This window comes from the organism of the source record quoted next, unplaced genomic scaffold (assembly GCF_019419815.1).
Source record: "Pyrus x bretschneideri cultivar Hongxiangsu unplaced genomic scaffold, Pyrus_bretschneideri_v1 Contig15, whole genome shotgun sequence".
NCBI lineage: Eukaryota > Viridiplantae > Streptophyta > Magnoliopsida > Rosales > Rosaceae > Pyrus > Pyrus x bretschneideri.
Window position 1 is genome coordinate 6,484,002 of NW_025999446.1, and position 125,283 is coordinate 6,609,284.

Sequence of the window (125,283 nt, forward strand, 5' to 3'; positions counted from 1 at the left end):
GTTCATGTTTGGAGAAGTGAACTAGAGCTCCTTATGTATAAGTATATATACACACCAACCTCTACGTATTAATGCTAGACGCTAGTCAGGTGACAAATTAGGGCCTAGTGCCCAGGTGGACTAGGCAGATTTAATTAAAATTTACTATATATTATATAAATAAATATTAAACAATACTTATATTAATTTTTTTAAAAGAAATAACACAATATTTATAGATAATGTGAGAGTTTAAAGTAAATATGGTGGAGTCTTAAAATAGAAAATAAAAGAAGAAAGAAAGAAAATAAAAGTTACAAGATAAATAAAACCATCTATAAAAAAGATAAATGGATAAATAAAACAATTTTTCAAAAGAAGAAAAAAGGGTAATCAAACGACAAAAGAATGGTAGGTTTAGATAGATTAGAAAAAGAGTAAAATGGTGGGTCTGGACTCGGTCCAGTCAGTTTAGAAAACCAAGGTATACAAACGAAAAGTCAGCAACGACGCTGTCTGGGTGAGGACAATATCAAGAAGATGAAGGCTTAGAGAATTCACGTGAGAGAATTCTTTACATGGTCTTAGAGAATTTCAAAGATTTTGTTCATGAATTTCAAGAGATTTGTTTGAATTCTCATGAAATCGCAGTGATTATTTTATTTCAAGAAAAGCTAAATTGATTGGTACAATTAGATTGTCCCTGAAAGTAAAATGAAGAAGCAAAATAACAACCCAATCACAGCACATGAGTACGCTTCAAACGTCTGCTTACAAAATATAGTTTAACTGGGGTTATCACCAGTCACAAAATGCTGGTGCAACTACTGGCCTTGAATGTGAGCGCATTATAAACAAACTAACTGTTGCAGTCATTGTTTACGGGCTTGACAAAAATGTAACAAATTGACTTACATGTAAGAAACAGAGACCAACCTGCATATTTTGCTCAACTCAATCAATAAAATCACTAGCCAAATGGAATATACCAAATAATCTTTTGAACAAGAAAAAGAACATTTTTCGAACTCAACATATGCCAATGGTCCTCAAGCCTTTTATTCTATCACCATCCTAAACCCCGAGAGATCAAGAACAGAAATCCAAAAAAACCTCGTAAAATCAAATAATCCCCTCTATTTCTCATCTTTGAATCCTATCATTCACAACATTTGTCCACATATTTGTAGCCATACCAGCTCTCCATGCCTTATATGTCGTTGTTGCTCTTGAGTTTGATTACTGGTTCATCATCTTGTTTTTCATCTTCAAATTAATCGTCTTCCGATTCAATTGGAAATTCATCAAAATGACACTCCTTGTGAAGAAAGTTGTGCAACCCTGCACAAGCTAACACTAACTATGCTGAACCAGTGTAATTGCCTTGTAACGAATAGGTGCATCCAAATTTGGATTCTCTTTGATAGCATCCCAAACATTGTTGTTTTTCTCTTCTTCTTTTTTCTCATTTTCCTTTTTTCTCTATCTTTTTCTCTTTTCTCCATTGTGCTATGAATTTCAGTGGCAATTGCAGCAATCGAACCCACTCCAAGGGAAACTTTTTCTATGAGAACGATGTGAGGGGTGGACCCATTTGATTTTAGCTCAGACTCAGGTAGAGATCATTTCTTTGGGAGTGGTTTTTGCATGGGTGTTGGAGCGGGACCCTCCAAATTTGCATCTAGGAAAGATGATGCATAGGATGGTGTTTGGAATAATGGATCAAGTTGCTTGAAGCTTTCATCAAGTGGAGGGAATTCGTTTACTCTAATTGGCCTACTTTCTTTGACTCTATATGTTATGCCATCAGTATCATTGCCCAATCTAATTGACTTATTTCCTTTAGTTGTTCCATCGCCAAATACAGTCATCAAATCTTCATAGTCCACAAATCTCTCTTTGCGAACACCTTGACTCTTTGGGAGGGACTAGCAAAAAAGAAAAACATATTAAAATTGTTAAAATACAAAATCTATAAAAGTGAAAGATTATCATGTAAATAATATATTATATAAGAAAAAAGAACTCACCCTAAGGAAGCCTACTCATACTTCATTACTAGCCGTGAACTTCTTTGTGACGGAGTCCCAACCAAATCCAGAACTATGCCTAAAAAGCTGACATATTCATTGATATCGACCCCTCACATTTTCACACGGTTCTTAACATGATCTTGAGTTTTTTGACGCCCAAGTTTTTCATTGAGCACGGGAACAATTTTGGCTTCTATAATCTACTTGCTTTTTATGCCATTAGCATCACACCATCCATTTTTTACGGCCTCAACAAGTAGTTGTAACAACATGTTGCTCTCTTCCACGAACCATTGATTATAGTTTCCTTTTCCCTTTTCTTGTTGTAAATCTCCCATTTATAATCTTAGATGATACATTATATTCGTAGTGACTTTTAAAAAATATTTAGAATTCTCAATTGAATACACCTAAACTTTTATGAAGTCTTTTAAATTCCTAATTGAATTCTCCTGAAATTATTAATTCCTGAAAGTTTCTCAAAATTTCAATTGAATACACCCCCTAGGTCTATAACTTACTAGACTAATATGTTGGCTTACATATATTTGTGCCACAACTACAACTAATCTCCACAAGTCCACATCCAGGTCATGTAGGGTGCTTAGTAAGCACCAAGGTCAGCCCAAGCCCTGTGCGGGCTCGACGATCGTCCGGGACCCAAAAAAATTGGGGGCACCAAAATTACTAGGTCGTATATTTATATATGTTTCATAAGAGAATAAATTTATAAAATTTGGTTAAATGACAAAGAAATTTAACTAAAACTGGTGGCTTTGTTGTTCAAAATTAATGAGGAGGTCTTGAGTTCAAAACACCATGTGTGTTCATTTAATTTCCAATTTTTACAAATTTCTTTTCATAAGAGTATAAATTTATAAAAATTGGCCAAATGATCAATAAATTTAATTAGAAGCAATGGTTTTTGTTGTTTAAAATTAACGAGAGGTCCTAAGTTCAAAATGCTATGTGTGCATGTTTATTCTTTTCAATTTTTTAAAATTTCTGTTTGTTGTTAATTCTTTTTAATTACTGGCTAGTAGCTATGTGGGTTGTGGTTTTTAAAAATTCGTTCCAATTCAAAGCTAACATTCACAAAGAGTAATGTATATACCAAATTTGCAAATCGTATGACGTGTCATCAAAATGTTTGATTTAGTGCTCATTCATTACTTATACATACTAATTAAAGACTCGAAAACATCATTATTTTTTCAGTTCCATATTGACCAGGTTAGTAAATAAGAAAAAACATCCCACGATTTATATAAAAATATTTTAAAAGTTTAGATAGAAAGAGAATAAAACTCATCATCTATCTACTTGTAAGCTCAGAGTTTTTTGGTTTTCTTCTCTCAGTACAAAATAAATTAACGTTTCCGTGTTTATAAATTATTTTGAGTTTAAAGTGCTTTTCAATGGATAATTTTATTGAAGTCTTATTTACATGTGAAAACAAATAATTTTCATATATGAAGTTAGAGTGCATTTTTTAGCATCATCCCGGATCCTAAAAATCTCAAGACCTAATAAGCACTTTACTTTATTGCCAAATATGAAAGTAGATAAGAGCGCTAAAAAAGATGCCACCTCCTAATACCAATACCTTTGCTCAATATGTTTAACACTTCCAGTTTGTATGCAATACTATCACCAAATAGTGATAACTAGCCAATTGATAAAGGTGTTAAAAACTAAAATCTATTTTAAAAAACCCAGTATAATCCAACGGGTACAAAGTACTAACATAGCTATTACAAGAATACGAGTGGAGTACCCAAAAACCTATACATATAAGAAATATAGTTATATGTATATATAAAAGAAAACCCAATAAAAGAATTATATTTGGTTTTGAAAATAAATAGCATAAATCATATTTGTAAAAAAAAAAATATGAGTTCTTACAAAATTTATTCTTGGGGCAAGCTTCGTTAAGGTCTGTATAGTCGGTGCACTTTTTCATTTGACCGGGCGTTCGGTAATCGATGTCTTTTTCTACATGCCGACGTTGGCCAACCACTTTGAGTAGTCTACTGTCCTGATGAACTCAATGTCGAGCGACTTGTCCACATCCACTTTCATGACCTTATAAAGCTAGGCATCGTAAGATCTATGATTCTACCTACTGTTCTATAAATCGCGGCCTAACGCCGTCTAGGCTCCGCATAGGCGCTAGGTAGAGGTCATCATCCCGATTAATGTCTAAACGTTTGAAAATTAAGAAATGGCGCCTAGACCTGCTTAGGCACCCGCCTAACTCGCCCAGACCAGCCTAGATCGCAACTCACTTAGACAGAAAATAAATAACTTTCATTTTGCATTTTATTTTTTTTATTTTTGGGAAGTGTTATTGGCACTCCAAAAATCTCATTCTACACTCCTCACAAGTGTATTTTTCTTTCCTAATATAGAAAGTTTGGAGTGTAAAATGAGATTTTTGGAGTGCTAATAACAATTCCCTTATTTTTTTTCCAATAAATTGTAAGAGACTTGTTGCATACTTAAATGAACACACATTATATCCTTATTTCACATGTTTTCATTATGTTTCAATACTTCATAATGCATATGAATTCTATTTTGTAGTTTATGATGAAGTTATATATTTTTTAAGTATAAGCAGACTCTTATTTATACGAAATATAATAGATTTACTTAAATCCGCTTAGTCTGCCTAGGCCTCATCTAGCCGTCTAGGCGCTAAGCTCTAGCCCGACTTCCGACTATCACCTAGAGTCTTTTACAACCTTGATTCTGCCAGACGGGCCGACAATGGGGGTTGATACTTGGGCGGTGGGAGGTGATACTTGGGTTAATTTCTGACATGTCCACGTACGACCAGGCGAATCCGCTAGAGTGGGCTCTCGAGAAAGCTACAACTCTTCCAGAACTCTTTCCTTCAACTTGGTACCAATTTTTACAACCGTCGTCGAGTGTTCCTCCAATAGGATAACGATTTCCAACTCTTTGATAGGTTCACGATGTTCCCGCCTTTCATCGTCTCTGGAGTCAAGGGCCGGTGATCTACTGATTAGAAACACGTGACCAAGTTGTATGCGTATTCCCAAAAACAATGCCAAACTGTCAATGCTAAAAAATGGTGAATCTAACAAAGATTGAATGGATCAAGTGTTGATTTTTAAATGACTTGGGCTTTGCAACTAAAGAAAATGGATGCATGGCCTAAGTGGTTCACCTTCAAAATTGGGTTATATGCACTGAGTTTCCTTTTATTTATGATAAATTGTATTCCAAGTAGATGTTGGCTAGAACAATATGTTTCTCCCTCAATTCGTCTGACCCTTTTCTAAGGGTTTCTTGGCCTTCTTATATAGGCAATTTCTTGAGTCCATTTTCCCTATAAACTTGTCACTTTCCTTGCATTTAATGCTCATAATGTACTAACTTGGTCATGCCCCAACCCACGAATAAAGACTACTCACGAGTTAGGGTGTGAGCCATATCGTAGCTATAGAAATAAATTCTACAACCAAGATACGGTGGAAAATAAAATTAAAATTATTTGAAACTAATTACACAATACATCGTGTAACAAAATCTTACATAAAATTTATCAAATACGCAGCGGAATAACTATGGTGCACAAATTAATTCACAACAAGAACTACCAATTAAATAATAATTAAATTGTAACAATTCTTTCAAATGCATGAAATATATGCAAATGAGATGGATGAATGTACTCACTCCCTTCTAACCCCGCTAACACACACCTAAGGCATCCAAGCCTGCACGTCCCATACCATGCTTATACCACTTGGCTTCGAATACCTTAGAATCACTACTACAAATTTTTACATACATGACACAGTTTATGCGTCATGTTAAAAGTTTAATGACGCAAAGGTTTAGCATCATCTATGTGGGTGCCATTAAAGATATTTTTTATGACGTTGAAAGAGTGTCATGTATTACTTTTAAGGACGCCTAAAAAGCGTCGTTGAATTAAGAATTGTGTCATATATTACCATTTATGACACGGAATAAGTGTCATAAATAGATGAATGAGCGACATGGTATACTAAACATGACGTACGCATAGTGTCATGTATAGTTGCTAGAGACGCCTAACAAGCGTCATTGAATTCAAAAAGCGTGTCATCTATTTCAATTTGAGACGTGGAATATGTGTCATAAACATAGAAATGAGTGTCATGGTACACTAATTATGACTATAGCACTGAAACCATTTGCAGTGTCATTGAATATTAGCAACGACACAAAAAGTGTGTCATAAGCCGTTTAATACATGTCCTAAAATATGTTTGATGACATATATAATGTATTTTTAATTTGAAAGCAAGACCTACATAATTCATCCAGAAAGCAAGATATTTACCTTAAATAAACCAGTATTGCTTCATAAATTTGTAAATATTACAAAAAACAATCTCACAATCAACACATTTAATAAAATGTGTAGAGATTTCCTACTAAAATAAAACCACTGAATTTGAAATTTCAGAGGCTAGCTAGTCTAGTGTTTTATCTATTGGGATGAAGTCATCAACATTCTCAGCCCACTCTATTCTTAATGCATCAATTTCCTATTGAGTGTAAGTAGCTTTTTCTTTGAAAAAGCAACAAATCACAACCAAATGAAACATGTGACAATAAAAACTAATTTTAGTCATTAATTAATAAGAAGGCGATAATACTTTAAACAAATCACCGTTAGCTGTAAATTAATTTGCCTGAACTATAAATTACCCACAAAGAACATAATCTGCACACCTTCCACCACGTGTAACCATAACCCACTGCTCCCAAGGTAGCTGCTGGCATTATTAGTGATGTCATATTACCTGAAAAGGAAAACAAGAATTTCAATGAAAAGAAAAAAGAGAACCACTTCAAACTTGTTTCTTTCGTATTATGAACTGCATAACGCATAAACAAATAGTAGTGAGATACCAATATAGCAACTTGAACCCAAAATAAAGGGCATGGCCATGCATAATTAAGTTTTTATACACAATAGGAAGAAAACACAAAGCAACTGAAGAATTTATTAGAAACACAGAGAGAAAAATGAGATACCAATTTGGCTATTGTTCCCATACACAAAAACCGTTCCCCAGCTTTTCGACGAGCCAATTTGCCTGGTGTCAGTTGTCATTCGGCTAATCTAAAATATAATCAAATAGGAAACTTCATACCCATACGAACAAATTCGACACAACAAAACAACATTTCATACTAACTTACACCAGTTTCCACAATACCAGTGTCGTGAAGGAATCATAGTCACCATCTACGTGTTCCCCATATCCATTCAACAATGACTGCCACCAAAACACAAACAAACGCAAAAATCCATCAAGTCTTCGGCAACCAAACACGAACTCCCAAATAAGCAAACAAAACTATTGAACCAATCAAACCCTTTTTCCTTAATACCAATCCATTCCTCTTCTTTCAAAGCACGGAAGTTAAGTCCAAAATCTCAAAGCAAGGAAGAAGCTACATAAAAATGACATAAGTTAGAAAGATGCGACCATAGTATGGTTCCACTTCTTCAGTTATCTTGGATTCTGAATGCATGTAATATGTATCAAATGTACTGAATAATCTACTACTATCCTTAAATTCATTTTCCACTTATTTCATAATTGAAGGCTATAGATTTATAACTTCAAAGAACTCATCCAATAAATGTCTTCTCACAATTATATTTAATACCTAATCTTACTAGATTGAGGTGCTATCGTGTTTAGAGTCTACACTCTAGAGTTGATACAAAAACACATGACGGAGAACCATAAAACATGAATGAAAGACCATAAGGGGAAATACATGCAATCATAAAAGAACCAACATACTGATAGCATCAAAATCAAAGTTAATCACTAGATTCACTACTAATCAAACTCATTATATCTTGCAAAAGCAAGACATGAGTTTTTCTAACTTCCAATAAATTGAACAATAACGATAAAAAATCCACAATCGAAAAGAAAAATAATCCCAAAAAAGCAGCCTAATTGAAGCTAGTTACTGATTCCACATACTAATTTGTGGTCATATTTCAATCACCATCCAAATATATATATATATATATAATCAAGCATGTGAAGGAAAATTTATGTCCTTACTAAGAACATGTAAAGAACATTTGAATACATAGGCAAACTATTAACAAATTAAAGTAGGCATGCATCCAAAAACAATTCATAAAACCCATGACTTTCAAAGCCTAGTATATGGTGAACCATGACTCTTTAACAACATTAAAGAGAAGAAAGGATTTAGAGAATCATTACCCTTGTAGCTCATCCTTGATTACACAAGGGATTCACCCAAGTGGAGGGCCTTCAAGTCACCTCCTTTGCTTCCTTGAGGATTTGAGGATATGTTCTCCAAAACACCAAAAGCTTGATGTCTCCAAGTCTCTACACCATAGATTAATTGTGAAGATAAAAATGGATGACTTAGGGGAGAGGAAATTGCTAGATATCCCTCCCTAAGTGGCCGGCCTCCCTTGTTGAAATAGAGAGAATAATTTCATCAAGAAAAACCCTTAACAAAATAAAGTTATAATTTTGAATTTATACTTCATTTCTTGTGATTGGCAAACTTGTAATTAACACAAGTTTGGTATCCCTCACTATCCATGGCCGGCCTCCCTAAGTGTTTGGGCTAATTGCCCATTTTGTTTTAGTTGTCATACAACTTAAACATAATGGGCCTTGTGGACCAAAACACTTTTGGGCCCCTAAACCCAAAACCAACTTAGAAGTCCAATACGAACGTTTCGTATAATTAATTAACTAATTAATTAACTTTGACCATACTTCAATTAACCATTTAATTGCTTATCCATTTCATTTAATTACCTCACTTTCATCTTTACTCGGTGTACGATCCATTAGGTTCCAATTAGCGAGGCAGTGGGCGATGTTACTCTTAACTATCGATTGTGAATTTAAACCATATTTCAATTCTCCCTTAAGATTAGTGTTTGCTAATCTTTAGGGCTTCCACAAACCATGAGTGACACCTAGCAGCATGTCATGGTTACCCAAGCTAAGTAGAAGTGGTTGGAGAACCTATCCAGTTACAACTTACAATGCAATACGGTCATTCTCTAATACAATACTCTTAATCACATTGTTGAAGTTATAGTTTGTTTCATGTCTACTATCCAATGTGATACTTCCCTATATGATTCGCTTGAATAAGATTTGGAACAAACTTCCTAAGTCATATTCATATGCTTTGGCCAAAGACTCTCGTATCATATCTTAGAGTATTCTCCTTCCACCATGGAAGGTTAGAGATCCCTTGTTGTGCATTCATATGCCTACATGACTAGATAGCTTGACCCCAACCATGCCGTGGACACTCCAAAGGAATGCCATTTGACACGATCAAAGATCAAAGACCTAACTATTAGACATCTATGATGCCTCAGGTCAAAGGACTACTTTGCATATTGTAACCATCGAGTTCTTACATGACATGTATGTTTGAACTCTCTTTTGATCATAGTTCAGTGTACTCGATTACTCTTTCGAGCACCTATGTGTTTGTCTTAGTGTCCAACACTAAATGACTTGAGACTTGTCATATCCATACTTGAGTCGACATAACACATACTAACCTTAGCGGATTGTCAATGCCCAATTGGCAACCCTATGGCTAGGAACGTTTTAGGAATGAACATAAGAGAAAGGTCTCGAAAATCTAACTTACTTAGATCACTTATCTCTTAGATCAAATACATTCCTTGGATTCCCTTATTGCTTAAACACAAGATACAATAAATAGTGATTAACAATAAGCTTTGCCCTCCATTAAACATATAAAAGTTTAATACATTAAGTATTCCAAAAAGCTATTACACCAAATGAGTGGCTTTGTGGGCATACTTCCAACAATCTCCCACTTGCACTCAAAGCCATCCTCCCATGTATCTAATACCCATCTTTTCCATATGGCGGTCAAGTTGGATTTGAGACATTGGCTTCATTAGTGGATCTGCTACGTTATCGGCTGAAGCAACTTTGAGGATGTTGACTTTCCTCTCGGCAGCATATCTTCTAATGATATTAAAGCGCCTATCAAAATGCTTGTTCTTTTGATGTGCCCTGGGTTCCTTGGCTTGAGTTATCGCCCCACTATTATCACAGTACAAAGTTACTGGTGATGTAATGGTTGGAACCACTCCAAGTTCAGTGATGAACTTCTTCATCCAGAACGCTTCTTTGCCGGCTTCAGCTGCAGCGACATATTCAGCCTCTGTCGTGGAATCAGCAATTACACTTTGTTTCTTGCTTTTCCAGCTGACAGCCCCACCATTCAGAGTGAATACATATCCGGAGTTGGAACTTCTATCATCGACGTGAGATTGGAAATCTGCGTCTGTATAGCCTTCCACTTGCAACTCTGTCGCTCCTCCATAAACAAGGAACATGTCCTAAGTTCTTCTTAAGTACTTAAGGACCGTCTTGACAGCTACCCAGTGTTCTGATCCTGGGTTAGATTACAAACATTTAATAGATTACAAACATTTGAGAATCGTACTTTACTAGTCTCAATGTCATGCATCTTATGCAAACTTTCAACCATGGCACATGAAGTGTCCATGTGCTTATGTAGCTTCATAAGCTCCTCACTAAGTGAAGTGAGGATTAAGCATTTGGCTTGTAAGTCATTCTCATAGCGTCTTGCATAATCATGACACTCTTCCTTCGAAGTTAGTTTCTTAGGAGGTACATGGGGAGGGGATTGCTTAAGCACATACAATATGTCTTTCACCTTTGAGACATTCTCAATGTGGCGATACCAAGCAAGGAAACGTTGGCCCCTAAGGCCCCTTTTGTCAAGTATAATGGTGGGTATAATTTTAGGCATGTCGTTCACTACATAACATAACGGAAATCGTATTAGATTGTTGATAAACTACTTGATTGGGTCTTGAATCAAATAGTACCACCCACTATTTTTGGCAAATTCCATATCCCTCAATAGAATCCGAGAGTTATATTGAACTCTTAGCGGGGTATGGGAGACTCACCATTACCAAGCCCACCTCACGATGATACGATGTTGGTTAGCAAAAATAATGATGAGAGAATAACGCTTTACTCATTTACAACGTTTGTAATTACCCATCTTGTTTGGCCTCTAGAGAATGTTGCCTCACGATGATACGATGTTGGCACTATTGCACTTAGTGAAGTTATTCCCACCATGCTTAGTTCGTGTAGGGGTTCAAGAATAACCTCACGATGATACGATGTTGGCTATCCTCGTTGCCTACCTCACCACATCATGTATGTACATATAGACTCCTCCTGAATGTAAGCACATACTTTGAACTTCCCCATGATAGGGTGAAGCCGGTGTAGGAGTCACAAACGATTGGAGTCCACCACGGTGGAAGGCCTACGAAGAGATGTTCAAAGCATCTCTCGCTTATCAACTTAATATCCATTTTATTTGAGGGAGTAGTGTTGGGCTACATCAAAAACATTTTAATCATATTAAAAGAACATGGTGTAAACACGAAAAATTCCTGAAACAAGAGACAAGAATACGAGTACAAAATATATTTTTGTATTAATGATTTTGGGGTTACAATCTCTTTGTAATTTGGTCCTTTGATTCTATCTTCGTAGAGTGTAGGTTTGTGGATGAGTTGTTGATCCAAAGGGCCGTCGGGGCTTGATCTAAGGATGAACAGTTGATGAATGGATCTTCAAGGGGCGTTGGGCTTGATCTTGAAGAATGGGTGTATGAGTTTGTTGAGGTTGTTGATCCAAAGGGCCGTTGGGGCTTGATCTTAGGATGAACGGATGATGAATGATGAACACTTTCTTCAAAGGGCCGTCGGGGCTTGATCTTGAGTTGGTGGGAGTTCTTCAAGGGCCGTTGGGGCTTGATCTTGAAGGAGGATTTGACGAAGAACGAAGAGTGCTTTCTTGATCCTTAGGGATTTGCTTGAGAGGTTTAGAGTTTCAAGGCTTCAAGGTTTTGGTGTAATGTAAATTTCTCTTCCCTTCTTCTTTTTTTTTCCTCAAAATGAATGCCTTGGCTTCCTATTTATAGAATTCCAAAACTTGATTTTTGGATTTAAATAATCAGATGAAATAAATCATTTCTGCCAGGTATTGACATGTGTCCTATTTGATGACTTTTCCAATTTATTTCGATTTTTCGTTGAGTCACACGCTACATGTAAAATTTATGTGACACGTGAGCGTTGAAATTTTAATTATTGGTCAACATTCATTTTACCGAAAATTTGATGTCTACAAATGCCCCCACTTCAAGGCGCGTCGTAGACATGTGCTTGTCACGTGTAGAAGATGCGTTTTGAAGTCCCTTAATGTAGATGTCAACCCAAGGGCCGTCGAGGCTTGATCTTAAATTGGGCTGGAAATTTCTTCAAGGGCCATCGAGGCTTGATCTTGAGCTGGGCTGGAGGATTCTTTTGGTCTCCTCCGAAGGTCTGAACTTACTCCTTTTATCTGGAGTTGAATTTGATTCAAGGGTGGTGAACACTTGATTTTGAATCGGACTTGTGATTTCTTCAAGGGCCATCGAGGCTTGATCTTGAATTGGAAATAAGACCATGAGTGGTTTCAGGATTCAGACACATGTTAGGCAAGCACGAGGTGGAGGTGATGACCTGTTTCTTTGTTCAATCTTTCCAATTCGTATTGAAGAGTACGAATTAGAAAGATTGATTTTTTTATTGTCACTCGTCTTAGCTGTTCTCCAAGCAGATGTGGTCCATTCTTTGGAAGTGTATCAACCGTTGAAGATGACTACTCGAGAGCAATGCTAGGTAAGCAACCAGGGAATAGGTTCCAGGTAGTCGGTTCTAGATTGGTAGACTGACTTCAAGTGCCGGCTGATTGCTCTTTTCACTTTGCCATGCGAGTAAGAACAAGGACAAAGGAAAGGACATGGAGGAAGCATGATATGAGATACCTTTGCTTTTGAAGAAGCAGCGAATGAATCAGCACATATATTTGTTGTGCTTGTCTCCACATGCTTCGATGTATCATTTTCACTTGCCTTACTTGCTCCATTTGCAGAAGTGGTATTTCCTTATGCAGGTTTGGCATCTTCTCTTGTAGTATTTGTCTTCTGATACAAGAGTGGAATGCAAACCTTGCATTTGAATGGACCATCACTTCTTGGTGGCAGCGCAAGTTTGAGTGGAGGTTCTGACATATTGCTTTCTCTGTCCTTGTCTTGGCAGGTGAGAACAAGGGCAAAGGAAAAGACAGGGAAAAAGCATGATATGAGATACCTTTGCTTTCGCCCTTGATGATATGAGATACTTTTGCTTTTGAAGAAGCATCGATTGAATCAGCACATATATTTCTTGTGCTTGTCTCCCCATGCTTCGATCTACCGTTTCCTCCTGCCTTATCTGTACTCCAGGCATCTGCTATCTTTTTTGGGGAAAAAGAAAATTAAGTATTTCGGAAGGCTTGCTGGGAGTGCGCCTTCAGAGGTGAGGAAGAGTTGGGCATTTTTTCTTTTTTTTTTTTGCAGGTCTGCCTTGCCATAAAAGACGAAGGTCGACATATATAGGGATTTCCTAATAGCAAGTGATGGTACTGTTCCTTTACCATTGTCGACAACTGTTGGGTAATTGAAACAGTAAGATTCACGCGTTCTCAACTTTGTCAGAAATCTTTTGACAAAGTTGCACGCGTTTTCTGAAAAGCCGAGATTGCGGCTTTGTCACCCACGCTTGTCGGCAAAAGTGTGTAGCTGGGATGATGACCTCCACGTGTTTTCAACTTTGTCAGAGAGCTTTTGACAAAGTTACACGCGTTATCTGAAAAGCCGAGATTGCGTCTGAAGAGTTGGCGAAATTTACGCAGGAAAATCCGGCTTTGAAGAGTGGTCTCTCTTCAATTTGAATTGGTGGTTGTGTCGCCTCTCCTTTTATAGAGGTGATCGATCACCTCTAACATGCACACTTTGAAGATTGCCCATTTGTGAACATTGTCTCCGGCCCGTTGAGATTTTACTCCATCAACCCTTCTCTTTTAACTTCTTGAAAAATGGCTAACCCATCTAATCCATCTAACATTTGCTTAGATTTGAGTCTCAGCAGTGATCCGGTTGCGCCGCGTCAGGTTAAAGTATGGTGCCCGTCTTTCTTATCTTCTAATGGCCCTCTTACAGGTGAAGACTCTGTGATGACGGATGCAACAACAGCTACGATAGTAGCTCGGAACCTCCTCACTCCTAAAGATAGTCAGCTGCTTTCAGGACGGTCCGATGAGTTGGCCGTTCAAGAGTCCCTGGCTCTCAGTGTTCAGTGCGCGGGCTCTGTGTCCAACATGGGCCAACGCCTACTTGCTCGATCCCGTCAAGTTGAATCATTGATGGCGGAGGTGGAAAATCTCAAGCAAGAGATCAAACAGCTTAAGCACAAGAATACAAGTTTGCACGTGCTTGCAAATAATTATTCGACAGGCATGAAGAGGAAGTTTGATGAGATGCAAGAATCTCAAGGTCGAGTTCAAAGTGACCGTCAAAGGCTTGCGTCTTTCTTCCAGATACACCTTTTTCCTGCGTCATCTAGCGTTCCACCAAGTATTGGGGCCTCGAATGATCTATCTTCGGTGTCTCCCGCTCCTGGAGTTTGGCCAAGTAGTGGGGCTTCACGTGAACAACCTTTGTGAAAGCTCCATCTTTTTTTTTTTTTTTTTGTACGCACTTGTAATTTCTCGGAAATTAATGGACATGCTTTATTTTATTCAGTGTATTGTGCTAAATACAGATAAAACATATACATCACCAAGATTTTTTTTTTTTTTTTTTTTTTTGGTGGCGCTGATCCACCAAAGATGTTTTTTTTTTTTTTCTCTCTCTTTTTTTTTTCTTTTCTCGATGGTGCTGATCCACCAATGATGTATTATTTTTTTTTTTACCTTCATCATTACTTCCCAACATCATCATTTCCTTTTACTTTATTTTATTATTATTATTATTATTTTATATTATTTTATATTATTTTATTTTTTTTATTTTTTATTTTCTGCTTTCGGTGGCACTAATCCACCAAAGATGTTTTTTTTTTTTTTTTTTTTTTTTTTTTCTTTACTTTCATCATTATTTCCCAACATCATCATTTCCTTTTACTTTATTTTATTATTATTATTATTATATTTTATTTTATATTATTTTTTTTTCTTTCGGTGGCACTGATCCACCAAAGATGTTTTTTTTTTTTTTTTTTTTTTTTTTTTTTTTTTTTAATTCTTTACTTTCAAAATGGGCTGACGGATTCCACCATTATCTTTCTTTATAATTTTTTTATGTCTTCCACCATTAGTCTTCTTTTCCCTATATATTTTGATGATGGGCAGAAGATGGAACAGAGCTTCGGGATACCGGTGCTTCAGCAATGAAGGGCACGGGGTCGAGCTTGGAGCCGGGAGCTTGGAGGTAGTGCAAAGCGTCGAGCTTCACGACCGGCTAGTCGTTTGACGGCGGTCGTTGAAGTTCTTCTCTGATTCAAATGCAGCAGCAGAGGCGAGAAGACGGATGAGGTCTTTGGGTGTGAGTTGACAAACTTTGGTTTTGTTGATCATATTCAAAGGCAGCAGCCATGGTGGAGGTGCAGAAGCAGCCAGATCTTGAGGCAGAGTGTAAGGCATCGAGTTTGAAGACCGGCTAATCGTTTGACAGCGGTCAATGAAACTTTTCGTTGATTTTGATCATGGTGCCCAGAATGACGAGCTCGAGGTAGTGCAAGGCGTCAAGCCTGAAGTGGAGGAATTGCAACAGCGCTAGGTGATGAGCAGAGGGTAGATCACAGCCACTGAGCACAGCCAACAAACTCCCCCTCGCTATCTTCCAATATTTGCAAAATCTTACCCTCTGGGATGTATTTCACAACCACTGCATGCAGTCGGCCTCCAATGTGAAGCAGGAACTGAATCCATGATGGAACTGGAAGCTTGAGTAAGAATTTCCTTAATTGTGGGAATGCTAAAATGACAATGTGAGACTGTTTTCCCCTTATTCGAGTTTGAGGAAGTAGATGTGTTGCGAAAGAAATTTGATGTTGTAGCTCTACTTCTGGGATTGTTCCACCTTTGCTCGAATTTTTTGCTCCAATACGGATATTTCTGTCTCAAGGCTGAACATTCTGTTAAGAGCATGCATATTCTCAAGTGTCTCACTCAGAGTTCGACTATCACTCCCATCGCATCTTAAGTGCTGCATCGGACCATGAAGGAGCTTGTTCACAATACCTCGGCTAAGATCATCTACAGCTCTTCTTGTTTTCTTTGATATGTCATCACCCATTTTTGATAAACATTTGTCAAGCTCTGCAGCTCTGATTCTTTCAGCATAAGCTCTTAATTTCTTGATGGTAGGTACTGTCTCCAAAGAATCCCTCCAAGCTTCAAATTGTTTCGATTCTTCAGTAATAATTTCTTGAGCTTCCATTGCTTTCCGAAGGCGATCCTCTTTGTTAGTAGCCACAACCTTCTTAAGGTCATCAACATTGTAAAGTCGAGCACCATCAACATCAGCAACACATGAACCTACATTCCGAGGGACGGAAATATCAACAAAAAGCCTCAAACCACCAGTCTCTGGACCTACAGCAGGAAGGTCCTTCACATCGTCTTTGAAAAATAATGGGGTTTCTGATGCGGTGCTGGTAAAAACCACATCTGCCTCTGCTGCACAGGTAAGCATTTCTGTAAGAGGCTTGTAAATGAGCTTAATACCCTTCAGCTCCTCACGGATGGATGCCACTCTCTCCTCAGTCCTATTCACAACAACCATCTTTGTGCAACCTTTTGCTACCAAGTGTTTGATCACAAGCTTTCCCATTTTGCCCGCACCAATCACCAACATTCTTGTAGTAGCATGTGATGGTGCAGGAAGCTTCATCAAGGCAAGTTCAACAAAAGCAGAGGTTACAGAAACTGCCCCAGCAGCAATGTTTGTTTTAGTTCTAACCCACTTTCCCACAGTGATTGCGTGCTTGAATAGCCTACTGATGTTTCTACCAAAGCCAACAACTCCTTGGCCGACTTTAACAACTTGTTTCACCTGGGCAAGAATTTGACCTTCTCCGAGGACAAGAGAGTCAAGACCTGCTGATACTTCAAAAAGGTGCTGAGTGGCATCTTTATTATAGAGTAAAAACCGGTGTTGGCATAACTCAGAAACAGGGACTCCACTTGTCTTTGACATCCACTCGGTAACTTCTTTGACACCACGATGCTGAGAGAGAGCTACAACATATATCTCCATTCGGTTGCAAGTACTAAGAACAGCTGCTTCTTCTATGTGATTTAAACCACACAGCTCCTCTATGGCTCGAGGCCATTCTACTTCTGGAATGGCGAGTTTTTCACGCATTTCAACGGGTGTTGTGTGAATACTAAGTCCGATGACCACAATACTGCTTCTTTCCTTTGTGTATCTGTCAGCGGCAGAGGTCTTGAGCTGCTCAAGAGCGGAGATATTGGAAGCGACGGACTGAACCGCGGCAGCAGAAGCATCAGAAGAAGCAGCCACCTCGCACCTCACTCCTCTCTAAATTTGGAGCCTTCGGCTCCTAATGGACCTCACAGAACCCACCAAACAGGAACCGCTAGAGGCCGTGGACGACGTGGTTGCAGCCGACGATGAAGATCTCGACAGCAGAGCCTCCAACTTTGCTCCGGCGAAACTGGTCGACACCGCCATTGACCCAAACGATAAGGCGCTTCCAAAAATCCTCAAAAATTTGAGAAGAGAAGAGATTGGAGGAGTGTGGTATTGGGATTGGAGCAGCCGAAGGAAGTAATGCTGGGCGATTGATTTGGATTTTTGGGTTCTAATTTGGGTTTTGAGAGAGAAGGGGGGAGAGAGAAGAGGTCAAGATGGTGACTTGGGCCGGCGGCGTCGTCGACCACTTCGAATTGAAGCACAGAGCAAGTATCTTCAGTCTATTCTTGATAAAGCTTGGAAGGCTTTGAATGACCAGGCCGATTCGGCCGCTGGGCTTAGACTTTAAGGACTAGCTAATTTTTATTTTTAATTTTTATTTATTTTTTTATTATTATTTTTTTAAAATTTTTAATTTTTAATTTTATTTTATTTTATTATTTTATTATTTTATTTATTTATTTATTTTCTGATTTTGGGAGAACACATATACATGCATTCCCTTCCTTTTTTTTTTTTTTTTTTTACATTTATTTATTTATTTTGGTGTGACTGTACTTGAAGTTTTGAAGTTTCTACGTACTCTTCCAAAGAAGAGATCAAGTCATAACGTAGTTTAAATGAGTGGTGGTTTTGATGATGATTTTGCAGTACACAGTTTATGCTCTTGCGGGCCAGGAGCGTGGTGCGTTTGCTTTAGGGGTAGTAGCGCTTCAAAAATCTGCCGTTGATGGGGCCGATCTTCAATCCGTCTTCTGCCATGATTAAGTAGGCGCCATTGGTGTAGATCTCTTGTATTACGTAGGGTCCATCCCACTTTGATGTGAACTTGCTTTTTGTCTTATGAGTTGTAATGATAGGCTTATGCAATGCCAGCACGAGATCTCCGGCTTGGAAAGACCTTGGGCGGATTTTCTTGTTGAATGCCTTGGATAACCGTGCTTGGTAGCATTCCAAGTGTTGTTGAGCTTCGAGCCTTCTCTCATCCAGCGCTTCCAACTCCTGAAGGCGCAACTTTTCATTTTCTTCATCAGTTAAGCCTTCTTGTATAGCCATCCTTAGTGAGGGGATTTGACTTTCGAGCGGTAGAACAGCTTCTACGCCATATACGAGAGAATAAGGTGTAGCTCGGGTAGGAGTCCTATGTGTAGTCCTATATGCCCAAAGTGCTTCACTTATTCTTTCATGCCAGTCTCTCTTTTTTCGGCCGATTACCTTTTTCAGGAGGTTGCACAGCGTCTTGTTGAATGCTTCTGCGAGGCCGTTGGCCGGAGCATGATACATGGAAGACTTGTGCTGCTTGAACTTGTATTTGTCGCAAAGCTCGTCCACGAGTCGGTTGGAGAACTGCTTTCCGTTGTCAGTGATAATGTAGCGAGGCACCCCATATCGGTGGATGATATGCTCCTTGATGAAACGAACAACAATTTCCTTTTTTACTTCCCTTAAAGGTATGGCTTCAGCCTACTTGGAGAAGTAATCTGTTGCAGCTAGGATGTAAGCTTCCCCTGCAGATGACTTTGGCGTAATTGGTCCTACAACGTCCAATCCCCATGCGTCGAACGGCCATGAAGCAACTGTAGGGTGTAATGGTTCAGGCGGTTGATGTATGAAGTTAGCGTGGAATTGGCAGGCTTGGCACCTTTCGGTGTGTTCCAGGCAGTCCTTCACCATGCTCGGCCAGTAGTAACCCATTCTTTTAAGCCGGAAATGTAGCTTTGGTCCAGACTGATGTGCCCCACACACACCTGAATGTGCTTCTTCCATGGCTTGATTAACTTCTTCCTCACCTAGGCATCTCAGGAGCACTCCTTCAAAAGAGCGTCGGTAGAGTGTTCCTTTGTAGTAAAGGAAGCGAGGTGCTCGTCGACGTATTGTGGAACGGTGTCTAAGATCATCTGGAAGCTTTCCGTGCTCTAAGTAGTCGATCAGCGGCTGTCTCCACTCTTCAGCATCGACTAGAAGTACTGAGATGACATTTGTATCATCTAGTGACATTTCATTAACGAGTGGAATCACCCATCTTTGGCAAACTAGCACATCTGCAACTTCATCTTTTCCTAGTGTCATACTCGAGGCTAGATTGGCGAGAGCGCCTGCCATTTGATTTTCCTTTCTTGGCACATGTTCTAGTGTCACAGCTTCGAACTTTTGTAGCAGTTGGGTCGCTAGCCAGAAGTTTGGGACGAGATCATCTTTCCTCACCTCATATTCAGTTAAGAGTTGATTGATTATGAGCTTGGAATCGCCATTCACCTCAAGAGCTGTGATTTCCATGTTGATCGCCATTTGGAGCCCGATTATCAATGCTTGGTACTCAGCAACATTGTTGGAACATAGCTGATTCAGTTGGAAGGAGTAAGGTAGTATTTGCCTTTGTGGCGTCATGAATACTACTCCTGCCCCCGCTCCGTCTGCTCGTGCGGATCCATCGAAGAACATCGTCCATGTCGGGAAAATATCGATGTAGAACACCTCTTCGTCAGGCAAGTCGTCTGAGATTTTCCAATCAGCCGGGATTGGATGATCGGCAAGGAAGTCTGCTAGCGCTAGTCCCTTGACGGCTTTAGCTGAGACGTAGATGATCTCATATTGATTAAGAAGCAAAGCCCATTTAGCGAGTCGCCCCGTCAAGACTGGCTTAGACATAACGTATTTGACAGGGTCGGCTTTAGCAACCAAGTGGATGGTGTAAGCATGCATGTAATGTCTGAGTTTCTGAATGGCAAACACCAAAGCGAGGCACATCTTTTCTATTGGGGAATAGTTCAACTCAGCGCCGGTGAGAGTTCGACTGAGGTAGTAAAGTGCTCCTTCTTTTTGGGATTCATTCTCTTGCGCCAAGAGTGCTCCGATTGAACTTTCCTGAGCAGCAATATACAATATGAGCGGTTTCCCGGGCACAGGTGCCCCCAGGACAGGTGGACTCGACAAATATTTTTTTATGTTTTCGAAAGCATTATGGCATGCTTTGTCCCATACGAATGAAACATCTTTCTTCATAAGGCGACTAAACGATTGACAACGCCCTGCAAGGTTGGAGATGAAGCGTCTGATGAAGGCTAGCCATCCTTGTAGACTTTTCAGCTCATGCAGGTTTCTTGGCTCGGGCATGCTTTGAATGGCCTTGATCTTTGATTGGTCTACTTCAATACCACGGTGCTTGACGATGAAGTCGAGGAATTTTCCAGAGGTGACGCCAAACGCACACTTTAACGGGTTCATCTTGAGGTTGTATTTTCACAGCCTTTCGAACACTATTCGCAGATCTTTCAAGTGGTTTGATCTTTTCTTCGTCTTAACCACCACATCATCTACGTAACATTCTACGTTCTTGTGTAGCATGTCATTGAAGATTTTCTGCATTGCGCGTTGATACGTAGCTCCAGCGTTCTTTAGACCAAAGGGCATCACCTTGTAGCAATAGATACCTTTTGGAGTACGAAAGGCTGTTAGCTCCTCGTCTTCGAGGGCCATGCGAATTTGATTGTACCCAGAAGAGCCATCCATGAATGATAATGCCTCATGGCCAGTGGTTGCATCCACCATGATTTCAATGATTGGCAAGGGGAAGTCGTCATTTGGGCAAGCATCGTTGAGGTCCCGGAAGTCTACGCAAACACGTATTTGTCTTGATTTCTTAAGGACAATGACGATGTTGGAGATCCACTTGGGGTATTGCACTTCTCGAATAAAGCCTGCTTCGATTAGCTTGTCGATCTCGACCTCGATTTGTGGGATAAGCTCAGATCGATAGCGTCTTTGAGTTTGCTTTATCGGTCGTGTTCCAGGCCTGACCGCAAGATGATGAACAGCGATGATACGGTCCAGGCCGGGCATTTCTTTGTAGGTCCAGGGAAAAACGTCTTTGTATTCTAACAACAGCTGATAATACTCCTCTATCTCATCTGTACTTAATAATGCACTTACAAAGATAGGCTTTGGTTCCTTGCTTGTACCTAAGTTGAGTTCCTTGAGATCATCGACTGTGGCTTGCCCCCCATCTTCGAGCTGTGGTGGTGCAACAGTGACATCTTCCTCGGGGATTTCGTCTTCTTTACTTTCTTGAACCGTGATATGGAAAACATGTTGGACCTCCCCTTCAGTGCTGTCTTCTCGAGCTCGTTGGCATAAGGATTGTCTGGTGTGTGGATGATAGTACGCCTTCTTACTTTCAGTGGTCCCTTTGTGTCGACCTCTAGGATTGCTTGGCGCTTCATCCTTGAAGGAATCAAGCTTCGAACGTTGTCTTTTTCTCCTAACCCATCGAGCTTTTCTTCCTTTGGTGTTGTCTTCCTCTTTCCAAAAGGCTTCTCATTATCTTCAAATTTTTCTGAAGCTGATCGTTGCAGAGGAGAGATAACTATGTTGCTTTGTTTCTTAAGCTTTAACAAACTTTCAAAAACAGAGCTTTGGGATGTTGGCGCGTTAAGCCTCTTGAAGACAGGGGTTCGGTCTTGACCACCAATGCGATTAAGCACTGAAGTTCTGGAGCTTGAATGGCTTATCCTATCGAAGAACGACGTCCGAGGGGAGGGTTTAGGCTCCTCTTGGTCTTGTTCAATGCTCACGCTGATGTGTTGAGCGCTAGTGTTTTTCGCTTTGTTTGAAATCATCACAGGTGCATTTGGTGTGAAACCAAGTCCGGCTTTGTTGTTGTCAACTCTGTAACCATGCTCCTTCAACTTCTTTTAAGTTTTGGTGAGGTTACGTTCTTCGTCATTGACAGTGTTTGAAACCTTATTTCCAGCCACCGCAGAAGAAGCGAAGTCGTACCCGGCCTTTGACATGAGTTTGTAGGCGTTAGGGTCGAAACCTTCCTCAGTCCTTTTGGTGGAAGAAAGCTTGATTCCATCTTCTTTGGTAGAGCTTTTATGAAGCCTTGTGGTAGTCTTGCGACCTTAGCACCCCCTAGCTGTGTCAAAGGTAAAATTGCATTTGTCTTGAGCAACTTCACATTATCCGCGTGCCACTGTGTGTCGGCTTTTCTTGTTCCAGTTTCGAATGGAGATTGACCATTCTTTCTTCTTGACATCGGGATATATCGAAATATGGGTGCGTTCGGTCCTTCTGACGGCATCCTACTCCCTTTGGTTGTTGCAGGTTTAGCAAACTCATCATCGTCTTTGCTTGAAGATGGCACAGTCTGCTCTTTTTGCCTTTTAGGCATGACTTGCCACTCCTGCTTTGTAGGTGCTGCTTTGCCCGTGGATCTGATATCTTCCGGAAGGGCTTCGGTTACCATGTCTTCATCCATGTAGAACTTGGCATCTGCAAAGTGTGATTCGGCTTCGGTGAATGGCTTAGTATCACCTTGGATCACCTTCACCCCTTCTCGGTAAAATTTTAGGCATTGGTGAAGGGTGGACGGCACTACCCCATTTGCGTGGATCCAAGGTCTTCCTAAGAGCAAGCTGTAGGAAGTTCTTGCATCAATCACGTGGAATATCGTGCTTGATTTGAGCTCACCAATGGTCATCTCTACTCGGATCATGCCCATCGCCCTTTGTCCTCCTTGGTTAAAACCCTGGATCAGCAGACGGCTCAGGGATAGTTCATTCACCTTGATGCCGATTATGGTCATTGTTGATTTTGGCATGATGTTTATGGCCAACCCACCATCCACAAGCATGCGGTTGACTTTGTATTCCCTTACGTACCCTGAGACGAAGAGAGGACGGTTGTGAGGCTTTGATCCCAGCAGTAAGTCTTCGTCAGTGAAGTTAATTACGTCATGGGTGGCACAACATGTGGCACATTCATGTGGCTGAAGCTTCGAGCCTTCGTCGTTACTTTCTCGCACTTCGTGGTCGCCGGGACCTGCCAGGACTGCTGCTAGTGCTCTTCGTATCTTTTTTGGCAATGGTAGCGCTTCCTCGATGCTAAAGTGTGTTGACAGACCTTCTTCAGGTGTGAGGGTCTTTTCTACCTCAGTGGTGATAGCTTTGCCTTTTGAGGGCTCTTCTATTTCTACTTCAACCGTGTGACAGGCCATGGTAGTGCACTGTTGGAAAAAGTCATTCGGGAAGTACTCATGCAAGGAAATGGGAATGCGTGGCTCCTGCTCCATAGGTTCCCTAGCATATGTTGTTTTATTATGCTTTATGCTTCTTTTAGGCTTCGCATTGTTGCGGCCGTGGTGATTTCTTCTTTGTTCCACATTTGGCTGTATGACTCGTGGTCTTGGTTTCCTTGTCTTTTTGTAGGTTACCAATATCCATCCTTCTTCATCATCAGCATGTGCATCTTGGTCGCTTCTCTCCAGTGATGGTTGTGTAGGGGGTGCCGTGCAACTTGAGCATTCACAAGAACGGTCAGGTGTCGTTTGGAGAGGCACAGGATTAAACGATCCAAACGCAATTGTAGTGGTATGCGTTGCGGCCGTGTCCTCAAGGTCGAGCTCAATTTGCCCTTGTTGTGCTAGCTTCATGATGAGTTCTTTAAGAACGAAGCACTTGCCAACAGGATGGCTCACAATACGATGGTACTTGCAGTATCTAGGATCATTTGTGCGATTCATTTCTTCAGGACGCTTGCATTCGGGTAGCTCAATCACCTTTTTTTCCAGCAAGTCATCTAACATGGCAGCCATGTCAGAGTCAGGAAAAGGGTACGTTTTCTGTTCCAACTCTCTCAAGGTGCTCTTGTATCTGTCTTGGGTGCGAGGAGGCTCATTTGTCTTTATCTCCTTCACTTTCTTCTTGGAGGAGATCTTGATGGGCGCTGAAGAGGTCTTGATGGGCGCTGAGGAGGTCTTGATGAGGGTAGTGTTGACGGTGAAAGCTTCCTTAGCGGGCTTCTTCCCGGTCTTGTCTACATTTGGGGCGAATACTTTATCCTTATTGAAGTTAGTAATCGGCTCCTTTTTCCCGTGATTAGCGATACTCAGCTCCATGTCGTGGGAACGAGTTGCTAGTTCTTCGAATGTTCTTGGTTTTATGCCTTGGAGGATGTAATGTAACCCCCAGTGCATGCCTTGAACACACATCTCAATGGCAGAGGTTTCAGAAAGCCGATCTTTGCAATCCAGACTTAAGGAGCGCCATCTATTTATGTAGTCGACGACGGGTTCATCTCTCCACTGTTTCGTACTGGTCAGCTCTAGCATGCTTACAGTACGACGAGTGCTGTAGAAACGGTTGAGGAATTCCTTTTCTAGCTGGTCCTAACTGTTGATAGACTCAGGTTCGAGGTCAGTGTACCAGTCAAAAGCGTTACTTTTCAGCGAACGCACGAACTGTTTGACGAGGTAGTCTCCCTCTGTCCCAGCATTGTTGCAAGTTTCAATGAAATGGGCAACATGTTGCTTCGGGTTGCCTTTTCCATCGAACTGCATGAATTTTGGGGGCTGATAACCCCTTGGCATCTTCAAAGCATCAATCTTCTTGGAGTAAGGCTTTGAGTACAGTACGGAGTCATGCGAGCTTCCTTCGTACTGTGTCTTGATAGTGCTTGCAATCATCTTCTGTAGTTGCTGGATAGAGAGAGATCCCATGGACGCCGTTGCTTGGTCTAGTTTCAGCTTCTCTTCGACTTTCTCTGCTGAAGGCTCCTCTTCTTCGTTGACTTCTTTCTTTACTAGGCCATCATTTGGGTCGACTTTCACGTCGGGCCGCGCATCTAGTTGGTTGACGAGTGCGGCAATCTGCAAGTCCTTCTCTTCCACAGTCCGTGCGAGCTTTGCAATTGCTTCATTCATCTGAGCTAGCTGCTCCTCGATTGAAGTTGCTCCAGTGGTCATGACTTGCATGGTTGTACTGCTGCTCGAATCAGCGTCGGAGAGTAGGGACTCTAAGTATTTCCTCGGGCTCTCCCATTTTGATGCCTTTAGCGAGGCTAGGGTGATCACAGGCTCGTGCCTCAGGTGCTCTTGTTCCTTTGACAGAGTTAATGCAGGGGCGGAAGCCGCGGCAAAAAGATCTCTTGCCTTACTTCGGGTTATGATGCCCGAAATATCACCACTTGCGGCGATGATGTTCTTGTTCTTTGCTTTGATTGCAGGAACAACTTGATCCTTTCTTGACGCCATTTGCGTTTTTCGATGATTTGAGGATAGAGATGAGAGGTAGAGATGTCCCACTGGGCGTGCCAAATTTGTAAACACGAAAAATTCCTGAAACAAGAGACAAGAATACGTGTACAAAATATATTTTTGTATTAATGATTTTGGGGTTACAATCTCTTTGTAATTTGCTCCTTTGATTCTATCTTCGTAGGGTGTAGGTTTGTGGATGAGTTGTTGATCCAAAGGGCCGTCGGGGCTTGATCTAAGGATGAACAGTTGATCAATGGATCTTCAAGGGGCGTTGGGCTTGATCTTGAAGAATGGGTGTATGAGTTTGTTGAGGTTGTTGATCCAAAGGGCCGTTGGGGCTTGATCTTAGGATGAACGGATGATGAATGATGAACACTTTCTTCAAGGGGCCGTCGGGGCTTGATCTTGTGTTGGTGGGAGTTATTCAAGGGCCGTTGGGGCTTGATCTTGAAGGAGGATTTGAAGAAGAACGAAGAGTGATTTCTTGATTCTTCGGGATTTGCTTGAGAGCTTTAGAGTTTCAAGGCTTCAAGGTTTTGGTGTAATGTAAATTTCTCTTCCCTTCTTCTTTTTTTTTTTCCTCAAAATGAATGCCTTGGCTTCCTATTTATAGAATTCCAAAACTTGATTTTTGGATTTAAATAATCAGATGAAATAAATCATTTCTGCCAGGTATTGACACGTGTCCTATTTGATGACTTTTCCAATTTATTTCGATTTTTCGTTGAGTCACACGCTACATGTAAAATTTATGTGACACGTGAGCTTTGAAATTTTAATTATTGGTCAACATTCATTTTACCGAAATTTTGATGTCTACACATGGGCCTATCACAACTATTGGTCCAAGTTAATATGAATTAGTAGCATATAATACTCCCACTGTTTCGTTGAAACAAGCGAGACTATATGGAACTACTAACGAACGCATTGCATCCTCATATGGACTATATAGTCGTTTTAGGTTTTAGGATGATTATGAACCGATTGATTTGATCCAACACGAGCCTTGTGTTGGACCTTGGGTTTTAGGTAGATAGTTTGTTGATTTTAGTTACGCGTTTAATCTAATTAAACCGTTATTTCCTATTGGGCGTTGGACCCAACTATTCCAATTTGCATACAATTAAACAAATAGGAATACATGAAATAAAGAGAAGGGCTTATGCCCTTTTACAACACATTGGAGGACTTATGCCCTTTACAACAAATTGGAGGACTTATGCCCTTTACAACAAACTTGAATTAATCAAATTGCATTCAAATCTATACTACTAAACCCAAACATTCATAACGTTAAGCGGCCAATCACATAGCTCAATTATCGAGGCATTTGGTTCATAATCACCCTTTTCTTAATCAATCAAATTAACTAAGAAAGCAACTTTAAACAATTGGTTTTTGGATCCATAGAATTGATTTAAATGGAACTAAATTTAATGAAAATCCAATTCTCATTAAAGAGACAAAACAATTTTTGTTCTCATTTTATTTGGGCCATTTTGCAAAAACACAAACTTTTGGGCCAAAATACAAATACACAAAAGTATCAAAACTTTATTTAATTGCACAAAAGCACCCCACTAGAAGGGTGGCCGGCCAAGGATAGTATCATTGAGATTTTTGAAAAAAAAAAAATTTGTAAGTGGATTTTGGTGGGTGAGATTAAAGATGGTGGGGATGGTTTGAAAAGAAAATATATCTTTGACATAATTAAAGTCATTTAATCATTTTTCACCAATAATCATCACCCATCAACTAATAATATTGAAGAACATTTGAAGAACTTCAAGAACTTCAAGAACATTGAAGAACACTCATGAAAACTCATAATAGCTCCATGAATGTTTTCACTTACCAAAACTCAATTTTTCACAACTCAAAAGAGGGTTAATATCCTAGGGTACTTAGGGGTTCCAAAAAACACTTTAAAACCATTTTAACAAGCCTAACATGAACCCAAAAAATCACCCTTTGGATTTGGCCGAAAATCCCAAAATACTTGGCACCAAATTTTAGTTCCAATATTCATGCTTATATGAACTACATCTACAACATTTGAGATGCTAAATTTTCAAACAAAATTTATATTCAAAGCAAGAACAAAGCTTGTAACATTTACAACATTTAAATCACATATTATGAAAAATCACAAAACCCAAAAGGATCCACCATAAACTAGGCCTAGGCTCTGATACCACTTGAAGGAAAATTTATGTCCTTACTAAGAACATGTAAAGAAAATTTGAATACATAGGCAAACTATTAACAAATTAAAGTAGGCATGCATCCAAAAACAATTCATAAAACCCATGACTTTCAAAGCCTAGTATATGGTGAACCATGACTCTTTAACAACATTAAAGAGAAGAAAGGATTTAGAGAATCATTACCCTTGTAGCTCATCCTTGATTACACAAGGGATTCACCCAAGTGGAGGGCCTTCAAGTCACCTCCTTTGCTTCCTTGAGGATTTGAGGATATGTTCTTCAAAACACCAAAAGCTTGATGTCTCCAAGTCTCTACACCAAAGATTAATTGTGAAGATAAAAATGGATGACTTAGGGGAGAGGAAATTGCTAGATATCCCTCCCTAAGTGGCCGGCCTCCCTTGTTGAAATAGAGAGAATAATTTTATCAAGAAAAACCCTTAACAAAATAAAGTTATAATTTTGAATTTATACTTCATTTCTTGTGAGTGGCAAACTTGTAATTAACACAAGTTTGGTATCCCTCACTATCCATGGCCGGCCTCCCTAAGTGTTTGGGCTAATTGCCCATTTTGTTTTAGTTGTCATACAACTTAAACATAATGGGCCTTGTGGACCAAAACACTTTTGGGCTCCTAAACCCAAAACCAACTTAGAAGTCCAATACGAATGTTTCGTATAATTAATTAACTAATTAATTAACTTTGACCATACTTCAATTAACCATTTAATTGCTTATCCATTTCATTTAATTACCTCACTTTCATCTTTACTCGGTGTACGATCCATTAGGTTCCAATTAGCGAGGCAGTGGGCGATGTTACTCTTAACTATCGATTGTGAATTTAAACCATATTTCAATTCTCCCTTAAGATTAGTGTTTGCTAATCTTTAGGGCTTCCACAAACCATGAGTGACACCTAGCAGCATGTCATGGTTACCCAAGCTAAGTAGAAGTGGTTGGAGAACCTATCCAGTTACAACTTACAATGCAATATGGTCCTTCTCTAATACAACACTCTTAATCACATTGTTGAAGTGATAGTTTGTTTCATGTCTACTATCCAATGTGATACTTCCCTATATGATTCGCTTGAATAAGATTTGGAACAAACTTCCTAAGTCATATTCATATGCTTTGGCCAAAGACTCTCGAATCATATCTTAGAGTATTCTCCTTCCACCATGGAAGGTTAGAGATCCCTTGTTGTGCATTCATATGCCTACATGACTAGATAGCTTGACCCCAACCATGCCGTGGACACTCCAAAGGAATGCCATTTGACACGATCAAAGATCAAGGACCTAACTATTAGACATCTATGATGCCTCAGGTCAAATGACTACTTTGCATATTGTAACCATCGAGTTCTTACATGACATGTATGTTTGAACTCTCTTTTGATCATAGTTCAGTGTACTCGATTACTCTTTCGAGCACCTATGTGTTTGTCTTAGTGTCCAACACTAAATGACTTGAGACTTGTCATATCCATACTTGAGTCGACATAACACATACTAACCTTAGCGGATTGTCAATGCCCAATTGGCAACCCTATGGCTAGGAACGTTTTAGGAATGAACATAAGAGAAAGGTCTCGAAAATTTAACTTACTTAGATCACTTAACTCTTAGATCAAATACATTCCTTGGATTCCCTTATTGCTTAAACACAAGATACAATAAATAGTGATTAACAATAAGCTTTGCCCTCCATTAAACATATAAAAGTTTAATACATTAAGTATTCCAAAAAGCTATTACATCAAATGAGTGGCTTTGTGGGCATACTTCCAACAGCATGATATTCTGATTAATGTAGAATATAACTTTTCTGTTCGTTCACTCTAATTTTTATTTGGTTAGTTCCCTTTTGTCATCTATAATATCTGCTCATATTCATCTGAGGCCCTAAATTAAGAGAAACGAATGAGAAGTACAACACGAACCTGAATGGACTTCTTGCTTGATGGAATGCCGCATTACCATTTGAAGTCACTTTCTTAGTTCATATAAGCACACCATTACACACACACACATATATATATATAGAGAGAGAGAAAGAGAGAGAGAGAGAGAGAGAGAGAGAGAGAGAAACGTAGCAAAATAGAATGGTAAGCAAGCACAGACCTTATGATAGTAAACAAAATTAATCCGAGATTGAAAGATTGGTGGACCTTTCTTTGAAGGAGGGAGAGGGATAAACATAAGCGCATATTTTCTACTGATTTCTGACAATTGACAGGTGCCTTCCTACTCCACAATTTAAATTTGTAAATTTGAGTGCATTTTCTACTCCATGTTTGAACAGATCAAACCCACTACACTAATTTAGGGTTTCATAAAAAGAAAGTGCGAACAATTGAACAAGAAAACCTAAAAGATAAAGATTTACATACAATGGAAGTGAGGGGACGGACCTTGACGGCAAGAGGGGAGAGAGAGAGAATGCGTTTGGATGCTGGAGAGGGAGAACTGAATTTGGCAGTCGGCGTAGTTGTAGGAGGTTATTGAGAAAGTGGGGAATTCACACTGAGTGACAATGATAAACACCACGTTTATGTTTTTCACTCACGTCTCCTTTTTTTCTTTTTCTTTCGTAGCATCTTCAATAACTTGTTTTTTATTTCCCATTTTTCCTTTTTTTTTTAAGTTGCGTCATAATATCATTTTAATGACATTTTCAGTAAAAGAATGTCATTAAAAAATTTACCAAGTGTCATGAAAGTCATATTTTGTAGTAGTGAATATGAGTTAACTCCCGTTCATCCTTTAAACCCAATTTTTGTAATTAAATTCTCAGTTTCCACTTTATTATACAGGCACTTCCCTTGACGCCCAATTGTATATTCAAGGCATTCCCCCGACACCTGACATGCAGATTTCATTGTTTTTATAATCAACCAATTTGTATACTCAAGCCCTTCACCCAACGTCTGACATATACAAGGTTCATTATTTTATATTCAAGGCAAACTTCAGCCCTTGAATATCCTCACAACTCAAACACAATTTAACTCTTTTTCTTACTTTACAAGAATGCTTATGTATATGCCATGTAACAAGGATATCAATAATCACATGCTCTATAACATCTGCAACATTGATCAAACTGTTAGTAGCCAAAATTGTATTATATCTGCAACACTAATCAAATTGTTAGCAGCCAAAATCGTATTATATTATCAATAATATATAATATGGATAACACACAACAATCTAATTGAGAATTATTACTTTACCATTTTACTCCATCTCTCTAGGTGATGTTGATGCATAAACCCATTTGAGTTCCATAGAGCAATTCTGTTAGGTAAGTTCTCATGCATTTTATGGGATTTGTCCCCCTTATTTAATAGCATTCCCAAGGGAAGTAAAAGGATAATTTTGATGGTTTGGTGGGAGTGCTCTCATAACAATGATCTCAAAATGTAAATGCATAAACAACAAAAGATTTAAGTGGTTCGCCAAATCGACTACATCCACTGGGGTTTGCTTTCATTGTATTTCACTATATTTGAGGGACTTACAAATGAAAGATGGCTTAAAGCCTTTACATAATGTAAAGTAAATGGGAAAATGAGAAAAGTGATATGGGAAGGAGATGAGGTTTTTTTATTCTTGTTTCCCCGTGTGTTGTTGTTGGTGGTGTTTCCCTTAGCTCCTCCTTTATTATAGAGAATGAATCATATCAAGGCTGCTACTTCTGGATGTTAAAGATCTTCAAACATGTCTGCACGTGCATTTCAAATCCACCCGTTCTCACATCATTGGAAGATTTGGAACAAAATTGAATAGAGAATATTATAACCAAATAATTAAGATTCCTCTTAGCCTTATGAATCAACACTCTAAACCCACAAAATATTGCCAACTAATGCACTTAGACACACGTAAATAGTCTATGGCCCTATATAGACTCACAACTCTCCAATTTTGGGGGATGAATCATCACCAATCATTAACTCCTACATTCCTAATGATTACAAACTTGCCAATTCACCCTTAAATAGACTTCCACCTCTTATTCTAGAGTGATGAATGATACCTACTCTTTACTCTCTAATGATTGTCAAAATAACACCTTACCTTCGTGAGAAAAATCAAGCCAAACTCATCATAATCCTCTTCTGCAATTCAAACTAAAAATATCTCTAATTACATATGAACATGAAATAAATACTAGCTAGTTTTTTTAACTAATTTTGTAGCAAAGGATTTTACATTGAGACTATTTTGCATATTGAAGGTAGGTTCTTGCATAAAAGAAATCTAATAAAACCATTATGTAAAAATAATTACCCACACACACACACACACACATATATATATAACTATTTTTTTTTAAATAGGGGGTATTACAAACTTCACCCACGAGTTGTCCTCCTCTTCTTTGGCTGACACGTGGCGGCAAAGTGGCTTCTGCATAGACCCACTTGCATCCGGTTTTGGAACGAGTTGAGGGAGCACCTTGCTCGACCCAGTAGTTGGTAGGAGTCCGTAAATGAAAGTCAGACTTGTCAGCCTTTATGTCCTTTCATAGGCTTTCTGTCTTTTGTTTAACTAACATTTGGCTCAGAGTAAACATTTAAGTAGGTTTGTCTCCTCTGCCCCTGGGTCTTGTGCCTAAAAGTTGTTAGAGGCGACTTCACCCCTCAATGCTCGGAAAGGGCTTCCTGGAGGAACTCAAAGGCCTGAGCCCTTCGAAGCGCTTGCCCTCACTTTTCCCATGTTCTCTAGGCCTTGACTTTCCTTTGAGCCCATGTTCCTTTGGCCTTATCGGGGTTGAAAAGAACCCTGCGTTACCAACCAATAAGATGAAAACTAAAAACAATTGTAATAATATCTTAATCGATAATGTAACTATAGGGCTTAAATGTTAATAAAATAAATATTTGAAACATCTATTGGAAAGAAAGAAGATTTACCATCTATATTCAATTGGCCACAAACTGCTCTAAAAATTGAATTATGTTACATAATAAACATAATAAATTAGTATTCATATTATCATCAACAAAAATCAATTCAAAACATCCTGCTTATAAAAGAAATATTGTTATATTATAGTTATCGTATCCATCAAAATTACTAAATATTGACTTTTCCAGCGAGACAAATATTTTTATTAGAACGACACCATCGTCGGTCTCGTGACAACTTCAAGAAACTTCCCAAGATAATTGAATTATAGTCGTTGTAGAAAACACCCTTTGCCAAGTCAACGTCGTCAAATCGGCAAAATTGACTCACGTCTAAGCCCAATTCACCAAATCGCACTAATTAATCTTATCCAACCCAGTTGACCAGTTGGGTTGGGGCCCATTTACCTGACCAATTCGAACCCGCCCCAGACAAGGTCGGACTCCCAATTGAACTGAATTCATTCTTCCATTCAATTCCCTAACTTTGAACTCTCTCTGATCGTATAGAGAGACTCCGAGAGAGATTAGAGATGTTGGGTTCGGGCAAGAATTCGATATTGCCGGTGTCGGATCCTCCGAGTGACCAGGAGAGAGAGAGACTCATTGGAGCTGACGACGATGAGAAGTTCTTCAGAGGATCCGCCATGACCAGACGTGGAGCCTACGCTGCCATCTCTTACATGGCTTGCGCAGGTAAATTACACGTTCCTCTAATTTTTCGTTTGCTGCAATTTTTGAAGCTTTTGATTCCCAGAAATTAAAGTTTCAAACTTTAAAGAAATTGAAATTATTAAAAATCTTGAAGAAAATTAAAAGCTTAAATGGGCTTGATTGTGTTGATATGAATTTGGGATTTTTCATTCCTAGTGCGTATTCTGGTAGCTAAAAGCGCTTATGACTAAGTTTGGTAGAAAAAGTTAGAAGTGTGGCTCGTAGAAGCGTTTTCTAGAGAAGCACATGTCAGATGCTTCTTTAGGAAGCACTTGGATACTTTATAAAAAATTGAATGTGTTTATAAGAAAAACACTTTTGGCATAAGCGCTTACGAGAAGCTGTATCCTAAAAGTTGCAAAAGGGGTAATAGGAGACTCCAAGGTTTGTGCTACACATCAAAAGGAATGTTGATGGTGGAAAGAGGGGTACAGGAAAAAGGTCAAGGCTAAGAAGGAAGTAAAGCCAGAAACAAGGATAGAACTAATGAAAACTGTGAAAATTATAAAATAGTGATGAAGGAGGCGAAGAAAGCAGTGAGAGAAGCAAAGCTAGTGTCTTTTGACAATACATATAAGCGTTTAGATACCAAAGAAGGAGAGTTGGAAATGTTTAAACTAGCTAGAGTAAGGAAAAGGAAGACAAGTGACTTGAACCAAATAAAGTGCATCAGAATTGAGAATTGGAAATGTTTCTAGCTACGGAGGATGTAGTTAAAGACAGATGGAGATCTTATTTTAAAAATCTTTTCAATGAAGAACACAAAAGGAGTATTTCTTTAGGGGAGTTGAGTAACTCGGGTAGAAATTACTTGTTCTGCCGCCCAATCAGGAAGGAAGAAGTGGTTGTAGCTTTGAAAATGATAAAGCATATAAAAACAACGGCCCCTGATGATGTAGCGATCGAAGTGTGGAAGGTCTTGGGAGAGACGGACACGGCTCACAAACCTTTTCAATAAAATTTGGAAAGCGATGAAGATGCCAAATGAGGGGCGAAAAAGTACTTTGGTGCCTATCTACAAGAATAAAGGCGATATACAAAATTGCATGAACTATATGGGTATTAAGCTTATGAGTCATACAATGAAGCTTTGGTAGAGAGTAATTGAGTACAGACTAAGGCAAGAGACACGGGTCTTAGACAATAAATTCGGGTTTATGCTAGGGCACTCAACTGTGGAGGCAATTTATCGCTCTTGAAGATTGATGGAACGATATAGAGATATGCAAAAGGATTTTCGCATGGTCTTTATAGATATGGAAAAATCGTATGATACGGTCGCAAGAGAAATTCTTTAGAGTATCTTAGAGAAGAAAGGAGTACGAGTAGCATATATCCAAGTACTCCTTTGTTTGATGGAGCAAGAACTACTGTAAAAACTCATGAACGACAGACCGAAAGCTTTCCCATATAGGGTTACACAATGCTCAAACTTAAGTCCTTACCTTTTTGCATTGGTAATGGATGAGTTAACGGGACATGTTCAAGATGATATCTCTTGGTGTATGCTTTTCACAGACGATATAGTGTTGATGGATGAAACTTAGGAGGGAGTAAATGCTAAGCTTAACCTTTGGTGGGAAGTGTTGGAATCTAAAGGTCGTTGCCTAAGTAGGTCAAAGACAGAGTATATGGAGTGCAAGTTTAGTGTGAGGGGGTTCCAAGATTGGAGATAAAGAAGTACCAAAGAGCGGACACTTTCGTTATCTTGGATGTATCTTGCAAAAGACCGGAGAATTGGATGGAGATCTCAACTATAGAATACAAACCTGATGGATAAAGTGGAATAGTGCATCGAGTGTTTATGCGACCATCGCATGCCACTAAAGCTCAAGAGAAAACTTTATAGGATGACAACCAACAATACTTTATGGTGCCAAATGATAGGTTGTCAACCATCAACACATGCAAAAAATAAGTGTAGCGGAGATGAGAATGCTTCGTTAGATGTGTGGGCACATGAGAAAGGACACGATTAAGAATGAGGATATCCGAGGTAAAGTAGGAGTAGTTGTCATTGAAGATAAGATGAGAGAACGGTGAAGGTGGTTTGAACATGTAAACCAAAGACCTACAGATACTCCAGTTAGAAGATGCAATTATGAGATAGAGGCTCAAGGAAAAAAGGGTAGAGGAGACCTAGGAAGACTTTGAAAGAGAATCTAAGAAAAGACATGGAGTACTTGGAGCTAACAGAAGACTTGGCTCAAACTGAGTGTAGTTGCGTTCTAGGATTCATACAACCGACCACACTTAGTGGGATAAGGCTTTGTTTTTGTTGTTGTTGCTGCTGCAGTTTACTGGTAGAAGTACTTTCTAGAGAGGCAATCCCAAATGAGTGTGAAAATTTTGAAGCCTGTTGACTTGTTAGTTAATTGTTCCCATTTTGTTTTGTAGTGCTGTTGGTGATGTTCAACAAGGCAGCTCTGTCTTCTTATAAATTTCCAAGTGCAAACGTTATCACACTCTTTCAGGTATTTTCCCAAACGTATCTTACATTAATCTTTCGTCTTTTGGTTGGAATTTATGTCTGCTGCCTGCTTTCTTGTGCTGTTCTAGTGCAAAATTCATTTCTTTCAGTAAAATTAAGGCACTGTCTAACCTCATGTTGTTGTGGGCTTTGTTTTGAATGCTTTTCGTGCGTAACTGCATGGTTTGCCCTGCATATTGAATAGCTAATGATAAATAAATAAGACATTTTCCTTTTTTATGGTTACTATTGCAGATTATATGTTCGTGTAGTTTTCTCTACACCTTGAGACGGTGGAACATGATTTCTTTCACAGTAGGTGAATCTTCGATCATTTATGACGACAACGCCACTACACTTGTACCATTAAAGACATTGAAGAAAACCCTTCCTCTTGCAGGAGCCTATTTGATGTACATGGTATGCATCTTGTAATCTAGTATTGATGGGTAACTATTAAACAGTAGCTTTCTTGTATTCGTGATTAATGTTTGCCCATTCATTTATTTCTCCTTGAAAGCTAGCCTCCATGGAGTCTGTCCGCGGGGTAAATGTTCCCATGTACACCACCCTTAGGAGGACTACTGTAGTATTTACAATGGTTATGGAGTATATTTTGGCTGGGCAGAGATATACATCTCCTATTGTTCGAAGGTAAGTATCCCTTTGTATGTAATTTATTTTGTACATGCTGATGATAATATGTATAGATCATCTGCTCTTCTAAATATACATAAAGAATTGTATAGTTTCATTTTGATTCGATGAAAGTTCTGAATGTTGATCTGTTGGCACTTTTGTTTGTGCTTGTGAATTGGTCGAGTGAGAGAGTTCTATATTAACCCATGAGCGAATGTGATGAAAAATGGTTCTACATTATGTGTTTACTTTATGGCCATCTACCCGATTTTCTCATTTAACTGAATATGTTACGGTTGTTATCAGTGTCGGTGTGATTGTTCTTGGTGCATTTGTTGCTGGATCTCGGGATTTTTCATTTGATGCCTATGGCTATGGTGTTGTTTTCTTATCCAACATCACGACAGCAGTATATCTTGCAACCATAGCCCGTATTGGTAATACTTCAACATTTTATCTTCGGAGAAATCCAATGCATTCCACTTTGCTAGGTTGACTGGTTTCTATGATATTGACTTTTAGTTTCATTTTCTCAGGGAAATCCAGTGGCCTTAATAGTTTTGGCCTCATGTGGTGTAATGGTAGTAGAAAACATCCCGACTCAACCTGTGCCCTTTCGGGTTTTTTTAACTTTTGTGCATAATTTGAATTTCATTTAATTGAATCAAGCTGTGACACAAATGGTATTGTTTCTTTATGGTAGGATTCATATGCGGACCAGTTTTGCTGTTTTTGACTTTTATTCGTGGTGACTTGAAGACAACAATCGACTTTCCTTATCTCCTTTCACCTGGTTTTATGGTACATTCTTTACCAATGCTACTCTTCTCGGCTAATGCATGCACACTTAATAGTTCACAATGGTATTTACTGAAAGAAAAGAACAAAGAACTATTTGTAAGCAGCATTTTACATCTTCCCTATGGGTTTCCGGCATTTCACAGATTCAGTCGACTTCAATTACTTGAGTACAACATGCTTTTTCTTCTTGCAGTACTTAAATACAACTTCCAAGTAACTCCTGTGGTTTTGATTGAGATCCACCGTTGTTTTCTGTTTTCTCCCTCCCTTTGGCAGGCGGTCTTGCTTTGTTCCTGTATACTGGCATTCTTCTTGAACTACAGCATATTCCTCAACACAACTCTAAATTCAGCTCTTACGCAGACAATTTGCGGTAACTTGAAGGTTTGTGTAGCCTATATTTCCGTCTCGTAGATGTATTACAACATAACTTAGCAGCCGCTGTATGAATTTCTCCCGGTGGTGTGACCATACTTTTCTGGTCACTAAACTGTTACAGGATTTTTTTACCATCGGACTTGGTTGGATGCTATTCGGTGGCCTTCGATTTGATATCGTAAGTGCAAACTATTCTCCGCTCTAACAAAATAACTTTTTCAGTATTTATTTAGAGATTTGAGTATTTCTACTGTTTCGTTTTTGGTAGTTGAATGTTATCGGTCAATTTCTCGGTTTCCTTGGCTCGGGGTTGTATGCCTACTACAAGCTCATAGGGAAGTAACATATTCAACAAATGTCTACTTCTCACACCTGAAGACGATTAGTTGCTGCCCTTGTTTGCCCCGCCAATTTTGGTTTTGTGATTGTCGGGCTCTCGGAGTGAGATGTGCAGCGTTAGGACCGGAGACATCCGCGCGGTGGTGGATTTAACTGTTAACTGGAAATGAAGCCTGCTTCTTTTCCGTGTATGTATTCTTCTATACCGATCAGTAGGTGTTAGAAACCACGGCTGCACAATTTGGCATTGCCGGCTGCTTGGCGATGTAATTTGTTTGAGCTTTGGCATTGTATACGATGAATATTCTCCTTTTTTCCCATATTTTCAGTCACATACGCTCAAATTTTGAAGCGACGGCGCGAAAAAATTTATGAAACGCAAAATGTAGTTTCGTATATACTCTTAATCATAGTTTTTTTTTTTTTTTTGGTTGGAACTATATTGTTTGTGTTTGTGCATGTGCCTGCATGTTTCTGTTTAGACAACGAATTTTCCTGTCCTTTGAAGGTTGGAAAACCAACAAAAAAAAAAAATTGGTATTTCCATGACCCTTTTAAATTTAACAGAAGCTGTTACAAGAACCAAACTCGTGTGCCTGAAATTTTGCTGTTGGCCTGCCATGTTTAAATCTGAAAAATATGAACGTCGAATAATTTTTTTAATTTTTTTGTTATTAGAAAAATATTATTCTATCCAACCTATTATTTTTAAATGGGCGTAGATATTTTTTTTTTTTTTGGTTAACACGCATATAGATTATTTGAAAGGGACATTTTGATATAAGTGCCTCATTTTTAAATGTTATAGACTAAACATCTATTCCTTCTATTAATTTGATTAAACATTTTCCCTACAATTTTGGTGCTTAATTTTATTTCATTAGAAGTCTATTCACGTTAGTATTTCCTTTTTTTCTCCTATTTTTATGCATCTCTTATTATGATGATTTAAGATTTTTTTTTATTTTTTATTAAAATATTTATTTTAGTAAATTAAATAGAATGTAACAAAACTCGTTGTTAGGTAAGTTTGGTTATATCGGTACGTTTGATTATAATGGTCGATTTGGTTACTTGGTACATTTGAATTTTTTGTCAATTTGGCTTTTTGATACATTTGAATTTTTGGTACATTTAGTTTTTGGTACATTTGAATTTTTTGTACGTTTGTTTTCGAAACATAAGTTTTATTACTTTTTGTCCTAATAATGAGGAATTACTTTAATTAATTAATATTTTTTATAGAAAGAGTCATTAAAACGTAGGAGTTTAAAGGACCGGGAAAATAAAATTTCCTAAATTGTAGGCAACTAGTTACAAGGTGAAGTGAAAATGCCTTTAAACAAATTATATGTAATTTAAAAAATAGAAAATGTTGATGTGGCAATTAGTCAAAGTCTCGTAATCAAATCTTAGAAATGAACCAATGTCTGCTCTAAAATGTATTGAAAAAATGCAGGGTTCCCTATTTGGAAATTAAGATATTGGTGTGATTCCATGTAAGGAGCAAGTATTTTGGGTATTTATTTTAATCGAATATAAAACTCATAATAATTTTAAAATGGTTACATCATCCTTTCGAACCACTTGAGCTGCCCCTAAGATCTTAATGGAGATAATTATTTGAAAATGTACTAATGCAACGATCTTTTTGTTAATAACATGGTTTTTGTTTTTGTTTTTTTTTTTTAAACATACGATATTATCTATACTAAAAAAGCGGATGTTGTAAATAATATGTTTTTGTATTCCAACTTTCAATGAAAAAAAAAACTATTTTTTGTAGAATAATTATCAATCAATTAGTTAAACTACCATCTTCTTGCCCCATTTGTGAGCGTGTGTGGTGATTTGCTTTTTACATCTTATTCTTTACTTGTACTTTTAGTTCTTTTAATTTTTTTTTTAAATGTATATATGAATGATTCACTTTTTTTGCGTTCTAGCTTTATATATCTTGGCTTTGTGTATTTTTTTTTTATTTGAATAAAAAAGTGATTTAAATTTGATTAATTAAATAAGCCAAAAATGAAACTAAGTCTGGAGTAACTGCTTCAATGTGTGTTGTTTCAAGGATTGAATGTGAGAAGGGGCATTTTGGAAATTTTAAAAACTTCATCATTTTAGGGTGTTGACTTTATATATAGAGATATACTAACTTCTAGCCACACGCTTACGTGTGTGTCAATTGACTCTTTTTTATTGTTTTACTTTTTTGTTTTTTGTTTTTATTTTACTTATCTTAGAGATTATTATTTATTATTACAACATATTTTGAAAAAGGTTAATTAATTCAAATGCTCCTGAAACTACTATTTAGTCTCAATTTATTCCTAGAACTGATTTTGTCTCATTTTGCTCCTTGAAAATGACATTTTCAACTCAGTTGGTCTCACTTCACCCCATTCCGTAAAAGAACTGTTAAATTCAGGGGTATTTTATGTCACATCTCGGCCCGAGCCCCCATCACAACCTGGGCTCGACTCCATTATAGCACGATATTGTCCGCTTTGGGCCCTGACCACGCCCTCATGGTTTTGTTTCTAGGAACTCACACTAGCAGAACTTCCCAGTGGGCCACCTATCCTGGGAATGCTCTGGCCTCTTTCTCACTTAACTTCGGAATTCCAATGGAACCCGAAGCCAGTGAGCTTCCAAAAGGCCTCGTGCTAGGTAGAGATGAGAATATACATATAAGGCTTACAAGATCCACTCCCCTGGGCGATGTGGGATGCTACATTTTAGACTTTTTACACATTGTATTTAAATCTAACCTACACACTAAACCAAGCTCAATTTCATTTTTGAGAACTCTAATTCAAACCCCATGAGTTAGGGCATTTTAAAAATAAATTATTCAATCAAAGGAAAATTTTCGAATAAACTTTTGGTTGCAAACTATGCACAATTGTTTTAGATGATTTTTTTGGGATATTGTGGATATGATCGCTTAATGGCTTTATTTTAGATTATATTTTGTGTAATTGATATGAGATTATTATTATTTTTTTTTTATGGGTGAAACTTGGTTAGATCAATTTCGATTAGAAAGATATCGTGAAATGGGCTTATCATGTTTCCTTTATGCTGTAATGAGAATTTTTAGTGTATAGGCTAAAAGTAAATAAATGTGTAAAAAATAAAATATCTTAAATACCCTTGAATTTAACAGTTGTTTAATGGAGTGGTGTTAAGTGAGATCAAAAGAGTTGAAAATGTCGTTTCAGGGGGTCAAAGTGAGATAAAACCAATTTCAAAGGTAAACTGAGATTAAATAGCAGTTTCATGAAGCATTTCAAATAATAAGCCTTTTGAATAGTAATGAACTTACTAACCACCCTATATGATTTTTATTTTTGCTTTGAAATTCTAATAGAAGAAAGACAATTTAGGTATTATGAAACTTTACCAAATTGGCGTGCCCCCTTTATTAGTTAAACTATAAAATAACTAGCTGTGTTAATTAGAGCTGGTCCTAAAAAATCAAAGGAGCGCAAAACCGCGCGTGCGTAACGACTCAAAACGTCAAACTGCCTTCCCCTTCTTTTCTCAAACCCAAAATGTTAAAAAAAAATTTAAAAAAAAAAAAAAAAAAACAAAAATTAGAGGGAAATATCTCCCTCCGTTTCTCTTTCTTCCCTCGCTTTCTCTCTCTCTGGAATTGCCTCCGACAGAAGCTCTGAAACAGCTTCCCCAAAAGCCCTAATCTCACAATGCGTGTTCTTCTTCCATAAGAATCTAATCCCTCTTTATTTATCCTTTAATTTCTTTTATTTTTACATTTTTTTGAGTGAATTTCGAGCTCCTTTTTTCGGGTATAAGGCGATGGTTGAGGGGTTTCTCCGGGAGAAATTCACAGAGCTATGTCGTATAGCACGCTGAGGATTGACGATGATGATTTTGTCCCTGTCCGGCAGCCGTCGATCGAACGGCATCGCCGCTCCAATTCTCTGCCGTTCGTGCCGTTGCTGCTCGTCGATGGCTTTTCCCGCAAGAGCTTCTCCTACTCCGCGCTTCCTCAGGAGCCACTCCGGCTCTCCGTTATGAAATTGGACGGCTCTTGCTTCGGTATACTCTCTCTTTCCTCTTGCTTCTAAATTTCTAAGGTGCATTGTTGCTGGTTGTTTGGCTGCCGAGAAAATGTTGGAAAATGGACTCAAATTTGTAATTTTTTTTCTTCTTTTGAGTTACAGTTTAATTTTAATCCTAATGGCGTAGAAATCTTCGGTGTTTAAATTTGTAATCATTTTTCTATTACGATGCCATTTCGATCTCGGCGAAGATATAGTAATTTTCATGCTGGTATTGCGTTATTAGTTTCTAATTTCATTTTGAAGGCATCTCTGTTATTGTCTTTCAAGGTTGTTAATCTCATTGCTGCGTGTTTGGTTGCTCAGAAAATTGTGGGAATGTTGGAGGTCAACCTCGTGCACATTGTTAGTTAGGTTTTTTCCGTTTTGAAAAATAATTTTGCGCACATTTCAGGGTTAATGTCTGGCTGATTTGTTTTGATTTTCATTACCTAATTCATATCTGCAGTTCTAGACATTTTCCGCAATGAAATCTACGGTTTTTTTCAATTTTCTTAGGATTTGTTTTGACTTTCTCTCTTTCTCTCGGTCTTTTTTGCCCTCCTTTTGCATTTGAAGTTATGATCTTTTTAGCTGAGAATTTACCAGGATAAAAATGTTCGTTTACTTATATTTTTGGTTGAGGATTGCAAGAATCAAGATGTTTATCTGATGAGCTGCATGAACTAAGATGTTCGCTTTCACAGATATTCAAGTTGCTATGACGGCCACGGTTTTAGAATTGAAACAGGCAGTTGAGGCCGTTTTCAGTCACATGCCACAGAAGGGACCGGGAAAAATTTCATGGTATGTTCACATCATCCATTGAAGTATTTTGGATTAGAAGCGAACTCATATAATCACATAAATTGAACTTCTTTGCATTCAGATAGTTTTATTCTTTAGACTGTATTAAACAGTTGTTCATTTTCCATGGAAACTTCCTTTTTATACTCTTGAGTTGGAAGGTTCGTTGCACTGCCGGATTCCTATGATTAACGATGTTCCTTGTTAAATTATGGATTGTGGAGGCCACACGTGTGGGGTCATTTCTGCTTGTGCTACGGTAATCAGAAGCTACTTGTTGAAACTGATCGTATCAACCATTATGGAATCAAAGATGGTGATCAGGTATGGGGCAGTTCCCTTGAGTTTTTGAAATTTTTCGTTTATCCAGTTGGCTACTATAAAGCTGGTGTGGTGTCCTTCAAACTGGTGTTGTTTGGTAAGTGCAGCTGCATTTTGTCCGGCATGTTTCAATCAGCTACAGCATGACGAAGAGGCAATCGTCAAAGAAAGGGTTCCTCGCTTTAAAACAAAACACAATGTGAGGCTCTCCCTATTGCCATTTCTCTTTTACAAGAATTTTTAGCGCAAAAACATGAAAATACCGCAGTTCCCTACGCGTATAATAAGCCCCACTTCTTAATCGCCTTTCTTAACTGGACTTTTATCTTTTCAGTCATGCTGTGTACTAATCAATTTGATAGGTGCAGGTCAATGTCGCGATCAATGAGCTTTCAAGAGGAAGGGCAGACTGACATACAGGAAGAAAGGAATGGCAAAGAGGTAGAACAGAACGACGAGGTATATTACGATTCTGATGACATCGAGAATCCAAAGTCCCCACGTTGTGATGACGAAGTTTCTGTTGAACACAATGAGAGTACGCTTCCTTTCTTATTAGGAGAATGGTTTCCATACTCCAAACTGTCAGCTGTAGGAACATCATCTCCAAGAACTTGCGCGCCAAGCATAGCTAATGGCTTACTGGTTGGGTTTAGGAAGATATTCGGGCTTTGTTTCGAAAAACGCGATAAACGGCACAGTCGAAGGGATACTTGGAGAATAGATTAGTGCATCTTCAAGAACGCTATAGTGATGGATTTCTGTTCCTTCTGGCCTAAATTGATTCGAAAATATCATAAATTTACATTTGGCCTTACACTCTACAGTCATTTGCCCACTTTTAAATCTGTTTTTCTACTTGTTCCTCCCATTCGCAACACCTGAAAATTGTAGTTGTAAAGATCTTGGTGTCTCAGTAAGTCAATGAACATGAGGGAGGGTTTTTCTTTTCGGAGCTTCATGGCGAGGGAAACTTGCACCAGAGCGATGACGCAATCTAAAAACAATCACGCATTACTGTGTTTTTATTTTTACGCACATAAATATGATTTTATTTAGAATGTTGCCACCATGACATTTCATGTTAGTTATTCTTCACAAGGACTCCAATTTTTCTTTGACTTTTTGGAATTCAAAATTTACTTGGACTAGTGTTTTTTTTTTTTTTTTGGTCAAACGATAGATTTCTTAAATTTGATGTTAGATTAGGGAGTAGATTGAATCCATGTCGTGATGCAAGAACAACGCTCATCTTCACTACTATGGTAGAGGGCCACTAGTGGCCTGGACTAGGTTTGAATACGTTTGTATCCAAGGTGCCAAATTTGTGGGCCCTCAAGTGGGACAGTAACAATCCCACTCATCATCCACTGCAAACTCCTTCCCTTCTTGAATCCGTAAGGCCATCTTCAACAAAAGGTTCCAGAGGCCCCCCGAAAACCGTCTCTAACCGAGGGCTAGTCCAAAGAGCTCGTGGGCCCCAAGGGACAAAAAAGGACTAAAGGGCCAACCGGCTGGCCCAACCCAGCCAGCAAGCCAGCTCCAAGCTGGACCGGATTTTGAATGCAACGGTAACATGCTGACATCAACTAACCATTATATTTAATTTTTTTTTTTTTTTTTTTTTTTTTGGGGCCAAATTTTTTTTTAAAAATATTTAATTATAGGTGGAGAAAGGTGATTTGTTCAATGTTGGGGTGTTCCTTTTATAGGCATGTTTGCTTGCTCAATTCCCTCCCATGACCGATGTGGGACAAATATAATGGGTACCCCATATAAGCTTCCTATTAGAGATGGTAAACGTGCATTTATACATGTAACTATCTCAAACTAAGTTATACGAGTAATTGGACACTTAAATTAAAAAATTAATTTAATATACAATTGTTAACTGCTGCAAGTAGACATGAAAGCGGTGCCAATTACTACGACGAAGTAAGTTGTTTCATAATTTATTTTAAATATTAATTATATTACATTTAATTTGTTGTAGTTGTAGCTTTTAAATTTAAATAATAAATTATGTTTAACCCTATAGTCATTTGGCCCTCGGTTGGAGATGAGTTTTTTTTCACAGGGCTATGTTTGGCCTATAGCCGTCTGGCTCCTCAGTTGGAAATGGTAAGAAATATGACCCTGCACTGTTTATTAAAATATTAATTTCTTGGAGGGTCAGAGGCCTAAAACGAACCCTCTCCTTCAATTGGAGATGGCCTAAGAACCCAATGAATATGCGTGGCAAAGAATTGAGATGGCCCCTAAATTCACAACCCCTCAAATTCCCAAAGGGTAATCTAAAATCCCAAAATCTAGAGAACAACACCCAAAAACTAGCAGAGTCCTCCGCCATGGAATTGGATACTCTCTTAAGCACAAGCTCAAGATCCTCCTAACTAGCCCATATGAGTCGTTGGATTTTGATCCAACGGTTACAATTATTATGATTTTTAAAGAGATCCCCTGTTTGTAACCATTGGATCAAAATCTAACGGCTCACGTGTAATGGTCAGGAGGATCCTGAGCTCATGCTCTAGAGAGGATCTAATTCCCTCCGCCATGGTCAACATGATTATGGCTTCCTCCAAAGTCCCCATCTCCTCTTCCCCTTCTTCCCCAATCCCAAAACCCAAAATCCCATTCCAAATCTCCATCCCCAAAATCCCATCAAACCTCCAGAAGCTCACAAAGCCCCAGTTGGTATCCCTCTCCTTCTCCCTTTCCGCCATCGTCGCTGCCTCGTTGGCCTTGGCGCCACCTTCCCTGGCAAAGAAGTTCGAGAAGGGGGCTTTGTTCGACTTCAACCTCACCCTCCCCATCCAGATAGTGCAGTTCCTACTGCTGATGGTGGCGCTGGACAAGCTCTACTACAGCCTACTAGGGAAGTTCAGAGACGAGAGGGACTCGGCCATCAGGGAGAAGCTGGGGAGCGTGAAGGACAAGTTGGAGGAGGTGAAGCAACTTGAGGAGCAAGGCACTGCCATCAAGAGGGTGGAGATATCGATGGCGTTGATGAAGATAAAGAAAGAGACGTAGGGGGAGGTGGAGGAGAAATTGGCGGAAGGGAGGAAGAAGGTGGAGGTAGAGCCGCAAGAGGTGTTGGCAAAGTTGGAGGAGCAAAAGGAGAAGACCATGAAGGCGCTGGACTTTCAGATTGCCAACCTTAGTGTCCAGATTATTAAGAAGGTCCTTCCTCTCTGAGTAATTTATCAAGGCAAACGGGTAGATGGGCAAATGGGGAATTGGATTACTGTGTCTATGATTATTTAATGTAATATTATTTATATGTTAAATGAATGAAATGACTGTGATTTCTTTGTTGTTCTGGTTCAAGATTTTGTAATTAAGGACAGAAATGATCCATGGGATTTGTGTCAACTAGCAGTTCTAGATGTGACGGTGGAAACGAACTCGTTTCATGTAAGTTTGTCTCGGATGAGTTGGGTGAGCAAAATAGAATAATAATAGTGATAGAACTTCTTGTTATTAACATGTACAAATTAAATAAAATTATTTGTAAACCAATACCTGAAAAACCATGATAGAGCTGAGTAGGTGTTTATGTTGGTGCACTTCATTCTACTTTGCAGCAACAAGTTTCATTTGCCCAATTGTAGACTAGTATTGCAAGTAGTGGATTCTCGTAGTCATCAAGATTCTTTTCTATCACTCATTTCGTCAATGCGTCCCAAAAGCAAGATGTATCGCTATAGATTTCAACCTTTTTGTAGCCCAAAATGGAACAGGGCTTTGGTACAAGAGCAATATGTACCTTTGGGTTTTATCTTTGCATGTGATTTGTTGGGATTTTCTTGAGTACTTAGGGATATCGAATATTTTGGATGTCTTAACCATTGATCTTTATTTAAAAATATAAAAATTAAGATTTAACAGTTAAAACATTCAGAGCATCCGATATTCCAGAGTACTCAAGAATTTTTGGATTTGCATTCTTACAAATGCCAAGGTGTGAATTTTCTCTGCACCCGAGTTCTTCATTTCTATTCACCCTCTCTCATTACCACTTTTATCTAGGAAAAATTAACCTAATAAAAAAATAACCCTTCTCCACTATATCTATTCACCAATGTATTGTGCGCACATGTCAAAATCTTATTTGTTAAATAAATAAGGTAGAGAATGAGCTTAGTTATATAAATGATGTGGTGGCAATTGGATGAATTGTCTGGGTGGATTTAACCCAGTACAAACTATGAACATTCCTTCGTTATAGATTAAAGCAGTAACATTTTTGTTAATCTAATGGTAAGGTAAATGTGAAACTCAGTTGCATCAACAACAAACCTTGATTATCCTTAGCATCATCCATGTGTAATGTGACAGATTTAGCTAACAACATACAATTGTTTTGACAACTCGCATGACGAGGGAAATACTCTAAAATGGGACATAAATAGGACGAATTGGCCATGCACACCATGCACAAAACCAAAATTACTAAAATACCCACATATAAATATGTTATTCCTTCCATTTTTTTATTTTTCTCTCACTATACTCTCTCTCCCTTCCTCTCTCTTCTCTCACTTTCTCTCTCTACTCTCTCTCCCTTCCCCATACCTCTGAGCTCAGATTTCGAAGAGATAGAAGTCCAAAGAGAGGTGAGAAGAGTGAGTTGGGCTTTGGGTTCATCTCATACCTTTGATTTTCGAACAAAGGGATGTGAGAGAGAGAGGTGAGAAGAGTGAGTTGGGTTTTGTACCATATTTTCTGTTTTGGCCTAAAAGTTCCATTTTTTTCGACAACTGAAGCTTTGGCAGGCATAGTAAGGTAGGGTGTTTGGTTCCAAGTTCCTTCATCAATGATTTATGGAATAACTGGGTTGTTTGTAAGATGAATGAATACTTAGAAGTTAAATTAGGGTTTGTGTTTCATGTTGGCGGGTATGGTTTGTCGTATAAATTTCAAGTTTTGACGTGCTACAAGACTGGGATAAAACAATTTCTAGTTCAAGTGTTCAATTGCAGAAATTTGTGAAAATTTGTCTGTAATGTGCATGTGGTGTGCATGGCTACATCTTAATATGAGAAGTGGGAATGTTCACTAGTTATGATGCACCTATGGTGTGCCCCAGAATTTAGCGAGCATGGCCACAACCTAATTGGCATTGGTGAAAAACAAAATTAAGAAAAAAACTTAGAGGACGTTAAGGTTCATGCGTGTCCGTGAAATAACAATAACGAGTATCATGTTTTCCACGTGCACGTTTAAGCGGTGGCTGATATATGTAACAAGACTTTTCAAACTGTCACTATAACCTTATATACATAACAATTATGGTTTAATTGTATCCACTATACCAATATGTTTCCGTTAAAGTTTCTCTCGTTCTGTGCATATCATGTGCATGTACTGTACATATTATGTGCATGTGGTTGCATATAGTGTATTATGTGTAGATGGTGCGTATTTTCATCTTTAATACTCTTCGTATTAACGTAGTTTACTACTTTTTCCTTTAATTCAGAGGCAGGCCCTGCAAATACGAAAAAACAATTTCCTTTGATTCATTTGGGTTCTTTCATGCCTATTGAAACTGCAATTTTTTCAAATCCTTGAAATATTTGAACCCAATCAAATTTGATACCAAATTCAAATTAATGAATCTTCGGTTCTTCATACAAAGTTTAGGGTCGTTTATCTAATGCATCATTTTTTTGATTTCGAAGACTTAGCTGTGAGCTATGAGTTTTTAGGTAGAGCTCAAATATGTGAGCATGACATGTGCATGTCCTATGCATGTCGTGTACATATAGTGTGTGAACAAGCTTAATATGAAGAAAGCATACAAGTACGCGAAACATTTCGTCCATATCATTCTCTCTTCCTTTTTTCCACTCTGATTTCTCTCTTTTCCCTCAATTTTTTTCTTCTCCAAATAGCAACTAACCTTTAATACATTTTTTCATTTAAGTGCAGTAAAAGCCAAACCCTATTTTAGTGCTTGTAAATTTGGATCGAGAAAGGGAGCAGAGGGAGGGAGAAGACAGAAGAAATGAGAACCCACATATAAATTAGAGAAATGATAAAAAAATCAAAAATAAAAAAAAATCAAAAATGAAGGATTTGGGTCTCCTCCAAGAAACACAAAATCAATCACTTCAATTCCAAAAATTCATCAATCAAAAAGCAAAATTAAGCAAACCCAGTTCACGAAACCTACAAATGAAAAGGTAAAAATCGAGGTTAGAAAGAGAGCTCTTATGAATATTTGAAATGTAGAGAGAGAGAGAGAGAGAGAGAGAGAGAGAGCTTGGATGAAGAATGAGAGCTAGAATTTCTTTATAACCCATTTATATGGGAGGACAATTTGGTCATTTCAAGGTGTAGGAAAAATCATATTTCTGGCCGATTGTTGTGCATGCTGTGTGCATATTCGAAATGTCCTATTTATGTCCCAAGATTAAGAAGTTGTTCTATTTCTGGGTATTTCCCTATATTTTATCAAGAAAGAGATTTATTAAAATTTGAAACCTTGAATAGAACTGTTTCCCATACAATCAAATTTAAAGGTTCGCTACAGTATGGTCAAAGTGATCTAAAGTGCTAGTCACAAAGTTTGCTTCCTTAAAGATATGGTTCCACCTAATGCAATGAAATTTAGAAGCCAGCCATCTAATATAATCCGCAATCGACTTAAGATGCCAAGGAGTATCCCAAGTGCCTTACACAGCTTGAATCACAAGCATGGAGTCCCCTTCCACCATTATGTTCTTGAAACCTTTGCATATGGCGTATAAATGCCTTCTTTTAAAGAAATGGTCTCCACAAGAGAGATAGTGGCGCCATCTAGATTAAAAGCACTTGCATTGAATGGTTGCCCCTCCTCATTCCTTATAACAAAAGCAGCAAACGCTTCTTCCAAACTGACAAAACCATCAAAGTTTAATTTAATAAAACTTGGATGAGGGGGTTGCCATCTAATGAGATGCGGGGTACAAGTTCTAACCCCAAAATTTTATTTACAATTAACCTTGAAGTACGACAAACCTACGTTTGCTGCAAATAATAAACTTTGAGTAGGGATATGAATTATACTCTTAAACACTTTATTATTTCTATTATTCCAAATTTGATAGCAGTTAAGAAGAGCTTTACTTAAGTGACTCAAACTATTGTCCTCAGACGAGATTAAAGTTTTCATTCAATTTATAACTTTGTCAAATTGCACTGAATTATTATTCCATAGACTCACAGGAGAAAGATTCCAGACCATATTTGCATAATGACATTTAAGGAACAAATGATTTTGATTTTCATCATATTGCCACATAGAGGGCAAATTTTATCAATATCCGGAACAAATATACTCATACGACTCCTGGTGTGTAACTTTTCATGTATAAGGAGGCATGCAAAAATTTTAACCTTGGGGGAATCATCAACTTCCACAATTTCTTTAGCAACTTATGTCTATATTACATCCTGATGATTAGGGCTCTGGATCCAAGTTGCCGACTTAATCGAGAACTTTCCATTAGCTGAAGGACCCCAAACAAAATAATCACTTTCTATTTTGAATAGGAATATGGATAATACCTATCTTCCTAACAATATCTAAATCCAACACTTCAGAAAGATGAGTTCTATCCCAACAATTGTTAACAATGGAATCACTAACTCTAGCTTCTCAATTCAAAGTTGCCTGTTGATTCTCTGGACAAGATGGAACAATGGGTAAGGAAAAACCCATTGATGGGTCTAGAATAGAATATCCTTACCATACCCACAATCCACCTCATACCCTTGTAAATAATATCCATACTCTTAAGAATGCCTTTCCAGGCCAGAGAATATTTTGCGTAACTTTATAACTCAGGAAATTCTATTTCCTTAAATATTTTATTTTGACAATTTGAACCCACCGATTATTCTCATTAGTCAAAACTTTTCAACTTAATTTGGCTAGACACGCATTATTAAAGTGATCAAACTCTCCTAACACCAAGCCCTCCATGCTCCTTTGAGGTACAAACTTTCTTCCAAGCAGTTGCCTTTAATTTCTTATCTCTTCCCAGAAAAAGTCCATACATTCTTTATTTATCTTTTCAGTTACTTGATCAGGACATTTGAAACACGACATTATATGATAAGGCATACCAATCAAATTTGACTTAATAATGGTTAATCTTCCTCCCTTAAAGACAGTATTAACCTTCCATCCAACAAGCTTTTGTTTAATCCTTTTAATTAACGCACACTCATTTAAGGGATTTTTCCAGAACACAATATTAGAATACCTAGGTTGGTAGTTAATAGACAAATGGGTAAATGGAATTAACCACAGTAAAACATTTTCACCATCATTGTCACTTTCAAAATTTCACTGTTGTCTCAAAAAATCTCAGGGAATATCCCTCTGCAATCTTCCATATATTGCGAACACTCATTCTAAGCATGTGAGCTCGTACATTAGCACATTTAACCGTTGGAGGTGAGAGAGAGATAGACACATTTCTAATCCATTACATATTACTTTGAGATTAAGACACTTGTCCAATGTTAAGTCCTATGAGACTTAACCAACACATAAACTCAGCCTATGAGTTGAGGCATAACACAAATGTAAACTTATAATCTTCACTAATCAGTTCATTAATTTGCACATTAACACTCTCCTTTAAATTGTCGACTGATTTCATTCCAAGAAGATCTCTAAGATATGTGTATTTCTCCCTTGCCAATGCCTTTGTAAAAATGTTAGCAACTTGCTCTTTTGTAGGATAGTGAATGCTGCAATGCCTCCTTGATGAAATGATACCTTCTATTGATATGCTTGGTTTTTTGATGAAATATAAGATTTTTAGTAATAACAATAGCTAAAGTGTTGTCACAGTTCAGTGGTGTTGCAATAGATTGCATTTCACCAAAATCTTCCAACACAAATCTTAACCAAGTGGCTTGTGTAGTTACCTCTGATGCACTGATATACTCTGCTTCAGCTGTGGATAAGGCAACACATTGTTGTAGTTTGACAGAATCCCAAGAAAAGAAACCATTGCCAAATGTAAAAGCATAACCAAATGTGCTATTCATATCTTCTTCTGAACCACTCTAATCACTATCACAAAAGCTTTTCAGAATTGCCCCTTTACCTTTCTTGTACTCTAAACCAAAATTCAGAGCTCCCTGAACATATCTAAGTACCCTATTTGTTATCCCATAGTGCGTGTTAGAAGGAAAATGCATGAACCTTGCTAACAGACATGCAACATACATTATATCAGGCCTTGTTACTGTGAGATACAACAAGCTTCCCACAATTTTCCTGTATTAAGATTCATTTGCAGCTCCACTGTCATCATCCTTTCTTAGTTTGTCATTTGGTACAAGTGGGATGCTCACATGTTTACAATCCTGGAGTCCAAACTTCTTCAATAGAGTTAATGCATACTTCCTTTGATGTATGAAGATACAGTCTTCAGTTTGCATAGCCCCCATTCCCAGAAAATGATGCAACAAGCCAAAATCTGTCATTTCATGCTTATGCATCATATCAATCTTGAATTCCTCCATTAGCTCCTGAGAGCTTTCAATATAGACTATATCATCAACATATATAAACACAATGATCAAATCTGAGTCTCCTCTGCACTTAGTATATAATGTTGCCTCATTGGTACTTCTTTTGAAACCATAGTGCGCAAGATAGGAATCTATCTCTCCATACCAGGCTCTAAGTGTATGCTTCAAACCATATAAAGCCTTGTGCAATTACACCTTATCCTCATTTCCTTGCACAATGAATCCATCTGGCTGATCTACATACACCTCATCTTCAAGTACCCCATTTAAGAAAGCCGATTTCACATCCAATTGAAACAACTTCCAATTGTTCTTTGCAGCCAGTGCAATAAGGGTTCTTATGATATCCAACCTTGCCACGGGTGCAAGTGTTTCATTATAGTTTACCCTAGGCTTTTGTGCATAGCCTTTTGCAACTAGCCTAGCCTTATTCTTTTGAACCGAGCCATCTAATTTCAACTTAGTTTTATAAACCCAGTTTACCCCAATCACAAGCTTATCAAATGGTCTCCTTACCAATTCCCATGTCTGGTTCTTCTCAATCATGCTCATTTCATCTTCCATTGCCTTTTTCCATGCCTCATCCTATGTAGCTTCATTAAAATCTTCGAGTTCAACAGTGCACAAATGACATCTCTCATAAATTTCACTCAAGTTTCTATACCTTAGTGGAGTATGATCATACTGAGATGAAGAACTTGAACTGCGTGGTTCACCAGAGACTGTAGCTGGAGAGTCTTCAATTTGGACTTGAGAACATCTAGATACAACATCATCATTAACTCCATTCATCTCCAAAGATTCATTTGCAGATAGTGGAATGCATACTTCTTTAACTTTGTGCTTCTCCCAACCCCATTTACCATTCTCATTGAAGACTACATCCCTAGAGAGCAAAACCTTTTGAGTTGCAAAATTCAGCACCCTATACCCCTTCTCACAGGCACCATATCTAATGAAAACACCTACGACACTTGTTTCTTCTAATTTGTGCCTCAAATTTCCTGGAATGAGAGAGTAACACATTGAACTAAACACTTTTAGGTGTTTAATCCCCATTTTCTTCCACTGAATTTCTCAAAAGGTGTAATGTTCTCCAAAGCCTTTGTAGGACTTCTGTTTAGCAGATACACAGATGTGTTCACTGCTTCATACCAGAGATTGTAAGGAAGTTCTTTCTCATAAAATCATACATTTTGCCATCTCCACAACAATCATGTTTTTCCTTTCTGCAACTCCATTATGTTGTGGAGAATATGCAACAGTGAGTTGTCTTTCTATCCCCAGGTCTTCACAGAACTTCCCAAAATCATTTGAAGTGAACTCTTCTCCCCTATCTTTTCTCAACCTCTTCACAGAGTATCCACATTGAAGCTCTACTATAGCTTTAAACTTCTTAAACACATGGAAGGCAACTGATTTGTTTCTTAAAAAATAGACCAGCACATCCTTGAATAATCATCTATGAAAGTAAAGAAGTACCTGTTTCCATTTAAACTTGGTGTTTGCAGAAGACCACACACATCTGAGTGTATTAATTCTAGTGGCTCTTTTGCTCTCCACTTTGACTCCTTGGGAAATGACTCCCTGTGATTCTTCCCCAGTGCACACCCTTGACACACTGCATCACTATCTTGAATTTCAGGTAGCCCCAATATCATTCTTTGACTCTGTAATAGCTTGAGACTCTTGAAATTTAGGTGACCAAACCTCTTGTGCCATATCTTTGCACACTCTTACATATTTGTTCACAATGCAAGCTTTGTTTGTGCTAAGGATTAAGGGAAAACACCTATTCCCTTTTTGTTTCACATTGACCACCAAGTTTCTTAGAGATTTGTCATCAAACACATCCACCTTATAATCTACAAATAGAAGAAAGTAACCATGCTCAGTCATCTGTCCTACACTTAGCAAATTCTCTACAAGACCAGATACAAGCATAACTTCCTTTATATATCTCCTACCCTTCATTGTTTCAATGATCAGTGTCCTTTTTCCTGCCACTTCAACCAAGGCTCCAATGCCTACTTGGACTTTGGCTTTCACCCTTCTGTCAATGTCAACAAGCAAATTTTCCTTGGATGTCATATGATTACTACATCCACTATCTATGTACAATTCATCGCTTATTTTCCTTACTTCTTTAGAATGATTAGCATATAATAGGTTTCCAGTTTCTTCAACCTGATTAGCAAAATTCACTTGTTGCATAGCCTTGTTTGCATTATAGTATCTTGCAGTACGCCCAATTTTGCTACACTTATGACACTTGACCTTGTTCTTAACCCAACACTCCTCATAGTGAAGTCTATCATAGAATTCACCTTTATCCCCGGTGTTATGTGCATCATTCTTCACAGGGAAACTAGCCTTATTACCCCAATCAGCCTTGTTACTCCATTGTTTCCTTTTTGGCCTAAAGTTTTTTTGGTATTTGCCATTGTTTGTTTGACCATTAAACCTATTTGATTTTGATGCAATGTTCAAACTAGCAAATGCTTTCTCCATACTACCCTCACCATGTTTATCAAGCCTTTGTTCATAACCCTTCAAAATTGCAACAACATCCTGAGCATCTATGGTATCCAAATCCTTAGTATTTTCTACCACAGCTGCAATACTATCATAGGATTTAGGCAAGCTAATCAGCAATTTTTGAAAAATTCTTTGATTACTCAGATCTTCACCATAACTTCTCATTTGATTAATCAGATCGAACAATTTAGCAATATACATAGAGAGCGATTCACTGTCATTCATATGAATATATTCAAAATCTCGTCTAAGACCTTGAAGTTTCATAGATCGTACTTGCTTATCACCAACGAATTCTTGTTTTAGAATGTCCCACGCAACCTTTGCACTTTCCTGGGTTGCGATTCTTGGAAAAATTTGATCTGAAACAGCACCTTGGATGATTCCAAGTGCTCTAGCATCCTTGACCACATTCTCACGCATTAGCTTCTTTTCTGCCCCCGTGAGCTCCTCCTCCTTCTTCATTGGAGTTTCATACCCATTTTCAACCAGATCCCACAGTTCGTGTGAACAGAAAATGATCTTCATTTTGATTTGCCAGAAATCAAAATTTTTGCCATTAAAGACTGGCGCTCTGAATTATCCTCCTCCAGATCCAGCTATGTTAAACTCGATCGCTGATATGAACTCGAATCACTGAAATGAGCTTTTGCTGTGAATCCAAGCTCACCCTCTCACAAACATGACGCCTAGAAATTCAGACCCAACCTAGCTCTGAGGCCATGTTAGAGGATTCAAATTAAACATAAATTCTAGCATTGGTTAAGGAAGAGAATCTAAGAGAATTTGAGGAAGAAGAAGAGAAGAATTTGAGTCAGAAAATCTCAAGGAATATCCCTCTGCAATCTTCCATATATTGCGGACACTCACTCTGAGCATGTGAGCTCATACATTAGCACATTTAACTGTTGGAGGTGAGAGAGAGATGGACACATTTCTAAATTCAATCTCAGACATCCATTACATCTTACTTTGAGATTAAGACACTTGTCCAATGTTAAGCCCTATGAGACTTAACCTTACATTTTAACACACAAACTCAGCCTATGAGCTGAGGCATAACACAAACGTAAACTTATAATCTTCACTAATCAGTTCATCAATTTACACACTAATAGACTGAACGGGTCGTCGGATTAGAACAATGAAGGAAAAATCAAGCAGCGTTAGTTACACTGAGTGGTTCCTTTCAAAGGATCAACTGCAAGTGGGTGACACGGTGCGTTCCAGAAAGCTGCCTAACTCCTGTAAACCTGAAAACATGCATATTCCCGAAGGCAAAATAGTGGGTGCCGAATGTGACACAGACCAACATGGGTTTGTTTTGGTGAGAGTCCATGGCATCCATGACCTACTGAGGGTTCATGTTTCAACACTGGAACGGATAACTTTTGGCTTGGCAACTGGTGATTGGGTGCGCTTGCAGAAAGAATATAAGAAACACTCACCAGTAGGTATTCTTCATTCCATCACTCGTGATGGTAATGTAGCTGTTGGATTTATAGGGTTGGAAACTCTCTGGACAGGGAATTCTTCAGAGTTTCAGATGGCAGAATCCTACTGTGTCGGTCAGTTTGTCAGGCTGAAAGCTAATGTATTGAGCCCTTGATTTGATTGGCCTCGTAAGAGGAGAGGGACGTGGGCTACTGGGAAAATATCATGGATCCTACCAAATGGGTGCCTTGTTGTCTAGTTCCCGGGAATGCTGACCTTTAGGGAAGACAACTCGACCTTTGTAGCTAATCCTGCTGAAGTGGAATTGGCTACGTTTGATAGTTGTCCAGTAATCGTGAAGAAGTATACCAGCATCTTTGAGGATTTTCATCTGGCAGTGAGACCACTTTTGGGTGCATTGGGCATATCTACAGCCATGAAACCAGGCATTTTCGTTGGAACAAAGATGGGGAGGTCCAGGGTGAAGAAACGACAGAGCATCCTTTTCAGCATACCGATGGTCAGAATACTGGAAACCCGGCATGGATTCCTCCTAATATGAAAAGTATCCTTTTCAGATAAGTCGTTACCACCGGTCCTGCTCGGTAGTTTAATGCACAGTTCACCAGCCCATAACTAGTTAAGTTTAACCATACATATGTGCAGTAACTAGTTTGTTGGGTAGCACTAGGGCATTTTACTGGTTTGACGCTGGAGAACAGCAGTACAAACCAGATCACTGTCGAAGTTAGGGCAAAAATATTCGCTTTTTATGTATGCAAAAATGTATATATGTTAATTGGATCATCCGCGTTGATCAACTGTATTGAATTCTACTTTTATGCCTAATCGGATAAATTGACACACCCCGTCCCGAAGGAGGGCATGCTGGCCGTCACGTGAGAGTGACGTAACCATTTACACAGTTCGGAAGCTTTAAAATATACAACTTCTAAGATAAACCACCCGAAGGTGAGTCCTCATTTGGTCCATTCTGTCAGAACACCGTTGAATTTCCTCGTAGTCACCACACCTTTGCAATTCTTGAACCTGGAGGGGCGCAAAACCAAAATTGAGTGGGTCAGTAAAACAAATCTTTTCCAAATCCAAACACTTCTCAAAACTTTGTAACCCCTCTCCGTAAAACTTGTATACTTTCCCAGAAATAAAGTATATACTCATATATGTAATATATCTCAAATTATGCTAGACAATATGAATGTATGTCATGCCAAGTATCATAACAGAATGCTCATCATCTCTATGTGAATATGATGGAATAACATATAATCAATTCAACATTCGGCTATAAACATAGTTCATCCTCTTTCATTCTAATCAACTCAGCCCTCGGCTGCATATATAACTCATAATTAACTCATCATAATCAACTCAGTCAGCGACTGCATATATAGCTCATAATCAACTCATCACATCAACAACATAACATCTGGCAGCCGGAGTCACCTAACGTGACCTGTACGGCTGCATATAGAGCTCAAATCATACTCACAATAACTAAACAACTGAACCTGCCCACGAGTCGGAACCACCTAATGTGGTCTGTACGACAGGCCTGGGTGTTACGTATATATACGTTCTAGTGCTACGATCACGTAAGACTGGGCGAATAATCGCACGTCACCTACGAGTCGGAACCACCTCTTGTGGTCTGTACGACAGGCTATGCACCTAGCTTGGATCCAAGCTGAGCATAAGGTGCGGGGAGGTGAACATCATGTGAAGGACTGGCCCTGCTCAGGGCGAGCACTAACACCGGGGATCAGGTTATGAGCTCTCTAAGCATCTCAAGCTACTCATTCTTCATATCTCAATCGTATTTCAATCATATCACAATCATATTTCAATTATATCACAAACATATCTCGATCATGTCAAAATCGCATCTCAATCATATCACACTCATATTTCATTTGTATTTCCATAGTATTTCAATCGTATACCAAACGTATTTCATGCGTATATCGAATGTATTTCATACGTATATCAAATGTAGCTTACCTGGGCCTCCTCAGCACCATGCAACAGTATGCATAATTATGGTAATGCACATATTAAAATATGATGCATGTATGACAGGATATTTAATTCGTATTTCTTTTAAAATACGTTTTCTGGGAAATACGTCAAGTATATATATATGGAAAACAAAACTGCCCACTCACAGATCACATCGACGTCTCGTAGGTCCCTGAGCCTCCCCTAGATTGGTTACATTCTTCTTCTGTATAATTTTCACCTATACAAAAAGTAACCAAATTATCGTTATTTAACGCGCATACACCAAACATTCGTCAATAACTTTCTCATACGTTGCTCAATTTGGGTGTATGAATATACCACGGTGATCTACACGACGTCACGAACGCGTGACAATTTTTAGAACTCAATTCGGACCACGCACGCGCCCCCACGCGCCCCGTCTACGCGCTGCCCACGCGCGCGTCTTCTTCCTCGCGTCGCCGGACTGGTTTCGCCGGAGTTGGTGTTTTGCCGGAATTTCTGGGTAAATTTCAAAGTGTCATAACTTCTTCATTTCTTAACCATTTTCGACGTACTATATATCAAAATGAAGGTATTGACGAGACGAACACATCCATACCTGCCTCGACCCCTAACTCGCCGTGGATTCGCCGGAAAAAGCCTCGAAAGCTCCGGCCAACTTTGACCACAATGATCCCGACGTCCAAACTTCTCCAACGAAGTATTCCGAGGCTCCTTGGGACCTCACTAAGACATCTACAAGCTTAAAAATCCCAAAAACACGCTAGTGTAAGTTTGCATGAATAGTACCTAAATCGGACTACCTCGAATCGACATGAAAACGAAGGATTTCTCACCTGAAAATGGTATGGTTGCACTCGTACGAGCTTCACGAGTCCAAAAATGCCCTTGGTTCCTTCGATCCATCAAGGTTTGGGTGATGTGTGTGTTGTCCGTACGTTTTCAGAAGGAAGAAGAAGAAATGGGAGCTCGGGAGAGAGAGAGAGAGAAAAGTGACAGAAAAGAGACAGAGGGAGAGGAAAACACGGGAGAGTGAGAGACAGTGTGTGTGAGTGTGTGTGTGTGGTCCAACACATGCCACACCACACAACCAACACTAAACGTAAATGTAACGAACTAGGGGTAAAAAGGTAAATTCACACATACGTTTTTATAATCTCGGGACGGGATGTCACAACCTACCCACCTTAATAGAATTTCGTCCCGAAATTCAAAACAACCAACTAAATCATCTAAACTCATACAATAGCTTCGGATAAATCTCTCTCATCCGATTCTCCTTCTCCCACGTAATTTCTTCCACTAAATGCTTTCTTCACAAATTCCTTACCAATTACACTGTCTTAATTCTCAATAGTTGCACCGAAACTCCATGTGACGAATCTGCCACCTAGTGACAACGCATCGAAATATAATACATTATGCACCTTAGTCAATTCTGAAGACATCACCACTTGTATGCAACTTCACCTACTCTTCGATGATCACATAAAGTCCGAGGTACTTAGGACTTAATTTGCTTTCCTTTCCAAGCCGAATCATACTTTTCTAAAGTGAAAACTTCAAAATTATAAGATCACCTGAATACTTTGAGAAGACTCATCCATAAAACATATAAGTACTGTTGCACTGTGGTCGTTACTCAACACTGGGGTAAATGTACTAACTTGGTACATTGATCAACCATCACTTCAAGTTCAATCATAACCATCCTATTCTCGAACTCAGCAATCTTTCTTTTTCCCTTCTTTCTTTGCCTTGGTTAATTCTAAATTTTCTTCGTTAACCATTTGAGTCTTGAGTACGACCTTACTAAAAAGACTTAACTTGGAAATTAACAATTACAACTTCTTCTCAATTTTCCATTCTCAACCTTACTTCAGTTGATTTCCAACCCACAAGAAGACAATCTTGGCAAGCGTGCCAGACATTAATTCTTACCGCAGTCTTTTCACCAAGTGCATAAGCTAAAACAATTTTACGATCACCCTGGTCGTATAATCATGTTCATTAAACAATTCAATCCACCTTCGCTGCCTCATATCAAAATCCTTCCAAGTAATGGATATTGGAGACTTTTTGGATTCATAAAAATCTTGCATTCTTACCAAATATAATGTCTTCATAACTTCACAGCAAGAATGGTAATCATGACTTCCAAATCACCAGTAGGGTAATTCATTTCATAAGGTTCCTTTTGTCGTGAAACGTATGTAATCACCCTAACATTTGCATCAACATGCATCCAATACTATTCAAGAAACATCACTAAAATTTTATGATTACCACTATTCTCTGGGAATACTAAAATACGTGCATGAGTGAGGAATACTTCAACTGTTGAAACCTTTACTCATAATTATCCTCCCACTCAAACTTAACCTCTTTTCTTGTCAATGGCAAGACAATGACTGAAAAATCTTTCACGAATCGTCCATGATAGCTTGTTAAGCTAGGATAACTCCGAATCCCAATCACGATTCGTGGTTGTTCTAAATTCTCAATTTCTACTACCTTTTAAGAATTCACTTGAATACCTGAAGCAGATATAACATATCTCAAAAATGCTACTTGATTCATCCAACATTGGCATTTGCTAAACTTAGCATACTATCGACGTTCCTTCGATCTGTGCAATACCAATTTAAGATGTTTAGCATACTTTGCTCTAGTCTTATCAATCTTTTCAATAGCAACAACAACAAATCGGTCTAGATATCATTGGAATACTTCATTCATCAAATTCATAAAGTAGTAGATGCATTCGTCACTCCGAATGGCATCACCAAACTTGAAATGACCTTAACGAGTCCTGAAAGTTATCATAAGGACATCCTCACCGATAATCTTCAACTAATAATATCCAGACCTCAAGTCAATCTTAGAAAATATACAAATACCTCTGAGCTGATTCATTAAACATCAGTACACCATCATGGATAACGGTTCTCAATCGTTACCTGATTCCATGGTCTATATCAATGGATAGTCTTTAAAGTCCATTTTCTTTTTCACCAACGAACTGGGCTCCTCCCAAGTGTTGTATTAGGTTGAATGAAACTTTTATCAACCAATTCTTTCAACTAAATTTCCAATTCTCTTAACTCATCATGAACTAATCTCTAACATAAAATTTTATACCTGGAAACAAATCGATATTGATCTTCACATTTCTGCCTAAAGGCAATCCAGGTAAACTCTCAGGGAAAACGTCAGGTAAATGTTTGACTCTTCCCACTTCTTCCACAGTACTAGAAGTGACATTATTTAGTACCACATGAGATAAGTATCCTTGGCAGCCTTTTGATAATAATCTCTTTGCTCTCCCAGCATAAATAACGGCCTGCCTTACTCCACTTTGCATACTTACAAAAGTAATCTCTAGTCATCCAGACTGATGGAAAATAACTGGTTTCCCGTAGTAATCTATCTTGTCACGATTATAAAGTAACCAATCTATGTCTAGAATAACATCAAAATCCACAATCTAGTGGAACAAAAGTAGCTGGCAACAATACATACTCTGCTATTACTGAGCACTCTGAATAAGTACGATACTAACATAGGATAACCTACCAGTTTACTTGCTTAACGAATCCACGAATAAATTATTAATATTACGGTCTGCAGCCCGCAATACTGATAATTCATCGTTGTCTCGATAAGTAAGCAACAACTCTCGAGGGTGTAATATTACTATTTTGCCACTTATTGGGAAATACATACACATGTCTCAACCGCGTTTAATTACTACTTTCTAGGCAATATCATTTATAATACGAAATATATCAGCCAGAGTCAACTAGAATGACTTGTACGGCTGATTCTCTAGCTCAACCATCTATGCTCGCATATTAGTCGGAGTTACCTATAGTAACCTGTACGACTTACTCATCAACTCCTCATGTGTCAGCCGGATCCACCTTTCGTGGTCTGTTCGGCTAAACATTCAACTTATCAAACATCTTGGCACCCACAGTTCATATAACCCAACTAATGATCCAAACACCTGCTGGACTAATATTGGTGGTAACAAGGAAACTGTCGGGTAATAACTAATTCTAGGAACAATTCATAACTCTATATCCCTTCTGTCTAAACGAACACATTCACTGATTCCACACTTTCCAAAGTGTTTAGTCTTGTACCTGCTGCACAAGGTACATTTCCCTTACTCGAGTCACCTTGACTCTGAATCTGGAATTTCCAGTAAATCTATCACTTTGACTTTGACCAGTGGCATTAAAACCTCAGCTAGGAGAATTAGCTCTAGCTTCACTTTTCTTGAAGCTCTAAATCTTTCTATATTCTTGATATGACGAATCATTAACTTTATCGTCCTCTTTTGATTCCCATTCTTTTATCATTCTTCTTTACTCTCGCTGAACGTGTTCTCAGAGTCCTCTAGACTTAACAACATCTTGTATGCTCCTGGTAAGAATTACAATGGATAGTGGTCACCCAAAATACTACTGCCTTATGCCACCCAGCCTAAAACAATATAACACTTCAATCAAAATAGCAGCAATATTCGAATGGGACGAGGCAAGTCTGAGAACTTTCTATAATACTTATTCGCCGTCATCTTTCCTTGTCTCAAATCGCAAGCTCTTGCTTATTATCATCATAAAATGCCGAATGAATAATTCTTTTCTTTAAATAAGTCCTTAAACAATTCTCAATCGGCTGTTTCCTCCGGTGACAACGAATTATACTCCTGTTTCCACCAGGATACAAGTTCATAACTCAAACCAGTTAGTCGTCTCAACCCTTCTGTCAAAAGGGAGATTCCTTTGACTTGCATAATCTAAAACATCTTTTCCAATTGGTTAATTCATCACTTTGCTCCCTCAGGTCCATCATTTCATAAGGTGATTCAAATTCAACTCATAACCCATCTTAAAATGTCCCTTTAGATAATATACTGAATCACCAAAATAATGGTTTCCCCCAACAGCTAAATCAGGGAGACTAAGTTCCTCTAACTACGTGGTTTGCTACGAGGCGGTGTAGTTCTGACAGAATTCACTAGAACTTCTCAAGATGTCCAAGATTGAAACTAGGCTCTGATACCAACTGACACACCCCGTCCCGAAGGAGGGCATGCTGGCCGTCACGTGAGAGTGACGTAACCATTTACACAGTTCGGAAGCTTTAAAATATACAACTTCTAAGATAAACCACCCGAAGGTGAGTCCTCATTTGGTCCATTCTGTCAGAACACCGTTGAATTTCCTCGTAGTCACCACACCTTTGCAATTCTTGAACCTGGAGGGGCGCAAAACCAAAATTGAGTGGGTCAGTAAAACAAATCTTTTCCAAATCCAAACACTTCTCAAAACTTTGTAACCCCTCTCCGTAAAACTTGTATACTTTCCCAGAAATAAAGTATATACTCATATATGTAATATATCTCAAATTATGCTAGACAATATGAATGTATGTCATGCCAAGTATCATAACAGAATGCTCATCATCTCTATGTGAATATGATGGAATAACATATAATCAATTCAACATTCGGCTATAAACATAGTTCATCCTCTTTCATTCTAATCAACTCAGCCCTCGGCTGCATATATAACTCATAATTAACTCATCATAATCAACTCAGTCAGCGACTGCATATATAGCTCATAATCAACTCATCACATCAACAACATAACATCTGGCAGCCGGAGTCACCTAACGTGACCTGTACGGCTGCATATAGAGCTCAAATCATACTCACAATAACTAAACAACTGAACCTGCCCACGAGTCGGAACCACCTAATGTGGTCTGTACGACAGGCCTGGGTGTTACGTATATATACGTTCTAGTGCTACGATCACGTAAGACTGGGCGAATAATCGCACGTCACCTACGAGTCGGAACCACCTCTTGTGGTCTGTACGACAGGCTATGCACCTAGCTTGGATCCAAGCTGAGCATAAGGTGCGGGGAGGTGAACATCATGTGAAGGACTGGCCCTGCTCAGGGCGAGCACTAACACCGGGGATCAGGTTATGAGCTCTCTAAGCATCTCAAGCTACTCATTCTTCATATCTCAATCGTATTTCAATCATATCACAATCATATTTCAATTATATCACAAACATATCTCGATCATGTCAAAATCGCATCTCAATCATATCACACTCATATTTCATTTGTATTTCCATAGTATTTCAATCGTATACCAAACGTATTTCATGCGTATATCGAATGTATTTCATACGTATATCAAATGTAGCTTACCTGGGCCTCCTCAGCACCATGCAACAGTATGCATAATTATGGTAATGCACATATTAAAATATGATGCATGTATGACAGGATATTTAATTCGTATTTCTTTTAAAATACGTTTTCTGGGAAATACGTCAAGTATATATATATGGAAAACAAAACTGCCCACTCACAGATCACATCGACGTCTCGTAGGTCCCTGAGCCTCCCCTAGATTGGTTACATTCTTCTTCTGTATAATTTTCACCTATACAAAAAGTAACCAAATTATCGTTATTTAACGCGCATACACCAAACATTCGTCAATAACTTTCTCATACGTTGCTCAATTTGGGTGTATGAATATACCACGGTGATCTACACGACGTCACGAACGCGTGACAATTTTTAGAACTCAATTCGGACCACGCACGCGCCCCCACGCGCCCCGTCTACGCGCTGCCCACGCGCGCGTCTTCTTCCTCGCGTCGCCGGACTGGTTTCGCCGGAGTTGGTGTTTTGCCGGAATTTCTGGGTAAATTTCAAAGTGTCATAACTTCTTCATTTCTTAACCATTTTCGACGTACTATATATCAAAATGAAGGTATTGACGAGACGAACACATCCATACCTGCCTCGACCCCTAACTCGCCGTGGATTCGCCGGAAAAAGCCTCGAAAGCTCCGGCCAACTTTGACCACAATGATCCCGACGTCCAAACTTCTCCAACGAAGTATTCCGAGGCTCCTTGGGACCTCACTAAGACATCTACAAGCTTAAAAATCCCAAAAACACGCTAGTGTAAGTTTGCATGAATAGTACCTAAATCGGACTACCTCGAATCGACATGAAAACGAAGGATTTCTCACCTGAAAATGGTATGGTTGCACTCGTACGAGCTTCACGAGTCCAAAAATGCCCTTGGTTCCTTCGATCCATCAAGGTTTGGGTGATGTGTGTGTTGTCCGTACGTTTTCAGAAGGAAGAAGAAGAAATGGGAGCTCGGGAGAGAGAGAGAGAGAAAAGTGACAGAAAAGAGACAGAGGGAGAGGAAAACACGGGAGAGTGAGAGACAGTGTGTGTGAGTGTGTGTGTGGTCCAACACATGCCACACCACACAACCAACACTAAACGTAAATGTAACGAACTAGGGGTAAAAAGGTAAATTCACACATACGTTTTTATAATCTCGGGACGGGATGTCACATAAATGGTCCCAGTGGTCATAAGGTAATCGGAAGATAGCCCTCGTGGTACAAAAGTTAGGATTTAAACCCTCATGTGCTAGACCGTTAGTAAATTTAGTCCAAAAGTAATTTTTCTGTTAAATGTCAATTAAATTCAAGGATAAAAATGTACATTGAAATCAAACGATGGAAGCTCAATAAAATCAAATCCAATTCAATTCAAATCCGACGCATTGATGCAATGCAATCAAAGATGAATGCCTTCTTCAAACCCTCTTCTTCTTCACCCAAACCAGCTACCCCACCTCCGCTTGTTAACGACGGAAACGACACTTCAAACTCTTTGTTTTTGTTTTACGCAGTAAAACTAAACTTGTATTCATCGCCAACACAAAGACAAGGAGGCTCGCCTTAAAATAATAATGGCTAGGTTGTTTATTGGCTCCATATATTTATAAATCAAATGATGAACATAATTTAGTCACGAATTGGACACCTAGGAAAAGACGCAGAACCAACACTGTCACTCATACAAGCCAGCTCCAAACCCGCAAAGGGTTGTTTTTTTTTTTTTGGGTGCTGAGAAACTAAGTATCAATTTAATTTTTTTTTTTTTAATTGTGTTGTTTCTGGGTTCTTGAATCCACAAGGACAAAAATAAGAAAGAAAATACAATCAATTAATGCAACTAGGAATTGTAGCAAAGAGAGAAGCAGTGTTTCGAACGCTGTATGTTTGATCCTGCGGAGTGTTGTAACAGAGAGACTAGGGACTAGCATCACGAGAGTTTAAATCTTATTTTTTTTACCATGAGGGTTATCTTCTGATTACCTTGTGATCACATAAATCATTTATCTGATTAGACCTTCCTTTTAAATCAAAAAGCTTTGTACCCATAATTTTTTGGGGATTATTTTCTGCAAACTAGTGAAGGACAAGCTGACAATCGAGTCAAGAGATTCCCTCATTTGCAGTGATTAAATATCGGTATTGGTGAAAATATTAATGTGCAAATTTGTGGAAATATCGATGAATATATTGAATATTGATGTCAATATCAATTGCTTACGATGAAAATGATGAAAATTTAAAATGAACTTCAGGGATTGGCAAGCATTGCCTTAGACGAAATATGAGTTTTTCCGATATTTAATTAATGTATTAGAAATATCGATGATATCTGTTGATTTTAACTTAAACTTAATAGTTTTTCTGATGTAAGGTGAAGTTTAAACTTTATCCCCATTTTCATATCTTTCGTCGATTTTTAGATATTTCTATAAAAAAAAATCGACAGTATAAAAATTAAAAAAAAAAAAAATTAATTAATTATTGCTTTCTTGCAAGACATGGGCTCCAATGGCATCAGCCGTCTAATAGGTGGGTGTTGTGTTTGAAAAGTGCATCACCTATCCAATAGGTGCTTGCCATGTGAATTTTTGTTACAGTGAGTCTCTCTTGCTTTAACACGGTAACATTTTGTTCTCTTTACTCATTAATTGAGAAACAAAACATAAATCACATGTAAACATGAGACTTTCAAGAATTTTAGGTCTCAATCCCTTAATGTTCTCCACGAAATTTCCATGTGAAGTAACTTCAAGTACAAGAAAATATGAATACCTATTGATTTTTATCTTTATCTTTATCCAAAAGTCGTTTCATTAGCACGAGACACCATGTGACGGCGTACTCATATCATGTAAGTAGTTCTTTTGCCTAAGACGACAGATGGGTAAAATATAAAGGGGAAACATTTTTTATATTTGTGACGAGTTATGTCAAACTGCGGTTCACATAAAGAAGCCAAGCGGTATCCAAAGCAAAGAGGTAAAATAAACAGTTTTAAAGGGTTATAGTACACAATATTCACGAACTAAAACCATTTATCACTTATGAGTCGCATATTGTACAACGTTTATATAGGTGTTTGACATCTGCATTTTAGATGCCTTCTGCAAACGATTACTTCTACCAAATATAAAAAAATCGGCATGTCTGTACACGAAATCAGTCACTACCTTATAAATTACCGCTACTGATCTGCAATAGGTCCTGCACTTATAACAACACCAGCCTCTTTCACAAGCTTATCAGTCAACGCCGAAATCTGGGCAACTTCCATTGTCACCGCAGTTAAACATTCATTGTTCTGCACCGTACTTATGCTAGGGTCGTAACCGTTTGGGACAAAGATACTTCCGTCGGCCTCAATGCGCATGCTGCCTTTATGCAAAAGTTCCCCATTCGTTTCTGCAAGTTTGTGGAGTACATTAGTTGCGGCTTCAGCTTCTATTTGGGCTGCCTCAAGTTGAAGCTTCTCGATTGCCAAGTCTCCGATGCTCTTCTCCCCTAATATCTCTTGCACCAATGTGTATAGCTTTCTCAGATCGTTAGCATCTTCAGCTTCTTCTTTCCATTGCTTCACTTCTTGTTCTTTTGTTTCTAGTCTCCTGAGAACCATCTTAAGCTCCTCGTCTTTGAGCTTAAAGAGCCCTCTGAGAAGCTAAAACTTCCATTTCTTTTACCCTTAAGCTGTCCCTTGCTGAATCAAGCTCAGTTTGAAGCTGTTTTATCTGCAACCTGAAATCATCAGTTGGTTTCTCCCATAGTTTCTTCAGTAAATTGTGGCCCTTGTCATCAAGCGACCCAGATTCATTGTAATCTTCATCCTTGATGGGTATAACCAATTTATTAGTGAGTTCTACGATCCGTTCCACCACAGTTTCAACTTCTGAATATTTCAGCTTTGTATTATTCAACTCATTTTGCATCATTTTTACACATTCATCTTTCTCCTTGAGTAGAGCAGTTGCTTGAATAAGCTGGTCCTCTTTACTGTCCAATAACATCTTTAGCTCTGCAATTTCTTTGTTTACTTCCTCTAGCTTATTCCTTGCATTCAAAAGTCCCGAATCTTTTTCATCCAAAATAACATTTATAGAATCCCACTCAGATTTCAAATGCTGAATCTCAAGCTTAGACTCCACATTTCCGATTCTTTATCCTGAAGAAGATCACACATTCTCCAAATTCAGCGCTTTCCTTGTTAGCTTGTTTTGGAGAGAAGAAATCCCATTGATAGCCTGATCCAGAGAGTATCTCTCTTTCTTCAACACCTCCTGTAACTCTCCCATAAGCTCCTTTTCCATGGATAATTCCTGTTCAAGCTCCTCCTTTTGAGCCTCCACAACCTTAAATGGTGACTCACCATGTTCCGGAGACCATCACCAAAAGGCAAGGCTTCAAGAGTCTGGCTATAAAAGCAGCAAGGGACACAAGGGATAAGGATACTTAACCAATCAATCAAAAGACATCCAACTTTGCTCTCAAACAAGCAAGAAACCAGAACGCTTCATTTTGTCCAGACTCTACCCTTTTAGTAATAGATCCAACATAGAAAGCCATCTTTTGTCAAGTTTTAAAAGCTCTGCTACCTTTCCCAGTATTGTAGTATCGAATCACCTTAGTAAACTTGATTTACATTTCATTCTCTAAAAGATTGCAACCCTTGTAAAAACACAAATAAAAGTAGTTGCAAGAAGATGAACCTTGCCTAACAAGGTTATAATCTTGCCCAGGTCTCTTTTGTTTGTACTTACATAAAGTAGATATGTTGTTTAATGTATCTTCCATTGTGTTTTAAATCCTTTTCAACTGATTTTCATTCAAAGTTTTCATCTATGATTAATCTGGCTAAATTAACCTTGCTTCTTTAGTGTTAACTGTAATCAAAGAAATAGTTGGAAGGGTCCTGAACTCCTTTTATCTGGACATATAATATTATGAGTAAAAGTCCTTGTGTACAAGGCAAGAAAAAGAACTTTATACAGACTTAACCCATCTATAACAATCCAATAGAATCAAGAAGTCTAAGTAACTTGTAGCGCAAGTAATCAACCTAGTTAAAAAAGAACAATTTGTTATACAAAGATAATAGTGGCACATACAGGTCCATATTAGTTTTGATTGTGAGCCTCAAGACCTAACAAAGGTCCCACAAAGGCACCATTCAAACTAATAGCAAACTCATATTGTAGCACACCAAGCAGCAAACCTTACCCGACATGCAAGATCCCAGGGAGTTGTGCGAGAGACAAATCTAGCCCGAACTGGTACAAGTAAAGGCTTGTTCAATTAGAAACTAATCCGGCCACAAGTAGGCACTATTTACAGTCAATATTTCCAAATGATTGTGTTATTATTGGTTAGACGAAAAATTATACACAACAATTGAATGGACAAAACCGAAATCACACAGCACGGCAAATTGGCAATAAGCAACAACTCCCTAAACGACATTAGTCTCAAGCTGCAACAACACTTCAATTTCTAAACAGTTCAAACTTTATCCACATGAACTTCAATCCCTGCAATTTTATAATTTCCCGCAAGTGTCCTAACCACAATCTCTGAAACAAAATAAGTGCTAGATTATCAAATTAATTGAAATTATTCCCAAGTTACATGGTAGATTTCCAAATTTCATTCTTTCTTCCACTTTCTCGGAAACCAAACACAAGATGCAACAACTATTCAAACCTAGAGAGAGAGAGAGAGAGAGAGAGAGAGAGAGAGAGAGAGGTGTTCGAGCATCCCCAATGGAGGCTTTATCCTCTATGAGGCTACTATATTTCAAGCCTCAATAAGAAATTTCATCTTTAATGAGCCAGAAAATGGGGCTAGATCCATCGCTAGGCTAACAACTTCATTTCTTAGGTAGCATAAAATTGGGCTACATCTAATCCTCAAAAATAGTGGGTCCCACAAAAAAAGTGATAGCCCATGTGAGTAAAATTTTATCACTCTCCCTTCACTTGTGAATACACTTATACTCTTCTTTTATTCTTTTTCAATTTTTTTTCTTACATATTTTTCTTGCAATATTGGCTTATTAATGATTGTTTTAAATTCCATAAGAATTGAATTTTCAAATTGATTTAAAGTTCATAGGCATTGGTGGGTGCAATTGTCAAATAAAATTTTTCAAGGTTGTATGATGCTAATTTACCAATTGGTGCTACATAAATTATTGTGTTGTATGTGAAAATCACATTATTTCAAAAGGGGTTTGTATCTTTCAACAGATAAGATTGAGATAAGAGAATCTAATCCAACGAATGGTTCATAAATGATGAAATCTAACTTTGTCACAATTTGAACTTTTTTACGTTAAAAAGTTTAAGATAGCACGTCCAAAAATCAACTTAAGAAAAGTTAACACACAAAAAAAAAAGAGTTATCGCATAATCAAATTACTACATAATTAAACAGTTCATAAAAAAAAAAATTAAGATAGCACGTCTAAAATTCAACTTAAGAAAAGTTAACAAAAAAAATAAAAAAATAAAAAATTATTGCATAATCAAATTACCACATAATTGGTAGAGATTCTTTTATAAAGCCTCAAAGATTCCTCAGAGCTCTAAATAGGCTGTATCTACCACTTTTCCAAACCTATATAGAGCCCCTCAGATGGGGATGCTCTTAGGGACCTTGCAGCAGGGTTGAGAAGAGGAGGTCGAAAGATTGGAGCGAGCGGCGGCTGAGAAGGCCATGAGGTTCAACTGCGGGGCACATCACAGCTCTGCCATCGCTGTTGGATATATTTCTGATCTCAATCAGAATTCAATAATTCAAACTTTCGGACAAAAAAAATCAATCGGAGAATCTACAAGAGGAAGAAGATGGAGCTGAAGCTTCCATAGAGAGCGAAATAGGGCCGCGGGCGCACGTTAGCATATGCTAGTAAGACTCCGATCCTTTCTACATTAGCATCGCTGACTCTTCAGAAGCTTTCGTGGCTCAAGCTATGCTACGCCGCTCATAAGTAAAAATAGAAATAAAATTAAAAATAAATAAAATAAAAACTCAATCCGGAAAATGACGTATTGGATTTTGGATAGTGTAAATCCTACGTGTAAATGACGTTGTGTTGGACCCTGTGGTTACTCGCCATTTGGCAGTATGTGCAGGGCGCTCTTGTTTTCGGTGTGTGGTCCCCACAAAGGACAGGTCATTGGAGAACACATAAGTCAAAAGACTTCAAATTAGACGCACTTAGTACTAAGGTCTAGTAATTTTCCTCTTCACCTGTAAGTGAAAGGTCTTAGATTCGATTTTACCAAAGGCAAATTTGAACCACGTTATTGTTAGCCCATTGTGAGGTTTAGAATTATCTTGGATGATTTTGGTAGAGAAATCACTTTCAAGTGGACAATATTATTGCGAGTATCAAACCTAAGATCTCTTACTTATAAGTGAACAAGAATACCACTAGACCGTAATATATTTTTAACTAAACATGAAAACCATCATCCAATAACAAGTCTAGAATTACATAGGATGATTTTGGTAGAGAAATCACTCTCTTAGTGTCTCATTGTCCTTATCAACATGGCTAATAATTAATAAAGTTAAATGAAATGCACTCCTTTTCCTAAATTGTACTCAATGATGCAATGAAAATGAAAGGAAAAAATCTGTTACCAAATGAGATTTGTTTGATGTGAGATCTAAACAAGAAATGATCATTTTTTTAGTTAGATAGGAGTCTAGACTAGGTGTGTGATGTGATTTACTCAACTTGCTGATTATAAATTTTAGAATATGCTTGGTGGATGATCACATGTTATATGGGCCTTGTTCGCATCGAGGACTAAATTGGATTAAATAACCTACTACATTAATTGATGTAATGAAGTTTGAAGTGAATGTTTTTTGCATACCGAGGGAATTGATAGGAGCATATTTATGCGACTTAATTAGTTTAATTCCTTGCATTTGTGTTGTTAGTTCCTAGTTATTTTAGTATTTTAAGCTATTTTCGTGTGTTTGTAGATCCAAAGGGCTAAAGTGGCAAGAAAAGGCAATTTGGAGCATTTTAGAGCAGTTTTGGGCTTGAAATGGATAGCACATGCATGGGGCAAGGTGGATGGATGAAATTGAAGTTCAAGAAGGACTAGGAATATGCTAAAGAGATGGAAGAAATTAATTCAAGACTTGGAAGAAAAGGAATCAACTACAAAGAAGGAAACAAGAGCCAAACTACCTTATTTTGACTCAGTCAATCCTAATCTTTTCCTACTTATGTTCCAGCTGCAAAGAGGGTTCCTAATTAATTTAGAACACGTAAATATAAGTTCTAGAAGCACTAATCCCAGTCAAAGAGGGATGCCGCATCAAATCTACAAGGAATCCTTCCTTGTCATGCAAGGAAGTCACATTCCCTTTTCTTTCTAGGCTTGCCGCATATCACTTAGTTTGCATGCATGAATTTCATGCTAGAATATAAGGGAGTTTCACCTAATCATTATGAACTTATATTCATAAGTAATGGAGGTTGCTAGTCACAATCGTGTTAAGTAAATTCCTGGCAGGAGTATCATGTTGTTCATAGTTACGAATGTCTTGTCAATGCTTATGATTTCCACAAATCTTAATGATCTTTGATTGTATCTCTATTATGCTATTCATGTAGGGAACTATTGAAGGATAATTTGGTTGCCGATGCATATTCCATCCAATTCAATAACTTAAGGAAAATCTGAGGGTTAATTAGTGCTGTTCACGGTTAATCTGGGGTGTTGAGGTTCATGGTTTATTGGAAAAGCAACTGGAAATCGATTTGTATGCAAGTGTGTCATGTGTGGAGAATGACCCTTTAGCTAGCTTATCACCCATTAATTCACCCAATTTCGTATTAAACTCAGTTTGTTTTTGCAATTACTTGTTTTTACTTTATATTCGTCAAAACCAATCCCCCCCCCCCTTTAATATTTCGTGTTTTACTTAGTTACAACCTATTTTAGTTTGTTTCCTTTAGTGTTTTGAGTCAAGTTAAAGTTAGAATTTGTATAAATCATTCTTTAGTTTCTGTTTTGAGTCAATTTGCTTGTTTTGTGTTGTTTTTGAGTCTTTTTAGTTTGTTTTGAGTTCTTTGAGTCTAGTTAAGTATTTTCAAGCCTAGTTTTATGTTTTTAAGTTTAGTTTTGTGTTTTTAAGTCAATTTAGAGTAGATTAGCAGTCCCTCCTAATCCCCGGCCTAGAATGATCCCTACTTACATCTTTACTACAACTGTCAATAAGAGGGTTTAATTTGAGTGCTAGTTTATATCACATCAAATTTTTGGCACCGTTGCCGGGGGATTAGTAACTTTGCTAATCCCCCGTTGTTTATTTTTGTTTCTTTTTTGTGTGTTTTTATTTTAGTTTCTGACCTTGTTTTGTTTTCTTGTTTTTAGGTACTAGTTTATGACTCGAAGTTCTCAACCTGTTCGTGAGCAATCTTTGACTTTGACAACAATTTTGAACGAACTTTGAGAAGGAAGAGGAAGGAACCATAACTTAATCCACATAGTTCTAGCTCAATATCTGAGTTTAAGAAGGAAGAAGAGGCCACGGCTCAGGTGGAAGAAGAAGCACAAGTCATGGCAGCGGATAATCGAATAATCAAGGAACTTTCAGCCTCCGGATTGGACAATGCCGCACCCCTATGCATTCAATATCCTAGGGCAGCTCAAGACAAGACCGATGAGTTCGAATTGAAGTCTAGCTTGCTGCATCATATTCCCAAATACCATGGGCTGTCCATGGAAGATCCAAACAAGCACTTGAACGAATTTGAAGTGGTATGTTCAAGCATAACCCTAATCAACGTGGATGGCAACATTTTAAAGATGAAAGTTTTTCCATTCTCTCTTTTGGAAAAAGCTAAGGATTGGTTGTACGAATTGGCACCTGGAACTATCACTTCTTGGGAAAGCATGAAAAAAGCATTCTTAGAGAAATTTTTCCCAACTTCAAGAGTCATTCTTTTGAGGAAGAAAATTAGTGGCATTCAACAAAACCAAGGAGAGTCTTTTCCAGCATATAATGAGCATTTCAAGACTCTAGTTGCATCATGCCCTCAACATCAAATGAAAGAAGAACTTCTAATTCAATATTTCTACACAAGACTTTTTCCAATCGAAAGACAAATGTTAGATTCCTCAGCGGGAGGAGCTTTGGTTGACAAAACACCAGTCGATGCCAAGACCCTAATTGCCAACCGAGCTTTGAATGCACAACAATATGAAGGAGTTAGACAAAGAGACCCTCCACGGCAGCAACATGTGAATGAGGTAAGTGCAATATCTGAAATTCAATCTCAATTCGCTAATCTCACTCTTCTTGTGTCACAGGTTGTCGAAAAACCCAAAGTGCAAGAAACCACAATATGTGGCATGTGCTCTATACAAGGATACCAATTTGAAAAATGCCCTCAATTGATTGAGAATGAAGGATGGGAATCTGCCAATGTCATTAGGTTTCAAGGCCAAAATTAGCCCAAATATGATCCATACGCCAACACTTACAATCTGGGTTGGAGAAATCATCCAAATATGAAGTGGATGGGGCCTCAACAAACTCAACAACAAGGAGGATTTCATCCACCACCCCTTGGGATATTTCAAAGGCCATTCACACCAATGCAACCTCAACCACCTCCAGTTCAATCAAATTCAGGTACATCTTTGGATAATGATAAAGTTATTCAATTATTAACCATTTTGGCGCAAGGAGTCCAAAATCAAACCCAAGCAATGCAAAGCCAAAAAGGTGGATGAATTAGAGAAGCAAATGGGTCAAATGGTGGAATTCATGGGCCAATTCAGAGCGCAGGGCAGATTGCCTAGTTCAACCGTTGTCAACCCGAATGGAGGATTTGAATCTGTAAAGGCCATCACATTAAGAAGTGGCAAGGAAGTTGGAACCAACCCATAACTATCCAAATCAAGCCAATAAAAGGATGAAAAGCTACTACAAGAAGAGAATGACCAAGGCCAAGCCTCGGCAAGGGTGGAGCAACCCTTTCCACAACCTTTTAGGGACTCTAAAACATCCAATTCAGGTAGGTTAAGTCCAAGTTTGGTTAATTCTAACCTTATTCCATCAAATGTGCCTTTCCCTCGCAGATTTATGCAATCTAAGAAAGAAGAGAGTGACAAGAATGTTCTTGAGACATTTGGAAAGGTGCAAGTCAATATCCCTCTCCTTGATGCAATCAAACAAGTTCCAAAGTATGCCAAATTCTTGAAAGAACTTTGCACCACAAGGAAGAGGATTTCGAACAAGGAAGTGGTAAGGGTAAATGAGAATGTTTTAGCGGTTTTACAAAGGATATTGCCTCCTAAATGCAAAGATCCAGGTAGTTTCACAATCCCTTGTGTTATTGGCAATACTAAGTTTGAGCATGCTATGTTAGACTTAGGTGCATTCATTAATGTCATGCCATATTCTATTTATTCATCTATGAACTTAGGAGAGCTGAAAATGATGGAGTTATTATTCAATTAGCTAATCATTCTAATGCATATCCAAAAGGAGTTTTGGAAGATGTTTTGGTGCAGGTTAATCATTTAATCTTTCCGACGAATTTTTATGTGCTTGACATGGAAGATTCAGCCTATTCTCCATCTTTGCTGATCCTCCTTGGGAGACCATTCATGAAAACATCCTGCACCAAGATAGATGTGTTCAAGGGGACGTTAACAATGGAATTTGATGGCAAGATTATTGATTTTAACATTTCTGAAGTATCATATTGATGATCATTCTTGTTTTTCTATTGATATAATTGATTCATTGGCGCATCAATGTTTTGAAGATTTGAATGAGGATGCCCTTAAAACAACCATTACCAAAGGAATAGGTCTCAAAAATGAAGAAGCAGGACCTATGCTCACCCACGACATGCATGAAGACATCCTTGCCGTGCACCCTAGTGATGAAAAAGTTGAGATGGTGGCTACCCTTGAATCATTGCCACAACATGTTGGTAAGTCTCCAAACCCAATTCTAATTCCCGTTTCTACTAATAAGTTGTTACCCTCAGTGATTCAAGCACCCTCCCTCGGGCTTAAACCATTACCAAATCATTTGAAGTACGTTTACTTGGGAGATCAAGAGACTTTGCCGGTCATAATCTCTTCCTCACTCACGACATTGGAGGAGGAAAAACTAGTTCAGGTGTTGAAGGAGTACAAAACAGCCATTGGATAGACCTTGGCATACATTAAGGGGATAAGTCCTACAACATGCATGCATCGCATACTTCTAGAGGAGGGGGCTAAACCAACTAAACAGGCTCAACGTCGACTCAACCCTCCAATGATGGAAGTTGTGAAGAATGAGATTATCAAGCTTCTTGATTGTGGAATGATTTATCTAATTTCGGATAGTCGTTGGGTTTCACCAATCCAAGTTGTTCCAAAGAAATCCGAAGTCACTATGGTAAAGAATGAAGAGAATGAGCTTGTGCTCATCCGTACCCAAACAGGTTTGAGAGTTTGCATTGATTATAGGAAGCTCAACGCCACCACAAGAAAGGATCATTTCCCTTTGCCATTCATTGATCAAATGCTTGAAAGGTTAGCCGGTCATTCTTTTTATTGTTTTCTTGATGGTTATTCGGGATATAATCAGATTGTTATAGCTCCGGATGACCAAGAAAAGACCACATTCACGTGCCCCTTTGGTACCTTTGCCTATCGTTGAATGCCATTTGGTTTGTACAATGCATTAGCCACGTTTCAAAGGTGAATGGTAAGTATATTCTCAGATTTTGTGGAAAAGATCATTAAGGTATTTATGGATGATTTTAGTGTTTTTGGTGATTCGTTTGATGATTGCTTATCTAATCTCACTTTAATCTTAAAACGGTGCATTGAAACTAACCTTGTTTTAAATTGGGAAAAGTGTCACTTTATGGTAAAACAAGACATAGTTTTGGGTCACATAATCCCAGAGAGGGGAATAGAGGTTGATAAATCCAAAATATATCTTGTACGCTACTTACCCTCTCCCGCTTCGGTGAGAGAGGTTCGTTCTTTTCTTGGACATGCAAGATTCTATAGGCGATTCACCAAGGACTTTTCAAAGATATCCTAACTTCTTTGCCATCTCCTTCAAAAGGATGTGCCATTTGTGTTCGATGAAGCATGTGAGAAGGCCTTCAAACACCTCAAGGAGATGCTAACTTCGGCCCTCATCATAGTTCCACCATATTGGAGTCTTCCTTTTGAGCTCATGTGCGATGCCCCAGATTATGCAATTGGAGCTGTTTTGGGCCAAAGGAAGAACAAGCAGCCACATGTCATTTATTATGCATCCCGAACCTTGAATGATGCTTAATTAAACTACTCCACCACTGAAAAAGAACTTCTTGTTGTTGTGTTTGCTTTAGATAAGTTTCGTTCTTATTTACTTAGCACTAAAGTTATTGTTTATTCTGACCGTGCAGCGTTGAAGTACTTGCTCACTAAAAAAAAGGCCAAACCAAGGCTAATTCACTGGATGCTTCTCCTCCAAGAGTTCGATATCAAAATTAAAGACAAGAAAGGAAGTGAAAACGTGGTGGCTGACCACTTGAGTCATTTGTTGCACAATGAGGAGTCTCTACCTATCCTAGAAGCCTTCCCAAATGAGCAGCTGCTATCCATTGAGGTAAGTGAACCATGGTATGCCGATTTAGTGAATTATTTGGTGTCTAAACAAGTTCCAAGCACCCTAAACAAGCACCAATGTGATAAACTCAAAAATGATGCACGATTTTATATGTGGGATGACCCATACTTGTGGAAATATTGCCTTGATCAAATTCTATGTAGGTGTGTGCGCGATTCCGAATTTCATTCAATTTTAACTTTATGTCATACTTATGCATGTGGGGGTCATTTTGGCACCCAAAGGACAGCACTTAAGGTTCTTGAATGTGGATTTTATTGGCTTACTCTATTTAAGGATGCTAGAACTTTTTGCATAACATGTGATCGTTGCCAAAGAACAGGAAACATAGGTCAAAGAGACCAAATGCCGCAAAAATCCATTCTTTCTGTCAAAATTTTTTATGTGTGGGGCATTGATTTTATGGGTCATTTTCCTCCCTCACGTGGTTTCAATTATATTTTGCTTGCGGTTAATTATGTTTCGAAATGGGTGGAAGCAAAAGCCACATGTACCAACGATTCTAAAGTGGTTGCAGATTTTGTTAAAACTAATATCTTTTCCAGATTTGGGATGCCTAGAGTGCTCATAAGTGATGGAGGTTCCCATTTTCGTAATCAAACCATTGAGGCTCTACTCAAGAAGTATAATGTCACGTATAAGGTTTCAACACCTTATCATCCCCAAACAAGTGGCCAAGCCGAGGTTTCGAATAGAGAAATCAAGCAGATTTTGGATAAAACCATTGGGCCAACAAGAAAGGATTGGAGCTTACGTTTGGATGATGCACTGTGGGCATATCGTACGGCCTACAAAACACCCATTCGAATGTCCCCATTCGGCTTATCTATGGCAAACCATGCCATCTTCCCGTGGAATTAGAGCACAAGGTGCATTGGGCTATCAAAACATTCAACATGGACATAGATGCGGCTGGAGTGCATAGGAAGCTTCAATTAAATGAACTTGAAAAGATTAGGCATGAAGCTTATGAAAATGCTCAAATTTACAAGGAGAAAACAAAGGCATTCCATGACAAGATGATTCGTAGTAAGACATTCTCAATCGAGCAAAAAGTGTTACTTTTCAACTCTCGCCTTCAATTGTTTCCCGGTAAGTTACATTCTAAATGGATTGGTCCTTTTGTTGTTACTAATGTTTTTCCTTATGGTGCAGTTCAAAGTCAAAGTTTAAAGACCGGACAAGAATTCAAGGTGAGTGGGCATCGTTTGAAGCCTTACTACAACCTTTTTGAGGAGCATGTGGTGGAGGAAATACCCCTTCATGTCGTGGGCTCCAATGAAGCTTAAAAGGAGGTACCGTCCGGCTAGAAGATATTAAAGAAAGCGGTTCTTGGGAGGCAACCCATGCATTCAAATAAATAAGACTTAGGAATCTCTAACAATCCACAACCAGATTTGCGTTCTTTAACCCTACTCTTTATTGCTTTTACTTTGCCATATTTGTCATGTTTGTTAGTTGTGTTGTTTTGATGATTTTTGTGTGAGTTTATGTTTGAAACATTGAGGACAATGTTTAGTTTAAGTGTGGGGGAGTGAACAAGCTGTTTTTGCATGATTTTCGTGGGATTTTATCACCTATCACCTCTAATGTTGTTACTCATTGTTTTTAAGTGTTTTTACTATGTTTTGAAGTGTTTTAATGTGTCGTAAATAGAAAATACGAAAATTTGAAAAAAAATTCAAAAACAGTTTGGACAAACCCAAAAAAGAGTAGTTTTAGAGTCATTTTTGTGTGTTTGTTTGTGTCTTAGGGTACCTTCCAACACAATGATGAGGATTTGGTTTTTAATTGCATGACTATTAAAGAAAGTTACAAACATGGATGGAAGTTTGATTTGCTCTTTGGTTTATGCTTAGTTGTAGTAGTCATTTACAAATTCACATGTAATCACAAAGGAAAAAAATTAGTTTTTGTAACATGCTTGAAGGAAGGAACTCAAACTAACGCTACAACCCTGAGAGACTTGAGCCTAAACTTTGTTTGGAGAGTTATTAATCTGTGATTTCTTGTTTTCTAAAGTCATTGTATGATCTCATTATTTCTTTGCTTGGTTGCTACTTAGAATGCGTTTTTATCATTATAGTTCCAAATACTAGAACTCATACCCGTTTCATTCAAAGCATGATATTGATTGCATAACATACAATAAGATGAAGTTGTTTAGTTAAACCAGAGCCAAAAAGCCTTATCCTTTGCATATGTATTGTAGGTTTAATCCTTGTGAAGCCTTAATTAGCCTATTTTCTTCGTTAGCCACATTATCCTTTCTTAGCCTAGATTAGGACTATCCATAACCTTGTTCTTAAATAATAGTGGAGCATGACTTAGAGGGAATTCCTTTTGATTGACATTATGCAGAAAAACATGTGTGGGGGAAGGTAAAAGGGCACGGCAAAAGAAAAAAAAAACATGAAAAAGAAAAGAAAAAGAGTTGAGAAATAAGTGAGAATGAGCTCACAAGTATTGGTTGTTGAAGAAAGGGTCCAAAAGTTTGAATTTGACCCTAAGTTTTGTGTGAATCTCCCATGGGTTTTTAAAGTTGATTTCTGCATTCAAAAGTGAATTCTAAGTGTTTATTTCACTACTTTGCTTCCTATTGCTTTAAGAACCTTTGTTTATCATTTACCTTTCTTTGTTAGCCAATACCTTAGCCTCGTTATGAGCATATGGAATCCCTGGTTCTCGCTTCTAAGTAGTAGCATTCCTTTCATGAGATCATATACATGACATATTAATAATTCCAGAAAATGCTTTCTTTGTTATAACATATGTGAGTGCTAGTCTACATGTTTACATCAATCTTCTCACATATACTTAGTATAGGGAGTGTAGTCAGAAAATTTGTATGAAAATAGAGAGTATACCTAGTGAGGAATTGAGTGAATTCTCTAAGGCATGTTACTACTTTCGTTTTAATTGATTAAATGCGAACTAGTGAGTGGTAACTGTGGTTAAGTGTTTGCTTAAGTGTAAACAGAGCTAAAATCTGTGGGAGTAGTGATTTTTAGTATGTCATGTTCATTGGAAATCCCTGAGGCAAATGTTGGAAGGTCTAGATCGTACCTTGTTTGTTTTGTTTGTTTTGTTTTGCTCGAGGACTAGCAAAAGCTAAGTGTGGGGGAATTTGATAGGAGCACATTTATGCAACTTAGTTAGTTTAATTCCTTGCATTTATGTTGTTAGTTCCTAGTTATTTTAGTATTTTAAGCTATTTTCATGTGTTTGTAGGTCCAAAGGGCCAAAATGGCAAGAAAAGGCAATTTAGAGTATTTTAGAGCAGTTTTGGGCTTGGAATGGATAACACATGCATGGGGTAAGGTGGATGGACGAAATTGAAATTTAAGAAGGACTAGGAATATGCTAAAGAGATGGAAGAAATTAATTCAATACTTGAAAGAAAAGGAATCAGCTACAAAGAAGGAAATAAGAGCCAAACTACCTTATTTTGACTTAGTCAATCCTAATCTTTTCCTACTTATGTTCCAGCTGCAAAGGGGATTCCTAATTAATTTAAGATACTTAAATATAAGTTCTAGAAGCCCTAATCCCAGTCAAAGAGGGATGACGCATCAAATCTGCAAGGAAGTCACATTCCCCTTTCTTTCTAAGCTTGCTGCATATCACTTACCCTTTTCTCTTGGGATTTTGATTTGTTACCCTTTTCTTGGAGGATTTGGAGTCTTAAACCTTTTCCCAATTTAATTCCTAGCCATGCCTTTTCCTTCCCATATAAATAAAGAGGTTTGCCACAACAAAAAGACCCTAAGCCCGGATCATTCAATCATTCAATCATCCACCCTTCAACCAAAATCTGCACCACTCTTCCATAACACACCACAGCCCAAATCCACACACAATCACCCTTGTGCCACAGCCTAGCAAGGAAGAAAGAGAGGAGGAGCAGCCTCGGAGGTTTTGGCCATTCAAGTTGGATTGTTGGACATTTTCAGGTGTAATCCATCTTTTGTTTTCAATGTTTAATTTAAGTTTTCTTTGTTTTGTTGTGAACATGAGGAACTAATTTCGTTTTGGCTAGAGGAGACTTTGAAACCATGATTATATTTGCAACATGAATTGATTACCTCCAGTTGTGATTTCATAAATCATGAATGCAATTTACTTAACTGTTTGATTAATAACTTATTCTTGTATGTTGATTAAGGATGCATACTTAGTTTGCATGCATGAATTTGATGCTAGAATATAAGAGAGTTTCACCTAATCGTTATGAACTTATATTCATAAGTAGTGGAGGTTGCTAGTCACAATCGCGTTAAGTAAATTCCAGGCAGGAGTATCATGCTGTTCATAGTTACGAATGCCTTGTCAATGCTTATGATTTTCACAAAGCTTAATGATCTTTGATCGTATCTCTATTATGCTGTTCATGTAAGGAACTATTGAAGGATAATTTGGTTGCCGATGCGTATTCCATCCAATTCAATGACTTAAGGAAAATCTGAGGGTTAATTAGTGTTGTTCACAGTTAATCTGGGGTGTTGAAGTTCATGGTTTATTGGAAAAGCAACTGGAAATCGATTTGTATGCAAGTGTGTCATGTGTGGAGAATGACCCTCTAACTAGCCTATCACCCATTAATTCACCCAATTTCGTATTAAACGCAGTTTGTTTCTGCAATTACTTGTTTTTACTTTAAATTCGTCAAAACCAATCCCCCCCCCCCTTTAATATTTCGTGTTTTACTTAGTTAGAACCTGTTTTAGTTTGTTTCCTTTAGTGGTTTGAGTCAAGTTAAAGTTAGAATTCGTCTAAACCATTCTTTAGTATCTGTTTTGAGTCAATTTGCTTGTTTTGTACTGTTTTGAGTCTTTTTAGTTTGTTTTGAGTTTTTTGAATCTAGTTAAGTTTTCAAGCCTAGTTTTATGTTTTTAAGTTTAGTTTTGTGTTTTTAAGTCAGTTTAGAGTAGATTCGCAATCCCTCCTAATCCCCGGCTTAGAACGATCCCTACTTACATCTTTACTACAACTATCAATAAGAGGGTTTAATTTGAGTGCTAGTTTATATCACATCAGGAATTAGGAGGGAACAAAACACACGAATGAGATTTATCTATTTATTTTTATTTTACTTTTACCTTAAACAGTTGGATAGTATTTTTTCAATAATTAATTTATGTTTTATCTTATATAGTTGGACATAGTTTTTTCATCTCTCCTTTTAAAAAAGAGAGGTGTTTTTTTAACATCACCCTCCTGATTTTTTATTATCAAGTTGAATAAATCAAATAAAAACAATGATTAGAAATAAACAAGAGCATCTGAAATACTAAAAAAAAAAAATTGTAATTATCATTTCTCTTAAATATTCATTACAGTTCAATCATAAACCCCCTCTTTAATTTCATACAAACAAACAAAGGACGTGTCTTTTTTATAGGTAAGAGTGAAATAAACAGCTGTTGAGTATCTTAATCTAGTTGATATTCTACTATAACTAAGGTTGAAGATTTGGTTGAGGTTAGGTATTAACAAGATGTGACACCATAAAGATAAGCTTCATCATCATAACCTCATGGTAACCATGTCCACGAGTAGTTAATTAATTATAAACAAAATCATGCCGTACCACTTGTAGGTCCCCAATCCTAAAAGTCATCACCGGAGCAATTCCCTACCGATCTTAGGGTTCAACTAATCCTGACCGTTAGGGTAAGATCTTGTGGTCAAGAATCAAGTGCCAAATTTTCTTTACTTTTTCCCTGCCCCTTTTCCCTGACGGATCGCCTCTCGCCAGAATCACAGTCCCTAGCCAAAAAAACCTGGTTGCTTAAGGCTTCAAACACCTAGTCATTAAGACCCTCCCCTACACGCCTCTTGACATCTTGCGAAGTCTTTTTGCTTTACGCTTTGTGGATGCAAATATTGTTTTGATAAATGATATCCACATGGGTTTTGTTGTTTGCTAGGTAGTACGCTCCCAAGTACACGGTTTCATTGATTGCATATGTGAGTTGAGGAGCTCTTCCTCACAGCACATCGTTGGACACTAAGAATTGACCAAGGACATTGAGGCATTTTGAGCTCCTAGAACATTGGAAAAAAAAAGCATGCTAAGTCTATGTATCATATATGCCATAGTCCAAAATAATATTTTTGGTTTCTTTTCTATCTCCATAATCTACTTGCCACGAACTTCAGACTATTTTTCCACTATCAGTGCATACAGTCGATGCTTCCAATCATGTCCCTTCTTCATAAGCCTTTGCAAGTCCGTGGTCGTGGGTTGCCGGAGGTACTCATTGGTGTAGATAGCTTTGATTGCAAAACCTCATCAGGAACTCTAGAACTGCTGATTTTCTCATCCTCACTATCTCATCCACTTGGTTTGTAGATGTCCCATATGCAAGCATCTGAAGGGTAACGTAAGTTTTTGCTCAGGTAGGAGACCCTTGACAAGAAAAACATCATTCTTTTACACAAAGTATGAATCATGGTTGCAAATAGCAATCATGATTTTGTTGAAAAAATGCAGTTGCATTCTAAAATGACGTCTAACATACGTATCAAGGTAGACACTATTTGGGACATAGTAATGTTCCAAGACATTCTTACCTCGTTATTCCCTTTTACTATTGAGGTTCATGGAATGACTGGGTCTGGAGATTACAGCCCCAACTTGCATGGCACGACGAGTATATGCGGCTCTCTTCCTTCTTGCTTCATCATGTCATCTTCTACATTCTTCATCGTGTTGCTCTTCCATTTCATACAACTCATTTTTTTGCTGCTATAGATCGAACAATTCATTTTTTTTTCCTCTTTGACTTCTATTAATCTTGTCACATCCCAGCCTGGGCCCCTACCACATCCTTAGGCCAACTCCACCGTAGCATGATATTGTCCGTTATGGACCCCTACCACACCTTTACGGTTTTGTTTCTGGAAACTTACACGAGAACTTCCCAATGGGTCACCCATCCTAGGATGGCTCTCGCGCGAACTCGCTTAACTTCGAAGTTCCTACGGAACCCGAAGCCAGTGAGCTCCCAAAAGGCCTCGTGCTAGGTAAAGATGAGAATATATATAAGGCTTACAAGATCCACTCCCCTGGGCAAAGTGAGATGTTACAAATGTCCTTGAAGAAGACATTGTAAGAACCTAAGATAAGAAGGATTCAAACATATTTTGATTTTGGTGTGTGAGTTTAGGTTGCATGTAGAGTTTATAAGGAGAAAACAAAATGATGAGGTTGTAAATAATGCCACGTGGCACGTCGTAATTGGTTGAAAATCTTATCGAACATCTATGCACAAGGATTCTGAACAGATAGTGATACTTGGTGCAATAGGATTGGTTAAAAAACTTATCGGAAATCTATCCACACAATTCTTACAGGATCAGGACATATGACACTATTGAATTGGTTAAAAATCTATACCCAAAAACTATAGTTTCGAATAATAAACATAAAATATTATTTCATAAAAAATAATTTTTTAATACCAATTATCTGGATAATTCATTTAGGGGTGGTCCGAGTGGGGTTATTACTATTTACTACTAAGACTATCTTCAACCCTTGAGTTAAAACCTAAAATTCTTAACCCTAAAATAGTTTTTCTTCTTCAATGGTTTCGGGTTAAAATTTTAGTTCGAGATTATTAAATAATGAATTTAGGCTACATTTTTTTTCGGTGACTTTTTTTTTATAATAAAATTTACGTAGATTATCATAATTTATTTTTTTATGAACATTTCAACCTAAAACTATTTAGATTCCAATAAAAATTGAAAATTCACTAAACCAATACCATGAAACATGTATTTATAGAGTTTTTGGGTGACTTTTGATTTAAAGTTTTTTTTCAATTGTTTTAGCCTTTAGATTTAATTTTGGGCTGTTAATATTTTTTTTTTTTAACAGTTAGATAGATCATAATTGATCTCTGCCATTTGATTTAATGTATTTAAAAATTTAAATTTAAATTTAAATATGTTTGAATCTGGATCGTTGGATCAACCAACTGTCCAATTATTAAAATTGTCAGATCAAAGAAGAGTCGTTCAGCTCATTTTGGGTGGCCGACATTCTCATCAAGGGCTGGCCCCACTTCATGTTAGCATTCGCGCGCATAAGATGAGCCAGCCTTTTAACCTTGGCTTGAATTCTGGATTAAATTTGCCCTATCTCATGGTGTGGCTCGCTTACAGGGCTAATTAAATTTGGAAGATAATGTCACGTGTAGACCATAATTAGATTGGATAAAGCTAAGGAAGCATGCATTAAAAAGGATGGGGTTGCAGGACCACCTTAAGATCAAGAAATTTTTCATTGTGCTCAAAATGCAAGTGGTACATCACATGTTATTATATAAGTTGTGGAAAGTTTAATTTTTTATGTTGTTAATTTTTTAACAAAAGTATTTTACCATTCGTATACTGATATGTGATATAACATATCGTGTTCGTAGCACACTGAAACATCTCTCCATGGAACCACCTCCAAAATTAGCAAAATCTCCTGCGCTGGATTCTCTGCGTATGGATAGCCGTCAATATACTTGGAATGACGATAATGCCCTCTACCTCGTTGCTTGCAAAAGTGCATGCAGTAAAAAATTGGGCAAGGTAACAGGCGAGGAGGGTGGGAATTGAGGAAGATCGCGGCCCGTCAAATTAAGTGTGCCTCGTGAATGATTTGTTTTTTTAAGAAATTTTAACGAAAAATTATATTTTTACATTAAAAAATTAATTTTGGTATTATTCATTTTACTCTTTATTTTATCCTTATCGTTAAAATTCAAAGTTTTCAAATATTTTTCATTAATTTTTCTTTTTTTTTATCCGAAACATTGTCTAGTATTAATATATGAAGACAAAGAAATTCTTTATAATATTTACTTATATTATAACACATATGAATGATGGACACGTTTATGAATATCAACGTAATAGTTTAATTATTAATTATTGTGTAATTTAATTTATGATAATTGTTATTAGTATTTCAAAATTTTTATTTTACACTTTAAACTTTCTATATTATGAAAGAAAAATACATTTATAAAAAGCGTAGAATAAGATTTTTGAAATACCAATAACACTTTCCTAATTTATAAAATTTTATATTTAAATTTAATATCTCTAAAATTATCCTAACTCATATATAAATCAGCTCGAGTGCCAAATGCAGTATAAAATGGAGGCATAAAATCATTCATTTCTTGAATTTGGAAAACGTAGGTGAAGTAGCTAGATACACTCTACAGATTCCTACTTCAAACTATGGCGCGTGATTCCCTTTTTTCCCTCGTTCTCTCTTTTTGTTTCCATCCTTACGAATTAATACACAACTTTATAAATTTATATATACTTGTTTGCCTATCAATTTTTCCTTTTTAATGTTATAGCCAACATAAATTAATTTAGACTGAAACCCTTTGTCATTTTATCTTTTTAGCATATTATTTTATAATATTAATACGAAAATTATGCCAAATAGATGAGATGGTAGAGAGTTCCATTTTAAAAAAAAAATCTTAATAACATTGATATCATATAGTAGCATACCAAAATTATTAGTTGTATCTGTTACAAATTTTGTTAAATTAATTGAAAAATCTTTTCAAGAATCCATGTCATCAATAATAAATTTCAACCAGAAACAAATAAAACCTCGACTCACAGTACAATCAACTACAAACTTAAAATCACTTTCAAACACAACCCTTCATTTATTTTGGCAAACCAAACACATGCATGGTGTTTAAATTAAATTTCTTGTGGTAAAAACATATTGAAGTTTCGACCTTGATTTTTTTTTTTCTTTTTTTTTTTTCCGAAAAAAAATTATGGGAAAAGGCGGGCAGCGTGGAGCGCACGTGCATGAAAGCTGCGTCAGCATCAAACCTCCTCTACGTATCTTCCAAAGTGCTGTGGTTTGGCCAACATAATAAATGAAGAAACAAAAAACCAGTAGCCACCAATTACTCCAAACACAAACCAACACCAACACCAACCCACAGAGAGACGAAACAAAGCAAATAGATTCAAGGTTTTCAGTCAGTTTTTAGGAGGGAAACTCCCAAAACCCATTGATTCTTCTACCCAAAGACCAAAATTCATTCCCTTCAAGCATTTGTGGAGAGAGAAAAAGAAAGAAAAACCAGAGAGAGAAACCAGAGAGAGAGAGAGAGAGAGAATGTTTGCAGCAGAAAATGGACTGAAAGGAGACCCAAGGCTCCAAGCCATATCAGAGGCCATCAGGGTTGTGCCTCACTTTCCAAAACCAGGTTCCATTTTTTGCTTTTCTTGTTTTGTTGGTAATTTTAATTTTAATTTTTTTTTAAGTAGAATTGTCAGTGTTTTTGTGAAGTTTTATGATTTGTGTGGGTATTTGTTTAGTATTTTAATGTTTGTTTGTGTGTTGGGTATGTATGAATGTGTTCAGGAATAATGTTTCAAGACATAACAACATTGTTGCTTGATCACAAGACCTTCAAGCATGTTGTCGACATTTTTGTTGATCGCTACAGAGACATGGACATCTCTGTTGTTGCCGGTACTCTCTCTCTCTCTCTCTCTCTCTCTCTCTCTAGATATATATATATATATATATGTGTGTGTGTGTGTGTGTGTGTGTGTGTTTATATACAATCTTTTGAAGTAATTTTTAAGGTTTGTTAATGTTGTGGATATTAAAATGTGGGCTTAATTAGTTAATATATGAGTTGCCGTTTGGTACTTGGGTTTTACTGTTTTGTTCCCCCTTTGATTGTTTTGAGAAATATTTTTCTGGAGCTGCAATCCTTGCTGATTTCGTTGAAGATTTTTCACATCTGGCAAGTCTTTTCTTTTTTCTTTTGGTATCATCATACATCATTCATCTTAGTCAAATTACGATTTTCTAATTTGGCCCCTTTTTTTAATGTGTAATAGTTTTCCCAATGTATTTCCCTCAGTAGTTATATCTATGGCTAATGCAATGGGATCACAAGTTCAAAACAGAGCAGATTACTTCATTTTTCTTTACAATTCGGTGCATAACAGAAGTTCACGAAAAAAAAACTCAATTTTGTGTCGTGTTACGTTTCAATAATAAGCGATTTGCGTTCTTCTACACTGCTGCATTTTTCTGGTTGCTTGGACGCATAGAAGATTTGTTGACCACTTCGCAAACATTTTTGTAGTTGCATTCTTTCTGATGTTCAGGATTTTTTTTTTCATTGGTTTGAGATTCTGCTTTTTTTTTTTTCGTCTATTTCGATCCATAAACTATTAACCACAAATGTATCCTAAAACAATTGAGAAATTTCTGTTGCTGGTGATTGTGTGACCATCCTGTTGATTACCAAAAGGGGGTCAAATTAGAAAATCATCATTTCGGTTTGATTAATGCTGCATTTCCGACATTTGTACCACCTCTCAAATAGAGATAGGTCCCACCTGTATTGGAGAGGCGGTACTAATGTTGTATGAAAAATATGGTAAGAGTAGCATTTTTGTATCGGTTATTACTGCCAGAGTAAGTTTCCTGAGTTAAAGGTAGAGTACTAATTTCTCACATAGATATCTTTTTGCTCCTTGAGACCTTGCATTCTTGTCAGCGCTTTACGTAAGTGAAGAAAGCTAGCTATTGATGTAGATGGTTAACTCCGAGTGGAAGTTTTTCAACATTTTGCTTCCCTCATGACAGATGAACAGGCATTGCTAAAAAAAGGTGTTTTGAATGTGGGACTGTCTCAATTGTTGGCCTTAATCATTCACTGTTCTTTTCAAGCTGGTGATATAGTTTACCAAATAGTGGCATGATAACGACAACCCTGATTAGAAATTTTATTATATAATTAAACTCTTTTTCGTGATTTGCTTTTCATAATTCTTCTGTTTATGATTAATCTGCAGGAGTGGAAGCCAGAGGGTTCATGTTTGGCCCTTCAATTGCTTTAGCAATTGGTGCCAAGTTTGTCCCTTTACGTAAACCTAGAAAGTTGCCGGGTATGCTTACTTTTAATTAGCTTAATGCTCAGTTTGTTGATGTGAAGGAGCTAATTACTTTTTTAATCATGCCTCAGTCCTCCTTAGTCAACTTTTGAAGTAGTTATATAAAGTGGGTGTCCTTTGAGCCTATGAAAGGTCTATTAGATTAGATTAGGCTGTTGTTTTCCCCCATGTGCTTTTATCTATTGTTAGTGCTTAGTTTCATTTAGGATAAGGCCTTTTTTACTAGGGTGGCATTCCCGTTGGCTATTTTTCTTCCCTATCACAGTATACAACCAGTGTCTATCTCTCTCATCCTGTGATATACAACCGATTTTAGGCAAAATTTACTCCAACATTGGGATGTTTGCGAGTGAGGTCTTGGTTGTCACTGAAGCGTCTATTTTGTACCTTGCATTTTTCATGTTCCCCATACGCTAAACTTCACTTAACAATGCTGCTTATTTAGGAGAAGTAATTTCAGAAGCGTATGAGCTTGAGTACGGAACTGATTGCCTGGAAATGCACGTTGGTGCTGTTCAGCCCGGCGAACGTGCATTGGTAATTGATGATCTAATAGCTACCGGTGGGACCTTGTCAGCAGCAATAAGACTTTTAGGTGAGTGGTTGCTCTTGAGGCCTTTGATATTTCTTGTTCATCTTCTCCCTTAAACTGCTTGTTTACCCTACTTGAAATTTACATCACCCCAAAACAAATTTCTGTGCTTCTAGAACGTGTCGGGGCTGAAGTGGTAGAATGTGGATGCGTTATTGGGTTGCCTGAGGTTAAGGTAATGTTTCAGATTTTATTAACTTAAAAATTGCGCTAAACTACGATCCTAGTCCTTGCAATTTGGCCGAAGTTCCACTTTAGTACCTCTAGTTTCAATTTTCACGGTTGTAGGCCTGTCAATGGTAACTACTGCAGTTTTTCGACAAGTGACCTACGCGAGTGGCGAATGTTGAGGTAGATTATTGTCCTTGAGTTGCAACCATTGATAAATAGGGGACTAAAATTGCAAAAGACAAAACTACAGGTACCAAACTCTTGGGACCAACATCATAACTTGACCTAAAAATTCAGGGTAGTTCAAATTAGAAAGCATCGTTGTGTATTGAGTGCATGCCACTCATAAGTCTTTTGATATCTCAAGTGCTGTGCAGTTGAGCTGCTCTTGATGAATGATGATTGTGACATTCCAGGGACAGTGCAGGCTTAATGGAAAGCCACTCTACATCCTTGTGGAGCCACGCGAGTTAGATAACGAGGTAGTACTAGTACTTCCACATTTCTCCTTAATTTCAATTCAAATTTCGTTGTCTGTTTTCCCTTATGTGGCATATAATGAATCTTGCCCTCGATTGCGATCAGTATGCCTTTTCACGTGGGAAATTTGACCGTACGAACATTGTCTTATCTGTTCAGACATTATTCGCTAGGTCATCAAGTGTGCTTGTCTCCTACAAGTTCTCCAAGTTAGTTTAATTTGTTTTCATTCATGCAGATCTGTTCGAGTTCTGCTTGGGCTGACCGCAGAAACAATGGCGCTTCACTCGAGCAAATGGCCGTGAATGTTTAGAGCGACTGAGTTCCGGTGCTCAATGCTCATCATTCCCTCGTCTGCGTCTCGTGTAGATTGCTATGTAACATTAGCCATTTCGAACAAAATGCATGGACGAATGTTATTTTCGAGAGATCGATTTATTCTTAAAACAGGAAACCTTCATCGCCGCATTATGGCAAATTATTCAATTTAAAATCTCTGATGCTCATTGCTTTTGCTAAGCAAAGAGGCTCTAAAAGAACAGCCAAAGAAGCTAAACATGGACCTCAACTGATGCGTGCCATCGCTATTCACGATTCCCCCTTGAAAAACCTTCCGCACTCACTCTCACGCATGAGAGTGAGTGCGGGAAGTGATCTTTGGAGCGACGAAATCATCCCCCTTGTTCCTTCAGCATGTCGTGAATACCTAAAGTTGGATATTTTAACAAATCGATGAAGAATTTACATCACAACCTAGAATGTCGATTTATAACCAAGGAAAATGAAAGAAAAGCTGCAACAACAATTGCAAAAGGCAGCAATACCAAAAGACAAGCAGCAAAATCGTAGAGTCAATGTTTTATGGTGAAACTCCCCGCAGGCTGGCATCCGAAAAGCTTGAGGTACAATAACCATGGCAACATCATGATTCGCTTACACGCGCATACAACGGAAAAGAGCAGAGCCACTTTCAAATTTATAAGCCAAAACAAAAGAGAAACATGTTTTTCACTAATAATTTCCTTTCATCTCTACAACATTGTGGTAAAGCAGAGAGTGCACAAACTTTCTTGAGACTTGTATATGTGTAACCACAAGCTTGAAGCGTCATGCGTAACGAGAAATACATGAAACAACAGATGGTGCGAGTGGCCAAATTATTCTTCTTTTTTTCTTTTAAGGGAAAAAATACAAAAAACAAAATCTACAATGTTCATCCTTGCATTTTCCTACTTACCCATCATTGAAGGTTGTCTTCAGGGACCTCATCTTTCGTAGATTGGATATCCATTTTGCGAGCACGACATATGAGACAGTTCACCTGCTTCCGTAATCTAGCATTTTCAGAAAAAAATTCTGCCAGAAACTTCCTCAACTCAATGTCTATTGTCCTCGTATCATCATCGAGGTTGTCAACTTCACCAGTAGCTCCATTGTCTTCAGCTAAGAGTTGTGCCTAATCAATTATTGCAAAGTTACTTCAGATGGTTTACGAGAATGGGAACAATGTGTATGCCAAAAATCAGTATGCTTTAAAGTTACTTCAAACTCAAATGGAATTGCACCACCTCAAATATAGTCATTCAGGAAAAGTAGAATTTAAAGGTTAATAAATGGTGCCATCCATACGTAAAAAAATGTTTCCAACTGATCGTGGAAGCAAGAAACATATGATCGTGCAGCATATTATGTTTCTCGCACAAACAAGTTTAATTTTAATTTCTTGAAGATGGGCCAAAATGTGGAAGGGTTGAATAATGTGACCATATGCCAGAAAATAAAAATCGGCAAACAAAAGAAACTGGGAAATAAATAGAAAGTACCTCTGAAAGTAAGAGGCTAATACGGTTGTCTGAAGTAGCCAACAAATCTGAAGACTCTGGTAGAATTGAAGAATCATCAACAGGAAAATTGATATTGCATTCTTGAAGCTGCTTATGAAGAACTTTGCATTCATGCAACCATTTTTTCCTAGCACTTTCTGCAAGCTTACTCATTTGTTTTTCCGGTTGGTGGAGCTTCTGAAAAATAGAAAAATAAAAGAAAACAAGAAAAACATCAAACCTAACTAATACATTACTCTCTGCCTAGTCAGCTACATAGCAATTAAATTTTTTATTTTTTTCTGAAAGCAAGATGATAATGTGCCAAATTGTTCTATCAACGCATCGGTATTTGGACCAAAACATAAAGCTTCCAGTGTATTGCGGAATATAAGTGAAGTTATAATCAAATACAAGGAAACCAATTATCTGGATCAATAACAGAAAGCAGAATCAATTTAACCCAACACCCTAAGAAGAACTAGTTTGAGAAAGTAGAATGCAACAATACTTTTGGACTAGTGACAAAATACCTCAGCTTCAGATTTCTCCGTCAGCGATTTATTAAGTTCATGTTTCAGTCCTGCTTGAGAACTGCGCAAGGATTTAACTTCTTTAACAAGAACTTTTATATCTGCTTTAGATTTTGCTTCTAGCTCTTCATATCGCTTTGACAAATTCTCAAGCTGCTCCTTGTACGGATCCAACTCCTGCCGCAATATCTCTTTCTCTTGATCAGATGAATCTTTTGTTGACTCTGCACACGACTTCTTATCCTGGCAGCATTTAATATATAGCATATAACCATCCAGATAATAAAAAGGATGGACACACACTGACCCCAACATATGAAAAGACATAAAAGTAGAAAAGACAAACTTCAAGAACAATAACCTGTTCCGACTTCAACTTCAACTCCATTTCCAATGACTTCCGCCGCAGTTCCTCCATATCCCACTGCATTTTAGTACACCTTTCCCTCTCAATTAAAATAGCTTGCTGCAGGTTCTCTTTACTTTTTTGTCTCGTAGTTTCAAGTTCAACTTCCAAATCCTTGACCTGTAGTGATCCAATCAATTAGTCTATGAACTCCCTCTGTGAAACCAAATGGTGTGCCAATTCTTTCAGCCAACAAACTGTAACTGGCTTTTATCAACATCTATAACTTCATAAGTGTCACAGCTATTGCGCTCATCTTTCTTCCACCAAAATCAATTAGATTTACAATGCATAATTCATCCCAATTAATCTTTTCAAACTATTTGAGCAACAAATTTTTTTTTAACAACTTATAACCGGGTTTATGTAAAGTAGTTTTTATCAACAATTTCTTTATGCAACAATCCATAATTAGGTCTATGTAAAACAAGGATAAAAACTAAGTATACAATTCAATTTCGTGAATTTTCTTCATCACTGAGTGGGAAAAACAAATATTTTTGTCAATTAAGCCTCGGAAATGCAACTGCAAGGGTTTGGGCCCTGGAGGTAAGGGTGAAGTAATCTATACATGAAATATGTTTCTGTTCTGGAATATTGACACTGTGTCACTGCCAAATTACTGGTTATTTATTTCGTAGTGAAAAGTTTGGGACAAGAATTTATTGCAAGCTTTCAAGTGGTCTTGGCACGGGACAAACAAAACATTTTCTTCCAGGTTATTTATAATGGCTTATTTCTCCTATTAGACATCCCTAATATTGAAAACGTACTTCTTTGTGTCTTTTAAAAATGTCATGTTAAAAATAATGAAATTAGATACAATCAAATAGCTCTCCAGCCCAAACAAAAATAATTCCAGCAATTGACATCACAAAGAGCATGATTAATTTAATTTGACATACCTTTGTTGCAAGGTAATCTTTTACTGCTATTTCTTGATTTAGTCTAGATATAAGATCTTCCATATCTGTTTTTGCTGTGACTAGTCTTCGCTGCATAGTCAAGAGAACCCTGTTTAATTTGTTTCGCTGATCTAATGGGAGAACTAGTTGAGTGCCACCTGAAGGTTGTAACTCTGTGTTGCCAAGCATTTCCATAATACTTGAAACCTCAATACCTCCGAGAAGGTCAAGAGAACCATCACCAGATGAGTTAGGAACACCAGAGTTGGACATTTCACTACCTCTTAGAGAACTGGCATCACTTCCCACACTTTCATTTGAGAGCTTGCGAGCATGGTTGAATACTTTACTAAGCTCTGGCTCGGAGAAAAGTTCCATTCCATTACAAGCTAGAATTGAAGATTTAGAAGTATTTCCATTATATGTATTTTTCCCTACAACATTATTGACATGTCCCGCATTTACTTTATGCTTAGGAAGGCCTTCCAACTGCTCTAGTATAGTTTGTCCCATAAACAGTCCCTCATCAATATTGGTCATGCCATACTTCACAAGCTTTTCTATTGGGCTTGTTAAATCTTCATCCAATACCAGATCTTCGATACCAATTTCAGAACCATCATCCCTTCCTAGCCTTGGGGTTCCTAGCTCAGAAGTCTCATAAGCAGTATCACTTCCATAATCTGATGTGATTGATGAACTCCCTACAATGGCAGGTAAGGTAGAATAGGAAGGCGATTGAAGTGAACTTGAGTCTGAAGTGTTTTGGCTTGCATCTTGGAATGCTGAGATGTATTATGACAAGGAACTGATACATTAAAACTCTATAAAAGGAATCTGTGTAACACAAAAAAAAAGGGATGTGTCACAGCACTCATGCACAAGACAGTCACGTACAAGATCTAGCTGCAGACTCTAGTTCAAGAAAGGATGCCACTGCAACGCTTCTTGATATATCAATATCCGATAGCAGCTTTGTCATCCAAGCCTCCAACGAACACCTTCTCTGCAACAAAACTGAAACTTCTTAAGAATATTAATCACCCTTTTAGATATGTACGAGTACACACATGTTTGAAGGTTGCAATTGAAAATTACACGTTCCAGTTAAGGGTAATCATCCCCTGTTAAGAATATGAACTACACTAGAGTGAGTTTCTTGTCCTCCATCGCACGACACTTTAAACTGATAAAGTAAATAACGCATTACCTACCTCTTCCAACAGTTCCCGGCTCTTCATTCGCAGAAGTCCCTTGGATGGAGTTGGTGGGAGATTTTTCTTGGGAAATGCCTTTTTAAGCTACAAGTAACAGACAATAAAAAAATATTAAGAATGTCCTTTGATTAGTTTAACAAAGGGAAAAAAAATTCAACAATGTGTTTCCTCAAGCAGTGCTTAGAGAATAACCAAGTTGTTGTTTCATATGAATTACCATGCTAACATAAAGTAAATACCTATTTTACAGACAATCCAAAGTCAGCACTTACATCACTAAATAACTTCAGAAAATCATTAAATCTTCTTAACACCCCACTTGTAGTTGTAATACCTTCCGGTGATTGTACACCAACCTGAACCCTGTAGAACTGTCCCTTAAAATGTTATAATAGAACCCATTCAAAAGACTGGTGGTGAACAAATGCGAAATACAATCAGCTTGAAATAACCAGCGCATGTAGGTAGTATAAATGTTTATTTTACCAAAGGCTATGATCAATCTATTATCTATAGATTAGTTACACAAATTCAACAGAAAAAAGTTGGATTTATCCAAATAGAAATCTCAATCTTGATTGCCATACAGAATATCTATACTATTACTGAATGACATCAAGTTTGTCACAATCATAAATTACCATGTGATTACATTGCTTAGTCTGAAACATTTTAATGTAATATAAGGAAGACTTTCTATGTCCCACAAGAAACAAAAATGCACCTACAAGATCACCATTAACATTCTATTCAACAAATTGACCACAATAGCAACCATGACATTGCAGAACCCTAAAGACCATGACGTTCCAATAACATATTTGATTTACTTGTGGACCGACCAACCAATCGATCGAGCAAGGCAACAACAGGAGATACTGAAAGATTCACAAATGGAAAATTCAACCATGGATATAGATTTCCTAATTGTACTTAGTCCTAAAAGATAATATAAAACAACATCTAACCCTGGGAATAGATAAACACTGGAGAGTCATTCAATTTGAGTACCACTACGGGATCGGAATTTCTTGATTTTGGAAGTGCAACCCACGAAGGTATAGCGACACAATAACTCCATCCTGTGCGAGGATCATGTGGCCAGACTGTGTCCTGTCCATTCTGCAATAAGAACGTCAGCCCTTTGAATTAGACAGATACCCAGTGAGTAACTATGATTGGCAACATATAAAAAGCCACTGTGGCAGGAAAGAACAATGCAACGAGCTTATCCGCATATGGGAACACAAATGTGAATTGTTGATAAGAAAAGGTCAATTTTGTTCTTTTCATTGAAGAGGTTGCGTATCCCAAAATGCATCTTCTTCTTTTGGTAACATGATGATTGAAGAGTAGATCCAGCTTAACTTCCTCTGCAGATTATATTGTTATCATTCCTAGTGGTTATGCGATAATCTTGAGCCAATTGCGAAAAAAAATGATACTCGTAAAATCGTAATTTTAAGTAGAAGTTGCAACTAACAAGAGAATGTGAGTGCACGCTGAAACCGAGCTAAACCCTAGGAAGTGAATGTAACCTCCATAACTGATTAACTGATGGATTATACGAAAATCGTAAACGAACTAATAATAAATACAGACTTAAATTAGAAAGTAATGAGTTTCACTTAGACAATTTCCAAAGTTAGGAACTTGAAATAATTGGAATTGGGAGAGAGCAGAAGCAGACGAACCCATTTTCGAGGAGGAGGACTCCAATCCATCCCAAGCGGCAGCGGCGAAGTCCCATCGTGCCTGTGCTTCGGCGGACTCCGTCTCTGCATTTTCCGATCTTCCTACAATTATCTCTCTCTCTCTCTCTCAAAAACTCTCTATCTCTTTCTCTCTCTAACAATCGAAATCGATCATCGCCCACCTCTCTCAACAAATGGGGAAAGGTGAGACAGAGAGAGCTAGGGTTTGGCTATCGGATCGGGCGAACCAGCCGAGGAGAATTGATGCTCATTTCACCAAACACAACGGAGACGTGGCCTCCGCAAAGCCTCCATTGCTCTGCTTCGTCGTCACTCCAGAAGCGATGGCGCAGTTAGCAGGTGAATGGGCGTTGCCAAGTCTTCTCTCTCTACTTTCTCCGAGTCTGTCGGTATTCGTTTCCACCGATCCCACGCACTCTCCCCTTTTTTTATTTTAATTTTCTTTAATTTTCTTTAATTTTCTTTAATTTTTGGAAAATTAATAATTTTTTAATTGTTTATTGGGTAATATTAAACCAGTCCTACCTAAATTCTGTCTTCCTTTGCAATTGCATTGAGCTTCACGGCGGGGAGCCGGCGACAGAGAAGGCAGCAGGATGCCTATTTTGGACCATTTGCTTCGGCATTAAGGATTGTCATGGGCCTCATGGCCCATAATAAATATTGGCTCGTTTGAATCGTTGCAATTAGAATTTGACGAAATTACGAAATTATGCACGACCTAATAACATAACAAATACACGCATAATAAGTTTTAAACTTATGAATGAGCTTTAATGCTTGTTTCGATAATAGTTGGAGTTGTTAATGATGCGTTTTAGAAGGTTGAAGGCAAGTCGTGTTGTGTTTGGAATTTTCCGTACATTGACTTAATTAACCATGTTCAAATTGATCCAATTTTTACCTAGATGAACACGACACAACATAAAGTTGTGAAAACATCATGCGTTGCAAGGTCTTGCTAAAGCCTACAATATTGTGGAGAAGTTATTTTGATTAAAAATAGATTTTAAACTTGAAACTTCATTAGCGTTAAGAACCAACACGTAAATTTTGTGAATCATTTAAGATTAACACCAGTTTAAATCTTTGGGTTGAAGTTCAGCTCATCAACCCATCCAGCTTGAGTTGATAGTGTTTAGAACCAACCTAATCTAATATATGGTTTAGAGTAATGCTATGAAGATTAAATTTGTAAACAAAATTTTGAAAACTAAAGGACATAAAAGTTGATGATTGATTCATTACTTAAACGTTGATAAACATGTTTATTCCTATTGGTGACACATCATATAGTTTGCAAATTTAGTCTCTCTAGCATTACCCTACAGTTTATTGTTTTTGTTGATTTAGTTAGTTTTATATTGATATGGGCATAGGTTAGTTTGGTATTACTGTGTTTAAATTATTTATTAAAAAAAAAACAAAAAAAAGAAAGCTGATTATACTATGTTATAAGAATAAGTAACTGTAAAATAATGCAGTTATTTTTTAGTAAATTTTTTTGTAAAAGTGTTTTTAATAAAGAAAAAATTAAAAAAAAAAAGTAGTATCTGAGTATTTGGTAAACTTTTATATGAAATTGTTGTATGTTAAATGACTGAAAATGATATGATGGTATAGATAATACAATAAAATTATTATTTATAACTCAACCGTCCTCTCCCTCGTTTCTCCGGCCTTTTTTTTTTTTCTTGTTCTTCTGTCGTCTTCGTGTTCTTCAACTTATCTTCTCTGTCTTCATTTGCCCAAAAAAAAGTAGCATCGTTCTCAATATCTACACCATCCCCACCTGTAACCTAAAAGCTAGCATTTCCAATACCCATTAATTTTTGCACCCAGAATATTAATATTGGGTTTTGGGTATGGTTGCATCGGGGGGAAGGGGCTTAGGTGGGATCGGGAGTTCATGGTGAGGGAGGAAATTAGGTGAAGAGGGTAGGTTGGGGTTCGAAAATGGGTTGGACTCTCGAATCCTTCTCTCCTGCCATTCTCTATCAAAGGTGTGAGAACAGTTCCAAAAGATTTGTTGCCTTATGCGTTACAATATCTTAATTATTTACTTCCTCTTTGAGTGTTTGTCTTGAAATTTTAATTGATGGGTGCAGAATTTGGTAGATTTAAGGGGTGTGGTCAATTTGGATGTCATGGAATTTTAATAGACTTTTTTTAAGTGACAGATTTTAAAGGATTTTAAAAGATTTTCAATTCTATATGGAGTTCGATATATTTATATGAATTTCTATTATAGGTTTCTATGGATTTGTATGGTTTTTTTTCGTGAATTTCTTAGGATTTATTAATTGAATCTTATAACATAAAATGAAATAATGCACAAGAAACATATACCTTTCGAATCAAAGGAGATCAATTAACAATAAAATTGTGCACTGCTGCACAAGCTAATATTATCTTTGCTTGTGTTGCATATGAAAATGGAGGTGCAATCCTTAAAATCGGGAATCATGATTTTAAAATACCAAATATCATTTCGACGACATTTCTTAAAGAAGCATGACGAAGATTGAACAACTCTTTTTCGTTTCTAGGCTCATGACCTGAACCACTATACTCTTGAAGATGTTATCGGATTCCTCGATAAGGAGCTAAAAACTAACGTCTATTTGGAAATCCACAATCTACTATAAAAAATTTACATGATAATATATATTTAGTAGGCAACTCAATGGATTAATGAGAAGTTAAATAATAATAAAAATGATAAATAATAATTTGATACCTTGTGGCACTTTAAGTCCATTCCTTCTTGTCAAAGCATCATTTAGTACTCTTGAATCATGAGCCGGTCCTTCCCACTCACTAAGGACGTACATGAATTCCAAATCAAAGTTACAAGCAGCTAATACATTTTGTTATATGACACCATTACGGTTACGATAACTGCTTACATCGCATTCGGACACTGATGTTGGGATATGTGTGTCATCAATAGCTCCAATACAATCCTAAAAGAGTGTTAAGTTTATCATTTGAAATAAATTAGAATGATACAAAATAAAAAATAAAAAAAAAGACACCATGCGTACCTTCAAGTAAAGGTAAAATCTCGTACTTTCCCTTATTTTAGGTGGCACTGCTAATCCATGTTTGGCCATCATCTCCTGTTCTATTGTGTTCAAGGCCTTCAAAACTTTGTTAAAATTTCTACTGACAGTCCAATGTGATCGGCCAAACGTATCACGTAGTAGACAATATCTACTATTGTGTCCAACAATAAGCAAAAATGTTGCAAGCATTTCTTCTATGCAAATGAATCTTGTATCTCATAAGAGTGTTTTTTCCCTAATAATAGTGCATAACTTCACAAACACATCAGGATACATTCACTAACACATCAGTGTCTTTTCAATAGGTTGTCCAAATGTAATTATAAACTCTTTTAACACGTGGACTACAACTTGAATTGCCATCAATGAATATTTAATGGTTTCATAAAGTTCTTCTTCCTCAATTTCTTCTTCATCAGTTTCTTCTTCTTCTTCAATATGTTCTTCCACCATTTGCTCCACTTCCATTTCTTCATCCACTTCGTCCACTTCTATTTCTTCCCCACCTTCCGTTTCCGTGCTTGTTTGAGACATTACATAAACTACCCAATCAAATAAACAAAACCATAAACAAGTTAACAAACAAAAAACCATATATATAATATCAACTATAATAGAAATAAAGAAATATAGATAACGTCAAAGACACAAAAAAAAAAATTAAGAACAGTAAGAAACCTCACCAGCCAACCATAAATACAGTAAGCCCTAGTAATTCTTCTTTCCCATTATCCTTACCATCTAAAAATACACACCACAATTAAACCAATTATCAATTTTTAACAGCTAAAAACACGTCATTTTGTATTCATGAAAAAATGCTAATCATAATAACCAAATTCATAAAACACCAAAGACCAATTCAACCATGAATTATCATATCGAAAACATGATCTAATTTGGTAGCAAATAATGCAGAAACTCAATACCACCGCTCAAGGCCTGCGAGCTATTTCAGGCAAACCAATTCAACCATGACCATTATTATATCTTGAATTTTCTCGGCAACCAAACATAAAGCGAAGAATAATCCTAGAAGATCATACTGTTAAACAAGAAACCAAGTCAACATGAAAGTCCTATTCAATTACTTAACAGCTTTGCACTTAAATGTAATTATAGATAATTCAGTTTAGATATGCATCACTTTGTCTAGGACTCATCCTTTGAAATCTACATATACCGTGAGTATCAGTGAAGAAAGAAAGTCTTCCACCAATTCTCATTTTGATAACATTGTTCCTTTATCTCTGCACTACATTTTCTACACAAACATTCAAGGGGGGAGGGTTGGAAATTTCTGCTTTATTAGCGCTGAATTCCAATTGGTTTCTTGTTATTGTTGAAATTTCAGTATTCTATATGGGTTCTTGAACTTTCTCGGCAAACAAACAGAATGCAAAGAATAATCCAAGTAGATGAGAAATGGGTAAGAAAAACGTACTCGCAGGTGTGGATTCAGGATGATATAGATGCCCTTTCACCCTCCTTCTCTATCTTCAGTTTGCGAGCATGACTTTTCTTCTTCTGTTGTCTGGCGTGAAAGAAATCAGAGGGGGAGGGTTGGATTGTAGATAGTATTTTTGGTATTTATATTGCCCACCTTCAAACCCATCAAAATCCCTCATTCCTTAAAATCCTAATAAATCTTTATTATTCTCACTACATCTAGATTTGGATGGACTTTTTTAAAACGTAATTGACTACATATGGATTTGAATGTATTCTTTAAAATCCTGCTAAATCCTAACTTGACTACGACCTGGTTTGGTACTGAGGTGATTCTGAAAAAAGCTGCTATCAAAAAAAGCTGGGAGCTGTTTTTGTGTTTGGTAAACACTCAGCTTCAGCTTTTTTTCATAGTTTTGGATGAAAAAAAGCCAAAAACAAGAAGCTGCAAAACCTAGCTTTGAAAAACCGGCTTTTTTCACATCTGTTTTACATAAAAGTTTACCAAACACTCTAATACTGCTTTTTTTTTTTCAAAAGCACTTTTACAAAAAAGTTTACCAAACACTCTGCTGCTTTATTTCACAGCTGCTTATTCTCACATCACAGCAGAATCAGCTTTTTTTCAAAGTACAGCAATACCAAACCAGCCCTACATCCTAATTTCAAAGTCCTTTAAAATCCTTTTTAAAATTTTAATTGACTACACTCAGAATTTAAAGTCTATTAAAATCTCATCAAATCCTAATTTGACTACACCCTCTTAGCTGGTTCTAAACAATTGCTAAAACTGGAGTTGCCGACTAGACCAAGAAAGATGAAATCTTTTGTCGGTGTGATGTATCTCAATGTGATGGAGAGAAAAAAAAAGAGTAGGATGGCATTTACAAACTTTCAATAAACACACTGTTCACCTATGTTTTAAAGAAAAGAAAGAAAAAAAGTCGGTTTTTCAAAGCAGCAAATAGTTGCTTCCAGTTGTCAGCTTTTTCCTTTATTCTTATTTGAATGGTCATAGTTAAGCCACGTCAATATTTTATATTGAGTTTTTCATAGAGACAATAACACCAAAAGCAATGTGTGAGAGGAAAAGAGAGAAGGGGATGAGAATTGGAGGGGAAATAATCTTACTCCAATTTTGAGGTCAACTTTTTTCACCCGTGCTTTAAAAAAAATTAAGCAATACCAAACTAGTACTAAGATCATCTTTAGACCAAACCCAACCCTGGGCTAAATGCTATTTTTTAGGTTTTATTTCCTCTCCCCTCTGTAACATCCCACATTGCCCAAGGGAGTGAATCATGTAAGCCTTATATGTATATTCTCATCTCTACCTAGCACGAGGCCTTTTGGGAGCTCACTGGTTTCGGGTTCCATAGGAACTCCGAAGTTAAGCGAGTACGGGGCGAGAGGATTCCCAGGATGGGTGACCTATTGGGAAGTTTTCGTGTGAGTTCTTAGAAACAAAACCATGAAGGCGTGGTCGGGGCCCAAAGCGAACAACATCGTGCTATGGTGGAGTCAAGCTCGGTATGTGGTGGGGGTCCGGGCCGGGATATGACAATTTGGTATCAGAGCCAATCCCTGGGCGAAAGTGTGCCGACGAGGACGTCGGGCCCCTAAGGAGGGGTGGATTGTAACATCCCACATTGCCCAGGGGAGTGGATCCTGTAAGCCTTATATATATATATATATATATTCCCATCTCTACCTAGCACGAGACCTTTTGGGAGCTCACTGGTTTCAGGTTCCATGGGAACTCCAAAGTTAAGCGAGTACGGGGCGAGAATACATCCAAATTCAAATGTAGTCAGGGAGTGCCCAAGTATTGTCCAAACAAATAAAGAAAAAGCTCCTCAAAAGGAAGATATGACGGCTCACCAGGGTTAGGGTTTGTGGAATTACGACTCCCTAGTTACGAGTGACTAGTGATAGGGGTGGGTTCAGTTTCATTCGATTCGATTTTTTGCCAAAACCGAAACCGAACTGAAGTTTCGGTTTGGTTCGGTTGGGTTCAATTTTATTTTGGTTTTTTTTTGTTTGGTTTTGTTCGGCTCAGTTTCAATATGGTTTTGGTTTTTTTATTTTATAAAACTTGATCTTTTTTTAATATGAAATTTAGAAAAGAGGCTTGCATTGGTATACTAATAATAAGAAAATGGGGAAAATGGGAAATGGGAAAGTAGTTGTATGTATACAAGATCATATAAACCAATCATATTCTATCAACATCCTCAATTGCAAAGAAAAATGATCACCGTATCAATTCAAAAAACAAACAAATAGAGAAGCTCTTCCAATGTCCAAAACCTTCCAAAACTTTCCTCTATAACCAATGAAATATATTCCCTAATTGAACCAAGTATGCTCCTTGAAAAAGCCCTAGGTTAGTTTCAAAATTGGCAACAAAGTTTCACAAAAGAAACATCATGGGCATACATTCATAAAGTGTAAAGGGATTTAGTTCGGTTCGGTTTGGCTTGGTTTTCGAACCTCCAAAACCGAAATCAAACCAATAAGCTTCGGTTTGATTTTTTCTTTTTCGATTCGTTTTTTTTTTTTTTTTGGTTTTTGATTTTTTGAACCCACCCTGAACTAGTGATTCAATATTGTGCTCTTCAGTTTGTACTATTGCTCTGGAGTGGGCAATTGGTTTGGGGTGGCTTTGTGGTTTTGGAATGAACTTGGGGCTTTTCACGTGGCACGGGATTAAGGTTTTGCTTGGCTTGAAATGCACAGAATCAGTAGTGTGGTAGTGGTGTTGTTATGGCAGGGAGAAGGGTCTGGACCTGAATGATTTGGGATCGAGGTTTGAGGCTAATTTAAAGTTCTTAGAGAATGATAGAGGGAGGTTGTGGAAAGAGTGCTGCTGAGCTTCCAGTTCGATTTGGTCGTGAAAGTGTTCACGAAGAAGGAGGTTAACAGTGATGTCTTTATTAACCATTTCACGCTCTCTGGAGAAGAAGAGAAGGGGTATCTATTAGGGAAACGAGGGATGGACGTTTCCTGGTGAGGTTTGTAGGACAAAGAGATATGCAACGTGTTTTGGATATGAATCAACCATGGTTATTTAAAGACGATTAGGTATTGGTTGCCGACAATACAATGCAAGGGAACAACCAATGAGACTCTCTTTCACTTAAAGTGTTCTAGGTACAGACTCATAATGTTTCTCCATCAAGCATGACGGCAATGGTAGCACAATCTATTGGGTGGTTAATGGGGACAGTTATGAAGGTGGATACTATGGTTAGTAAGAATTGTATTAAGAAATTTCTGAGGGTGAAAATTCTCTTTAGAACTACTGATGCGGGGAACTGTTGTGAGTTTTTCTGATGAGGGCACAATATGGGTAGATTTCAAATATGAATTGTTGCCTGAATATTGTTTAATATGTGGACAATTGAGACATGTCACTAGGGTGTGTAAGGAACTTAAGGTGGAGGTGGGGGAAGAGCTGGAGGAGTTTTATCCTTTCAAGGGTTTGGATGTTAAGGTTGATCTTAGAGGAAACATACTTGATCTTGGATTTTGGAAGTCGGGCTCGGGTGGTTCATGTGGGGGCATTTAAATCCGGGAAAGTCGAGGAGTGAATGGTCCAGAGGGAGAGAGTGGTCTAAAAAAGAAGGAAAGTCATCGAGTTCTAGTTGGAGGAAGCACTCGATGAACGAGAGAATAGATGAGCAGGGCAATAGGAAGGGGAATGAGAAGATGTATGATAAGGAATTAAAAGATACCGTTGTGTCACCTAGTAAGCCCTAAATGATATTGCAGGGTATTACTGACCACAATTATAGCCTTACGAATAGAACCTAGAGGCAAAGGAATGAGGATGAGAAGACTCATAGAGTAATGGCTGAGGCTTTTGATGCAGGTTTAATTAGGCCGGATGGAATGGTTACGCTGGAGGTGGAAAATATGGTGCTAAAAACCTATGAAATGGATGAAGCAACTAATAGAGTGAGAACTTCTCTGAATAAGGCGGTTCAAGCCAATGAAAAAGAACATGTTAATTTAGGGTTAGAAAAGGGGCATTTAGTTTCTTTGGTGGATAGGGTAGTGGAACAGAATTGATCGTTAATAGGGACGATGATCTTTTTGATATGGATTCGATTATTGAGGCGGTGACTAGGGAGCATAAAGGGAAAAAAAGATCGATTCAGGAGGTAGAGGTTGAGCCATGAGAGGTGTCTGTGGATGCTAGATGTACTCGTTTGCGGAAAATACCAGTATTTTCAGACACAGAAGAGACTAGCCTTGAGGGGTCTCCCAGGGCGCCACGAAGCTAATATATTGGAAATGTCAAAGGACCGAGGGTGACCTGACAGTGACTATTTGTTGGAGGAAAATAGGCTTCACACCCTACACATAGTGATTCTTCTAGAAATGAAAATTTGGAGTAATATCTATGCCTATTTGAAGAGACTACTCGGGATGGATTTTATGCACGCGGTGGAACCTAGGGATATTGGTGGTAGGATGTGTATTTTCTGGTAGGATTATAATCTTGTGATGCTAGTCAAATATACGGAGTTCTTTATTGAAGTTGGTGTATGAGACAATAATGTGGATACTAATTAGAGATTGTTTGTTGTGTATGCTAGCACGGACGATAAGAAACGAAATGAATAATGGAGGATTTTATTGAATCGTATTGAGGTGGCTGGTGATAAAAGTCTTGTTATTGGAGATTTTAATGATATTGTACATGACTTAGAGAATGAATGTGAGGATTACCGATCGGTTGTGAGCACAAGGGATTTCAATGAATTTATAATGAATTGTGGCCTGCTTGATTTAGGTTATGTAGGTTACCTTTACACGTGGAGGAATCTATGGGATGAATGACCAATACAACAATGACTGGATCAAGGTCTTGCTACGTAAGGTGGATTAAGGTGTAGCCGGAGGGATTGAATCACATTATGCTTAATTTGAATACGGATCCAACACCACAACAGAAGAGGCATTTTATGTATGATCTGATATAGGGAAAGGAGGAGGAGTGTTGAAGAATTTTGGAGTCAAATTAGAGAAGGGGTTTTGTTGGATCTTGGGCATTTTAGGTAGTGGAAAAGTTAAAATGGGTGCCGAAAGGTTTAAAGCAATGGCGGCAGCTTCATGGCTAGAACTCAAAGAGGAAAATTGAAGCCCTTAAAAATGATCTCTTTGCGGCCTAAAAATCACCTATGTTTGCTAGTGAGGAGGTTAGACAAAAAGAAAAAGAACTAAAAATGGCTATTAGAGAGGATGAGGCATACTGGAGATTGAGATCTGGAACTCAGTGGATACAAGAGGAGAACAAAAACATGAAATATTTTCATGCCCCGACGGCAAAGCGGAGGCGATGTAATAAAATTCTGGGTTTGGAGGACAACCAGGGAGTGTGGCATGAGGAAGTGGAACAAGTGGATAGGATTGTTGTACAATAATTTTAGGAGTTATTTCTTTAGTTCTCCGTAACGTATTTCGGAGATTATGGGTTGCATGGATGGTAGGGTTACGGAAGAGGACAATGGGAAGATGACAAAACTGTTAGAACACAACCAAGATGATTAAACCAAGAACAATCACACAGATATGAACAATGGAAGCTTACTTTATTAATCAATAAAGAATTACAAAAAAACTCACAAACTCTTTCTCTCTCAATAGTTCTTTTGCCTTACAAGTCTCTCAAAATTCACACACAGTAACGTTAAGGCTTACCTATATATATATATAGACACACACACTAGATAACCTAGCCACAAACCTAATCCTAAACTAATTCAAAATCCAAAAACAATTTGAAACTTGCGTCCAAGCCTTCTGCACACATTACAACTCGAATTCCTATCTTAGTTAGGAATACAAAACTGATTTCACACCAACTCCAACAATCTCCACCTTGGTAAGAAATTAACATCAGAGACCTTCATCTGTTTCCATTGCTCCAACATTGTCAAGTTTTCAAACTTGTCTAACGTGCACCAAATCCAAGCAATGCTTGAACTTTGATACACCAACTATCTTCGTTAACAAATCAATAGGATTATCAGCCGTAGCAATCTTCTTGACTAAAATTTCACCTTCAGCTATAACCTCTTGAACAAAATGATATCTCACATCTATATGCTTGGTCCTTGCATAATGTACCTGATACTTCGCCAAGTAAATGACACTTTGACTATCACAATACACATCCAACTTGTGTTGATTTACACCCAAATCTTCAATCAATCCAAGTGTCCAAATAGCTTCCTTAATAGCCTCAGCCATTGCCATATATTCAATTTATGTGGTTGATAAAGCAACGGTTAGTTTTAATATTGATCTTCAACAATAGGACCTTTTGCCATAGTAAATACATACCTGTTGTATACCTTTTATTGTCTAAATCACTAGCAAAATTAGAGTCCACATACCTAATTGAGAACTTATCAATTTCTCCATCATTCCTTCAAAAAAATAAAATCCTTGCATTTCTTGTTCCATGAGGATACCTCAGTATCCATTTAGTAGCATACCAATGCATTTTTCCAGGATTATGCATAAACTTACTAAAATTTCCTACTGCATGAGCAATATCGGGGCGAGTATATACCATAGCATACATTAACCCTCCAACCAAACTAAAGTAAGGAACATATTTCATCTTGACTTTTTCTTCATCATTTTTAAGGCATAGTTGAGTGCTCAATTTAAAATGAGGAGCAAGACGTGTACTTATAGGTTTGGTTTCCCTATTAATGCCAAACTTATGCATCAGTTTTTCCAAGTATTGTTTCTGCGATAAATGCACCCGTCCCTCCTTGTTTCTTGTGATCTCCATCCCCAAAATCTTCCTTGCTTCACCAAGATCTTTCATCTCAAACTCTTTATACATCTGAGCTTTAAGCTTTGTAATTTCAGTGATGTCAGTAAAGGCAATAAGCATATCATCTACATAAATTAATAAGTAGACATATGTACCTCCACTTAATTTCTTGTGGTACACACAATGGTCGTAATGGCTTCTAGTGTAGTCTTGATCCTTCATAAACTTATCAATCCTTAAATACCATTGTCTGGGTGATTGTTTTAAACCATATAGTGACTTGTTTGTTTTAAACCATATAGTGACTTGTTAAGCTTGCAGACTAAACCCTCTTTTCCTTTTTCTTCATACCCTTCAGGTTGCCTTATGTAAATCTCTTCAAACAAATTTCCATGTAGGAATGTAGTTTTTACGTCCAACTGAACTAACTTCAGATCAAACTGTGCCACTAGTACAGCAGAGATCAAACAAATGAGTGTTTCACTACAGGAGAAAAGATTTTGTTATAATATATTCTTTCTTTCTAAGCATATCCTTTGGCCACTAGTCTGGCTTTGAACCTCACCAGACGTGCATCATCTATTCCATCCTTCTTTGCATATACCCATTTGCATCCAATAGCCTTTCTTCCCTTAGGCAACTCCACTAATTTCCAGGTTTTATTTTTCTTGAGTGACATCTCGTCATCCATAGCTTCATGCCATTGCTTTGCTTCTCCACTACTCGCTGCTTCAATAAAACTTGTAGGAATGTCAACCTCGATCACTGGTAACGTGTATGCCATGCATGTAATGCAATCTTTGAATCTAGCAGGAAGCACACTCATTCTTTTTCCTTTCCTCTTGGCCATGCACTCATCTTGTGTTTGAACATTCATCTTGTCCTTCTTCTTGGTCAGCAAAATCTTGTTCTTCACTGTGAACGTCATTCTTAGTGCTTGAAATTTTAGAATTATTTGTTGATAGCTCTACCTCATAGACAACATTCATATCCTCTCTAAGTTTCATATGGGATTCATTGAACGTCACATATTTGCTCACTACTACCTTCTTGAGTTCTGTGCTCCACAACCTGAATCCCTTGACACCATTATGGAAACCCAAAAAGATAGCTTTCCTTGCTCTTGGATCCAGTTTGTTTTCTTTCACGTGGTAGTAAGCATCGCACCCAAAAACCCTTAGTCTTTCATAATCTTGAGCTATTTTTCTTGACCATAATTCCATTGGAGTCTTACCACTTAGAGTTGCAGAAGGTAGACGATTCAAAATATGGTATGCATAATTCAATGCCTCTACGCAAAATCTTTTATGCAGTTTTGTTTGTGAAAGCATACATCTCACGTTTTCCAACAATGTTCGATTTAACCGTTCTGCAAAGCCATTTTGTTGTAGGGTTTTTATTAACATTAAAGTGACGAGTAATACGTTCCCTTTTGCATATTCGAAGAAAGGATAAAAAGTATATTTCCCATCATCGTCACTTCTTAAGACTTTCAACTTCTTGCCAGTCTTCTTTTCAACCATATTTTTCCATTCCAAGAAAATATTCAACACCTCATGTTTGTGCTTCATCATATAAATCCATGATCTTCATGGGTAATCATCAATGAATGACACAAACCATCTCTTCCCTCCTAAAGATTCATTCTTTGCAGGTCCCTAGACATCTGAGTGTACATAATCCAATATCCCCTTAGTTTGATGTATTGCAATGCCAAATTTTACCTTTGTTTGTTTGCCAAGAATGCAGTGTTCACAAAAAATCTATTTTTCCACTTTAGGCTCCCTTTAGAACCCCTTGTTTAATCAACCCTTACAACGCTTTGTTTCCCACATGCCCCAACCTTATATGCCATAGAGAAGATGAATCAGCTTAATCACCATCTGCCACCATAGCCACCTGTTTTTCCAAGGTCTTGCCCCTCAACAAATAAACAAAGTCTTTCTAGGAGCCTTCATCATCACTAAAGCAAACCTTTTAAGTATATTATTCTCATAATAAAATTTGCAACCTTGAGTATCAAGGGTGCCTAAAGAAATTAAATTCTTCTTGAGGCTTAGGACATACTGATGCGAGAATTATACGCACACAAATTAAACCCTCTTTTTGTCAAATTGTAGTAAGTATGTAAGTAGGGATCGTTCTGGACCGGGGATTAGGAGGGATTGTTAATCACTTGGATTTCACTCAAAAACGTAAAAACACAATATAAAACACTCTACTAGACTCAAAGAATGCAAAACTAAACTTTAAAACACTAAAACAAACCAAAAGACTCAAAACAGCACCAAAACACTCAAAACTGCCTTAAAAACACTTTCTGGGCAGTTTTGAGCACTTTGAGTACTTTGGACGAATTTGGGTAACAAATTGAATCAAAACACTTATAAACACAAACCAAAACACTTTCTAACTAATTTGAACAATACAAAGACTCAAAGGACTCAAAACAAGTTCAAAAGACTCAAAACTGCCTAAAAACACTAACTAGGCAGTTTCTGACCTTAAACCCAAATTTGGACGAAATTAAGTTGTAACTTGACTCAAGACTCTTAAAAACACAAACTAAATTGATTTCTAACTAATTTGGACATTAAAGTAAGGGGGAATTGAGTTTTGGACGAAATTAAACTAATTGCACAGATTCTAATTAAAAACAGAATGTAAATATGAATGTGATGGATTTGAATGGATGGGATGACTAGCTAAGGGGTTCATCTCCACACATGTTACACTTGCATAATAAAAAGATTTCCAATTGCATTTCAATAAACCATGAATTCTCAACGCCCCGGGTTAATTAGGTCCGCTTAAATTAACCGTCAAGTTTTCCTTAAGTTAATGAATTGGATGATTGCATACGACAACCCAAAGCATTCCTCACAAGTTCCCTACATGAATTGCATAATAGAGATACAAGCAAGAATCATTAAGCAACATGAAAACTATAAGTGTTGACGAGGCATTCGTTACTATGATTGCATGAAACTTATGCCAAGAATATGTTTAACGCGATTGTTTATAAGCAACCTCCACTACTTGTGAATATAAGTTCATAACTATTACGTGAAACTCACTTATATTCTAGCGTCAAATTCATGCATGAAAATTAAGCGTGAACTCTCAATAAGCATACATAAATAGGTTATCAATCAAATAGTTAAACAAATTGAATTCACAACTTATGAAACGCAATTAGAAGTAATCAAATCAAAATGCAAGCATAAACATATATTTCGAATCCCCCCCTAACCAGGGGGGTTTTAGTTCCTCATGATACAAAACAAAGAGAATCAAAGAAACGCCTAAACATTCCAACAACTCAAACTTGAATTGTATGAACGTTTAGGCCCTCTTCTCTTCCATTCCTCATTCGTACAAAACAAAGGGTATTGAAATTAAGCATGGAAATCAAAGAAACACCTAAACATTCCAACAACTCAAACTTGAATTGTATGAACGTTTAGGCACTCTTCTCTTCCTCTTTATTGTGGCACAAGGTCTAAGGATAGTTTGATGGTGTGAATGGTTTGGGGAGTGGTGGAAATGGAAGGATGGTGTGTTTGAATGAATGAATTTCTGAATTGGAAGAGTGTGTGTTTTGTGGCTGCAATGGATGCTTATTTATAGGTGAAAAAGAGGGAATATGACAGCTAGGTTATGATGATGAATGCATGTGCAAAGTTGGTTGAATGATTATGATTGCATGTGGCTGATTTATGAAGGGAATGCATGTGGATTAAAGTGGAATGACAGCTAGGTTATGATGATGAATGCATGTGCAAAGTTGGTTGAATGATTATGAAGCATGTGGGTGGAAATGCATGTGGAATGGCTTATTTATTTGTTGGGAAAGCATGTGAATTAAAGCTAGGGTGAATGATGATGATGGGAGAGCATGTGGGTGCAGCTATGGTGGGAATTTTGGGCAGAAAATATCCTAAGGCTTTATTACTTAGTTTAGGAAAGGATGTAACTCATTTGATTAGGAATCCTCTTCAATTTCGTCCATTCCTTTTGCTCCAAACGTAAGCTATCCATTCCAAGCCCAATTTTGCTCCAAAATGCACCTTTTTGCTTCCTTAGCCATATGAACCTAGAAACACACGAAAATGGCATAAAGGACTAAAATAACTAAAGAAACATAACGTAAATGCACGAGAACAAGCCATTTAAGTTGCATGAATATGCTCCTATCACATACCTTACTCCTTGTAGCTCTCGAATTACACCATCATGATGCTTTATCATAACGCTGCCAATTCCTTGCATTGAACATGGATTATCATCACCCATATATACAATTCCAGGGAAACTTTTGAAAGATGAGAACTAATGACAATGGGAAGTCATATGGTGAGTGCATCCAATGTGAAGCACCCATTTATTCATGTAATCTATGCTTTCCATTGATGTTAGGGCACATACAGAATCCTCATCATCGGCTTCAACAATGTTCGCCTCTGAATCTTTCTTGTTTCTTTTCCTTGTTTTTAGCCTTGATTTTAAGACAATCCTTCTTCCAGTGTCCTTTCTCGTGGAAAAAGGCGCACTCATCCTTATCCAAGAATTTTCTATTGCTTGAGTTACCTTTTGTGCGAGACTTGCTTTTCTTCCTATTTGCAGACTTTTTTTCCTTTGATCTTTCTCTCACCATTAAAGCTTCAGAATTGTTCCTCTCTTGTCTATCAAGATTTCGAACTTCATGATTCATCACAGCAGTTGAGGTCTCATCAAATTTAATAGTTTCTCTACCATAAATCCATGTCTAACAAATGATTCATAGGATTCAAGCAAAGAATTCATCAAGATCAAAACTTTGTCTTCATACTTGATCATCTCTTGTAAGTTCAACTATTCAGCAATCATCTTGTTAAACTCTTCGAGATGATCAATCATCTTTGTTCCTTCCTTATACTGGAAATGATAAAGCTTACTCTTAAGGTAAAGCCTATTTTCTGCACTCTTTTTCAAATACTTGGACTCCAGTGTATCACATAGTTCCTTGGCCGATGACATATTCATCACACCATACTTTTGTGCTTTTGCCAAGACATAACCAAATCATGGAACATGCATGTGCATTCAGCCGCCTCTATTCCTCCTTCTTCATTGACATAGGCATATCTCCAAGCTCTAGTAGTTCTTATTGTATCAGCACATCCTTAACTTCGCACTGCCACATAGCGAAGTTAATGGTCCCGACGAACTTCTCAATCTCAAACCTAGCACTTTGCACTGAGGTTTTGGTTACCTCAATGCCCCCATCATCTCCACTCTTGCTGAAGTCTTCAACCTTTGTCATTGTTTTGGCTAATCACCAAACCTTTCTCTTGATACCACTTGTTAGAACACAATCAAGATAATTAAACCAAGAACAATCACACCGATATGAACAACGGAAGCTTGCTTTATTAATCAATAAAGAATTACAAAATAACTCATAAACTCTCTCTCAATAGTTCTTTTGCCTCAAGTCTCTCAAAATTCATACACACTAACGCTAAGGCTTACCTATAGATATACTAGATAACCTAGCCATAAACCTAATCCTAAACTAAATCAGAATCCAAAAACAATTTGAAGCTTGCGTCCAAGCCTCCTACACACATTACAACTCGAATTCCTATCTTAGTTAAGAATTCAAACCTGATTTCATACCAACTCCAACAAAAACCACTTTCCGTTGAGGAGATTTGGAAAACATGTTTCAAATTCCGGCTTTAAGCAGCGGAGTCCGGAAGGTTTTTCGTGAAGTTTTTTCCAGAAGCATTGGGATGTGGTGGGTAATGATATTGTTGATATGGTTAAATCTTTCTGATATTCGGGCAAATTATTGAAGAAAGTGAACCACACTCATCTTGTACTTATTCTAAAGGTGGTTAGTCCTAGAAAGATGACTTAGTAGTGACCTATATTCTTATGTAATGTAATCTACAAAGTGATTGTGAAGCTAATAACAATCGATTGAGGAGGGTTATGGCCCACATTACTAGTGTGAATCAATCGGCTTCCATTGCGGGAAGACAAATTCAGGGTAATATACTAGTGGTGCATGAGATTTTACATTCGCTTAAGCAGCAAGAATATACCAATTAGTCCTATATGGCGATGAAATTGGACATGGCTAAGGTGTATGATCGTGTTGAATGGCTCTTCCTCTTAGCCATGATGCGAGCGTTTGGATTCTCGGAGTTTCTATGTCGACGAATTAAGGAATGTATTTCTACGGTTTCGTACAGTATTTTGATTAATGGGTTGTCTACTGGATTCACAAAACCACAACGCGAGCTGCAACGAGGAGATCCTATGTCACCATTTTTATTTCTGATTTGTGCAGAGGGCCTTTTGGCTTTATTATGGAGGAGGGAAGAGGCGGGCGCCCTTCATGGCATTAGCTTGTTTGAGGGGAGTTGCTTATCTCTCTTTTTTTTTTTCTTCTTTTTTTTTTTTTGGCGGATGACGTTGTAATCTTTTGTAAGGCTACGGAAGATGAAGCTAGGGAGGTTATGAGTGTGCTACAATGTTACGCTGAAGGTTCCGGGCAAATCCTCAATAGAGAAAAAAATTCACTATTTTTCAATCCTTGTTACCCCAAGAAAAGGAAAAAGAAGATTATGGGATGTACTAATATTAGAGGCAGTCATAACTTCGGTAAATACTTGGGCTTAACTGTTGATTTTGGCCATTCTAAAACTGCAGTTTTTGAGGAGTTGCGCGAGATTTCAAATGGGCTAATCAATGGATGGGCTGAACAACTTCTTTCATTGGCAGGGAAGGAGGTTTGAATTAAGGCAGTGGCTATGGCTCTACCTAACTATGCAATGTTTTGTTTAAATTACCGGTGAGGTTGTGCAAAGAACTAGAGAGTGTGGTTGCAAGCTACTGGTGGCGGGGGAACAAGGGCAATCAAGGCATGCATTGGATTTCATGGTAGAAAATGAAAAGGATGCAAATGTGAATGGCTTGGGGTTTCGGGATATTAAATGTTTCAATCTGGCATTCTTAGCTAAAATTGGAAGAAGGGTGATGAGGGACCCGGACTCCCTACTGGCTAGAGTTCTCAAGGAAAAATACTATCCGGAACGCTCCTTTCTGGATGCAAAAAAAGGATGGCGATCATCGTGGGGTTGGAAAGGTATACTCCAAGGACGGAAAGTTCTCAAGATTGGATTAAGATGGAGGGTCGGAGATGGACGAAACATTAGGATTAGAAACGAGCCTTGGATCCCAAAACTACGCACCTTCCATGTGCAGTCACGACATGAGAATATGCCGGTGATGGTGGGGGATTTAATCGATCACTTTACGAGCTCTTGGAAGAGGAATTTGGTGGGAAACTAGTTAAAACGTGGAGGAAGCGAAACTCATCTTGTGGTTGCCAATTAGTCTATATGTACAGATGCCAGGATAGGATTATTTGGCACTATCCTAGAAATGGTGATTATACGGTGATAAATGGGTATGGGGTGGCGATGGAGCTTTAAGCAAATGGGGAATTGGGACGGAATGGCACAGGAATGAACAGTGGCAATATGGGGGCTGACCTATGGCAGGAGGTGTGGAGGTTAAAGATGCCAAATAAACTGAAGTTTTTTTATCTGGAGGTGTTGTAACAATTCGTTGGCGGTACGGATGGACTTGGCAAGTAGGAGGATAAATTGAGAAGCATCTGGTTTTTGGGTGTGAGTTTAGTCGGGTATTTTGGTATTGCAGCCCCTTACAACTAGATGTGAATGCGTTCGAGGAAGCGGATTTCCCTGAATGTAGGGGAAAGATTGGAGCTCGATTCAAAGAGGAGGTGCAAAGAGAGGAACTTCTTCAGGAAGTAGTATTTGGGCAGGATATGGAAATGTCGAAATGAATTGATTTTCCAAGGGTTAATGAAATCTCCGATGGATCTATGATTTATTGCGACGACACGTTCAAGAGTTTAGGGAAGCTTATTAACCCAAAAAACTGGAAAAGAAAGCGCAGTGCGGGAGACCTGCGACTGCAGTATTTGCTGGGAAACCGGTGCGCTGGAGACGTCCATGTTTTGGAACTTTAGAGCAGCTCCAGCGGGAGCAACTGCTCGAGGGACAGGCTGCGGAACAGAACTTGATTGCCAAAGGGAGGAAGTCCAGCGTTGGCTGGCGAGCGAGCCCGAGCAGGCTCGAGCTCCAGGCCGGTGGATTCGTGCCAGCCCGAGCCCCCGAAGGCTGTCTGACGTGGGCTGATGTCATACGCCTACCGAGCGAATCAGAAGGCCACCAAACGACTGTACGACCTCCTGAACATCATCGTAGTCGTCCTCTTCTTCGTCATCGTCTTCCTCTTCGCCCTCATCCGCGTCGTAGTCGTCCTCGTCGGCGTCCTCCCCTTCTTCGTCTACGCTGTCGTCGGATTCGGACTCGGACTCGGACTGCGACTCGTACAGCTCCAATTGCTCGGCGATCAAAGCTCACACAAATTTGCAGAGAAAATCTCCTCTTTGTATTCTTGGGAAAACGAATTGGGATTGGATTTAGGAGAGTGAATGAGATAGAGGGAGGGAGGGACGAGAGAGGAGCTGCCAATTGGGATTGGATTACAAATAAAATTATTTTATAAATAAATAAAATACTAATATTTTATTGCCAATTGCCAGGGTTATTCAAGTGCAACGGTGGAGATGCAAAAGGCGATTACTGTTTAGTAATGGCAGTTACTGTTTATTAGGTGGATTAAATAGTGAATAGCCTGGGGGGAGGGCTCCCACACTGGAAGTGCTCTTAAAAGATATTGTGATGGATCATAGAATGAGAAATCTATGTTGGGTGGGTATGGATGGGCAATGCGTGACGTTGCAGGATCATTAAAGATGGGATTATTAAAGATGGCGGAGGCGAGGGCTATTCGTAGCGACAAGGTGGAATTAGAGTCCGATGCCCTTTCTATTATCCAAATGTTGAATGGAGAATGCTTTATTGATGTAAGTTTGGAGTGTTTGCTATTTGATATTAAAGCCTTGGCATTTTAGATTAGGGAAGTGAAGTTCACGTTTGTTCAGTTGAGTGGCCATGCCGTGGCTTTATATGTTATCGCGCATGGTGGCTCTTTCTTATGGGATGCCTATAATCCTGAATTTTTATTTAATATTATTGCAAAAGTTGTAACAGTTTCTATTAGAATTTAATAAAGTTTACCTTTTGACAAAAAAAAATTCCTAGTGTAGCCACATGTCCTCAAGAGTATGTGTCAAGGTAAAGATGAATGATTTTTTTTAAGAAGATTAGAAAGGACATGAAGAAAACTTGTCTCTTCTTATCCAATCTACAATAAGCTAAACGATGAAAAAGCGAAACCACTTATTATGATTGTTGCATTTCCAAATCTCATTAAGTTTGTTGTGAGCTACTAAGTTTTCTAAATAATTAAGTGGGCGCTCTAAATCATTGAACCAATCGCTTGTTTGTCATGCTAGCAAGGAAAGGTAAGAGTTGTTTTGGTTTGGACATTTGTTATGTAAATAATTGTGAGATTCTTAATATTAATGCCCTAATGAAATTTTCTATTTTTCATAAATAACAAAATTGAAAAGTAGAACAATATTACAAATTAAAATAACGTTGTCAAAGAGACAAATCAAAATCCCAAAAGATTGTATATACTTTCCTCTTTTCTTGTCAACTATTTATGGCAAAAAGTGACCGCCCTTTCTTTATTATGTGACTCACCTTTCTTTCATTAAATGAGATTTATAAACCAATGATTCAAAAAAAAAAATTCAGAGGCTTAGCTTTTTTGGGTGGATGAATTTGAGTGGTTTTGATGGAAAGTTTGAATTTTTCACATCGTCTTCACTATCATGTGAGTCGAATTTGTGACATTAGTCAAATAAGTAGAGATTGATGTCACTAGATGGACTGGTCATTTCATACTCATTATTAAGCAATTGTAATTGTCGAATATGAGACATTTTTCAACTAAGTGAAGATTGGTTGAGTGTCACTATAGGCACTGATCATGCAAACTTTTTCATGTTCATGTTAATCGAAAGCAATGTGAGGTGCCTCTGAGTCATGATGGACTCATCACTAATCTCTGAAAAAGAGAGAGGAGGCAAGAAAAGACCCCATGTCTCGTGAGCTTCAGCAAAAGGACTTCACACCCTTCTGTGGTGTGTTCAGTTGTCTACAACCTAACTCACACGCATTCCTTGCACTGTGAAACAAATGTGCTTTTGGGAGGAGTGTGAATAACACTTCACTTTGCCCATATGAATCTACAATCCAGTTACGACTTGCAAACTTCACTCTCGGACGTTAAGGTTTAGGATAGTTTGAAAATAAAGTGTTATTCACGTAAGTAATTATCTGGATAAAAAGGAAAATGTCATTTCCACTTCTGCACTTTAACTTTCGCACTTACAAACGTACATGACATGCAATAGTGCTTGAAGAGCATCAACCCACGCTCCGAAAAGAAAACAAAAGTAATAAGCCAACAAACATGTAAAAAGGTAAATTTTTCTTTGGGAACTTTAACGAAAAACTCTCACTCACTTTAACGAAAAATCACATTTTTATACTAAAAAGTCAATCCTTGTAATATTCACTTTTCTATTTATTTTGTCCTTATCGTTAATACTCAAAGTTTTCGAACCATTTTCATTAGTTTTTTTTTCTTCTTTCCACATATTTTTTTTCTTTTGCAGTACGGTTACATATGGTCATGAATTTCAACCCCTACATCCTAATTTTGTTTAGAAAAAGTTAATGATTAATCTGCAGATAGGGAAAAGAATTTTGCTCATGACCCAACCGCCTATTCCCGTAATTAATATACGCCGTTTAATTTGGGTGCCAGTCGAATTCAAGACTTCTTGTCAATAATTGTGCAGATTGCATCAAGTTGTGATTTAATCAGTAGGAATAATACAAGAATTGCAAGCTTTGAAATTTACCAACCTTAAGAAGAAAAAAATACATAAACTTTGTACAGAAAGCCTGATGATTCATATAACTATGCGGCCAACTTCTGAAGACCTTGCAATTTAGCCCACCTGCATGAAAAGAAGAAAAAGGTGGTCATTAATTTTCACATTCATCTTTTCTCCTTCTGCACGCCTCCGTTCTCCTTGGACTTATTCAATCCAAACACTATGAACACATAGAAAAATGCGAAAATCACAACCCTACAAAGATAAAGAACAAATAGGCTAAAACACATCATAAACACAAAGCATATGTGTATAGAGCTGCAGTGAGGATGTTACTGCAGAAAGACTGCCGAAGAAAACCAGTAGCCATTGGAGGGCGTAGAAGTTTGAAGGAGACGATCAGAATCTTTTTTATGAACAATTCAAATCCTGCCGGTGGTTTTTCACGGCTTTCTTGAACTGTTTATGTAACTGCATGAAAAATTTCTGCCAGTTTAACTCTTCTGCACACTGCACGGTTCAAGAAAGCCGTGGAAAATCACAAGGAGGATCATCTCTATGTGTACTGATTTTTTTTGTAAGGGAAAGAAACTGATGAGGCGTGTGGGAGATTTGATGAATTGAGATGTTATTTATAGAACAAGATGGTCAGCATTTTCTGATGATCAACCAATCAAATTTCAGTACATCAGCACCAGCACACAATTTGGACCCACCACTTGGCATTGCCATTTTGGCCATTGCTGAATCAAAGCAGGGTTTAGGGTGAAATTTGATCACCTTTGCAGGTTGAGTTTTTAGTACCAGATCTCTCTATAACTCTATTTCTATGTGCTATCAGCTATAAAAGGATGCATGAAAGTGGCATACCTAAAACTTTAGCACTAAATGCAATATCCTTTTTTGCCCCAAGTTTCATGCAAAATTTCCACAAAAAGGTGGATTTCGCTTTTGCTTGATCAATTTGATAACAAACTCATTATTCACACCGATTGGTGCATAAATTTATTCAGACATAGATAAGTGGTTTGATCATGCGTTCAACGTGGATCACGATATTTATAGGGTCATTTCAAGAATGCTTCCCATGTGGATCTCATGTATTACATGTTTTTTGTAAAACCAAAGAGTTTAAAAAGAAAATTAAAGGTTCGACTCGAGAGATAGAGACATAAGGGTGCGATAAAGTCCTCGGTGGGTGAGTATCTCTCTAGATCTGGCAAAGCGAAAGACCCCCTTGAAGAGGAACTATGACCGAGGATGATTTTGGCATTCCGAAATTCACCCATGTACATGAGATACCATGAGGCTATTGAATGTGATTTTGGAGTGCCAAAATCATCACCGATTTAACCGTGTTAGATGTATAAACATGTTATTCATGCATTTATGTACTAATATTCCTTTAGAATGCAAAAATGCATGATTATATATCTAACATGATTTGTGGCTGTGGAGTGTGATCAACATTTTGAATGTTTTTATTCTTTATTAAGCTGAAGGGAGTAATTTAAAATCCCAAAGAGAAAATTTTACCAAAAAAGAAAGCACAGAAGAAAAGCTTCAGAGATTTTCTTTTCTTATGTTTTGCTCTTTTTTCAGATATAAATTGTCGATGGTTCTTTTGTGGCTTAACAGCCATGGAAGTTAGTGTCGTTTATAGCTAAACTGAATTTTCTTTTATTGGTTGCAATGTGTTGGAATCAATCTTTATGTCCAATTATTTATTGGGATTTAAGAAAGACTAGCAAGAGTGCCCGCATTTTCCTGCGGGATTGAAAATTGTACAACAGATGTAGAAGTTCTATAACAATTATACATATGTATATACAGTAGACAACATTGTTTACGTACATGTGCAAATTTATTTACAACTCTATCAACAATAAGGAACAAAATAGGTGTCCATGGGCGGAATGAAGCTTATGGTTATAAATTGTCAAATTCCATACATGTCAAACTTCATTTAGGAAACTGAAAACCATAAAGAATAAAGTGATAAACACACAAAGACAGTTCACAATATCAAACCCTTGCTTCACTAAATAAGCAGTACCAACAAAATCATGCTTTTTTTTTTGCTGCAAAAGAACAAAGTATAAAAAGGGGAACCAAATATTTATTTTTATTTTATATTCTGTGAAAAAAGCTTGGAAGAAGAAGCAATAGTGAAAAGATCATATTTATTTCAATTTTTTAGGCAGAGAAAAATAGCACAGAATACCCATTTCAATAAACAACCTAAAACCCATTTCACGTTTGTGGGTTTTCGATACTGCACAATTATACATGGAAAACAAAATGGCTACTAAAACATTCCTAAAAAAAATTCTACTCGTTTTCGTACAGTTTCTCTAGAGCCAAACAGAAACCAACAATGAAGGCACATCCTGAGAAAGTACTGATGAAAGCACATAGTACACATACCTCCTTAAACAAAATTGTTTTTAAAATAACAATATGCATATATAAGTAGGATTGTGCTTAATTTTCTCTAATTAAAGAAATGGTTTGCGCAATTTAGAAACTGATACAACAAAAGCATAACAAAAAAAATTTCCACAGCCTGAAGTGCCTCTTGAAAGCTCAGTCCTACTTTGAAAATCTACATAGGGAAAAATTGTGAACCCAAATTAAAGCTTCTTCTCTCACTCAAAAGAAAAATGGAAACTCTATATGGAAAAAAAATTGAAATTGTGTATAATCAAAAGTGGATCAAAACTCTAAATATTATCTTAACGCGTAGGAGATCGTTGTCATAATTCGGAAACAATTGAAACTTCATTTTAAACACAAACTTAATCAATTGATTTATATTTAAATGAAAAGAAAGTAGTGTCAGTTTTACCTATCTTTTGTTTAGTGTCGCTCCATTTCTATCTTTAATTAAAAGCTTGAATTTTTATTTTCCTTCCACTCCCCTGCTGCATAACAGTACAGTAGCTCTCGTTTACCTACAACAAATTGAAAACCATTTGGGGAAAATAACTAAGCCTTTGGTTATTAGATTCTTGGCAGGCAAAGCAAGAAAATTACACACAACAAACTATTGAAACTTTAAAACCCACTTCCCAAATTAGGTTCTCTGACTGCCTAATGATCATATTGATATAAACTATCATCTCGAGCACTGCAATGAATAATTTTTTTTTTTTTGGGACATTCTAGTGAACTTTGCCAATAAAAGTTCAAATGAGAAACAAAAAAGTGAGTGGCTAACCCAAAAAAGTTCAAATGAACTTTACCAATAAAAGTTTTGAAGCAATTCATTTTCAGAAACAAAAATATGAAAGAGCATATGAAGGGGAAACAAACTTTAAAATTTCATACTATTTGGCCCACTCTTTACCCATTTAAAATGCACAGAATAAACAAAAGTCAGGACTACAGAATGTGGCATGAACTTTTTAAGTATGTTTGATCTCAATGTGAGTCATACAAAATATTATCAGTACCATCCTATTTAGAACCTTCAATACATGTCTACTCAAGAGAACACAGAAATCAGATTTATAGATGCATAATAAAAGAAATTCCTTATGCAATTAGAAACAATTCTAGATGAGAAGCTCACTCTGGAGACTGAAAGTTGGCCCCTTAACATGCTCAGGTTCTCCACCATATTAACTTTTTCCTTCTCCACACATTTAAATTCTTCCTCAACTCTTAAGAAGTTATTGTGCAGTTTACTATTGTACTGTTGCAAGCTTACCTGGCTCAGGAAAACACGGAAGCAAGATTTATAGGTACATAATAAGAGAAATTTCTTATGTAATTGTTGCTAATTACATAAAGAATTTCTCCAGAGTGAGTTATTTATCTGGAATTGTTGCTAATTACATAAAGCTTATGAAGCTACTTGAAGTGTTGCCAATATTTTCTTTAGCTTTGTATACACATATTTATCTTTTTTTTTTTTTTTTTTTTTTGTAAAGATATATGAAATTCAAATTTAAAATGTTTGAGAAAAAGAGAAAAAGAAAAAAAAAAAAAACCAAAAGCAATATTAATTTCATATACTCGATATTTTATCTATTGTTTGTGTTTCTCCAGCAAAAGTAAAGACCATTTCTGTGCAAGAAGTTCGTCAAAATCTATATCAATTTCTTGAATAATGTCCACAACGTATACGGAGAGAATTGAACTATACAGCCTGGGCCATTTGATTGATTTCATCCCACAAGACAAATCTTTCGTTTATTCTTTCTTAAACTAAGTTTAATAATTAAGCAATGAAAAGTCAATAGCCAAAAATCTCACATAATAATCTTTAATTCTTGAATAACCCGAATTTTCAATAGACCAAGGGATTACATACACATAAGATGAATTAAATTAAGGAAAACTAAACAAAGAATGAGCAATAAGGGAGAGAAAGAGAATCAAAACCTATATTTCTGCCCTGCGATGCTATG

At 37.7% G+C, this 125,283-nt stretch overlaps 7 protein-coding genes, 1 long non-coding RNA gene and 3 pseudogenes across 15 annotated transcripts; 5 read left to right on the forward strand and 6 right to left on the reverse strand.

The window, feature by feature from the left end:
• Positions 1-891: 891 nt before the first annotated feature.
• LOC108866775 lies at positions 892-2,350 on the reverse strand (annotated as a pseudogene).
• A 13,648-nt stretch (positions 2,351-15,998) lies between these two features.
• LOC103942948 lies at positions 15,999-17,906 on the reverse strand (annotated as a pseudogene).
• A 15,379-nt stretch (positions 17,907-33,285) lies between these two features.
• On the forward strand, positions 33,286-38,605 carry LOC103941316 (UDP-N-acetylglucosamine transporter UGNT1). Its single transcript, XM_048580489.1, has 10 exons — positions 33,286-33,553; positions 35,969-36,045; positions 36,297-36,461; positions 36,562-36,695; positions 36,987-37,117; positions 37,217-37,261; positions 37,384-37,481; positions 37,758-37,865; positions 37,981-38,037; positions 38,128-38,605. Exons 1-10 carry the CDS (start codon positions 33,391-33,393, stop codon positions 38,200-38,202), a joined length of 1,053 nt encoding a protein of 350 aa, XP_048436446.1. The 5' UTR covers positions 33,286-33,390; the 3' UTR covers positions 38,203-38,605.
• A 2,916-nt stretch (positions 38,606-41,521) lies between these two features.
• On the forward strand, positions 41,522-44,420 carry LOC103941317. The gene is made up of 5 exons (XM_018646016.2): positions 41,522-42,266; positions 42,976-43,075; positions 43,300-43,399; positions 43,504-43,595; positions 43,765-44,420. Exons 1-5 carry the CDS (start codon positions 42,062-42,064, stop codon positions 44,123-44,125), a joined length of 858 nt encoding a protein of 285 aa, XP_018501532.2. The 5' UTR covers positions 41,522-42,061; the 3' UTR covers positions 44,126-44,420.
• A 1,247-nt stretch (positions 44,421-45,667) lies between these two features.
• Positions 45,668-46,713, forward strand: LOC108865323 (ATP synthase subunit b', chloroplastic). Its single transcript, XM_018646017.2, is given in 1 exon segment — positions 45,668-46,713. A coding segment is annotated over 1 exon segment (696 nt). The 5' UTR covers positions 45,668-45,898; the 3' UTR covers positions 46,595-46,713.
• Positions 46,714-53,128: 6,415 nt separating this feature from the next.
• On the reverse strand, positions 53,129-56,005 carry LOC125475589. The gene is made up of 4 exons (XM_048580561.1): positions 54,826-56,005; positions 54,133-54,354; positions 53,638-53,699; positions 53,129-53,524 (listed from the first exon to the last, which is right to left on the reverse strand). Exons 1-4 carry the CDS (start codon positions 56,003-56,005, stop codon positions 53,129-53,131), a joined length of 1,860 nt encoding a protein of 619 aa, XP_048436518.1.
• A 616-nt stretch (positions 56,006-56,621) lies between these two features.
• Positions 56,622-57,473, forward strand: LOC125475590. The gene is made up of 2 exons (XM_048580562.1): positions 56,622-57,071; positions 57,171-57,473. Exons 1-2 carry the CDS (start codon positions 56,622-56,624, stop codon positions 57,471-57,473), a joined length of 753 nt encoding a protein of 250 aa, XP_048436519.1.
• Positions 57,474-68,368: 10,895 nt separating this feature from the next.
• LOC125475591 lies at positions 68,369-69,741 on the reverse strand (annotated as a pseudogene).
• A 19,023-nt stretch (positions 69,742-88,764) lies between these two features.
• Positions 88,765-93,253, forward strand: LOC125475563 (adenine phosphoribosyltransferase 5-like). Of its 2 annotated transcripts, XM_048580497.1 has the most exons (7): positions 88,769-89,096; positions 89,255-89,365; positions 90,709-90,801; positions 91,253-91,402; positions 91,516-91,574; positions 91,987-92,052; positions 92,289-93,253. In XM_048580497.1, the coding sequence occupies exons 1-7, from the start codon at positions 89,006-89,008 to the stop codon at positions 92,361-92,363; spliced, it is 645 nt and encodes a 214-aa protein (XP_048436454.1). In that variant the 5' UTR covers positions 88,769-89,005; the 3' UTR covers positions 92,364-93,253. The 2 variants fall into 2 exon arrangements, with proteins under 2 accessions (XP_048436455.1, XP_048436454.1); XM_048580498.1 differs by lacking the exon at positions 91,516-91,574 and having other exon boundaries at positions 88,765-89,096.
• LOC125475562 (PX domain-containing protein EREL1-like) lies at positions 93,042-99,068 on the reverse strand. Of its 7 annotated transcripts, XM_048580490.1 has the most exons (10): positions 98,629-99,068; positions 97,946-98,056; positions 97,207-97,305; positions 96,932-97,018; positions 96,615-96,723; positions 95,718-96,502; positions 94,768-94,932; positions 94,407-94,649; positions 93,874-94,071; positions 93,042-93,506 (listed from the first exon to the last, which is right to left on the reverse strand). In XM_048580490.1, exons 1-10 carry the CDS (start codon positions 98,716-98,718, stop codon positions 93,291-93,293), a joined length of 2,103 nt encoding a protein of 700 aa, XP_048436447.1. In that variant the 5' UTR covers positions 98,719-99,068; the 3' UTR covers positions 93,042-93,290. The 7 variants fall into 7 exon arrangements, with proteins under 7 accessions (XP_048436447.1, XP_048436453.1, XP_048436449.1 ...); XM_048580496.1 differs by lacking the exon at positions 98,629-99,068 and having other exon boundaries at positions 96,615-96,718; positions 97,207-97,297; positions 97,946-98,062; XM_048580492.1 differs by lacking the exon at positions 98,629-99,068 and having other exon boundaries at positions 97,207-97,297; positions 97,946-98,062.
• A 2,267-nt stretch (positions 99,069-101,335) lies between these two features.
• Positions 101,336-103,310, reverse strand: LOC103952974. The gene is made up of 4 exons (XR_007256942.1): positions 103,162-103,310; positions 102,401-102,458; positions 101,697-102,259; positions 101,336-101,615 (listed from the first exon to the last, which is right to left on the reverse strand). It is a non-coding gene; the product is annotated as an uncharacterized LOC103952974 (long non-coding RNA).
• Between the last annotated feature and the right edge of the window lie 21,973 nt (positions 103,311-125,283).

What these genes read in the sequence shown, in the direction of transcription:
- LOC103941316 (XM_048580489.1), top strand. Translation starts at nt 33,391, where the DNA reads ATGTTGGGTTCGGGCAAGAATTCGATATTGCCGGTGTCGGATCCTCCG. An exon ending in CTCTTACATGGCTTGCGCAG is followed by an intron (nt 33,554 to 35,968) that starts GTAAATTACACG and finishes TTTGTTTTGTAG; the next exon opens with TGCTGTTGGTGATGTTCAAC. An exon ending in TGGCCTCATGTGGTGTAATG is followed by an intron (nt 37,262 to 37,383) that starts GTAGTAGAAAAC and finishes TCTTTATGGTAG; the next exon opens with GATTCATATGCGGACCAGTT.
- LOC103941317 (XM_018646016.2), top strand. Translation starts at nt 42,062, where the DNA reads ATGTCGTATAGCACGCTGAGGATTGACGATGATGATTTTGTCCCTGTC. An exon ending in GGACCGGGAAAAATTTCATG is followed by an intron (nt 43,076 to 43,299) that starts GTATGTTCACAT and finishes TGGATTGTGGAG; the next exon opens with GCCACACGTGTGGGGTCATT. An exon ending in GAATCAAAGATGGTGATCAG is followed by an intron (nt 43,400 to 43,503) that starts GTATGGGGCAGT and finishes TGGTAAGTGCAG; the next exon opens with CTGCATTTTGTCCGGCATGT.
- LOC125475589 (XM_048580561.1), bottom strand. Translation starts at nt 56,005, where the DNA reads ATGAAGATCATTTTCTGTTCACACGAACTGTGGGATCTGGTTGAAAAT. An exon ending in TGTTGTGGAGATGGCAAAAT is followed by an intron (nt 53,700 to 54,132) that starts GTATGATTTTAT and finishes TGTTGTATCTAG; the next exon opens with ATGTTCTCAAGTCCAAATTG. An exon ending in TGGTGAACCACGCAGTTCAA is followed by an intron (nt 53,525 to 53,637) that starts GTTCTTCATCTC and finishes GAAGCTACATAG; the next exon opens with GATGAGGCATGGAAAAAGGC.
- LOC125475590 (XM_048580562.1), top strand. Translation starts at nt 56,622, where the DNA reads ATGAAGGAAAAATCAAGCAGCGTTAGTTACACTGAGTGGTTCCTTTCA. An exon ending in TTGTCAGGCTGAAAGCTAAT is followed by an intron (nt 57,072 to 57,170) that starts GTATTGAGCCCT and finishes CTTGTTGTCTAG; the next exon opens with TTCCCGGGAATGCTGACCTT.
- LOC125475563 (XM_048580497.1), top strand. Translation starts at nt 89,006, where the DNA reads ATGTTTGCAGCAGAAAATGGACTGAAAGGAGACCCAAGGCTCCAAGCC. An exon ending in TAAACCTAGAAAGTTGCCGG is followed by an intron (nt 90,802 to 91,252) that starts GTATGCTTACTT and finishes CTGCTTATTTAG; the next exon opens with GAGAAGTAATTTCAGAAGCG. An exon ending in AGCAGCAATAAGACTTTTAG is followed by an intron (nt 91,403 to 91,515) that starts GTGAGTGGTTGC and finishes CTGTGCTTCTAG; the next exon opens with AACGTGTCGGGGCTGAAGTG.
- LOC125475562 (XM_048580490.1), bottom strand. Translation starts at nt 98,718, where the DNA reads ATGCAGAGACGGAGTCCGCCGAAGCACAGGCACGATGGGACTTCGCCG. An exon ending in GCCGGGAACTGTTGGAAGAG is followed by an intron (nt 96,724 to 96,931) that starts GTAGGTAATGCG and finishes GTTTTGTTGCAG; the next exon opens with AGAAGGTGTTCGTTGGAGGC. An exon ending in AAGATTACCTTGCAACAAAG is followed by an intron (nt 94,933 to 95,717) that starts GTATGTCAAATT and finishes GGATCACTACAG; the next exon opens with GTCAAGGATTTGGAAGTTGA.